The 144,179-nt window shown below is 39.4% G+C and overlaps 1 protein-coding gene and 1 long non-coding RNA gene across 6 annotated transcripts in view; both read right to left on the bottom strand.

The window, feature by feature from the left end:
• Positions 1-45,495: 45,495 nt before the first annotated feature.
• On the bottom strand, positions 45,496-123,354 carry LOC129486742 (uncharacterized). 3 transcript variants are annotated; one of them, XR_008659066.2, is made up of 4 exons: positions 119,853-123,354; positions 118,320-118,431; positions 51,181-51,520; positions 45,496-48,124 (listed from the first exon to the last, which is right to left on the bottom strand). It is a non-coding gene; the product is annotated as an uncharacterized lncRNA (long non-coding RNA). The 3 variants fall into 3 exon arrangements; XR_010121943.1 differs by lacking the exon at positions 51,181-51,520; XR_010121942.1 differs by lacking the exons at positions 45,496-48,124; positions 51,181-51,520 and adding an exon at positions 114,538-115,028.
• A 14,334-nt stretch (positions 123,355-137,688) lies between these two features.
• Positions 137,689-144,179, bottom strand: part of MED30 (mediator complex subunit 30) — a 25,806-nt gene continuing 19,315 nt past the window's right edge. For 2 of the 3 annotated variants that reach the window (XM_055287104.2, XM_055287106.2), the window contains one exon: positions 137,689-138,074. In XM_055287104.2, the coding sequence (XP_055143079.1) occupies positions 137,979-138,074 (96 nt within the window). In that variant the 3' untranslated portion in view covers positions 137,689-137,978. Of the gene's footprint in view, positions 138,075-139,552; positions 141,942-144,179 lie in introns of those variants that run through there. The other variant, XM_055287105.2, reaches the window with a different exon arrangement.

The following is a 144,179-nucleotide window of genomic DNA, read 5'->3' as shown; positions in this document are numbered from 1 at the left end:
AAAGAGTCCTCCAAGGAATGTATATGCTAAAGCCAGACAACAAGCTCTTGTCTTTGTCAAGTCTGCAGGTTTCTACCAGAAGTCAAACTGCTTCCTTCCAAAGGGGAAAGGGTTGGATAAGGCCAGCTGGCGGGTACAGATGTGAAATGCAGGGATTTCCAAATCCCAGTGCTGTCAGGAAATCAACTCTCTGGCCAGCAGCTGCGCTCCAGCTGTGACAGAGCAGAAAGGGCTCTCCCAGAAGGCAGCTTAGAGCTAACCAGATCCCTGCCCCAACAGCTCAGCCTCCAACACCAAAGTCTTCTCTGGAAGCATAGATGACACCAACAAGGAGCGTTCTCCAGACTGTGGTTTGCTGAATGCATTGACCTCTCCAGTCTTTCTCTTTTCTCTATGCTTTTGAGAAGATCCAGAAAGAGAACATCAGTGCAAACAAAGGAATGCAAATGCCTTGACCATTCATCCAGTCAGCAAATATTTACTGAGCACCTACTCTCAGCCATGTGTTCTCCATGGGAGTGGGCACAGAGCAGGCAGCTGAATCTGTGACCTTCCTCACTTCTGTCCACTGGGAGAGGCTTTTAGAGCATCCTTGAGAGGGCCACCAAGGTGCTGTGCTTCCAGGTAGAAGCATATTCTACAAAAGGGAAATGTTCAAAACTTTTTAAAAAATGAAACATGTTAAAAATATAATTATTTGGACTCCCTTAATAAGGTGTTAAGAAAAGTAGTGTGAATTCAAGGCAGTGGAACAGAGAGGGAAGGAGGCAAGGAGTGGCATCAAGGATTGGCTGTGAGCCCATCCATTCATCCTTTCCCTACCCTCAAATTAGGTTTGCTCTCAGTGTTATAACCTGGGTAAGCCTCTTATTCCAGGGGTTACTATGATGCCTGCCTTTGTTGGCTTCTCCGGTGGTTCTGGGTAGGGATGATTTTCTAGGATGGGAGCAGTAACCATGAATGATGATATGGCAAGGAACATCTGTCCCCACAGAAGCAGAAGTTCCTGTCCTAGCTACTATTATTGAGCTACAGTAACAGAGTAATGCAAAGCACTTCAAAACTTAGTGGAAAAAGATGACCATTTTATTTTGCTCATGGATTCTGTGGATCGGGAGTTAAGGCAGGACAAAGCAGGAGTGGCTTGTCATTGCTCCATGATGTCTGGCCCCTCACTTGGGAAGACCTGAAGACTGGGAGTGACATGAAAGATGAAGGCTGAAATCATCTGGAGGTTTATTCACTTACATCTTTGGAGGGTGATTGCTACGGTCAGAATGTTTGCATCCCCTCAATATTCATATGTTGAACTCTTAATCCCCAAAGTGATGGTATGAGGACATGAAGCCTTTGGGAGCCTTCACCCTCATGATTGGGATTGGTGCCCTTATAAAAGAGACCTCAGAGAGCTGGCTAGTTAGCTCTTTACCATGTGAGGACACAGCTAGAAGGCACTGTCTATGAGGAACAGGCCCTCACCGGACAACAAATCTTCCAGCACCTTAATCTTGGACTTCACAGCCTCCAGAACTGTGAGAAACAGCAAAAATAAGTTAATTAGATTTATTTCCTCTTGCAGGCTATTTAATGATGCTGGTATTTAATTTATTTACCATGTACATACATGCATTTAAAAATATTTTCCCTGGAAAAATTGTAGTGTCAATGGTAGCATCCTTAAAAAATCAGAAGCTGTTATTATTATCATGATTAGAGACAAGGTCTCACTCTTTTGCCTAGACTGGTATGCAGTGACATGATCATAGCTCATTGCAGCCTCAAATTCCTGGGCTCGGGTGATCTTCGTGCCTCAGCCTCCTGAGAAGATAGGACTACAGGCATGCACCACCATGCCTGGCTAATTAATTATTATTATTTGTAGAGGCAGCATCTCATTATGTTGCCCAGGCTAGTCTCAAACTCCTGGCCTCAAACAATCCTGTCACCCCAGCCTCCCAAAATTCTGGAATTACAGGCATGAGTCACTGTGCCCAGCACTAGAAGCAATTATTTTGTAAGTAAGGAAAAGATGAATCTAAAATTTGATAGTCATGTAAGGACTGGATTGAAAATAGGAAACAGGGATGTTCAGATTAAACATCTTAGGAAGGAACGGTGGGACTCTTCATGGAGTAGCAGTGGAATTGGTTTTTGCCTTGCAGTTATGTTAGTTAAGGGAAAGTATAAGGTAAAGATATTTGTGTAAGGTATAGAGTATCAAATAGTACTTTTAAGATAATGGTCTCTGAGTTAGTAGTTATAATCTAGGGATGGAAACCAGTCGTTCCTAAAAACATATTCCCCTAAAAATGAAGCTTCATATGTTGCCAAAGGCAAAGAGGTCAACAAAGGTAATATAAATAGAAAAAAAACTTGATACGCTCCTTGGATAAAGCTAGTATCCATGTGAGAACAAAGTGTGATTCAACCCATAAAGTATTTGGCACATAGTAAGGCCTCAATAAATGCCAGTTATCATTATTATTTAGAAATGGGGATAATAATAAGACCTATAGTGCTTGGTTATTGTGATGATTAAATGCACGTAAAGCTCTTACCAGAAAGCACAGCACAAGAAAGTGTATTCCAGTTGTTCTAATGGCTTATTAAGGAAAGATGGTATCAGTTCATTATAAGGAAGATCTCTGACAATGAGTTGTTAGAGTTTAAATGGAGCCTTACATAACCACTGAAGAGCAGATGAGCATTTTACAGAAAGATGTGAAAAGAATTCTCACTCTGGAAGAAAAATTGGTGTTTTAATATGTTCAGCCTGCTATGACAAAGTACCATAAACTGGGTATTTTATAAACAACAAATTTATTTCTCATAGTTCTGGAGGATGGGAAGTCCAAGATCAAGGTGCTAGCTGATTTGGTGTTTGGTGAGGGCAGCTTTCCAGTTCGCAGATGGCACCTTCTAGCTGTGTCCTCATATGGTCGAAGATGCTAGCCAGTTCTCTGAGGTCTCTTTGATAAGGGCACTAACCCCACTCATTCACTGTGGCAGAGATTCCTAAAGGCCTCACTTCCTAATGCCATCACCTTGGGGTTTAGGATTTCAACATATAAACTCTGAGGGGACACAAGCATTTAGACCATAGCAATTAAAACGGACTTTGACAAATGGCCTCCAACTCTGCCTAGACATGTGTATGTGTCTAATAGCACAAGAGCTAGGAACATTTCCCAGAAGCTTCAGATAGGTCAAGGTAAGATACAGTTAGGGCAAAAATATGACCCTGTTAAAGAAAAGTTATACCAAACTTTGAGAATATACATATGAATTTGCTTGCTCTGTGATCGTGAACCCACTAGAGCGTCGTAAGCCCATTCCTAATCTGCCTGCAAACCACACCTGAGCTTTTATACATAGAGAATGCTCAATCTCAAGGAAACCTTGCTACTCTCTCCTTAACCACGCAAATGATACCTTTCTGGATTCAGCCTTATTTGCCTAAAACTCCCTGTTTTTACCCAATTTTCTTGCCCTTCTGTTTTTAATTCAGAGTAATTGGCTGCACTGGCATTTGAGTGAATTGGCTCTCTCTTGCTTGGCAAGCAATAAACTCAGCTTTGTTCATGTATTTTATCAGCTTGGGCAATCTTTGTGTTTTGATTTGACAATGCAGGTGGTAGTAAACCTAAGAATTTTTTACTTCATTTTAGGAAATCCTCCTAAAATAGATATAATGTGACTGTATGGTAATGATACCAGCTAGGAGGCCATAAGTCTCCTACAGGTTTGATCAATCCTCTACCAACTGCAGCCTGTGCTGCGTTCGTAGTAGATGCTCACCAATCGTATATAATCACTTGTTGAATAAATGAATAAATGCATGGTATTGAACGGGTAAATGAGTGGGTTTTTCCTCTCACAGGTCTTGGGTCTATGCCACAACCACCATGAGGGACTATGGGTAAAAAACTTCAGAATTATATTTGTAGACAACGTTTACTAAATCCTTTCCCCCAAAGAGCATAACTAAGTTTGAAACCAAATACCTGAAACCTTCATCAACTTAGTCCTTTCAGCAACCTTAGGCACCAACTTTTCCCTATAGTGTTCAATGAATCAAAGACCCATTTAAGATTAGACATGCAAGTACCAACAGAAAATGTTTTCCAGCAATGCAAAACCACTTTTAGAAAAGGAGCATAAGAGAAGTCTGAGAACACACAATTTTAAAATTATTACTTTATAAATATTTTTGTGACATCTGGGATGGGTTAAGGATGCGACAGTCTCTTTTCTCCCTGTGGAAGAGAAGCAGAATTTTAAATAGCTCCTCCTTTCCAGCTTGCCAGAGCTCTGACTTCAGAGGATGCCTCTAATTGCTCAGAAGCAGAACCTGCCCTCCTTAAGAATCCTGGCAAATGATTTAGGCATTTTACTCTTTCTCTGCAGCCTTTCCTGTCCTCCTGACGACCCTCCCAACGATAAACTTCTGCCAAACTTCAGAGTCCAGGCACCCTTTTTTGAAAAGATTCTACAGCGAATGAGCAAAAGATGTTCCAATGTCATTGGGCCATTCTCAATTTTTCTTAAAATAATGTTAACTGTACTCTGATTACATGGATAATTAGCATCAAATATGCAAATGCCTGTTTCATTTGGGGAGACTTAGTGGTCAAGATGTCAGGGATTATAAAAGCTCCAAGGAGGAAAAGAACTCAAATGATTCAGAGGCAGAGCCTTCACGCAACAATATTCCTGGATCTTACTTCTTGTAAGAGGCCCTCCAAAGCCCATGTGGTCCCATTTCTCTGCTGCCAATACTGTCGCTACTGCCACACATCTGAACTCCCCTCCAAAGTCAAAATGAGTTTAAAAGAAGCCATGAATAATTTCTTTTTTTTTTTTTTTTTTTTTTTTTTAATTATACTTTAGGGTTTTAGGGTACATGTGCACAATGTGCAGGTTTGTTACATATGTATCCATGTGCCACGTTGATTTCCTACACCCATTAACTCGTCATTTAGCATTAGGTGTATCTCCTAATGCTGTCCCTCCCCCCTCCCCCCACCCCACAACAGTCCCAGGAGCGTGATGTTCCCCTTCCTGTGTCCATGAGTTCTCATTGTTCAATTCCCACCTATGAGTGAGAACATGCGGTGTTTGGTTTTTTGTCCTTGCGATAGTTTACTGAGAATGATGTTTTCCAGTTTCATCCATGTCCCTACAAAGGACACGAACTCATCATTTTTTATGGCTGCATAGTATTCCATGGTGTATATGTGCCACATTTTCTTAATCCAGTCTATCGTTGTTGGACATTTGGGTTGGTTCCAACTCTTTGCTATTGTGAATAGTGCCGCAATAAACATACGTGTGCATGTGTCTTTATAGCAGCATGATTTATACTCCTTTGGGTATATACCCAGTAATGGGATGGCTGGGTCAAATGGTATTTCTAGTTCTAGATCCCTGAGGAATCGCCACACTGACTTCCACAATGGTTGAACTAGTTTACAGTCCCACCAACAGTGTAAAAGTGTTCCTATTTCTCCACATCCTCTCCAGCACCTGTTGTTTCCTGATTTTTTAATGATGGCCATTCTAACTGGTGTGAGATGGTATCTCACTGTGGTTTTGATTTGCATTTCTCTGATGGCCAGTGATGAGGAGCATTTCTTCATGTGTTTTTTGGCTGCATAAATGTCTTCTTTTGAGAAGTGTCTGTTCATGTCCTCTGCCCACTTTTTGATGGGGTTGTTTGTTTTTTTCTTGTAAATTTGTTTGAGTTCATTGTAGATTCTGGATATTAGCCCTTTGTCAGATGAGTAGGTTGCAAAAATTTTCTCCCATTGTGTAGGTTGCCTGTTCACTCTGATGGTAGTTTCTTTTGCTGTGCAGAAGCTCTTTAGTTTAATGAGATCCCACTTGTCGATTTTGGCTTTTGTTGCCATTGCTTTTGGTGTTTTAGACATGAAGTCCTTGCCCACGCCTATGTCCTGAATGGTATTGCCTAGGTTTTCTTGTAGGATTTTAATGGTTTTAGGTCTAACATATAAGTCTTTAATCCATCTTGAATTAATTTTTGTATAAGGTGCAAGGAAGGGATCCAGTTGCAGCTTTCTACATATGGCTAGCCAGTTTTCCCAGCACCATTTATTAAATAGGGAATCCTTTCCCCATTTCTTGTTTTTGTCAGGTTTGTCAAAGATCAGATAGTTGTAGCTATGCGGCATCATTTCTGAGGGCTCTGTTCTGTTCCATTGATCTATGTCTCTGTTGTGGTACCAGTACCATGCTGTTTTGGTTACTGTAGCCTTGTAGTATAGTTTAAAGTCAGGTAGTGTGATGCCTCCAGCTTTGTTCTTTTGGCTTAGGATTGACTTGGCGATGCGGGCTCTTTTTTGGTTCCATATGAACTTTAAAGTAGTTTTTTCCAATTCTGTGAAGAAAGTCATTGGTAGCTTGATGGGGATGGCATTGAATCTATAAATTACCTTGGGCAGTATGGCCATTTTCACGATATTGATTCTTCCAACCCATGAGCATGGAATGTTCTTCCATTTGTTTGTATCCTCTTTTATTTCATTGAGCAGTGGTTTGTAGTTCTCCTTGAAGAGGTCCTTCACATCCCTTGTAAGTTGGATTCCTAGGTATTTTATTCTCTTTGAAGCAATTGTGAATGGGAGTTCACTCATGATTTGGCTCTCTGTTTGTCTGTTATTGGTGTACAAGAATGCTTGTGATTTTTGTACATTAATTTTGTATCCTGAGACTTTGCTGAAGTTGCTAATCAGCTTAAGGAGATTTTGGGCTGAGACAATGGGGTTTTCTAGATATACAATCATGTCATCTGCAAACAGGGACAATTTGACTTCCTCTTTTCCTAATTGAATACCCTTTATTTCCTTCTCCTGCCTGATTGCTCTGGCCAGAACTTCCAGCACTATGTTGAATAGGAGCGGTGAGAGAGGGCATCCCTGTCTTGTGCCAGTTTTCAGAGGGAATGCTTCCAGTTTTTGCCCATTCAGTATGATATTGGCTGTGGGTTTGTCGTAGATAGCTCTTATTATTTTGAGATACGTCCCATCAATACCTAATTTATTGAGAGTTTTTAGCATGAAAGGTTGTTGAATTTTGTCAAAGGCCTTTTCTGCATCTATTGAGATAATCATGTGGTTTTTGTCTTTGGTTCTGTTTATATGCTGGATTACATTTATTGATTTGCGTATGTTGAACCAGCCTTGCATCCCAGGGATGAAGCCCACTTGATCATGGTGGATAAGCTTTTTGATGTGCTGCTGGATTCGGTTTGCCAGTATTTTATTGAGGATTTTTGCATCAATGTTCATCAAGGATATTGGTCTGAAATTCTCTTTTTTGGTTATGTCTCTGCCAGGCTTTGGTATCAGGACGATGCTGGCTTCGTAAAATGTGTTAGGGAGGATTCCCTCTTTTTCTATCGATTGGAATAGTTTCAGAAGGAATGGTACCAGTTCCTCCTTGTACCTCTGGTAGAATTCAGCTGTGAATCCATCAGGTCCTGGACTCTTTTTGGTTGGTAAGCTATTGATTATTGCCACAATTTCAGAACCTGTTATTGGTCTATTCAGGGATTCAACTTCTTCCTGGTTTAGTCTTGGGAGGGTGTATTTGTCGAGGAATTTATCCATTTCTTCTAGATTTTCTAGTTTATTTGCATAGAGGTGTTTGTAGTATTCTCTGATGGTAGATTGTATTTCTGTGGGATCGGTGGTGATATCCCCTTTTTCGTTTTTTATTGCATCTATTTGATTCTTCTCTCTTTTCTTCTTTATTAGTCTTGCTAGCGGTCCATCAATTTTGTTGATCTTTTCAAAAAACCAGCTCCTGGATTCATTAATTTTTTGAAGGGTTTTTTGTGTCTCTATTTCCTTCAGTTCTGCTCTGATTTTAGTTATTTCTAGCCTTCTGCTAGCTTTTGAATGTGTTTGCTCTTGCTTTTCTAGTTCTTTTAATTGTGATGTTAGGGTGTCAATTTTGGATCTTTCCTGCTTTCTCTTGTGGGCATTTAGTGCTATAAATTTCCCTCTACACACTGCTTTGAACGTGTCCCAGAGATTCTGGTATGTTGTGTCTTTGTTCTCGTTGGTTTCAAAGAACATCTTTATTTCTGCCTTCATTTCATTATTTACCCAATAGTCATTCAGGAGCAGGTTGTTCAGTTTCCATGTAGTTGAGCGGTTTTGACTGAGTTTCTTAATCCTGAGTTCTAGTTTGATTGCACCGTGGTCTGAGAGACAGTTTGTTATAATTTCTGTTCTTTTACATTTGCTGAGAAGAGCTTTACTTCCAACTATGTGGTCAATTTTGGAATAGGTGTGGTGTGGTGCTGAAAAAAATGTATATTCTGTTGATTTGGGGTGGAGAGTTCTGTAGATGTCTATTAGGTCCACTTTATGTAGAGCTGAGTTCAATTCCTGGATATCCTTGTTAACTTTCTGTCTCGTTGATCTGTCTAATGCTGACAGTGGGGTGTTAAAATCTCCCATTATTATTGTGTGGGAGTTTAAGTCCCTTTGTAGGTCACTGAGGACTTGCTTTATGAATCTGGGTGCTCCTGTGTTGGGTGCATATATATTTAGGATAGTTAGCTCTTCTTGTTGAATTGATCCCTTTACCATTATGTAATGGCCTTCTTTGTCTCTTTTGATCTTTGTTGGTTTAAAGTCTATTTTATCAGAGACTAGGATTGCAACCCCTGCCTTTTTTTGTTTTCCAGTTGCTTGATAGATCTTCCTCCATCCCTTTATTTTGAGTCTATGTGTGTCTCTGCACGTGAGATGGGTTTCCTGAATACAGCACACTGATGGGTCCTGACTCCTTATCCAGTTTGCCAGTCTGTGTCTTTTGATTGGAGCATTTAGCCCATTTACATTTAACGTGAATATTGTTATGTGTGAATCTGATCCTGTCATTATGATGTTAGTTGGTTATTTTGCTCGTTAGTTGCTATAGTTTCTTCCTAGCCTCGATGGTCTTTACAATTTGGCATGTTTTTGCAGGGGCTGGTACCGGTTGTTCCTTTCCATGTTTAGTGCTTCCTTCAGGAGCTCTTTTAGGGCAGGCCTGGTGGTGACAAAATCACTCAGCGTTTGCTTGTCTGTAAAGTATTTTATTTCTCCTTCACTTATGAAGCTTAGTTTGGCGGGATAGGAAATTCTGGGTTGAAAATTCTTTTCTTTAAGAATGTTGAATATCGGCCCCCACTCTCTTCTGGCTTGTAGAGTTTCTGCTGAGAGATCAGCTGTTAGTCTGATGGGCTTCCCTTTGTGGGTAACCCGACCTTTCTCTCTGGCTGCCCTTAACATTTTTTCCTTCATTTCAACTTTGGTGAATCTGACAATTATGTGTCTTGGAATTGCCCTTCTCGAGGAGTATCTTTGTGGCGTTCTCTGTATTTCCTGAATCTGAATGCTGGCCTGCCTTGCTAGATTGGGGAAGTTCTCCTGGATAATATCTTGCAGAGTGTTTTCCAACTTGGTTCCATTCTCCCCATCATTTTCAGGTACACCAATCAGACGTAGGTTTGGTCTTTTCACATAGTCCCAAATTTCTTGGAGGCTTTGTTCATTTCTTTTTATTCTTTTTTCTCTAAACTTCCCTTCTCTCTTCATTTCATTCATTTCATCTTCTATCAGCGATACCCTTTCTTCCAGTTGATCGCATCTGCTACTGAGGCTTCTGCATTCTTCACGTAGTTCTCGAAACTTGGCTTTCAGCTCCATCATCTCCTTTAAGCCCTTCTCTCCATTGGTTATTCTAGTTATCCATTCTTCTAATTTTTTTTCAAAGTTTTTAACTTCTTTGCTATTGTTTTGAATTTCCTCTCGTAGCTCAGAGTAGTTTGATCGTCTGAAGCCTTCTTCTCTCAACTCATCAAAGTCATCCTCCATCCAGCTTTGTTCCGTTGCTGGTGAGGAACTGCGTTCCTTTGGAGGAGGAGAGGTGCTCTGTTTTTTAGAGTTTCCAGTTTTTTTGGTCTGTTTTTTCCCCATCTTTGTGGTTTTGTCTACTTTTTGTCTTCGATGATGGTGATGTACAGATGGGTTTTTGGTGTGGATATCCTTTCTGTTTGTTAATTTTCCTTCTACCAGACAAGACCCTCAGCTGCAGGTCTGTTGGAGTTTACTAGAGGTCCACTCCAGACCCTGTTTGGCTGGGTGTCAGCAGCGGTGGCTGCAGAACAGCGGATTTTCGTGAGACCACAAATTCAGCTGTCTGATAGTTCCTCTGAAAGTTTTGTCTCAGAGGAGTACCCGGTTGAATGAGGTGTCAGTCTGTCCCTACTGGGGGGGTGCCTCCCAGTTAGGCTGTTCAGGGGTGAGGGACCCACTTTAGGAGGCAGTCTGTCCGTTCTCAGATCTCCAGCTGCGTGCTGGGAGAACCACTACTCTCTTCAAAGCTGTCAGTCAGACAGGGACATTTAAGGCTGTGGAGGTTCTCGCTGAGTTTTTGGTTGTCTATGCCCTGCCCCCAGAGGTGGAGCCTACAGAGGCAGGCAGGCCTCCTTGAGCTGTGGTGGGCTCCACCCAGTTCGAGCTTCCTGGCTGCTTTGTTTACCTAAGCAAGCCTGGGCAATGGCGGGCACCCCTCCCCCAGCCTCGTTGCCGCCTTGCAGAGTGATCTCAGACTGCTGTGCTAGCAATCAGCAAGACTCTGTGGGCATAGGACCCTCCGAGCCAGGTGCGGGACACAATCTCCTAGTGAGCCGTTTTCCAGGCCCGTTGGAAAAGCGCAGTATTAGGACGGGACTGACCCGATATTCCAGGTGCCGTCTGTTTCCCCTTTCTTTGACTAGGAAAGGGAACTCCCTGACCCCTTGCGCTTCCCGAGTGAGGCAATGCCTTGCCCTGCTTCAGCTCGCGCACAGTGCGCTTCATCGACTGTCCTGAACCCACTGTTAGGCACTCCCTAGTGAGATGAAACCGGTACCTCAAGCAGAAATGCAGAAATCACCCGTCTTCTGTGTCGCTGGGGCTAGGAGCTGGAGACCGGAGCTGTTCCTATTCGGCCATCTTGGCTCCACCTTCCATGAATAATTTCTAACTTGTAAAATCCAACACTCACTTTCTGTTGGATGTCCACAAAGTGACCCAGTACCCAAGAGCAAGGCTAAAATGCTTACCAGCTGGTGACTCTATGTGGCCAATTTCCACTCCTTCCCCCAAGCTGAGGTTCCCATCAGGGAGGCCATCTGATTACCACAGTGTTGCCCTGCAATTCATCCTTTCATAGTTCCACCTTTTGGTATTGCCTGCAAATGAATGATGGAAGTTTGTAGAAATAATGCTTACAGGCAAATGTGGAATTTTCAGACTGAATATGTCAGAATTTAAGATTTAGCAATTTTTCAACAAATATTTTCTGAGGGTACTGGGGAGCCTTCAAAGGTAATCTTTATAGACCAGCATTTTCTTCTTAATGAGTTTCAGCCCAAGGTTGCTGTCTCAGACCCTTTTGTTCCCTCCTCTCTTCCCGATTCTTTGTAAAATGATTGATTAAAAATGTATTCTTTGAGCTAAAAATCATCGATACATGATATGGTTTGGCTCTGTGTTCCTACCCAAATCTCATCTCGAATTGTAATTCTCACATCAGGCGAGAGGCCTGGTGTTAGGTGACTGAATTGTTGGGGTGGACTTCCCCCTTGCTGTTCTGCTGATAGTCAGTGCGCTCTCAGGAAAGAGTTCTCTTTGAAAGTGTGTGGCACTTCCCTCCTCGCTCTTTCTCTCTCTCCTGCTACCATGTAAGACGTGCCTTGCTTTCCCTTTGACTTCTGGCATGATTATAAGTTTCCTGGAGGCCTCCCCAGCCATGCAGAACTGTAAGTCAATTAATCCTCTTTTCTTTATAAATTACCCAGTCTCAGGTAGTTCTTTATAGCAGTGTAAAAACAGACTAATACAATACACTTTTGTTTCCTGTTTAATGTTTTTTTTTTTTTCTCTTGAGTATGAAGTAGAATTTCAGATATGTCATATTGGCTTTGGTTGTGGCTACGTTATGCCCAGCTCTATCCAAAGATGTGGTTTTAAAGAAGGGACACATGGCAAGAAATGTAAATTGGTGTATTCTGCTCCTCAGCCATCAAATATCCTTTGTTACAGATTCTCATTTTCCATTAAATGAGCTATTGTTGCTACAAGTCAGTGGTTCCAGTACAGAATTTGTAGCACAGTAAACAAAGTGTAAAATGTATGTAATGAGGATTGCCTCTAATTTCCTTTAATTGCACATTGAGTTACAGCCAGCGCGACCCTGACAGCAACATTACTTCCTCAATACATAGCCTTGATGTACAGCACATTTTTCTTCCGTGACAGGTTTATTTCTTCATTGAAGAATTGTTTAAGAGATATTTCATTGTATGTTGCAACGATGTAATTGGGCTCTGGCTGGTTTATTCACTTAATAGGTATGGTAATAATTATATGTCACTTTTTAGTGTATGGGCCCCTCAATCGTCTCCAGGTTGATTGCTTTATCTAGGAAGCATCGAATGGAGTCGCTCCAAAATAACATTTCGGGAAGATGAACTGCAGATTTATTTCTGTCCCTAAACTCAGGGCTTTGGTGTGTTCAGAGAAAAATGGCAGCTTTATATCAAATAAAGCTAAAAAATAAAGGTAGTGGAATCTGTGCATAGGATTACTTTTACTTAATATTTAAGGTATATTTTTCCTGAAAAATTTTGTGAGAATGGCAGGAAAAATCTCTAGAGGTATCACCCACTGAACACAAAAGAGATGATGTACATTGGGATTAAGTTTCAAGAAAAACATTCACGGTGCTGGGTGATTTCATCTACAACATATCCCTTAATCCAAAATAGTTTTTTATTTTATGCTTTGCACCTCCAACCTTAGTCCTCACCTAATCTGTTTTGGATGTTGTTCTTATTGTATTTTCTGGGTCTCCATTTGTTTTCTTTATGTGGAGCCCAAGCTATATTCATCATAAGATTCAGAAATATCAACATAAACATTGAGGATGGGGAGATCCAAGGGTAGGAAAGATGCAGAAGTTTAGAAGGGATGGATATTTACAGGCAGAGCACAATGAATGAACTCCCAGCAGTGGTATAATCTGAAGGGTCATTGGCTTGGGTGCTAACAGGATGGCATGGCTTGGACAAGCAGCAGGATTGGCATAGCTACAGTAACATTGGTGGTGACAGGAACGTGGCTGTCTCAGTGACCTTGTTGCTCTGTAACCTCAGTGATGGTGGAATCAGTGGCAAAGCCTTCATTGGTCCAAGCAGTTGCTATTGTGCCTTCAGTGAGTACCGGAAGCATGGCTGACATTTTTTGATGTCAGAAGTGACTGAAGATATCACCTTACTAAGCCAGAGAAAATGAAGAGAAAGAAAGCCAAATCCTCATAGTTTCCAGTTAAGCTACTATCCTAAGAAAGACGCACAGTTTTTGATTATCAAAACTATAAGGCCAAGCTTTGGGTATGGGGTGGGAGATTATTTTTTGAGGAGAACCGAGAGGAGCAGAGGCAGAGAGTAATAGTGTATCTCTTATAAATTGTTGTCAGAGTCAATGCAATAGTACACACAAAGCACATAAAAATGCCTGGCACATATTACAAATTAGCTAATTTTATTATTATAATATAACAGTAATATTATTATTACATTTCCCTGTTGTTAAGCACTTATTAAATCCAAGTGCTGGACTAAGGTGTTTACGTGCATAATATAGACAAAAAGTTTGTGTTACAAATTAAGTTCATACACTGTTCTGGCTAGAATTTTTTCCCTCCATAATGTCTATGTTACAGCCCTAACCCTCCAGGTGACTGTATTTGGAATTAAATGGGGTGATAAGGGTAGGGCCCTAATCTGAGAGGACAGGTGTCCTTATGAGACGAGGAAGGGACACCAGCGCTCTCTCTGTCTCTCTGTGCACATAGAGAGAAGCCACATGAGGACACAGAGAGAAGGCGCTGTCTCCAAACCAAGGAGAAAGGCCTCATCAGAAACCAATCCTGACAGCACTTTGATCTGGAACTTTGAGCCTCCATAACCGTGAGAAGATAAAATTCTATTTTCTAAGCCACCTTGGAAAAGTCTGTGGTATTCTGTTATGGCAGCCTGAGCAGACTAGTACATAGAGTAAAAACAAATATAAGAACTAACTCCTCCCCCAATCTTCCTTTATTTTCCATAAGTCAGTCAATTATTTTCTCTGACTTTACCTCTCGCTCTCCTACCCTACTGATGGGGAAAACATTTGTTCTCACCAATTAAAGTGTTCTCAGCTTTCTGGCTTAAAATGGAGGGCTGTTTGGATTGTTAATTCCCGTCTCTTCCTTCCCCAGACAGGGCCTGGGAGCAGAGGAATACCTGCTTCTTGAGGTGTTGGGGCCTGAGGTCCCTCTGGCCTTCTCCTCGCAAAGGGCTCATGCTGTAGCCCTTGCTAATGTGTCTACAGCAGGGTCCCTTGTTTGCACATCTCATTTAAGGCCTGGTGATTTCTCTGTGGTGGACTTGAGTCTCACCTTTGCTATCCCTGGAGCTGCTGATTCTTTGGGGCTGGCTGTATCTCCTATTCCATTTCTAGGCTCCTGGAAACTTCAAATTCCCCATGGATCACAGGGAATGGGACAAGGGCTGAGTGGAGGGCAGTGGGTGGGAGAATGCTCTCTTAAGCCCTTCTGTCTGGCACCTTCCTTGTTCATTTCTATTCGAGCATCTACACCATGTTGGCCTTGCTGCCATGGAGGTTCAGGTCATCTCTGAAAGGCATGAGCTCTGGGGAGGCAAGGAATAAGCACCTAGTTTTGATATCTCCTGACCCTAACTATCGGTGTCTAGATCCAGCCCCCGCCAACCCCCAACATTAGCTTGAAGGGGATGGGAAAATGAGTTCACTTTTCTGCACCTCAGATTTGCTTCTCCCCATCTTAGACTCCATCTGCCGATCTTCCATTCTCACCCTAGGGACAAAAACTGCCCTTCAGTCCAATTCTCACTCTTCCACACATCAAGGCTCATGCTAAATAAAACCCCTTGGCTCTTAATTTGTAAAGCTCAGCTTTTCGAGTTCAAATAATATACCTCATCAAAATCCTGGATTCTGAGAATCAAAGTTCACAGAATTATAGAGAGGACTGATGGACAGCAAGAGGTCTGAGATCAGGACAACAAAGCTGAAGGCAAGGACCTTTAGACAGAGGCATTAGCTAGGAGTGGCAGCAAACCATCACAAAGGTCAAGTGGGACCCGCTTGATTTGAATGGATGCCGACTCAAGATGTCCAGGGCTTGGAGAGAGTAACTTCATCAGAAGACATGAAAAAGGACAAAGGCTGGTGGCCAAAGGCCAAGCAGAATGAGTTCTCTCAGCTGAAGACCAGCAAGGGTTAGAGGCTAGGACATTATATGACATTCCTCTCCTCTCTACAGACTTACCATCAGGTAGATGGTGAGGTGCAGTAGGGGAAGCCTTAGAAATGATTAATTCTTACCCAAAAATGTCTAAGATTGGAATGGGATAAAGACTGATAGAACGATACTTTAAGTGGCTTTATAAAAATCACTGAATACAAATTGAGTATACTGCAATGTGATAAAATATATTTTAAGCTATGGGCAGACTAGGAGTTTATACATGAAATTGAATTTACTTATTAAAAATTGTTAGTTTTTTTTTTGCAAATCTGAGCTTTATACTCACCCACTATACATGTTTCATATTTTAATCAACGCTGTGAGGAAACTAGGCTCACAGAGATGAAATAATTTGCCTAAGGTCATAGCTAGTAATTGGTAGAGCCGAGATTTGAGACTTTAATTTATTTGATGTCAAGGTTTGTTTCTAACCACTGTGCCTAAGCCTCACAGTTCTATGGTTATTATTTTTACCCTCTATATTGTTTTTAATTGCTAGGAGTGTGTGACTTGAAACATAAAGAGTTATAACCACATCCTGTTGTAAATGTTCTTTATTTGCCTTTGTCTTTTGTTCTTGTTTTTCCTACTCTGATTCTCATATTTCTCTGACTTTGTTCCTTTTATTTTCATAGTCCTCCATTTTGCCTTTCACTTACCACCCTGCTGAGCCCCCAGAGTTGATAATTAGTTTTCTGGAGCCACCTTTGCCTACACCTAGCTGTGTGGCCCTCAGGACATAAACTATATTACATGGAACCACCTGATCAGGCATTTCCCCACACTTCAGGAGGCAGAACATGAAGACAGCCCTGTCTTTGGATTGGAAGCCTACAAATTAAGAGTTCACTGTGTTTGAGAGGTCCAGGAGAATTGGATTTAAGATGAATGGAATAATCATCTTCCAGAGAAGTAAATTTACTTGGCGGGTTTCCACTAAAATGGATTTTTTAAAATGTCAGATGGAACTAAAACATTTACCACATATGGTGCATTAACTAAATGTTTAAACATTTGCCTTTAGCTGCGTGAACATATCATTGATGAGATGAGCTCAGTGAGCTATGTTGAACATATCTGACTGAATCACTGTCCAGTAGAGAGCTCTATTTCTTGAATCTCTATAATATAAACCATCCCCAGATGCTTACAGCAGATACCAAATATGTGTTATAATTTTACTGCTGAATGCAAATGTGCATAAAAATGAAAGGTCTAAATGAGAAAATGTATCTGTAATCTCAGTCATTACCTTTTATTTGAAATAGGTTCTACAAGAGAAGGGTGCAAAAAGAATATTTTCAGGCCTGATGCCTGAAAGTCACTGGGATGCCACCACCCCATTCACTTTCTTCCAGAAAATCCCTTCACATTATAATGCATGGTCAGCAAACATGCAGCAAGTGTGGGAGTTCTCCCCCTCATCCCGGGTCCATAGCAGACATTGTTAATCAATCACAATGCTTATTTTTACTGCTGAGCCTGCACTTGGCCTGAGAATTTTTCTGCACCCAGCACTTTAGGCAACACTGCCAATTGATCCAAGTTGGCGCTTAAAAAGAAACCTATTTGAAATCCCCAGACACAGAGCAATGGTAGAGCCGTGGGGTGTTCCTATATCTGATATGTCTAAGAAATGTGATAATTATGAGGACCAGACCATTGGATACTGCTGGGATTTAGTCCTTAAATTAAAAGGATGGTTTTGGGGATCCTTGGGTTCTGGCAGAACCCACTAGGATTTAGATTAGCTTCTGTCTAGTTGTATAAAGGGCCAGTCTTCTGTCTTCCAGGAAGGTAGACTGATCCCACATATACTTACATGGCTTTCTGTTTTATCCTCTGAGTTTCACAAGCTCCATGAAAATGCTGAAAATCCTAGAACCACTAGAAATAGAATAAGGCAGGAACTACCAGAGCCCATGAAATGAAGATAATCACTTGCATTTTGGATACTACAGAGAACTTCCTGGGGTAAAGGTCTGTGCGTGTAGTGGCGGGGGTTGGGGGGTAATTCATGTTTAAGTCTGACCTTATATGCAGTCATATTTTCTTTTTCTTTCTTTTTTTTTTTTGAGACGGAGTCTCGCTCTGTCACCCAGGCTGGAGTGCAGTGGCGCGATCTCAGCTCACTGCAAGCTCCGCCTCCCGGGTTCACGCCATTCTCCTGCCTCAGCCTCTCCGAGTAGCTGGGACTATAGGCGCCCGCCACCACGCCCGGCTAATTTTTTGTATTTTTAGTAGAGACGGGGTTTCACCGTGGTCTCGATCTCCTGACCTCGTGATCCGCCCGCCTCGGCCTCCCAAAGTGCTAGGATTACAAGCGTGAGCCACCGCGCCCGGCTGCATTCATATTTTCTAAGTAGGTTGTAAATACTACTACTGTGTATGTGCTTGGCAAGAAGTTAAGCAACAAAGCACACGCACTTTTATTCACTCTTTAGATCTTCCCCATGAAGTACAACACCCCCATTTTATAGATGATGAAACTGAGGCTGGTGATGCTAGGTGATGACAGTTCACATCTGTGTCGGAAGGAGTGGTGATAGAAACAGATGGCAAATTCTTAAAAGATAATTGAAACAGTTTAATGATAGGATTATTTATGGAGAGGAGGGTAGGATTAAGGGAACCAACAAGACATAGTTACAAAGTCTCCAGAGATGAGCAACAATTAGAATCCTTTAGCATCCCTAGAAACAGTGTTACTGAAACAGCAACAACTAACTGTGTGAGAGAAATCCCTCGATGGGAGCTATAGCTTTAAGGAAAGGAAGTCCTTTCCTGCCCAAATCAACCATGTCTTGGGTAGTTGTGAGGAAGCGAGGAGAGAGGAGAGCTTGTGTCTCCCAGCGATCTAGGAAGAGGAAGCAGCTGAGGGGGGCAGGTCATAGAGTTCAGCACAAAGCAGAGTATGCATCGGGGGGGTCATGAGAATAATGAGCTCGATGGAGGAGCGGCAATTAAGCACAATATTGCTATGGGCCTATTCTCATAACCGCTACTTTATATTCTACCTCTTGGCTGGGGTTTAGGAGGTCTAGGTCTAGAAGTACCAGTCAGTGCTTGCTTTTATCTGAGAGGAGACAGCAAGAGAACTTAAACTTCCCAAGTGCACAGTGGTAGTACACACAGTCCTTGGCACATAACAAATACTCAATGCCAGCTATTTGTTATTACCGTTTCTTCTTCCTTTTCCCAATTCTCCCTTTCTGTGCCTTAGTTCCATGACCAAAGTGATGGTACTCAGAGCAAAGGAAGTGGATTTGCAATTTCCAATGCTTTACTGACAGAACTTATTTATAATGATATATGAGGTCAGTGAGTATTTATTTCTAATTTCCAGAAGAGGAAATTGAACCTTACTGATTTGAAAGCCAGTGTCCTTCTAATACTTGAAGTTTCCGCTAGTGAATCAGTGGTAATGACTCTTAAAGTACAAAAATAAATAAATAAATAAATAAAGTCATTAAAAACATGATGGCTTTTAAAAATTGTTATATTTATTTCAGATTTATCAAGGCACAGATTACCCAAGATATGAACCATAGAAAGTCTTGGGATTATTACTCACTGCACATGCTCCTCTCCCGGCCCCTTCTCTCTTTTTTCTTCTCTCTCTCCTCTCTGTCTCTCCCTCTGTCCCCTGTCTCTCCCCCTTTGCCTCTTCCTCTCCCTGTTCCCATCTTCTCTCTCTCAGCTCTCTTTTCCTCCCTCTCACCAGTGTTTTCTTCTTTATTCCTCCTCACTCCTCTGATCACCACCTTCCACTTTTCTTCTTTCCACTTGCCTTCTCCTCTTTCCCATCCCTTTCCCCATGTTTTCTTTTTTCTCCTCTTTCTTCTGCTCCTGCTTTCTCTACAGTGTGAAGAGATATAGTTTAGGGGTTATAATTGCAGGCTTTAAATGTAAACTGCCTGGATTCAAGTCTTTGTTCCGTCATTACTGGGGATGTGACTTTGTGTAAATTATTTAATCTCCTTGAGTCTCGGTTTCCTGCATATGTAAAATAGGATAATAAAAATACTTACTCATAGTGGTTATGGAAAAATTTAAAAATGAATGTAAAGAACTTACCTCCACAATTACTATTTTTCCCTGTTCCTTTTTCCATCTTTCCCTTCCACCTTACATCTTTCTGACAAAGCTGTGGTACTCAGTGCCAAAATATTTGCTGACTTGTAAATTAATAAAAAGCTAGAGGATGATTAATTCTGCAACTTGAGTTCTGGGAGATAAATGCAGTGAAGCAGCAGGCACTCTGGGAAGTGTGTTAAGGAATGTTTACCAATGAAAAATGTGTTGTTTGTGTATATTTTGAAAATGTTTATTTTTGTGGTGAGAGGGTTCTTGAAGGTGATGTCTCTGCTGCATTCAGTTGAGAGACAGCAGCAGCCTCCAGGAATAGCAGGTATTGCTGCAGAGACTTTCTTTTGGACCAGAGCTGGAAAGACCCACGGGTTGACAAAAGAGTTGCGTAATTGTTCAGTATTTAACTCTCCCTAGAATGGCTCAAAGAGGGAGCTATGTGTGAAGGAACTTGTGGGTAAATAACTCTGGCACAGAGCACTACACCATCTGCAGACATTGCAGAAATGAGCAAAGGAAGCCAACGAGCTGTGAGTGGCAGAGATTAATCTTCAAGTCACAAAGGCATGTAGTTCCGTTTGGAATTCAGGCAATGCTGGAGAGCGTCACGGCCCCGGAACAATTCTTTGAGGCAATGAAGACATTTATCAGCCACAACTCTCAGGTGACTGCTGTGTCCTGGAATCCTTGATGCTGGTGAATCAAAAAGAACCCAAAAGAAAGACACTTCCCTTTAAAATTAGGAGAGGCAGCAGAATGATTTTGTTCAATTTTTTACTTAAAACAACTGTCCAAAGAATTCGCCATGATGCCTTGGATGAAGCTGGCCTTCCACGTCCAGGGAGCTGAGATGAAAACAAAGAGTGTCACTTACCATACGCTGCAGGCTGTGCATATAGACTCCCCATTTGGGACAAGTAGCTAAATAATTGTTAGACTGCAAGGCCACACTTGAAAATTAAAATTTTACCTTTTGGAATACTCATTTGTTAATGAATACAATTGTTTTTATAAAATACATTTGTATTTATAAACTAGTTCTATTAAAAACCGTTTTCAAAAATAATTTTTTTCTAAAAATGAAAATAACACATATGCATTTACATTTAAGCAAAATAAAAATCTTCACTTTGATTATTACATCAATTATCTGAAACATTAAAAATAACATAAACAATAAGTCTTGATACACTTCACATACGTTAATCAATTTCTTTGCTATATTTGTTTCTAATGCCATTTGTCTGATTTTTTTTCAACATGGTGTCATTAAAATTTTTTTTCATAAAATTGCCTGCAGTCTTACTCTAAGTAGTTTATGGCTGGTGAAAATATCCACCATGTAGTAGCATTTTTTTTTTTTTTGAGTTTTCCAGGTACTTTAGTATCTGAAAAGAGTGTACTTACTTAACTAAAAATATTATTGTGCATGGATGAGTAAATTAAATATGCTGATTGTTTCAAATTTAATTCTATTTTTAAAATAAAAATGTGTACCTAGCTCAAATATTTTTCACACATACTCTCTTTTTACCTCAATATCATTCTTTGAAAAATATTTTAATCAAAGTTTTTCAACTAAGTTGTATCTATGATTCCTTTGACTGTTTCTCTAAATTCAGATGCTGGAAAATCATAAGCATTCTTATTTTCACTCCTTTCTAGTCAGAATATAAGTTTACCTGATTAAAAATAGCAGTTCCATCAAAAAAGTATTACACCACAAGTTGAGATACTCTAAAGTGCATTTATAGTATTCTAAATTTAAATATTAAACACAGCACTCCCTTGAGGGTTCAACCTTTTATTTGTTCTTTCCTCTTTTGGTGTTTTAATATGTTTAGTGATAAGTTTCACTAAATCATTACTTTCAAGAAAACCTGCACAAAGTAACTACTAGCTTTTGAAATGGATGCTGATGTTTCTTTAGTAGACTTGCGCCTTTTCAAATGATAATTAATATCATTATGGTCCCCAAGTTAGATGTCAAATGCCAGCAAACATTTTGTGTAAGTTATGTATTTGTCAATTTTCTTAAAAAATAGAAATTCTGTACTTAAAATTTTATTAAACATGTCCTTCCCCTCCCCTTAGAATTTATTGCTCCCGAAAAGTTATAAAGTTTTTAAAAAGCTACCAAATAATAGCATAAATAAAAAGTTATTGATTTATAGCATATAATAAATGATAAAAACCACTGCACTAGGAAGTATTCTCTATATGCTGTATGAAAGAACTCTCAGTTTTTATTCCCACATGTTTTATATATACCTAACCTACCATTTCCAAGCTTTCCTGACTTTGCAGCCTGGTTTGATGTTTCATGCATCTTGTAGGCTGTAACACAGGCCATGCTACCACCTGCATGCCAGCTCCATTTGATTGATAGGGGTAGGCCTGTTGGGCACTTCTGCCACCATTACCACCAGAGACTGGAAGGATTTAGCTTCTTCCCAGACCGTAGTGTACAAAGTCTCTTCATTTCCTTAAAAAAGGTACTAGTTACATTGCCTCCAGAAAGGGTCAGGAGAAGAAAGAAAGGTGATCTTTGGTTGTTTTTCAACTATAACCACATGTTAAATTAAGAACTCTGTTTATGGCCTGCGCGTTTTGAACTGAGACTAGATGAAACCATGGCAGAGGCTGGCAGTGAAGTGGAAGCCTAGCAAATCTGGTGTATTAGTCTGTTTTCATGCTGCTGATAAAGACATACCGGAGACTGGGCAATTTACAAAAGAAAGAGGTTTAATGGACTTACAGTTCCATGTGGCTGGGGAAACCTCATAATCATGGCAGAAGGCAAAAGGCATGTCTTACATGGATGGCAGCAGGCAAAGAAAGAGAGCTCGTGCAGGGAAACTCCCACAGATAGAACCATCAGATCTCGTGAGACTTACTCACTATCAGGAGAACAGCACGGGAAAGACCTGTCCCTGTGATTCAATTACCTCCCATCGGGTGCCTCCCACAATACATGGGAATTCAAGATAAGATTTGGGTGGGGACACAGCCAAACTGTATCACCTGGCACATTTTAATGCAACTATTAATAATAATACATTTGTAAAGATGAAAAATCTAAGACAAATGGTAAAACGGGTGGAATGCCAGGATACTAGTCATACATAGAGACTGCTGGAGGCAAACCTGGGTGTATGCTTCCCCTATTTGGTGGTGAAGAGCACAATCTTCAGACATCTTGGATCAAATTCTGGTAGTATCAATTAACGGATACATAACCTTATCCCAATACCTACCGTAAATCTTCTCATTTGCAAAATGAGGGAAAAAATGTCTACCTTACTGGCCTGTTGTAAGGAGAAAAACTTGTGGAAAGTGCCTACAGCAAAGACCAGGCACACAACACGTGAGACAGGGCTGCTGTCATTGTCACCGTGCTCCTCTTACCTATGACTTGGTGGCACAAAAGCCATAGTTTGTGACTCAGGCTGATTTTTCTCATGAAAAATAAAGCAGAACCAGAAAGAATCAGAACAGAAAAGAGAAGAAAAGTGGGTGGTGTGTGGAGTAGCTTCCCTACAATATTGGTAAGAGGTTTGAATTTGTGTCATTATCCCTTCAAAACAGGAGGAGAGGCAGGATTTACTGAGCACTTCCTCTAGGCCCAGCACTGGAACAAACACTTACTCCTTTTTTATAAGAGGGTAATAGTGTTCTCACTGGTGTTTTTTCCATAACCATCACATGGAAATATTATCATTTTCATTTTACAGATGAGAAAACCAAGGCTTCAAGCAGTTACAGAAGTGCTAATAAAAAATGCAGTCAGAAATAAAACTGATGTTCTTAAATTCATGACTTCACAAATCTGGCTGCATTGCTTCTCAAAAGTTCAAAATGTTCATGGTTTACTTACATCCAGAATGTTTGATATATGGCTGTTCAGCAACGCTAGGCAGAATTTGTGAGAAAATATGGTAGTCCTTATTAACAACCTCAAACTTAAAGAATTTATTAACAACCTTAAAAAGTTAGAAATCTTTAAGAGCCTGTTATGGATGGTTCATCTCTAAATTTAACTAAACAGCATCCTGGGCTAATGCAAATTCCATAATATCTTTAAAATAAAGCATAAAACTTGTTTATGCTGCAGTAACAAATAAACCCCAAATCCCAATAGTTTAGGTAATAAAGTATTGTTTCTTGGTCATGCTACCCATCCATTGCAAAGCAGCAGAGGTGGATGGATTCCTTGAAGTAGTGACTTGGTGAATCAGACTGACTGACGGGATAGTCATTGTCTCAAACATTGTCAGTTGCCAGCCAGAGGGAAAAGAGAACCCTTGAGGATCTCACATTGCATGACGCAGCTCAGAAATGACACACTCACAATCAGACAATTCAGGAGGCGGAACTAGCTGAATAACCCCACTCAACCATAAGGGGGTCAGGAACTATAAATCTGTCCTACATGTGGAAGGAGAGAAGTGAAAATATTCAAACAGCAATAATCATTGCTTACACATGAAGTTACTACAAATGTTGTAAATTATTAAATATTACTCTCTCTTAATTTTCATAAAATGTCAATTTCAAGCTTCAGGTGGTTCTGTCTATATAATATATTCTATTATTAGGTAAACAAATACTTGTTCACCTGTTTTAACAAAATTTTCACCTTATCTCCAAAGGAAGAACATTAAGTTTTAAGAGTCACTTCTGTCTTTTCTAAAAAGTTCTTTTTAAAATGACATCAACTGCTAGCTAAAGGGGATTCCTTAAGGAAATGTGTCATTTTCTTGTCTAGAAGTCAATGAGTTCAAAGAAAAATAAGAGTAAGACTGAAAGGATGTGTAATAAAAGACCCAGTTAATGCCTGAAAGATGCCAAATTGGAAAGTGTTACTATTCCTTGTGTCATCCATCACTGCAAATGGCTCAGCAGGCAAAAGACTATCTCAAGCTGGCAGTCTTGCCATAGAAATAAATTAATTCAATAAAGATAGCAGAATTACGAAGATCAACGTGGCCAGTGACATTCCACTGACTAGTTCAGAACCAAAAAAAGGTAAGAATTGAGTGAATGAAAAAAATGAAAATTCAATCAAGTCATAATCAAAGTTCAATAAATCTGGGAAATATTCTTGTATTGGATTTTTTGGTCCCTAAATATTAATCAGCTGTAAATTACTTTCCAGTTATCCATTGAGCTTTTAAAAATGGATTGAGCTTTTCATAGAAAATCTATATTCGATGGTAAGGATGGAATTTAACATCCTTGGCTTAGGTCTACTTCATAGAGGTGAGCAGTCTTTCTTGGCTGCATTCTTAGCACATAATAATGAAGGAAATTGCAGTAGACATTTTAAGTGCATAAGGCTGGAGACACAGACATAGAGACTGGGAACAGACTCAGCTTCCAGGACATTCAGCGCCATACACAGAACATTCTTGATTATGTCATTGTTAAATTCCTATTTGGTAATCATGAAGAAGCAGGATAATTCAGTTCAACAACTAGTTACTGAGCACCTACTAATATGCCTACAAGTGCTTTTTACACTTCAAAAACTATATGAGATGAAAGGTATTATTGCTGTTGTTATGGCACTGTCCTTGAAATTGCAGAGAAAATACAGGTCAATGAGAGCAGGCAATGAAAAGAAAAGTGGTGAGATAAATTGATGGATTGAAGTTATTGATAAAGAAGGTTTATATTTTGCAGAGTAAATATAATCCAGAGCAAGCATTGGTTTAAAAAAAGACTGACTTTAATGTCATGTCAAAGCCCATTTTATATATTACAGAGCAGAGAAAATATTTAAACCTAGTTTTATGACTATGTAATTCTAACTTCTAAAACAGTGTATTTGTCCATCATATCAGCTGATTAATTAAGAAGGTTCTTTGTGTGATGGTAATTAAGTCAGCATATTTTGGTATCATTTGACATAACTCATGATGTGGACATGATTGTATGTTGGTTAGCAACTTACAACTATCAGATGTTTTGAGAAACTGACAGTAACATCAGATGATTTTGAATGAAATACCTCAGTGAAAAAGTAAAAGGCCACATGAAAAGGCACTTTATAAAATTTAAAATCCTCCAAATTGTTCTTATTAATGTAATCAATTACGTCACATTGAATGTAAAGGAATCCTTTAATAAGCTTACACTGTTAGTTGAACATATATATAATTACAGCTAGTCCATGTAATTATATTAGTATCTGGCAAAATATATTTTAAGGAAAGAAATGTTATTAGAGATAAAGATGCCGATTAAATAATGATAAAATATTCTATTTTCTAGGAAGATGTAATAATTCTAAACTTGTACGGACCCAGTAGCCTCAAGCATATACAATGAAGATTAATAGGACTACAAGGAGAAAGTGACAATTTCACTATCAAAGTGGGAGATCTAAACATTTGTCTTTCATTGGTAGATCAAGCACATTAAAAACGTAGTAAGACTGTAGAAGGTTTGAATGGAACCTGATAGGCATTTATAGGACACTGTATCCAACAGTTGTAGAATACATATAATTTTCAAGGAAACATAGAAGATCCATAGAAATTTCTCATTTCATATGAATGGAATCACACAATATGTGGCCTTTTGGGACCAATTTCGTTACTTAGTATAATGTCTTCAAGCTTTATCCACATTATTGTATGTATCAGTCCTTCATTCTTTTTTATGTTCAAATAATAATATTTTATCATATAAATATACCACATTTTCTTTATTCTTCTGCTGATGGATATTTGGATTGTTTCTATTTTTTAGCTATTACGAATAATGGTTTTAGCAACATCCATATGCAAGATTTTGTTTGGGCATATGTTTATATCTACATATATCTAAGGGTGTATGTGGGCATAAAGGAAATATATGTTTATATATACCCAATTGTCTTGGATGTATATCTAGGAGTAGAATTGCTGAATCTTTTTTTTTTTTTTTTTTTTTTTTTGAGACGGAGTCTCGCTCTGTCGCCCAGGCTGGAGTGCAGTGGCGCAATCTCGGCTCACTGCAAGCTCCGCCTCCCGGGTTCACGCCATTCTCCTGCCTCAGCCTCCCGAGTAGCTGGGACTACAGGCGCCCGCCAACACGCCCAGCTAATTTTTTGTATTTTTAGTAGAGACGGGGTTTCACCGTGTTAGCCAAGATGGTCTCGATCTCCTGACCTCGTGATCCGCCCGCCTCGGCCTCCCAAAGTGCTGGGATTACAGGCTTGAGCCACCGCGCCCGGCTGAATTGCTGAGTCTTAAAGGTAATTTTATGTTTAACTTTTTTAGAAACTGCTGAACTGTTTTCCAAAGCAGTTGCATCATTTTACATTCCCCCCGAATAATGTATGAGGGTCCCAGTTTCTTCACATCTTCAACAACACCTGTGGTTTGTTTTCCTGTCTTTTTTTATTATAGCCAGGCTTGTGAGTGTGAAGTAGTATTTCACTGTAGCTTTGCATTTCTCTAAGGACAATTGACATTCAACACCATTTCGTGTGCTTATTTGTCCATTTGCACATATATATATATATATATATATATATATATATATATATATTTGTAGAAATGTCTGTTCAAATATTTTGCCCATTTTTTAAATTGTGTTATTTGTGTTTTTGTTAGTGAATTATAAGAAGTCTTTATATATTCTGGATATGAGAGCTGAACAAGATATACGATTTACAAATAAGCTATCCTATTCTTTAGGTTTCTTTTTTACTGTATTCATTTGCAGCACAAAAGTTTTAATTTTAATGAAGTCCGATATACTTTTTTTTATTTTATTGCTTGTGCTTTTGGTGTCATATTTAAGAACCATTGCCTAATCCAAAGTCATGAAGATTTTACACCTATGTTTTCTTCTAAGAGTTTTATAATCTCAGCCTTTATATTTAGATATTTTATCGATTTTGAGTTAATTTTTGTACATAATATGACATAGGGATCCAACTTCATTCTTTTGCGTGTGAAACTTAAGTTGCCATAGCACTTTTTAAAAAACTCTGTGTATTTTTAAATTTTCTTTGTGAGTTCTTTTTTGGCCCACTGGTTATTTAATATTGTGTGTTTAATTTCCACTGTCTGTGAATTTCCTATTTCCTAAATTTCCTTGTGTTATTGATTTTTTCCCCATTATGGTCTAGGAACATACTTGTACAATTTTAGTCCTTTTAAATTTGCTGAGACGTCTTTTATGGCCTAACCTACGTTCCACCCTGGGGAAGGTTCAATGTGCACTTGAGATGGAGATGTGTATTCTGTTGTTTCATGGAGTGTTCTGCAGCTGCTGCAAGGCCCAGTTTGTTTATACTGTTGCTCAAGTCTTCTATTTCCTATTGATCTTCTGTCTAGTTGTTCTATCCATTATTGAGATTAGAGTATTGAATTAATGTATTTCTCCCTTCAATTCTGCCAATTTTGCTTCATGTTTTCTTGGCCCTTCTGTTAAGTGCATATAGGTTTATAATTTTTTTATTTTCATGGTGGATTGGCCCTTTCATCATTATAAAATATCCTTGTCTATAGTAATAATTTTTGTCTTGAAATCTATTTTGTCTTATATAGTTACTTCACTTCTTTTTTGATTACTGTTGGAATGCTATATCTTTCCCCATTATTTTACTTTCAATCTATTTGTGTCTTCGAATCTAAAGTGTTCATCTTGCATAAGAAATGCTTAAGGGGAAATTTATAGCTCTGAACACCTATACTAAAAGGAGGAAACATATCAAATTAATTACCTAACCAAAAGTTAGTTCAAACATTTCTGAAGAACAATGTTTTCATGTAAGGAAAGGGACTTGTTCTACCAGACTTAATTTTAGTTTAAAGCTATTGTAATTATAACAAGGTGTTATTGCTATAGGGATTTAGTCAGTGACAATTCAACTAAACAGGGACCTCAGAAACAGGCCCACAGCATACATGAAACTTAATTTATGTCAGTTCAGCAATTGTATATCAGTGAGGAAAGAATCAACTATTTAATAAATGATGCTTAGACTTGATTATACAAATGAAAAATCAAAACCAGTTCTGCATTACAAACTATAAACTACAATTCCAAGCAGATGAAAGATGTAAATGTAAAAGGCAGTATTTCAAAACTTCTAAGAATATTTGGAATAGTCATATGAATTTGAAGTAAAATTGCTTCTTAAGCAAATTACAAAGTCCAAAGGAAATTGTTGATAAAATGTATGTACATTACAATTTAAAGCTTTCATTTATAGAATAAAAACACCTTATAGACAATGAAGAGGCCGGGCGCGGTGGCTCACGCTTGTAATCCCAGCACTTTGGGAGGCCGAGGCGGGCGGATCACGAGGTCAGGAGATCGAGACCACGGTGAAACCCCGTCTCTACTAAAAATACAAAAAATTAGCCGGGCGCGGTGGCGGGCGCCTGTAGTCCCAGCTACTCGGAGAGGCTGAGGCAGGAGAATGGCGTGAACCCGGGAGGCGGAGCTTGCAGTGAGCCGAGATCGCGCCACTGCACTCTAGCCTGGGCGACAGAGCGAGACTCCGTCTCAAAAAAAAAAAAAAAAAAAAAAAGACAATGAAGAGAAAGACTTATACTGAAATAAGTGATTTGCGGTCCACGTCAATGACTAAAGATTTGTGTTCGAAAAGATGAACACCGCAATGAGACTGAGAACAAAAAACTTAAACATACATCTTATATAGGAGGAAATACGAATTACCATAAACATAAGACAAGATGCTCAACCTTATTGTTAAATAGGGAAGTGCTAAAAAAAATCTCAATAGGATATCATTTCATGCCTACCGGTTTATTAAAAAATTGAAAGGTGATTAATATCAAGTGTAGTGAGGATATGGGCAATAGGAATAGTCATCTCTTGCGGACAAGAGTATAAACTAGTAGAACTAGAAAGCAGTGTGTCATTATAGAGTAGAGATGTGGATGAAAATTCCCTACAATCATACCTACACTCCTAGATATATGCCCTTGAGGAATTCTAGCATGTGTACACCAGAAAATTCAAGATTGTCCAAGCGGCATTGTTCATAATAGCAGAAAACAGGAAACTATTCAAATTGTCTACCAACAGTTTAATAGATTCCTAAGTTGTGGTATGTTCATAGACTAGAATACTATACCATAGTTAAAAAGAATGAAATATAGCTATTGGCTGGGTGTAGTGGCTCAAGCCTGTTATCCCAGCACTTTGGGAGGCAGAGGTGGGAGGATCGCTTGAGCCCAGGAGTTCAAGATTAACCTGGGCAACATGGCGAAACCCAGTCTCTAAAAAAATATGAAAATTAGCTAGGCATGGTGGTGTGTGCCTATAGTCCCAGCTACTTGGGAGGCTGAGGCAGGAGGATCACTAGAGCCTGGGAGGTGGAGGTTGCAGTGAGCTGAGATCACACCACTCTACTCCAGCCTGGGTAACAGAATGAGACTGCATCTCAAATAAAAAAAAAAAAAAAAAGAGAGACAGAGAGAAAGAAGGAAAGAGAAAGAAAGAAAAGAAAAGAAAAAGAGAAAGAAAAAGAAAGAAAGAGAAAGAAAGAAAGAAAGCAGGCAAGCAAGCTACAGCTATTTTCTTCAGCATGGATGAATCTTACAATATGGAATGTGATAAGCCTATCACAAAGAATTACATATAGAATTTCACTTGCATAAATACAAAAGGCAAGTACCAAATGAAATATTATTTAAGAAACCACATAAAGGTGATAAACTATGAGAGAAAGAGAGATTGAGAGACAGAGAGAGGGAGAGGGAGATAGCAAAATAGGAGAGACAGAGACGAGATTCAGGACTGTGGTTACCTCTAGGAAAAGAGAAAGGGTGACAAGTGGGGAGGGGTACACAGCGTGCTACGGGGTTGTAAGGCTGAATGTCTCAAGTCTTTGGTGAGTACATGAGTATTTTATTATTGCCCGCTAAAATGTACATACAATAAACATGTTTTATTCACTCCTTAGCACACATATTTTACTGTAAAATCTATTTAGCCACCTATGGGACTATATTGTATGAATCCTACATTGTGCTTACAGAGTGTACAGCTAGGGGATCAGGATAAGCTGTGGTCATTCTGGATTTTCAAGAGCATCATGAAGAAAAATGAATGTTTGCAATAAGCACAAAGGTGACTTTCATACCTTCTTTCTCACAAGTAAATGAGAAGGGGTTTTAAAGAGTTAGCTTTGAGAAAAGAAGGTCATGTCAAAGGAGATATCCAGTGAATGATTGCAATAAGATCAGAAACTGAATAGACCTTACCATTGCCAGGAGGGTGGGGAGTTTCGAGGCTAAAATCCTCTGGTGGTCTAGCATCCCCTTTTATTCACTGACATCATAAAAGAGGTTTTTAAGTAAACCCATTGGCTCTGGATCTATTGACACAAACAAAATGTTTCTTGAAGTAAAACTTAAGGTATCATGGATTTTCAAGAGGATTTGGTTACAGGTACTATGTATAAAGCAGAGCTTGGTATTAGCACGTTGTATTTACATCAGTGACCCCTCTTTCCAAGTGTCTACAGACAAGTGACCTGGACACATTGCAGGTTTAGAGAATGACTTCAAAAGCAACCAAAACATTACAGACAGAAGCAAGAAATGTTTGCTGCGTGGCAGACAGTGCATGCACTTTCACATTCCGGGCAAATCGGGAAGGTGATGCTCAGAAAGTGAATGCCATAAGGAAAGATGATTTCCTGTAGTGACTTGCAGAATGAGAAGAATTGAAATAACATATGGTATTACATAAAAAATTCAGAATAAATATATAAATGGGCCAGATATTCAAGGTGTCTTTGCTTTAGTTTCTGAGGACCATTTTCTACTCATGATTAAAAAAAAAAAAGAAAAAAAAGAGAGCGAGAGATCTTAAAAAAGAAAGATCCTTTGATAGGCCAGAAAGTTTAAGTTAGGCACAGCTTAAGAAATATTGATGAGTTACTGGATCTTCAAGGTATGAAAAATTAGGACTATAGTTGGGCTTTAGGGTAGAGCTGGAGATTCTCTATGAAAGGATTGCTAATCAAAAAGAGAGAATAGCTGAGGTGGAGACTAGTTTCCAATTACAGTGCCACAAAGTAAACAAGAAACCTTTATATTTGTTTACAGCAATGCCTAGGTCAAGTCAGTCAATGCTATTGGAAGAAAAGTATGGCACAAATAGTGCCAAATGACAGAAATAGGTATCATATTGAATTAACATTGCTATGTGGATTTCTCTAGGGTTCTGGGGGAAAGCATAGCATAACCGTATTACATGAGCATTCTTTTTTTTTTTTTTTTTTTGAGACAGAGTTTCACTCATTGACCAGGCTGGATTGCAATGGCATGATCTCAGCTCACTGCAACCTCCACCTTCTGGGCCCGAGCGATTTTCCTGTCTCAGTCTCTTGAGTAGCTGGGATTACAGGCGCTCGCCATCACACCCGGCTAATTGTTTTGTAGTTTTAGTAGAGATGCGGTTTCACCAGGTTGGCCAGGCTGGTCTTGAACTCTTATCCCCAAGTGATCCGCCCCCCTCGGCCTCCCAAAGTGCTGGAATTACAAGCATGAGCCAACGTACCCAGCCTTTTTTTTTTTCTTTAATGTACCCAGGACTATTTTAGATAGTGGGCAAAACAGATGAACAATAAAATATGTTTCCTGCCCTCAAGGACTTTATATATAATGTAGGTAAGGACTTTATATATAACATAGGTAATATAAGCTATCAGAGTGAAATAATGAGATAAAAATACAAAGAAAAATCATAAGAGTACTTGCTGCTCGGATGGAAGACTCTCAGTAACCTCACTCTCTGGGTCCTGGTAGAAAACCAGGCAGCTGAAACATCTACTTGTCTGCACAGGAACCCTCAATGATCCTCACTGACTCCTAGTTGTACCCCAATTGAAATGATTCTTGTTTACTATCTAGTCCTAACAGGGCTTTATTATTGGGCTTTCTAGAAATTAAAAACAGGAATTTAAAGGAATGAAAAATTGCTTGGAGTGAGAGTATTGAAAACTGACAAAAAGGCCACTAATCGTGAGAAAGGGAATAGAAAGCCTGTTACAGACACCACTCAGAAAGCAGAACAAGTTGGGGTCACTGGGCAAAGGAGCAAGCAAGCTTTCCCGTCTCAGGCTCCCCTCTGACCACGATGTGGCCCTGTATGATGGCTGATAGCCATGTGCTGACTTTATCATTAACGACAGGTTAATAGCTTCAGTATATATTTAATTAGGCTGGAAACCGTGTGATACATTTGAGAAATCTTTCTACTGAAATTAGTTTAAATAAAACCTTTTGGCATGCAAAGGGAATAAGCCTCAGTTATCAGGACAAATCACAGCAGAGACACCTCATTTCCCAATCATCCTGAATAAATGAAGACTGCCTATCACTGAGCCTGCCATTGTGTGGCGCAGACCATATTTTTTTATTATTATAAAATTATCATAAAATGTGATTTTTTGCAATATCACACCCTTTATGGTCATTCCTAAGAAGCAAGTCAGTTAAATTTCTTTTTTATTTTTTATTTTATTTTTATTTTTATTTTTTTAATTATTATTATTATACTTTAAGTTTTAGGGTACAAGTGCACAATGTGCAGATTTGTTACATATGTATCCATGTGCCATGTTGGTGTGCTGCACCCATTAACTCGTCATTTAGCATTAGGGATATCTCCCAATGCTGTCCCTCCCCTCTCCCCCGACCCCACAACAGTCCCCAGACTGTGATGTTCCCCTTCCTGTGTCCATGTGTTCTCATTGTTCAATTCCCACCTATGAGTGGGAACATGCGGTGTTTGGTTTTTTGTCCTTGCGACAGTTTACTGAGAATGATGGTTTCCAGTTTCATCCATGTCCCTACAAAGGACATGAACTCATCATTTTTTATGACTGCATAGTATTCCATGGTGTATATGTGCCACATTTTCTTAATCCAGTCTATCGTTGTTGGACATCTGGGTTGGTTCCAAGTCTTTGCTATTGTGAATAATGCCGCAATAAACATACGTGTGCATGTCTTTATAACAGCATGATTTATAATCCTTTGGGTATACACCCAGTAATGGGATGGCTGCGTTAAATGGTATTTCTAGTTCTAGATCCCTGAGGAATCACCACACTGACTTCCACAATGGTTGAACTAGTTTACAGTCCCACCAACAGTGTAAAAGTGTTCCTATTTCTCCACATCCTCTCCAGCACCTGTTGTTTCCTGACTTTTGAATGATGGCCATTCTAACTGGTGTGAGATGGTATCTCATTGTGGTTTTGATTTGCATTTCTCTGATGGCCAGTGATGATGAGCATTTTTTCATGTGTTTTTTGGCTGCATAAATGTCTTCTTTTGAGAAGTGTCTGTTCATATCCTTCACCCACTTTTTGATGGGGTTGTTGGTTTGTTTTTTTTCTTGTAAATTTGTTTGAGTTCATTGTAGATTCTGGATATTAGCCCTTTGTCAGATGAGTAGATTGCAAAAATTTTCTCCCATTTTGTAGGTTGCCTGTTCACTCTGATGGTAGTTTCTTTTGCTGTGCAGAAGTTCTTTAGTTTAATTAGATCCCATTTGTCAATTTTGGCTTTTGTTGCCGTTGCTTTTGGTGTTTTAGACATGAAGTCCTTGCCCATGCCTATATCCTGAATGGTATTGCCTAGGTTTTCTTCTAGAGTTTTTATGGTTTTAGGTCTAACATGTAAGTCTTTAATCCATCTTGAATTAATTTTTGTATAAGGTGTAAGGAAGGGATCCAGTTTCAGCTTTCTACATATGGCTAGCCAGTTTTCCCATCACCATTTATTAAATAGGGAATCCTTATCCCATTGCTTGTTTTTGTCAGGTTTGTCAAAGATCAGATAGTTGTAGATATGCAGCACTATTTCTGAGGGCTCTATTCTGCTCCATTGATCTATGTCTCTGTTTTGGAACAAGTACCATGCTGTTTTGGTTACTGTAGCCTTGTAGTATAGTTTGAAGTTAGGTAACATGATGCCTCCAGCTTTGTTCTGTTGGCTTAGGATTGACTTGGTGACATGGGCTCTTTTTTTGTTCCATATGAACTTTAGTTTTTTCCAATTCTGTGAAGAAAGTCATTGGTAGCTTGATGGGGATGGCATTGAATCTATAAATTATCTTGGACAGTATGGCCATTTTCATGATATTGATTCTTCCTACCCATGAGCATGGAATGTTCTTCCATTTGTTTGTATCCTCTTTTATTTCATTGAGCAGTGGTTTGTAGTTCTCCTTGAAGAGGTCCTTCACGTCCCTTGTAAGTTGGATTCCTAGGTATTTTATTCTCTTTGAAGCAATTGTGAATGGGAGTTCACTCATGATTTGGCTCTCTGTTTGTCTGTGATTGGTGTACAAGAATGCTTGTGATTTTTGTACATTGATTTTGTATCCTGAGACTCTGCTGAAGTTGCTTATCAGCTTTAGGAGATTTTGGGCTGAGACAATGGGATTTTCTAGATATACAGTCATGTCATCTGCAAACAGGGACAATTTGACTTCCTCTTTTCCTAATTGAATACCCTTTATTTCCTTCTCCTGCCTGATTGCCCTGGCCAGAACTTCCAGCACTATGTTGAATAGGAGTGGTGAGAGAGGGCATCCCTGTCTTGTGCCAGTTTTCAAAGGGAATGCTTCTAGTTTTGCCCATTCAGTATGATATTGGCTGTGGATTTGTCATAGATAGCTCTTATTATTTTGAGATACGTCCCATCAATACCTAATTTATTGAGAGTTTTTAGCATGAAGTGTTGTTGAATTTTGTCAAAGGCCTTTTCTGCATCTATTGAGATAATCATGTGGTTTTTGTCTTTGGTTCTGTTTGTATGCTGGATTACATTTATTGATTTGCGTATGTTGAACCAGCCTTGCATCCCAGCCCACTTGATCATGGTGGATAAGCTTGTTGATGTGCTGCTGGATTCGGTTTGCCAGTATTTTATTGAGGATTTTTGCATCAATGTTCATCAAGGATATTGGTCTGAAATTCTTTTTTTTGGTTGTGTCTCTGTCAGGCTTTGGTATCAGGATGATGCTGTCTTCGTAAAATGTGTTAGGGAGGATTCCCTCTTTTTCTATCGATTGGAATAGTTTCAGAAGGAATGGTACCAGTTCCTCCTTGTACCTCTGGTAGAATTCGGCTGTGAATCCATCAGGTCCTGGACTCTTTTTGTTGGTAAGCTATTGATTATTGCCACAATTCCAGAACCTGTTATTGGTCTATTCAGAGATTCAACTTCTATCTGGTTTAGTCTTGGGAGGGTGTGTTTGTCGAGGAATTTATCCATTTCTTCTAGATTTTCTAGTTTATTTGCATAGAGGTGTTTGTAGTATTCTCTGATGGTAGATTGTATTTCTGTGGGATCGGTGGTGATATCCCCTTTTTCATTTTTTATTGCATCTATTTGATTCTTCTCTCTTTTCTTCTTTATTAGTCTTGCTAGCGGTCTATCGATTTTGTTGATCTTTTCAAAAAACCAGCTCCTGGATCCATTAATTTTTTGAAGGGTTTTTTATGTCTCTATTTCCTTCAGTTCTGCTCTGATTTTAGTTATTTCTAGCCTTCTGCTAGCTTTTGAATGTGTTTGCTCTTGCTTTGCTAGTTCTTTTTATTGTGATGTTAGGGTGTCAATTGTGGATCTTTCCTGCTTTCTCTTGTGGGCATTTAGTGCTATAAATTTCCCTCTACACACTGCTATGAATGTGTCCCAGAGATTCTGGTATGTTGTTTCTTTGTTCTCATTGGTTTCGAAGAACATCTTTATTTCTGCCTTCATTTTGTTATGTACCCAGTAGTCATTCAGGAGCAGGTTGTTCAGTTTCCATGTAGTTGAGTGGTTTTGAGTGAGTTTCTTAATCCTGAGTTCTAGTTTGATTGCACTGTGGTCTGAGAGACAGTTTGTTATAATTTCTGTTCTTTTACATTTGCTGAGGAGAGCTTTACTTCCTACTATGTGGTCAGTTTTGGAATAGGTGTGGTGTGGTGCTGAAAAAAATGTATATTCTGTAGATTTGGGGTGGAGAGTTCTGTAGATGTCTATTAGGTCCGCTTGGTGCAGAGCTGAGTTCAATTCCTGGGTATCCTTGTTAACTTTCTGTCTCATTGATCTGTCTAATGTTGACAGTGGGGTGTTAAAATCTCCCATTATTATTATATGGTAGTCTAAGTCTCTTTGTAGGTCACTCAGGACTTGCTTTATGAATCTGGATGCTCCTGTATTGGATGCATATATATTTAGGATGGTTAGCTCTTCTTGTTGAATTGATCCCTTTACCATTATGTAATGGCCTTCTTTGTCTCTTTTGATCTTTGTTGGTTTAAAGTCTGTTTTATCAGAGACTAGGATTGCAACCCCTGCGTTTTTTTGTTTTCCATTTGCTTGGTAGTTCTTCCTCCATCCCTTTATTTTGAATCTATGTGTGTCTCTGCACGTGAGATGGGCTTACTGAATACAGCACACTGATGGGTCCTGACTCCTTATCCAATTTGCCTGTCTGTGTCTTTTAATTGGAGCATTTAGCCCATTTACATTTAAAGTTAATATTGTTATGTGTGAATCTGATCCTGTCATTATGATGTTAGCTGGTTATTTTGCTCGTTAGTTGATGCAGTTTCTTCCTAGCCTCGATGGTCTTTACAATTTGGCATGTTTTTGCAGTGGCTGGTACCGGTTGTTCCTTTCCATGTTTAGTGCTTCCTTCAGGAGCTCTTGTAGGGCAGGCCTGGTGGTGACAAAATCTCTCAGCATTTCCTTGTCTGTAAAGTATTTTATTTCTCCTTCACTTATGAAGCTTAGTTTGGCTGGATATGAAATTCTGGATTGAAAATTCTTTTCTTTAAGAATGTTGAATATTGGCCCCTACTCTCTTCTGGCTTGTAGAGTTTCTGCCGAGAGATCAGCTGTTAGTCTGATGGGCTTCCCTTTGTGGGTAACCCGACCTTTCTCTCTGGCTGCCCTCAACATTTTTTCCTTCATTTCAACTTTGGTGAATCTGATAATTATGTGTCTTGGGGTTGCTCTTCTCGAGGAGTATCTTTGTGGCATTCTCTGTATTTCCTGAATCTGAATGTTGGCCTGCCTTGCTAGATTGGGGAAGTTCTCCTGGATAATATCTTGTAGAGTGTTTTGCAACTTGTTTCCATTCTCCTCATCACTTTCAGGTACACCAATCAGATGTAGGTTTGGGCTTTTCACATAGTCCCATATTTCTTGGAGGCTTTGTTCGTTTCTTTTTATTCTTTTTTCTCTAAACTTCCCTTCTCGCTTCATTTCGTTCATTTCATCTTCCATCACTGATACCCTTTCTTCCAGTTGATCGCATCGGCTACTGAGGCTTCTGTATTCTTCTCGTAGTTCTCGAAACTTGGCTTTCAGCTCCATCAGCTCCTTTAAGCACTTCTCTGCATTGGTCATTTTAGTTATACATTTGTCTAATTTTTTTTCAAAGTTTTTAACTTCTTTGCCGTTGATTTGAATTTCCTCTTGTAGCTCAGAGTAGTTTGATTGTCTGAAGCCTTCTTCTCTCAACTCGTCAAAGTCATTCTCCATCCAGCTTTGTTCCATTGCTGGTGAGGATCTGTGTTCCTGTGGAAGAGGAGAGGTGCTCTGCTTTTTAGAGTTTCCAGTTTTTCTGCTCCGTTTTCTCCCCATCTTTGTAGTTTTTTCTACTTTTGGTCTTTGATGATAGTGATGTGCAGATGGGTTTTTGGTGTGGGTGTTCTTTCTGTTTGTTAGTTTTCCTTCTACCAGACAAGACCCTCAGCTGCAGGTCTGTTGGAGTTTGCTAGAGGTCCACTCCAGACCCTGTTTGCCTTGGTGTCAGCAGCGGTGGCTGCAGAACAGCAGATTTTTGTGAATCGCAAATTCAGCTGTCTGATCGTTCCTCTGGAAGTTTTGTCTCAGAGGAGTACCTGGCCGAGTGAGGTGTCAGTCTGTCCCTACTGGGGGGTGCCTCCCAGTTAGGCTGCTCAGGCATCAGGGACTCACTCTAGGAGGCAGTCTGCCTGTTCTCAGATCTCCAGCTGCGTGCTGGGAGAACCACTGCTCTCTTCAAAGCTGTCAGACAGGGACATTTAAGTCTGCAGAGGTTACTGCTGACTTTTTGTTTATCTGTGCCCTGCCCCCAGAGGTGGAGCCTACAGAGGCAGGCAGGCCTCCTTGAGCTGTGGTGGGCTCCACCCAGTTTGAGCTTCCTGGCTGCTTTGTTTACCTAAGCAAGCCTGGGCAATGGTGGGCGCCCCTTCCCCAGCCTCGCTGCCGCCTTGCAGTTTGATCTCAGACTGCTGTGCTAGTAATCAGTGAGACTCCGTGGGCATAGGACCCTCTGAGCCAGGTGCAGGACACAATCTCCTGGTGTGCCATTTTCCAAGCCCGTTGGAAACGCATGGTATTAGGGTGGGACTGTCTCGATTTTCCAGGTGCCATCTGTCACCCCTTTCTTTGACTAGGAAAGGGAACTCCCTGACCCCTTTCACTTCCTGAGTGAGACAATGCCTTCCCCTTCTTTGGCTTGGCTTGCGCAGGGTGCGCTGCACCGACTGTCCTGCACCCACTGTTTGGCACTCCCTAGTGAGAAGAACCCAGTACCTCAGATGGAAATGCAGAAATCACCCGTCTTCTGCATCGCTCATGCTGGGAGCTGTAGACAGGAGCTGTTCCTATTCGGCCATGTTGGCTCCACCTAAAAGACTGTTATATTTCAAACACAGTAACAGAAAGAGGTTCTAGACCAAATGCCTTATTAAATAGATAAGCTCACATGAAAGTAAGTGCACATTTCATGCAGGTCTTCTGTTTTAATATTTGAATGTAGAATTTTCCAATGTTCTGGGATAGTGCACAGCACATGGAAAAGACCATAACAGAATATCATTGCCCACACATATTTGAATTATTTTTAAACAACTGTGTGTGTGTATCTAGATTTTTAATCAAAACAGAATCTTGATAGCAACACTGATTTTGGAAAAACTGGAAAGATGGAGGGAACAGGAAATCAGGCTTAAGCCATAGCACACTTTTCTTTTATTGATTCTCCATTTGTTTTGTAGGATTTCAACAGTGAAGGAGACCTTAGAAGCCATAAAATCAATCTCTCAAATTGAAGTTGAAAAAAGCAAATCATCTCTCACACCCACCCTGATTGGTAATAATTAACTTGGGAATACTTCAGTTACTTTTTCATTAAGCAGTTCTCCTAGATATCGAACTTATGTTAGTTTATTTATTGGCTTCATCCTAAGCATTCAAGGTACTTTTGAAGGATATGAGGCAAACTGTTAGCATCATTTAACATTTATTGAATTATAGCATCCACATAACTTAGAGAAGACACAAGACTTAATGAGTAAAGCAAGACATTATTCCTGTTTTATAGAGAGTAACCAAGGCAAACAGGTAGAAAGACTTGCGCAAAGTCAGACAGAAAATGTTGAGAGGAGATTAGGACCCACTTAGGTTATTTTTGGTAGATTGCTCTTTTCACTTATACATAGCACAGTTTGCCAGAAAAATAAATCTCAGGAATAAAGAAAATGTACTGAATATGAACAGCTAATTGAGATGCTTAAGCGTAAACACATGGAGGGGTGGTAGGTAAGCACTTGTGTTGACTCAGCCATCATTCCATTTGTATGTGCCAATCAGTCTCTGCCAGCTGGTATCAGTCATTATCCAATGAGAGAAATGAGAGCTAGCAAAAGGAGAGTGAGCCCCAATTATCTTTTATAAGTATATAAATTGATGGCTATGGTAGAATTTTTCTCAATGTGGAAACTCAAAGTTCTGTGCCTAAGTTTTATTTCAAGAAACATTTTGTTTGTGTCAGTAGATCCAGAGCCAATGGGTTTATTTAAAACCCTCTTTTATGATGGCAATGAATAAAAGGGGATCCTAGACCATCAGAAGATTTTACCCTTGGAGCTCCCCACCCTCCTAACACACACAGATAGAGCTGGCTCCGAACTCTGCTGTTTCCATGGTCGTGGCTACCTACTACTCTGTTCCTACTTGATCTTCACTGTGATTTTTGTCCATATGTCAGACTGAAGCAGACTGCTTAGGGCCTTGGGTTGAGGTAGGGGGCATCTTTTTCCCGGGCTAGGCATTTCAACTGAAGAGGAAAAAAAAGTAGGAATAGGAAATGATAAATACCAGAGGTCAATTGATCTATTAAAAGCAAAAATGATTATTTTTGACTCCTGAGTTCTGAAAATGTATTTGAGGGTTCTTCAACACAAGCAACAAAAGAACAAAGAGAAAGGGGAAATCTTTGTTGTTTTATTGATCTGCCTTAATTGTATTCTTTCATCTTAGTAATAAGACGAGCTTGCATAGAAGCCACTGTCTGTGGTTCGGTTTCTGAACTAGAAAACAAATCTTTTTAAAAATCAAAATCTGAGCATTTAAGATTAAAACATGATAGGGGCCAATACTGCTTTTTTGGTGAAAGCCTTGAATGGGGTGGTCCAGTGAAAGGACCCAATGATAAATTTAAAACAAGGGGAATAACAGTTCCCGTGCCCTGGCACAGGATGGGTAGTAAGCACATCAATCATGATTATATGAATTCCAAGTAGGATTAGTTTCATAAGAGATTGGCACATATTTACTTTGGGTTCATGATGGAAGGGGAAAATCATAATAAATATTTGAGGAATCAAGAAGACTTCATGGAAGAGAAGGCTTTTTAGAAGCATGTAAAGAATGTTGAAGAAGGAAATAGACCCAGGCAGTCCAAATATAGAGGTAGTATGGGTAAGTGTATCTTTGGAGAAAGTTGTCTATTTGGCTGTAGGATGCACAAGAACAAGAGAAAGACAAAATAATAAGAGCCTTATTGTGGGAGGTCTACAGCATTTGTACTTGAATTGGCAGTCAACAGTGGAGCCATTAAAGGTTTTTAGAAATGAATGTAATAGATTAGAAATTTAAGAAAATTAGAGTACAAACCCAAGAAAGATTGGAATGGAAGTAACATGAGCAATCAGGAGAATTTTGTAGTAGAATGAAGTGAAAAATTGTGAGACTCTAAGCTAATAAACGGAAAACCCAGATGTCACTAGCTGCATTTTCAGGGAGCTAACAAATCTAGTGATTGCATAAGCCACAGGTCCCTTAAAAATTTAATGAAAAATCTCTGGAGATCCCCCAGAAAAATACCACATTTACACATACTCAAAATGTTGCTTATAATTTCAGGGAGCTTATAGAACCTTGGGAACCAGGAACCCTTTAGGACCCTGTGAACTACAAGGTAAACACATTTGATTCTGACTGATTTGATTGATGGTTAAAAATAAATCAGTTATAAAACAAAAATTACTTACTATTTTGACATAAATGTAGACCAGCATTTCCCATCTTTTTTTTTCCCCTGAATGCTGCCTTAGAAAGAAACTTCTGGAATTAAGAACCAGAAGCGGAAGTGTATGGTGGTCACGTGGCAACTTGGGCAGCTTCTGGAGCATTTCACTTTTTTGTTTTTATAACCTTATACAGTTTATGTTCAAAAAAATTTTAAATTCTATGTACCCTGTTATCCTCTAGAAGATTAATATTCCATATCCTCATATTAAATGTTTTTCAGTAAAGAACACTGGTTCAACTGTTTTTACTCTAGGACTTCCAACCATTAATCCAGTGGTCTTCAGAGCCTATTCCTGCAGTCTTCATCCAGAAATAACTGCCGTTTTCACAATCCATATTTTAAAAATGAGACTTAGACCCCAGGAACATAAAGTTTCCTTACATCTGCCTTTACTTCTCCCAGCCCTCCTTACTCTGAACCGGGAGGTACATATTCTGGTCTTTACTGACTAGCTGTGTGGTCATGGAAAAATTATGTGTCTCAGAATTCATATCTGGAGAATGAAGTTATACATTGTGAAGATCTATGCTCTACTCAGTGGTTCTCAAACTTGAGCATTCATCAGAATCATCCTGAGGGCTTCTTGTGACACAGTTTGTTGGGTCTCATATTAAAGTTTCTTATTTCAAAAATCTGGGTGGGTCCTGAGAGTTTACATTACTGTTGAGTTCTCAGGTGATGCCAGTGCTGATGGTCCATGGACTAAACTTAAAGAACTGCTGCTCTAACATTTTTGGAATCCTGTGAACTCTTTGTAAAATTTTTATTATTTTTATGTTTCTTCTTTCCAACTTTTATTTTAGGTACAAGGAGTACATGAGCAGATTTGTTTCAAGGGTAAATTGCGTGTCTTGGGGTTTTGGTGTACAGATAATTTCGTCACCCAGGTAATAAGCATAGTACTCGATAGGTAGTTTTTAAATCCTCACCCTCCTCCTACCCTCCACCCTCAAGTAGGCCCCAGTGTCTGTTGTTCCCTCCCTTGTGTACATGTGTACTCAATGTTTAGCTCCCATGTGTCTAAGTCAGAGCATGCAATACTTGGTTTTCTGTTTCTGCATTAATTCGCTTAGGATAATGACCTCCAGCACCATCCATGTTGCTGAAGAGGATACGATTACATTCTTTTTTTTTTTTCTGTGGCTGCATTCTATTGTTTATATGTACCAGATTTTCTTTATTCAGTCCACCATTGATGGGCATCTAGGTTGATTCCTTGTCTTTGCTACTGTGAACAGGGCTGTGATGAACATACATGTGCATGAGACTTTATGGTAGAAAGATTTATATTCCTTTGGGTATATACCCAATAATGGGATTGCTGGGTTGGATGGTAGCTCTATTTTACTGTGAACTCTTATTCTCTTTGCCAGTTAAGTCCTTTTCTCTCTGGAGCTGGCAGTTCACCTCCTAGCTGCTCCTGTTTTGTGTCTGATGCTCAAGTTCTTGATTCATTATTCTGAGCAATGGTTGCTATTAGTATTTTCTAAGGAAGATTACTGCATCCATCATAAACAATTTTTAAAATTTCAAATACGTAGAGTCCACGCTGCTGCCACAGTATAAATACCAACTTTCTAGGATACTAAGTATTGGATGAGCCCAGCCAATGTGCAGATAGACTTGGTGGCACAAAGGACCTATTTACATGACATTTTTACTGGGGCAGCACTGCCCTTTAGAATGTGACTGTTAGTATGGATGCTGCTAGAAAGGATTCTCTCTACCCAAAATGCATGTGAACAACTTCTGCAGAGTTAATGCTAGGACAGAATTGTGACATTGATAAAGTTTGACTTTGGGGTCCCTTCACTTTGTATATAATCATTTAATAAATATTTACTCATCATTGGCATATAAGGTATTAAGCTAGATACTTCAGGGGATACAAAGATAAATCCGATCAAATCCTTGCCTGCAATGGAATTTACAATTCAGTACAAGACATAAGATGTGTACATCCATGGAGACAGTGTGTGGGGCTCCTGCAATATCAGCTGTGCTCAAACAACAGTAAATCTAATTACTACTTATGAGAATTCAGACAGTTTATGTAATCCCTTTCAGTCTCAGTTTCATAATGGCTGATAGGTAAAATAATAACCCATAGAATCAACTATGGCTGCATTGTGAAAACTCATATAAATCCATATTATTTAAGAAAACATATTCTGGGCTTTCCATAGTACTCGGAATATAGTATATGTTCAATAAACGCAGCAGTTTTAAAACTATCATTGTCAAAGTGGAGAGTGATACATGTAATAGATAATTGTTGAGTGCTTATTATGTGTTGGATATTGGACTAAATGTTTTTCACTTATTACCTAGTTTAATCCTTACAACAAGCCTAATAAAATTGATCATATAATTTTCTCAATTTTGTAGATAAGAAAGCAGAGCTCAGGGACCTTAAGTAATTCGCTCAAGATAATGCAGCTTGCAAATAGTGGGAGCTGGTATTCAAACAAATTCTGGTTCCTGGGTTTGTATCCTTACCATTGTGTATACTGTTTCCTAATAAATACTCTAAGAAGACTAAACAAAGCATTTGGGGGAGGTCATAGGTGTGAGCAAAAACTTCTAAGGGGAGCTTCTAAGAAGATGAAGGCTTAAAATTTGAGCTGGGATTTGAAGAATGAGGAATTTTGGCTCTGTACATTCTCATCTTCCTTTTTCCTGTTTAATACATTTATTTATTTAATAAATACTTGTCCAGCACTTATTTTGTGCCAGGCATTGTAGTAGGTGCTGGCAGCATGACACAAGGTCCCTGATTCAAAGTTCATCCCTTCATGGAACTTACGATCCAGAGATGGAGAAGACAATTTAACAGGTAATTAATGAGTAATTACAGAGGAGAAATTTAGGATGCTATTCAATTTAGGAACTACGATGAGCTGAGAGCTTACTCTACCCCAGACTGTGCTACATTCCACAAGGATAGACCTTACCTGGAAAGCATTGTTTGTTCTTCCTCACCTGTCTTGTTGCAGTTAAAGTTTCTGTGATGCTAAATCTGTTCATGCAAAATCATTTATGACCCCTTATTTTTCACACTTGATCTTAGCCAAAAGGGTGAGAAGCAATACCTCTTACATTTTAAGCAAATGAATGTGATAGGACAACAGCTTTTTTAAGTTATTGACCAACTTTTTTCTCCAAAATTTATCTTTTATCCCTCTCTTCCACCCTCTGCTTCCAGTCATGCAGCTAAAGTTTTGTACATTCATTACCTAAGGAAATGGCTATTATAGGGCAGAAAACTGGGGGAGAAATCAACCGTTTTGGCTGTGGTTTTTAAAAGCCTATCCCCTCAAAGAAAGGGTGAAGACTCTGGGCATAACCCCAATTATAGAAAAAGCTTATGAGAAATTAGGGACCTAATTTCTTTATTCGGTAGGAAAAGGATTCCTGGACTGGGAATGCCTCCAGTAATGTCAGGAAACATAAAATGACTGAGATTAATTTTTTGCCACCTTAGATGTAAATGAAAAATTAAAAATAAAAATTAGATTCAATGATAGAAAAATAAAGAGAATTAATTCGTCTTGCCTGATTGTATTTGTGGATGAATATTGGAATCCGTTGTATTGATTCATGCTAAAGGTTCACAGTCTTTTCCAGATAAGTTTGAAACTCAACAGTGACTTTTAATATTATGTTAATTCATTCCACAAATATTTATTGAACATCCATGATGTGCTAGGTAAATGGCAGAGGGTAGTACCACAGTGTCAAGCAAGAATAAACACAGTTCTTGCTTACTAAACTTTATTTTCAAGACAGAAAGTCAATAATCAAATAATTACACAAATGCTTGTGAAATTACAAGTGTGAAAACTGTCACCGAGGAAAGATACATGAATTTAGGTGGCAAGGGGATCATCTGGGGGATCTGAGAAGTCTCCCTGAGAAGTGGCATTTAAACTGAGACCTGAAAATGAACAGGAGCTAAGTACGTAAAACAGAAGGGAAAGAACAAGCATTCTAGGCCAACAGACTCAGGATTTTAGCCCTTCATGTGGTGGCAGAGACACTAGATAAAAATTTAGGTTGGAGGGAGTGTGGAGAGAGACTCTTGCTCACAGCATGAGGGCAGCTTTTGCCATAAAAGGCATTCCTGAGCATGAAGGCATGTTCTGCACGTGGATGTGGCTTTTGCACGTCTTTTGTTATCTTTGTGCCTATCTCCCTGAGGCCTCAAAGGCTGAACTCTTCACCTTTCCCCAACTCTACTCCTGCTTCTGCATGTCCCATCTCAACAAATGATAGTTTCGTCTTTGCATTCTGTGCAAGCTAAACCCCTCCACATCATCCTTTCTGCTTCCTTCTTCCTCATCTGATCCATGTCCAATCCATCTCCAAGCTGTGTCAATTCTGTCTCATTAATATCTCTCACATCTGAGTCACTTCCCTCCATTCCCAATGCCACTCCCTTAGCTCAGAGTCCACACCACCCACCCTGACTTTATACATATATATATGGAGCTGCTTTAAATTGTTTTAAGAAGCTGCACCTTTCTCCCTCTTGAGGTTTTTATGCATATTTTCCCCTCTGTTCAAAATCGTCTTTCTCTCTATCCTCAGCTAGGGAATTCCTGTTCTTCATGCTGGATGCCTTTCTATAAAAACTCTCCCTGACCACCAGCCATAACCGCCATGGATATAAGGTTGGCTTTTCCTCCTTCATGTTCACTCTAAATACTTCATGTTTATCCCTACCAATTGTGCATCTGTTTAGACCTGAGCTGTGTAACATGGTGGCCACTAACCACTGTGGTGGCTACTGAGCAGTTGAAATGTGACTGAGATGAATTGAACGGTGCTGTACATGTAAAACAAACATCAGCTTTCAAAAACCTAGTATGTTGCCTAGTAATTTTTAAGTACTTGTTTACATGTACTTGTTTACGTGATAATATTTGGGATATACCCAGTCAAATAAAACATATTATTAAAATTAACCCCACTCATTGCTTTTTACTTTTCAAAGTGTGTCTAACTGAAAGTTTAAAGGTGTATCTATGGCTCGCATTTATGCCTTGCATTGTGTTCTTATTAGATGGTACTGCTCTAGACTCTAGGCAATTACAGCAGGGGTTGGAAAACTATGATGAATGGGCCACATCTAGTCTTGCCACCTGCTTTTTGAAATAAAGTTTTATTGGAACATAACCAGGCACATTTGTTTATATTCCTATGGCTACTTTCCCGTTACAATGGCACAGTTGCATAGCTGTGATAGAAACAATATGGTCCACAAGCCTAAAAGATTTACTGCTTGGCTCTTTGCAGAAAAGTTAGTTGACCTCTTTTCTAGGGGGTTGATGTTGTATTTTGTTTTTCATTGTGTCTCCAAATCATGGCACAGAACCTGACACCTAATAAGCACACAATAAATATTTACAATATTGGCTGACTGAATAAATTTCTAATTGATATATGTTATTGAGTAAATATAAACTGAGAAAGATATTGCCAGGACCATCACTAAAATTAGTTTATGACCCACAGCTATGGTGACCATGGGATCAAAATTAAAAATTGAAGTACAACCTGACAAGTAGGTATATACTTGGATAATCTTCCTACGCAACATTTAAAATGGAGACCATCCAAGCCAGAATGGGTGGTTCTCATTCTCATCACCATGGAATATCTTGATTTTGGAATAAAGAAAGATATTTTAATTATGCTTGAAACAGGATAGAGTGTTGTATGAATTAGGAAACTTATCTCGTATGTTGGATATTTGGAGTAAGGGTTTATGTCATAATAACCTCCACCGTCCCTTATGGTAGTAAATCCCATGGAAGTCTGGATCTGGTTGGTGTACATGAGAATGAATTCTTATATGTTAAAAATGGGGCTGAGAATGAGTGTTGGAATAGAATTAAGCACATCTTCACACTTTGATCCAAATATACTCCTGTCATTTGCTCTCTGCTCACAAATCTGCAGCTGTTAGAAGACATGAAATAATTTTCTTTTGCTTTTCTCTGTCAAATTGTTGATGAACATGATTTCACATAATTGAAACAGCCAGAGTTACCATAGATGAGAATTGAATTTCAGGTCTTGGTTATGCAACATTATCTTCTCTCATAAGAAGCAGTCATTTAAAAAAATATATAACCTTTCTTAGTATTGCATGGGATCTTTTCTTTTTTTAGTAATTAAAGCTGTAGAAGCAGCTAGATGTCCTTATTTCAACAGGTAGATTCCACAGGGCTTTTCTGAAGAAACCATGTGAGGCAGAGCGTTTTCCTTTATTGAAGTCAATCTGGGAAGCAAACAAGAAAAGGAAAAAAGTAATATTCATATGTGATCAGTATAGAAAGAGAACAATTAAGTATCTGGTGATTTTTGCTTTAGGCTGGTTCAAAGAAATGAAGGATTATAAAGTTGATAAGATCACAGAGTGAGTGATCACCCACCCATCCACTGTCTATCCATTTCCCAACAGTTACTTATTAAATTTGTTAAATTACATTTCTTAAATTACTATTTGTCCAGCTCTGTGGTAGATGTTGTGAAAGACACAAGGGAAACAAAAGACAATCTTTACTCTTGAAGATTCACAAAACGTTAAAACTGAAGGTAGTTTAAAAAATGATATTATTGTAATTCTATGTTCTCTTTTCAAGACACAGTGTTAGGTACCTTACCTCAGGTAATATTTAAAAATTTATGTGGTGGGCCACAGGGCTCTAATTCCTAGTCCAATAAGTTTTCTACTACATTTATTGGGTAAGACAGATATATTTGTCTGCCTAAAAGGTTGGAAAATAATTAATCCCAAGTTATTATGTAAGCAAGTGTGGGATCATCCTGTATGCCTGATCTGTGGGACATCCAAGAATATTCACCATTGAGCAAGAGAATTCAAGCAAGGTTTAAGGGCAGAGGTGAGCCTGGAGCTGTACTTTAAGGAAATACAGAGCCTGAGGTCGTAAATGCTGGAAAGAAGACATTTTAGTTGTGGCAAACAAAATAAATAAATGCAGGGCAACAGAACTAAGCAGACATTAGAGATACAGAAAAAGAGATACAATCAGGCTAAAAAAAAATCAACAAAAGTAGTGAAGATGGCCCTGAGTTGCACAGAGAGCCTCTGTGGAAGAGGTGGAGGAACTAGGTTGGGTCAGTGAGGTGAGAGCAGTTGATGTAAGAAAGCTGAATGCCTGCTGGAAATTTTTTTCTATGAGTAAGAGACTAAGTGTAAGCCAAGCTTTTGGAAGATTTATACATTGCACTCCCACTCTAGAGAAAGACAAAACATTCCTCAAGGACCCAGAAAGAAACCCAAAAGGAAAGAAAATCATCCTGGCAAATTAAATAGGGCAGTAAGTCTATCAGATTTCCTTTTCCATCTCTATATTGCACACCACTTCACGGTGTTTCACCAAAATTTACAAGTTTGGTGGGAAAATCTAAGTGGGAATATTTGGAGAAAACCCACAGAGAACTGATAATATTAAGGATATACACACACTTACTTTCAGAGATAGTCAATTTCGATTCCACTGGGGTTTGGATTTTTTTAAGGTTTTGATATATAGCTTAAATTATTGCTTATATAGGATGAAGTACATGCTTAAATGCTATGTTGTCACTGTAATATCTACAAATCACTCAGCACACCATCACTGACAGTAAATATTTTATATCTCATTGAAAAATAATAATATCCTTATAAAATATCAAAATCATAATCCTTTTAGGCTCTTCCCCAAATCCTCCCTTGAGAGGCTTAAAAAGTAATCATCCTTAACGCTTCATCATACAAACTTGCCAGTGAAATTTCAGTGAATAGTTGTTTTGAGTTTGAATTTTAAGTTCCTTGAATTTGGGGTATGAAATTCTGTTCTCCACATCACCATTGCTGTGCATGTGGAATTAGTGTGAAAAAAGAATCTATAGACATCTACTTTCATTTATTTTGGTTTTTCTTATAATGTAAGTAGGAAACTTATATCTACATAAACGGTGCCAAATTACAGCTGTTTCTCTAACTCCATTTTTCTGCGAAAGATTACTGGTTTCTGCGACCAGGCTCTTTCAACTGCACAACAGTTGCTGCCTTTATTTGCATAATTAACTTGCCTGGTGGTGGAGGGAGATGATGTGAGCAGAGGCGAGTACAGGCACTCACTGTTTGTTGCAACTGACACAGTGAAACTGCAAGGTGTAAGCAGGGTTGTGATTCATCCCCTATCTCCTGCAGCTTGGCTTGAGTAACTGACAGCCTTAACACCTCTTTAAGCATTCTTCCTTGTTCTTTTTCAAGGACCTGATAGTCTATTGAGAAAAAGAGATGCAAACAAAGTGTACAATGGAAGAAATGCTACAAAGTAGACAAAGTCATGCAGGATTTGCCCCTTTTCCGAAGTTGATAGAGAAGGTTGACTACTCATTGTGGTTTGTGTTGTGCATTCTTCTGAGAATAAGCAAACATCTTTTTGTTGGCCTGTGGTTGTGGGGTTACTATCATTCTTGTCATCTTCAAATATAGGTAAGACATTCTGGACAGATGATGTTATGGCTAACAAGAGAGACAATTTTTACATGCTCATAAGTAACGTGGCCAACAGTGTGGGAACGTGGGCATTCGCTTTTTTGGTAGTAGGATGTATTAGAGGACATCAGTAGACTCTGAAAACAACTTGGAAATATGCTCTGTGAAGGCTTTGTACATCTTATTCATTACTATCACTAATGCCTAGAATGAAACCTGAATAAATGAATAAACGTCAAATCTTTAAAATTTTGCATATGCTTAGATGCACAAATCCTAAGTATTGGAAGTCATCATGAATCTACTATTAAAATTTAGCTGTGGGAATACACATTATATTATTATTTATAATACTAAATGCTTGAAATGTCTCATTTAGTTTTATCAATGTGGGATTGAGTAAAAATTATATAACATCTCTACTGTGGATTATTAGGCAGCCATGAATGCTGATGTTGCATAAAAATATATAAAGGATACAGAAAGATGCATGCGACTATTTTTATGAGTAGGTTGTAAAACAGTGCACAGAGTATTAATCCATTGTTATAAAATGATAAAATAAAAAATTTTTCAAAGGTTGTCAAAGAAGGAACTTTATCAGAGACTCAGGCACAGTCTCAAAGAACAAAAACTCTGAAATTTTAGTGACTTAAAATAACAATACTTGTGCTATATGGCTATTGTGAATCAGCAGGGAACCTTTGCTCATCAGTCGCTCAGGATCCCAGGCTGAAGATAGCGTTGAAACAAATGGTGTTCACAATGTCATATAGAAAGGAGCCCTGGAAGGTTTCACACTGGGAATTAATGGCTCTTACTTGGAAGTAAAACGTTGCTTCTGCTCAAACTCATTGGTCAGATCCAGTCACATGGCCCATCCATGCAAAAGAGAGCAAGACATTATAATCCTCCATGTAATTGAGTATGAGAGAATTAGAAATATTTTGTGAGCAGTACTAAGGATACCACTTATGGTCATTGGTATTTAGCTCTCTCAGTGTGCATCCCTATGGAAACAACCCGAAAGTCTTATCCAGTCTTACAGAATAAACTTATCCAGTTTTATGGCATAAAACTCTTATGTCTGTGGTTTCTGGGTGGTAACCAAATGATCTCTTTATCAGGTCTGAATGTGGCTCCTTTTGGTTATAAAATCAACTGAAAAAAAAAAAAAAACAAAAAAGATTATCTCTTTCCCCTGACACTACAAAATAGCAGAATGGGGAGAAGTGTCTATAATATTGCCAAGGCTAGTTCGTATAAATTCTGATATTTTACTGCCAATCCCCATTCCCTGGGATGAGGAAAGCTCTTAATTAGGTTCTGATTTGGCTCCTGGGGAGGGGTTCTCCAGTCCATGGCCCTTAATTTTGTTCTTTGGAGGTTCTTCCTTTTCTATTGTTGCCTTGGCTACATCTGCAGAGTGCATTATAGAATGTACACACCTTCAAGGATGAGAAGCTTTCTTCGTCTGATACTTGCTCATAGAAGTTCACATACTTAACCATGTTAATGTTTTTGTCTTTACACAAAAGTTTTAGAAGGTTCATTATTTCTTTGCTGTACAAGTTTCTCAAAAAAGTAATCAGCTTCTTTTTATAGTTGATTATGGTCAACTTTTTGTGCCAATAGCCCCATACACAGCTTTTTTGCTAAATGCTTCTATGTGTTTTCTCTGAACTGTAGATATCTTAAGCCAACTAAGCTTCAGTAGAAGAGCCACAGCTTCAGTCTTTACAAAAAAATTGGGTCATTTTGTCCATATGAAAGACTAACTGGGTTGTTATGTTAACCCATTCAGAAGTTTAACAACTTGTGTGGAAACCATACCCTTGATTTATTCCTTGATGCAAGACTGTGTTCTTATCAGTCTGTCTCTAATTAGTGATAAGAAACAATTGCCTTGTCCAATTCTCCAAGTCTTCAAATTTTCTTGACCATCTCTGTTATCTTTCATACTTGCTTGCTTGTTAATTCTGTTTTTAGCTCATTGTTTTATTGTAGTATTTTGTCAAATGAAGCCAACAGTGATTGACACTTGCTAGAAGTTCTATTTTTCAATCATTTCGCCTATAGCTACAAGTTCACAAAGGACATTACCTTCCTTTTAAGTTTTCACAGGTGACAATTTTACAAAATAGCTCATTTGTGCATAACATAGATTGCTGTCATTCCAGCTGAAACCAAAGATTCGTTGCTGCCCGCCACCTGATCACTGAGCCAATGCCACAGACTTTATGTTTTTAATATTGATGTATTACTCCAATTCTTTTTTTAAAAAGATGCTTTAAAAAATTGGCCAGAATAAGAGAAATCTAGTTTTCAGTTTTGTAGACCCCTGAAACTTGATTGTTATGAAGTGATTTTGTCCCAGGCAACTGGAATACACATTCAAACTTCTAAGAGATTACAGAAAAAAGTGCTTATTTGTTTATTTAAAATTGAAAGTCCACCTAAATGACTAGAATATCTGTATTTTCTAACTAGAACACATTCCATGGGTCAATGGATTCCAGAAACCAGTGTTTTAGTCTGAATGTTTCTTCTTTTTGTTTTCTTATTTTTTATTTTTGGAGATACAGTCTTGCTCTGTAACCTAGGCTGGAGTGCAGTGGTACAATAATGGCTTACTGAGACTGGAACTCCTGGGTTAAAGCAAATCTTCAGACTCAGCCTCCCAAGTAGCTAGGACTACAGGCATGCACCACCATGCCTAGCTAATTTTCTAATTTTTGTAAAGATGGAGTCTCACCAAGTTGCCCAGGCTGGTCTTGAATTCCTGGCCTGAAGAAATCCTCTTACCTTGGCCTCCCAAAGTGCTGGGATTTCAGATGTGAGTCACTGAACCCAGCCTGATTCCTTCTTGATGACTTTTAATGAATTCCTTGATCATGAGTGGATACTATTGTGGGATAATTCACTTAATCTTTGTAGAATCTTGACCTCCCTTTCAGTACCATAGAGCTCAGCTTTCATTGACCAGGAGACTTTTTGTTGTTGTTGTTGAGATGGAGTTTTGCTCTGACTTCCAGGCTGGAGGGCAGTGGCAGGATCTCGGCTCACTGCAACCTCTGCCTCCCGGGTTTAAGCGATTCTGCTGCCTCAGCCTCCTGAGAAGCTGGGACTACAGGTGTGTGCCACCACGCCCAGCTAATTTTTTGTATTTTTAGTAAAGATGGGGTTTCACCGTGTTAGCCAGGATAGTCTTGAACTCCTGACCTCGTGATCTGCCCACCTCGGCCTCCCAAAGTGCAAGACTTTCTTTTGGATAGGGTTGTCTTATTGCATCTCATTTTCTAGGGGGGCAGAGAAAGATAACAAATGATGAACATGAAGAAATGCTTTTTGGGCCAGGTGCAGTGGTTTACACCTGTAATCCCAGCACTTGGGGAGGCTGAGGCAGGCGGATTACTTGAGGCCAGGAGTTTGAGGCCAGCATAGGCAACATGGCGGAACCCAGTCTCTAGTAAAAATACAAAACTTAGCGAGGCATGATGGCGCATGACTGTAGTTTCAGCTACTAGAAAAGCTGAGCCATGGGAATTGCTTGAACCTGAGAGGTGGAGGTTGCAGTGAGCCGAGATTGCACTACTGCACTCCAGCCTGGATGACAGAGCAAGACGGTCTCAATTAAAAATAAAAAATGACAGTTTTCATATAATGTGTTTTTACAATAATAAAACTGGGTAATGGTATATAGTGAAAATTGGAGGAGAGAATGGAAGAAAATGTTTTTGCTGGAATGGCCAGTAAAACCATTCTAAGGTGGGGACAATTTGAGCTGAGACTCACAAGAAGGGAAGAGGCAATCATAGAAGATCTGAGGAAAGAGCATTCTATGCAGAAGGAACAGCAGGTGAAAAAGGCCAGAGTTGTGAAGGAGCTCAGTGTATTGGAAGGATAGAAAGAAGGCCAGGGAGTTGGGAGAATGGTCAGGAGAGAAGTATGTGGTCATGTCTGAGAGGCTGGCAAGGAGTACATTGTGTACGGTTTTGCTGCTCATGTTGGGAAGTTTCTGTTTTACTCGAACCCAGTGGAACTATTGAAAGCTTTTAAGCAACGGATCGATTTGATCTGTTTTATTCTTTCAAAAGATCACTCTGGCTGGCTACTGCATGGAGAATGAATTCTGGCAGGGGAAGAGTGGAAGCAGCCCATTGCAGCCCAGCTGTGAGATACTAGTCATTTGGATTGGGGTTGTAGCAATAGAGATGGTGATAAGTGGTGGGATCGTGAATGTATTTTGGAAATAAGAGTAGACAAGATTTGCAGATAGATTAGATGAGAGATGTGAAGAAAAGTGAGAAAATAAGGGTTATTGCTAGTGTTTTGGCTCAAGAAACTTGATTGGTGGTAATACCAGCAACTGAGAGATGGGGAAGACGGCTGTGGGTAAATCAAGAATTTTATTTTGGAAATACTAAATTAGAGATGTCTATTAGACAGCTCAGAGGTGATGTCAAGTAGGCAGTTGGGTATATAAATCTCGAGCCCAGGGGAGTGGTAAGAGCTGGAGATAGAGATTTATGAGTCATCAGTACAAAAATGTTATTTTAAGCCATAGAAGAGGATGAGATCACCTAGAGAAGGAATTTGGAGAGAAAAGAGGGTGGAGGACAGAGTTAAGGGTTAGCAGAGGCGGAGGAACCAGAATGGAGTCCAAGAAGGCACAAGTTTCAGGTTAGAAGAAAATCAGGTGTGAGTAGCGTTGTGAACACCAAATGGAGATATTTTTGCAAGAAGAAAGCCATATGCTGAAAACTGACTAATGCTCTATCCCATTTCTGCTTTATATTTTTCCCAAACACCCACAATACCATGCCCCTCTCCTTAGCATTTGATTCTGCTAGAAAGGAGGTTAATTACAGAACAATAATTGTTTCTTTTTTTTTTTTTCTTTTTCGGTCTGCTATTTTAGGAAGTGGATAAAATGGCATTTTGACAGATCTGGAGGGTCTTGGATCTGCCTTTCAACATTGGCATTACTGATATTAGAGCACTACCCCTCACTAGCTGTGGGGATGTAGGAAGATTACTTAACCACTCAGAACCTTGGTTTCCTCATTTGTTATGTGAAGATGACATTATCAGATGACAGATTTATTGTGGGGATTCATTAATATAATGCATACAAAGTGGTAGCTCAGTGTGTGGCAGAAGGTAAGTAGATCACAAATGGTAGCTTTTATTATTTTTTTCCCAGATGATGATTGGCTAACTATGGAAATGGATCGCTATCAAGTAATCCTGGAAAGATGAGTAGGCAAGATTTGCAGATAGATTGGATGAGAGATGTGAAGAAAAGCGAGAAAATAAGGGTTATTCCTAGTGTTTTGGCCCTAAACATAGTTAATTGTTTAGAACTATGTTGGAGAGATAATATCTACATATTATTGCTGCAGGATAGAAGTCAAACAATCTATAAACAAAACCCTGCTATTGCCCCTGTGCCCTCTCACAAACACCCTATATCTTTTCTCTTTCAGAGACAGGATGTGTGAAACTCAGATCAGTGATGTTTTAAAGATGGAGCATCAGTGATAGAAACATACTTCTGTGCTTCTCTAGTGAAGAATGATCCAGGCCTGTCTTTGAAACTGAAGTTTCAGGCTGCCAGTGAGCAGATATAGTGAAGATAGAAATCCTTGCACAGCTGAAATGGGTGATGACTGCTGTAAAAATAAGCAGGAATTTCCCCACCTTGGGGCAGCTCACAAGCCTATCTTTCCCTCTGAAGCACAAGAGAGTGGGTCAGGGATGTAATTGAGCAAGTATCTCAGATTCATTTTCCAGGAAATGAAGCCGTTAGCCCTAGCTGCTCTGTGAGAGTTCTTTCTTAAACATGATGAGTCCTCTGAAAATGTTACAGTTCTGCTATGGTGCCTCTGTGCCAGCCACTTCTTTGTCTGTGGAGGGAGTTGGGTGGCTGTGGCTGCTCTGGAGTAAGGTAGGGGGTCATTGATGATGGAAATATATCAATCCCCTTCCTTCAAACTAATACCTCCATCTCTTCAAAGGCATCCATAAGGGTTTGGAAATTATACCCGTATAACATCCCTCACCAAACACACATACCTATTTTTCAGTTTAAATGGAACCTTTAATTTAGTTTTCCCTTGAGGAGAGTTATCGCTTTGGCCTAATTATCGAAAAAAAAGTAGCAGATTGCATTATTGAATCCTGAATCTTGACTGCATTATTTACGATCTCTGTGCAATCGATAAAGTTGGTTTATCTCTCTAATCCTCAGTTTCCTCATCTATAAAATGGAACTAATAACTGTTGCATAGCATACTGTATAGACTAGTACATTAATTCATACAAAGGACTACTTAGCATTATCAACTTAGTACCATTAGCTCCTTAGTAAATATTTGTATTAGGGTTCTCTAGAGGGACAGAACTAATGGAATATATATATATATATATATATATATATATATATATATATATACTCATATATATATATATACTCATATATATATAAACTCATATATATATATATATATGAGTTTATTAAGTATTAACTCATATGATCACAAGCCCCACTATAGGCTATCTGAAGGCTGAGGAGAAAGGAGAGCCAGCCCAAGTATCAAAACTGAAGAACTTCGAGTCTGGTCTTCGAGGGCAGGAAGAATCCAGCACAGGAGAAAGATGTAGGCTGGGAAGCTAGGCCAGTCTCTCTTTTCACATTTTTCTGCCTGCTTTTTATTCTAGATTCTATGGCAGGTGATTAGGTGGTGCCTGCCATTAAGGGTGGGTCTGCCTTTCCCAGCCCACTGACTCAAATGTTAATCTCCTTTGGCAACAGTCTCACAGACACACCCAGGAACAATATTTTGTATCCTTCAATCCAATCAACTTGACACTCAGTGTTAACCATCACAATATTGTTGGATTGTTTGAGCTGAGGGGTTCGAGGTTGCAGCAAGCCATGGTTGTCCCACTGCACTCTAGCCTGGGAAACAGAGCAAGATCCTGAATCTAAAATAAACAAACAAACAATAAGTAAGTAAATAAAAGTTGAAATATTTTATCTGTTATGCAGGAACACAAAGAAGCTCGTTTTTAGGAGGCATTTTCATATTGTTGTTTTCACCAGTGTTATTTTATAGATCATTGGTGGTTTTAAAACTCTATTCCATCCTCTCTGATGTTTTAAAAAAAGAAATACCATGTTAGGAGGATCTAGCAATCTAGCTGTATGATATAATAGAGGATAATGACACCTCCTCTAGTTTTATATTTATGAGAACATCTAACACATCAAACAAAGTGTCAACACAGAGCTGGAGTCATTTAACTGCGTATGTTTATCTTTAGGGTGTTTTCGGCTCTGTATAATAGGAAACAGTGACAGAAACTGGCTTAAATAATAAGAAATTGTATGGCAGCACCCTCAAAGTCCAGAGGTAGGATTGCTCAGCCATATTCCAAAGTGCCCGTTGTTTTTTCATCTACACCATCCCTTCCTCAGAGGCTTGTGCTTGACTTTAGCCTTCTCCCTCTAGTCGCAAAATGAATATTAGAGCCCCAGGCATCATGTTCAGACATGATTTTATCTAGAGAAAGAAGAAGGGCCATGTTTTCCTTAGGTCTCTTTCCTATAGGAGCCTACTGATGACCAGAAGAAATTGCTGGCATTTGTCAACCTTCTGAACAATTCCTACAATTTTCATTCATAGGGCAGCTTCCTTAGGATGTAAATGGTCTCAAGGCTTCAGCACACAATCGTTTAACAACATGTCAGCCCAGCACACTGAGGCCCTCTCTCTCCTTTGTCCCTACTTTTTCCATGTAGGTAATTAGACATTTCAAAATGTGTTACTTGCAGAACTCATCCCTGCTTCCATTTTTTTTAAATCAATTTTAGTTATCTGTCACAAGAAACAGAAAACAACTCTGGCTGATTTAAACAAGATATACATTTATTTCAAATGTACTAAACTAGTTCCAGAATGATCTTGAATTTTCTTCTGCTAGACAAGACGTTATTGGGACAATTGGCAAATTCAGAATAAGGTCTGCAGATCAGATCATAGTATTGTATGTAATCTGATTTTGAAAAGTAGGCTGTGATTGTGTAAGATAATTACTTTTTGGTAAAAACACAATGCCATTTTAGGGAAAAAGCATCACGTCTGCAATTTACTATTAAACAGTTTAGAAAAACTACACAGAGAGAAAGAGAGGGAGAGAGGAGAGGGAGAAAGACGGGGAGAGAGGAGAGGGAGAAGGAGGGGGAGAGGGAAGAAAGAGGAGGACAAGGAGGAGGTCAGTGTAGAAAAATATTAACATTAGAAATCTGGCCAAAGAGATACCCAGGAATTCTTTGAATTAGTCTTGCAACTTTTGTATAAGTTTAACTTACGTCCAAATTTAAAAAAATGTTTAGTGATACAAAAAGATGAAAAGTAAGATTGCAGTGAGGCAAAAACTTGCTTTAACACCCCTTTAATACACCTCTAAAGACAATGAGGAGGATACTTAGTGAACAGCTTAAGAGCAGACTAGATTGCAAGAGATCCTGGCTGAAAGATTCCAGAACAGGAAACCATGTTCCAATTCACACCACAGAGCTGAACCCCATGGGTAGTACTGCCACCACTATGATGTGCCACACATTGCAGCTTACCCTGCTGCTGTAGCTGGCACTCCACACTTTATACCACCACCAGCACAGTTGCTGTGGCTGCTCTGGATGATTCATCTTTTTATAACCACCACCCATGCCATAGACTTATCTCTAGGACCTCTGCTTTTTAGATTCACGTTAAATTCAAGGTCCAGGTGCAGAAATCAGATTGATAGAACCCAAGTTGTGGGGCTACCTCGAGGTGCAAGGGAAGGCTAGTAAAATGACTATCAGACATTTTCAGTCTCCACAGGGACACACAAACTGTGCTTTGCCCACAAAGGGAGGGATTCTCCAAGGAGGAATGGGTTTCAGATATTATGTAAGAATGACACATGAATGACAAGTATGACACATGAATGACAAATGTTCGTTACAGCATAGTGTTTGCAGTTCTCTCCCTCAGGATGTCATAATACACTCTAGGCCTTGCTCTGTTGAAGGCAGAAGTGAAGGAAAATGCATTTCCCTCAATCTGAGAGGAATAAAGTATTTACAGATGTTTGGTCTTACTTTTACATATACTCATAGTGGGGTTAATGGAAGAAATTATTCCTGATGAGGTTTAACCACTTCTGACATTACCCGGAAAATGGGAACCCTTTGTTTTCAATTGGATTAATTTTATTCAGAATATCCCTTATTCTGGACATTGATATCTTGTTTTGTTTTCTCCCACACTTTTAAAGGTTTTTTCCTCTTGTATTTCTTTTTGTAAAAACCATTATTTTACATGAGGTTGACGTTTTTTGTTTCGGAAGATTTTCAACTCTTATTTTTCAAAAAGAAAACCCAGCCCTCAGCTCTGGTACAGTACCTAGTGCATAGCAGGGACTCACAAACTTTTGCTTTTTATTCAAATCTTATTTTGTTATATAATGTAAATATAATTATTTAACATTGAGGTCCTACTCTGGCCCAGAAGTATAAATGCTGTTTGTGGTTAGGCATTAAGAATACTTTTTTTTTTTTTTTTGCCCTTGGTATCTCATTGAAAAAGGAAGGCTCATACTTCAGCTAAGGAAAAAGCATCTGTGTCATAATTCTTAAGAACATAGTATTTTATTTTTATTAATGTTTGCCATAAAAATGATTAGAGGAAAAAAGCGAGATACGAAAAATTGTATTCTGAAAGTATTTGACATCTGGTTGGAATTGTTATATTATTTGATTGTCAAAAGTTTCTTCTGAGAGGTTGAGGGAATTTTAACATTTCATTTGACAGTGAGATCTGAAATGAATTTAACTGCCTTCAGTAGTGCTGGCCTGCTCCTGAGAGAGAGATGATTGAGAGGAAGGAAGTAGAGAGGAGGAATAAGCCTTTACTCACACTCCTTTAGGACTGATTCAGGTGGACAGCCTGAATTATGGGATTTATTGGCAGCAAGTAAGTATTGTCTGAGTGGATTACTGCAAAATACTCTAGCTGGGGATGGCTTTGAAAACCACTCATTAATTACAGATGGTACCCAGTATAGCAGCAGGAGTACCCTTGTGGGCTTTTGTCTAGGAGAAACCTGTTATCTCCGACCTCTTCCTTCATGGGTGACCCTTCTTACCCAAAGACCTCAACTGTTCATCAAAAACCTGCCACTCAGAACTGCATATCAATTATTAAACAATGTCCAATGCAGGACAGTGACTTTAAATTATCTTGGAAATGATAAAGACCAACATTCGTCTTTGTTAACATGCTGAGTGACTCTGTAGTCTCTAGTCACAGGTGAAAGGATCAGATTTGAGATTTCTAGACACCAGAATCACATTAGGGTTAAGCAAAACTCCATATTTTCCCAGAGAAAATTTAGCCAGAAATGTTGCTTATTTGAGATGAGAAGTAAGATGAAGTGTTCTAACATGGCGGAACTTGATAGGCAAATGAGCCCATCTAGGGACAGTGGGGATTGGTAATGTGGGTCTGTGGATGCCTGGAAGGCTCACAGAAAGACTTCAGGAATTCCTGAGTCTCTTCGAAGTGTAAGCAAAATTTTGTGTGTATTTTCTTATTTGCATGATATGGCTTGGCTGTGTCCCCACCCACATCTCATCTCGAATTGTAACTCTCACAATTCCCACATGTGGTGGAAGGAACCCAGTGGGAGGTGATCCGTTATGGGGGCAGGTCTTTCCAGTGCTGTTCTCATGATAGTGAATGAGTCTCACAATGTCTGATGGTTTTAAAAGCAGGAGTTTCTTTGCACAAGCTCTCTTTTTACCTGCTGCCTCCATGTAAGATGTGACTTGTTCCTCCTTGCCTTCCACCATGATTGTGAGACCTCCCCAGCTACATGGAACTGCGAGGCCAATTGAACTTCTTTCTTTTGTAAATTGTCCAGTCTCAGGTATGTCTTTATCAGCAGTGTGAAAATGGGCTAATACAGTGCATTTTTTTTTTGAAGCATGTCCATACTTTCCATTGGATTCTCAAAGGGATTCAGGACCTGGAAACTTTTTGAAATACTGCTCCTTAGTAAATGGCACAAATCTCTCTGAATCAAGGATGTCTCTAGCCTTAGGCAAAGCTAGGTTAAAGGACAGAACAGAGAGTCAGCCTCTGGAGTGCCCTCTACAAGGAAAAAGAAAACATTACTAGAGTAAGTTGATATGGTATAAATTCATCTCACTCCTACTGGACATTGCCCTTGAGTGAAATTAAAAACTGAAAAATTTTTGACATATCTTTTGAGCATTTTTGTAAAATACTCATGTAGATATGGCCAAAATTCTGGAATAAAATGGGACATATAGCCTTAGGTATCTTGAAGACCTCATTGGCTCTGTTTCTTAAAGGAGTCATATTTACAGAATTGCCATTGGCCAGGTGCGGTGGCTCACACCTGTAAGCCAAACAATTTGGGAGGCCCAAGCAGGTGGATCACTTGAAGTCAGGAGTTTGAGACCAGCCTGGTCAACATGGTGAAACCCTGTCTCTAGTAAAAAATACAAAAAAAAAAAAAAAAAAAATTAGCTGGGCATGGTGGCAGGCACCAGTAATCCCAGCTACTCGGGAGGCTGAGGCAGGACAATCGCTTGAACCCTGGAGGCAGAGGTTGGGAGGTTGCAGTGAGCCTAGATAGCACCATTGCACTCCAGCCTGTATGACAGAGTGAGATTCCATCTCGGAAAAAAAAAAAATTACAGTTGATTAGCCACAAATAATTTCTAAAATGTTTTTGCTCACATCTCTCATAAAAATAAAAGAATATCCATGTCCTATCTTATTTCTTATACCTGCCAGTACACCCACCAGTTTCCTCTTACAACTGTTTCATCCAGAATCCTTCACGTGGTTACCCTTCATGTTGTTACCCTTCACTTTCTCTATTCCAGGCCAGGTTGCTTATTTTCTTTTCTCTGGCCTTTTCCCTGTTGCTTTGCTCTTTATCGTGTAGATTGATTTAGTTGTTTTAGCTCAGTCCTTCCTTCTGTCTTCTGTTTCTGGATCTACCCCTCTCCTCTTATTTTCCAGAGGCTGCATCACAATATTGTAGTGACAAAGACCGCCTTTAAGAAGCAGAAGAGGTGAAGAAACCAGGGAAACAGGAAACACACAATCCTAAATCTTGTTTTGGGGCTGGGTGCGGTGGTTTATGCCTGTAATCCCAACATTTTGGGAGGTGGAGGCAGGTGGATCACCTGAGGTCAGGAGTTCGAGACCAGCCTGGCCAACATGGCCAAACCCCATCTCTTCTAAAAATACAAAAATTAGCCGGTGTGATGTACGTGCCTGTAGTCCCAGGTACTGCAGTGGCTGAGGGAGGAGAATCGCTTGAACCTGAAAGGCGGAGGTTGCAGTGAGCTGAGATGGCACCACTGCACTCCAGCCTGGCAACAGAGCAAGTTTCCATCTCAAAAAAAAAAGTGATTTATTTTATTTCTTAATTTTTAAACATATAATATGCCTTCTAGGTAGTTTTGTGATTTGGAAAACCACAAAAGAAAACTGAAATGTTTGATGCCTTCCAGAATTTTTTAGAAAAAGAATTCTGCTTCAAATAGTGGAAATACATTTATAAGTGAATCAGACTCTGGGTAGTTTTCGTTAATATAAAGTCAGTCTCCTCCCAGCTCCACTCACAGATGATAGGCTCGTATGAATCTTTCTACATGCATCGGATAGTATGCAAGATGATGGTGAAATGGAGATGAAAAGGCTCATCCCAGCTCTCAGGAACTGACTGTCTAGTGGACAGAGAGGTAAACAGATGATTACAGTATGTGAAGATAAATGCACCATGGTAGGTATGTATATTGGGCAATGGGAACTCATAGAAGTGTTAAATCAAGTTTAGCCTAAAGCTGCCTCCATATATATTTAAGTTCAGCCTAATGGTTTTACTGTACATTGTGACCCATAACCAGTGGAGGTATAAACAGACCGTAGCCTACACTTGTGCCAGTCATGGAGTTTTGGCCAATCAAATGTAGCCAACTGTTCAAACCGTGTTCAAATAAGGCAAGTGCTGAGCTGTAACCAATCCAGCTGTTTCTGTACCTCATTTCCGTTTTCTGTATGTCACCTTCCTTTTTCTGTCCATATGTCTTCTTCCATCACGTGGCTGCGCTGAAGTCTCTGAGCCTGTTCTGGCTCAGAAGGCTGCCCAATTTGCAAATCGTTTATTGCTCAATTAAACTCCTTTAAATTTAATTCAGCTGAAGTTTTTCTTTTACGAGAAGGAAGCATCCACATTTGCCTACAGGAGATGAGCCTTAAGCTAACTCAGAAAATGAGTAAGCCTTGGGCAAAGGTGAGAGCACAAGTCACACAGAGGTCACGCAGTGCACAAAAAAATAAAGGCATGAGATAGTATGAGAAGGTATGAAACATGGAGATGGGGGGGTGGGAATTAAAACGAAATGTGACTGGCTAGGTAGTTTGAGTTTACACAGTAAGGGATCTTTGTTTTCCCATGAGGTATTCTGAAACTTGGAATCACTCTTCTATTGCTACTACTGCTGTGGTTCTCAGCATGTCATGATGACTAACTGTGTAGGCTCAGAGGTCAGACTGCCTGAGTTCAAACCTTTCTCTTCTTGCTACTAGAGTGCCATTGCACAGTTTGTTTACCTGGCTTCAACCTTCATCAATTTCTTCTATAAAATGGGGATAGGCCGCCCTTTATGTTTTCTCTTCTATATAATGGGGATAGGCAGGGCTCGGTGGCTCGCGCCTGTAATCGTAGCGTTTTGGGAGGCCAGGGGGTGGCATGTTGGATCACTTGAGGTCAGGAGTTAGAGATTAGCCTGGCCAATATGGTGAAACTCCATCTCTACTAAAAACACAAAAATTAGCTGGGCATGGTGGTGCGTGCCTGTGGTCCCAGATACTCTGGAGGCTGAGGCAGGAAAATCGCTTGAATCTGGGAGGCAGAGGTTGCAGTGAGCCGAGATCACATCACTGCACTCCAGCCTAGGTGCAAGAGTGAGACTCCATCTCAAAAAAAAAAAAAAAAAGGTGTCGAGGGGGATAATATTGTACCCTTCACAGGATTGCAGTGAAGATTTAACCCATGTAAGACATTTAGAATTGTGCCTGACATAGGTATTACAGTGCAAAAACTATTAACTCTTATATGTGTCCCTTTCAAACATCAATAAAATGAATGTTCTGCAACATTTCAACTTTGATCTTCCAGCAACGTTGGCCTTGGGGGAAGATTAGTGGATCACACACATTTCTACATGTTGTAGGGTGAATAGTGTCAAGGTTTCTTTATTCTACCATATTTCCTTACTTGGAAAAGTCATGATACTCAGTATTTACATGTTATTAGTATCTGAAGATTGTTGATAATTAAACTGTTATCAAGCACAAACATCTTGGCATAAATGAAAGTATCAAAGCTGGGAGGACTGACCCAAAAAATGAGTCACAAACCTGGTAAGGTAAAAGCACAAAATGGAAAATGAAAGAACAAAAATTAAATTGGCCTGCAATACAATATATGGTTTAAACTTTGGTCACAATATAAATAATATGTTTATTGTTTATAAAAACACTTTCACATGATAGAGGTACAGATGGAGTATCTTTTATTGTTAAGCTTAAATCCAAGATAAGGAAACCAAGGTACAGATTAAGACAAATGTGACAACTTTTGTTTTATTGTCCCTCCCACGCCATCCTCCACACCCAGCTCTGTAATGTTGTTATTGAGAAGGAAAGAAAAGTCTGAAATCCACTTTGGGGAGTTGCATAACTTTTAGGAGAGCACTTGCTATATTCCTCAAGAAGTTATAGTCACTGGTAGTATCATTCACTGGCAGCGCCTGCTATCCAGGGTGGGGAGTTTGCTTGAGATATATGTATTATTCATAGTTACAGGCTAGCCTGTTATAACAAGACTTTAGAGTTGTTACCTCATGTTTATAGACACATAGCAACAACAAGGGACAGAGAAATGGACTTGGAATTTGTTCAGTGAATATTTTTATAGCCTATACTCTGTGTAGAGTCACCATGGAGTGACTCAAAGAGCTTACAGACAAATTGGGGGAGGTGAGAACTGCACATAGAAAAGGTTAAATAAAAACAAAACGAAGAGGAGAAGAAATAAGATAAATGAAAATATATTTTGGTACCATGATTGACTATCAAATAAGTGGAAATGACTGGCTGATAGAACATCTCGTAACCTCAATTCCCACTTGAAAATATGCACCCTGAATTCATGAGCCTGCCAATCCCTCCTGACTCAGCAAAGCCCTTATGAATAAGCATGTGGAAGGAAAAGAGAAAATGAAGACAGAACCAGGTAGAAACACCAGAGCAGAAGTTCTATGTGATCCGGGACAGAGCCTGAATTATTTGCTGAATCCCTAAAGCTTAGTATAATTCATTACTCTGTGTTCAATAAGTATTTTCTCAGCTAATGCATGAGTGGATGCATAGATGAAGGCCAGAGACTATCCTAGGACTGGAAAAGCACGTTATAACATGCTCCGAGGTGGTTGCAGCATCTTTTTTGTATGCTTGGCCTATGGTACATAATAGGTGTTCAGTAAATGTGGAAGGAAACAAGGAAGGAAGGAAAGAAGGAAGGAGGGAGGGAGGGAGGGAGGGAGGAAGGGAGGGAGTGAGGGAGAGAGGGAAGGAGGGAGGGAGGGAAGAAGGAAGGAAGAAAGAAAGGAAGGAAAGGAGGGAGGGAGAGAGGGAGGAAGGGAGGAAGGAAGGAAAGAAGGAAGCAAGGAAGGAAGGAAGGAAGGGAAGGAAGGAAGAGAGGGAGGGAGGAGGGAGAAAGGGAAGGGGGAAGGAAGGAAAGAAGGAAGGAATGAAGGAAGGAAAGGGAAGGGAAGAAAAGGAAGGAAGAGAGGGAGGGAGGAGGGAGGGAAGGGAGGGAGGAAGAAAGGAAGGAAGGAAAGAAGGAAGGAAGGAAGGAAAGAAGGAAGGAAGAGAAGGAGGAAGGAAGGAAGAGAGGGAGGGAGGAAAGAAAGGAGGAAGGAAGGAAGGGAGGGAGGGAAGGAGGGAGGGAGAGAAGGAAGGAAGAGAGGGAGGGAGGAGGGAGGGAGGGGGGAAGGAGGAAGGAAGGAAAGAAGAAAGGAAGGAAAGAAGAAATGAAGGAAGGAAGAGAGGGAGGGAGAGAGGGAGGAGGGAGGGAAAGGAGGAAGGGAGGGAGGAAGAAAGGAAGGAAGGAAGAGAAGAAGGAAGGAAGAGAGGGAGGGAGGAAGGAAGGAAGAGAGGGAGGGAGGAATGAAAGGAGGAAGGAAGGAAGGAAGGAAGGAAGGAAGGAAGGAAGGAAGGAAGGATAGTTAATATCATAGGACCATAGGTCTGAAAGAAAATTTGCGAGGTTATCAGTCATTCCCTTAATCCACAAGGAAAAGGTGTTAGTGAGTCTAATAGACAGAAGCAAAGGGCTAGAGTTTGAGAAAGGGTTCTGAACTGGAATCAGTTTAAATCCTGGCATTGCCAATTTCTCCTTCTGTGACTTTGTACAAGCTGTTCTACTAGTTAGGCCTCAGTTTTCTCATCTCTTCAAGGGGAGTAAGAAATTATTACGCTACAGAATTTTTATAAAGATTAAATAAGATAGTATATTAAAGCATGCACAATATCTCATAAATGCTTTTATAAAGAAAGAAATTCCAGCTAAGCATGGTAGCTCAAGCCCATAATCCTAGCTATTTGGGAAGCTGAAGTGGGAATATTCCTTGAGGACAGGAGTTGGAGCCAGCCTGGGCAACACAGTGAGACCTCATCTTTTTTTTTTTTTTTTTAAAAAAAAGAATGAATGAATGAAATTCCTAAAATATGTTGATCTGTTAAATGTTAATAACTCTGCAAAGGAAAGATTTTTCTCTGGAATCTTTTAGAAGGAGAATTGCTAACCAAAATTATAAGTGTCTTTTCTTAAAATTTAATTTATGGAAAACCCTAGTGATTTTGGTTGGTTGCATGTCTTAGAGGATTTTCCATACTAGGGCAAGTGCTTTAAATATAATGTAACATGATCGGGTAAATGATTTGGCAATAGGCTGTCATGTTGTGCCACAAAAATTCTTCAATATTTAATTAAAAACTCAAACAACTTAAAATTCAAGACATGTTAAGAACATTAATTGGGGGTATAGACTAGCTGTTGAAGGGCTGTGGCTGTCAATTCCAAAGCCTGGTTCATATTACTGGGAAGGGTTTAAACAAGTGGATCCAATTGCTGTAATAGACATCTATGGTTGCAGCAGAAAGTGCAGACATTAGTGTCCATTTTAATATACTGCCTCTTTCTGAGCTCCAGAATGGATCTTTTGGAGAGTCAGAATTGGAAGGAAATAAGAAGCTTGTCAGAGCTAACAGACCAAGACTCTCTGGGAAGTGCATGAAGGGTGGCTTGCAAACCTACAGTGGTTATAGCTGTGCAGAATGATATCTAAAGTTTTAGAAATACTAAATAAAATAAACTAGTCCTTTTGGTTTCTTATCCTATGTACAGTGCTAGCTCTGAGCTCAGGGACAAATCCACTGACAAGTGATTAATATAAAGAAGAAAAAAACCACTGAAATCCAGAGACATACAAAATTCTTCTTCTGCCTGTGTTTGGTCAAGAGTCACTTGGATAAGACACAGTCACTTGGATAAGACATGGCAATTGGGTCAAGTGTGGTCATGGCAAAAGTCGAGTTCCAGTTTATCTTATTCACCAGTGTGCTCTGTCATTTAAGGAATCCAGGAGGGAAGGGTGATTTGTTTTCTTAGATGCTGTCATTGTGAGCTAGGAATGGCAATTTCTTCCTCTCTCCTCATTAATGCAATTTGGTCAAGTCGCACACAAAAATACCTGGCTGACTTATCTCCAGGTCTCCCTCCATCTACTCTGATCATAAGTAACTCCAGCACTTAACTCTTAACAAAAATCAGAAAAATAGGAACAAAAAAAATTACAGCTGGCACAGTTCTTTACAATGATCCAATCATCAACCCCCACACCTAATTTTACAGAGGAAAAAGAGGAGGACTATAGAGAGGATGTAATCACATGATTGGCTTAAGAAGAGAACCCAAACTAGAACTCTAAACTTGACCACCAGGCCAAAGCACTTTCCAGCCTCCATAGCTTGAGAAGTAGGAGGCTCTGAATATGACAGGCTGAGTAGCAGGAAATAAAGGAGCCTAGGAAAAGCCTACATAGAGAAAGCCTGAACAAGGGACATTTTCATAAAGAGCAAAATTCTAAGACAGCAAATAAATTTGATGTGCATGAGTATAATGTGAAAATGAAAGGGTTCTGTAAATGTTGAAATGATATTAAAAGGAGAGAGCAGTGATGGCTCTCCAAGAAGATGAATGGACCATAGATTTGTCTTGATATTTCTTGTCCCAGAAAATTGATACGGTTTGGCTGTCCCCGCCGACACCCAAATCTCACCTTGAATTGTAATACTTCCCACATGTTAAGGGCAAGGCCAGGTGGAGATCATTGAATCACAGGGGCGGTTTCCCCCATACTGTTCTCGTGGTAGTGAATAAGTCTCACGAGATCTGATGGTTTTATAAACGAGAGTTTCTCTGCACAAGCATTCGTGCCAGCCGTCATGTAAGATGTGCCTTTGCCACTCCTTCACCTTCCGCCGTGATTGTGAGACTTCCCAGCCATGTGAAATTGTGAGTCCATTAAACCTCTTTTTCTTTATAAATTACCCAGCCTCAGGTATGTCTTTATTAGCAGCATGAGAACAGACTAATACAAAAATCTAACACAACTAGTTAGGGAGAAAAAAAGAGTTAAGGAGGGACATTTGAAAGTCTGTGGGGTCCTCCCCTCTCCATGAACTTGGTTCATTAGGAAACAGGCACCACTCTAGGGAGCAGTTAAGCTGGATCCAAAAATTCTGTTCTGCCTGCATAGGGCTTCTCAGATAGAAAGGGGAAAAAAAATCAGTGGAACTGAAAAGAAAATGACTATTTCAGTTTGTGCTTGTGAAGTATTGCTGAAGATTTCAACTATATGATAATAGTTTTGAATCATCTGGGACAGGCTGATCAGTTGCTACACCTGAAGCCTTCTGGTTGTCTATGAAACCTATCAAATCAAATAGCCAACAGGTCAGTCACCCTCTTAATGGGTCAATTCAATCCAAATGTTAACTGATGGAACATGATGAATATAGGCATTGTATTGCCTCGTCCTCAAATTCAGGGCAATGCCATCTTCTCATGGATGAATATCCCTGTGAATTATGGCATTTGGATGTGCTGATTCATGTTGTACACCCACCCAATGACTTTTTTTTTTTTGGATAAAGACTAAAATTCTGCAGCAAGCCAGTACTGAATGAGGAAGACCATTGGACTAGGTGGGTCCTAGACTAGACAAATCGTGGAAAAATGTACTTTGGAGTAGCTGAGCATGGTGGAGTGTGCTTGTAATCTCAGCTCCTTGGAAGGTTGAGGCAACAGGATTGCTTAAGGCCAGGAGTTTGAGACCAGCCTGGTCAACAAGGTGAGACTCTGTCTCAAAAGTACAAAGTATTTAAGGAGAGTGCCTAAGATCACAGGCTCCAGATGCAGACTAGTAGTTCAAATCATGCCGCCGCCTTTTACTTGGTCCATGAACAAGTTATGGAGCTTTTTGCTGTATCAGTTTCCTCATCTGTAAAATAATAATTCCTCTCTTATTGGAATACTGTGAAGATTAAATCAGGAAATATTTATGAAGGTCCTAGAAAAGGGCATAGCACAAAGTAAGTGCTCTAAATATTGATATTATGAATCTCATTAATATTAGTTCATAATACTTAATATTATGATGTAAATAGAGGCCTGTTAACGTAAGAACATGATGGATGGACATATATACTTTCAACACATATACAGGAACATATAAATATAAGATTGTTAACAGTAATAGTAATAGAGGCAGTGATAGAGGAAATACAAATAAGCAACTCTTGTGTGTGATTTAATCTCCCTAAAACACCAGGTAACAATCAGCTGGAAACTATGCATCATCTAGCTTTTATCTTGGGGCTTAGGAAGAGGGTTGTTGCCTTGCTGGCTCAGTAGGGCACAACAAAGCAGCTACAAATATCATTGAACCCCTACCCTAAGCTCAGAGATGAATGAAATATAGATAAAATATGATTCACGTCATCAAGACCTATATAGAATAATGGGGGAAAGAACATATAAACCACTAGCTGCAATCTGAAGAATAAGAGCCATATTGTTTTCTTACAGAAACCTGCCCTTGGTTCTTTTATGTCCCCTCCCTACCTTCTCTGCCCTCTCTCCTCTCTCTCCACCTAGCTTAGGCATCCTGAAAACTCCATGTTCTTATCTTTTGTAGCCTTTATCACCACTGTAATTTAAAAACCATGTTTGCAGTTTTGAGTTTAATACCTGTCCCACTTGTAATTTCCTGATACTCAAGACAGTGTCTGTACTTCTTACTGCTAAATCCTCAATGCTTAGCACAGTGCCAAGCACAGAAGTACTTTACAACTATTTTAGAAAGATGTAAGTAGAGGATGATGTCTGGTAGAACTGGGAGAAGGCATGTGTAGGAGTAACTGGCTTTTGAAGGGTATACAGGAGTTCAGTGGGGGAAATGCACATTTGAACATTTAAAACAAAGGGAACACTCCCAAATAGCTAACCTGCCTGATTTGTTCCTAACAAATCGTCCTATTGTTTACCTGAAATATGTAATTATTCTGACATTTTGGAGAGATGTTGACTAAACAAGATCAGCTGAGTTCTAGAACAGGGTCAAACACCTGAGTTCAACTTCTATTTCTGCCAGTTAGGAGCTTCGCATAAATCGCTTAACTCATCTGGGCCTCAGCTTCCACATCTATATAGTGGAAGTGGTAACATTCACTCCGACTGAGCTGTTGTGAGAATAGAGCCAGTCCATGAGGAGGAAACCTTTCGTAAACTGCAAGCATTATAGGAGGGCTGCTTATTAGTATACTTGGCTACAACTGTATTTGCAAAAGTAATAACCACAATGCTAATGATTTTCAAAAAACTAGCACTCGCCACAGCTGGTCCTAAAAGAAGCGCCCCCGCCCCCCGGCTCCGGAAGACCCCTGAAGCAGCAGGTCAATGTGTTTTGCAAACCCAGATTCTCTACTAAATAGCACATCAACAAGACAGAAACTTGTCAGCTTTCCCTCCCTCTGAATCTGGGCCAGTTTTGTTGCCCAAATTTTATGTTAAATAATAAAAGCACTGACATTAAATGCATTGCCACGAATCAACAACCTATTCAGGGTAACATATTATGGCACAGCAGTCCCCAAGCAATGTGTGTTTTTAAAAATATGCTTAAAACTGCAAGTGCTTTGTGTGGCTGCTTTGCAAAATCACTAGAGCTGAAGTATTTGTATTTTAATGTTTATCCCCAAACTGGCCTGCTGTTTTTAAATTGCCCAGGAAACGAAATGTTGAAAATGGAAGGAAACCAGCACCAGCTAGGTTTAGAAATGCAGCATTAGTAAAGCAAGCTGTGGGGTTCTGATACCTTAACAGCACCATAAAATGCTCATAATTAAATAACTGTTCTTCTTAACACAACTATTCCTATTTTTCCCTCAGCCACTTTTGTGAAAGCATTTAATGTTCATTCTTTCATTACCAACTAGAGACTCTTGTAAAGAGGTAACTGGTTCCAGAAATTGTTTAAAAATATCTTAATAATGGTGTCCTTTACAAAGGGGAAAATGTATTAGAAAACAAAATCAGGGTTTAGATATTTCCTGTGGTTATTTTTATTGGCAGTTGGCCCATAAATAATGATTTATGCAGAGGAATGTCCTGCCATGGAGCTGCTGCATGAACAACAGTGGCAAAAGCAATGACAAAATGCATTGTGATTATCAAGATCCCAGACACAATGGCAAAGCACGAGGCTACCAGCAGCTAAAAAGAAAGAGACAAGTTTGCTGGAGAACCATGAAATGGAGCAGCCAGGCTTCCAAATAATTAAATGAAAGGAAGGAGGGGAATAGTACTATAAAGCTAGCTAGGATTTACAGTGCTCCTACCACGTACCAGCATGATTTAGACACTATTTTGAAAGCCTCACACTAGGTGTGTTAGAGGACTGTGTAACTGAGGCTGAGGCAGCTTAAGGAACTATCTTAAGGTAGCACAGGTAGAAGATGGCAGATCTGGCGTCATGTTTCCTATCTGTGATTCTCATTCCTGTTTGTTCCCTACTATTCAATGAACAATATTACGATAGTAATTTAAGCTATCAAAGACAAAAGGAAATGAGGAAGTGTTCTGAGACTGGCAAAATAAAAGAAAAGGGAAAAAAGCTGTAGAATGGTATTTTTCTCAAATATGATCCTAAGACACCTACCTCAGAATCAGCTCAAAAGCTTGTTAAAACTGGGGGAAAAAAAAACTCAACTCATCCCACTTTAGACTACTGAATCGGAGTTTCTTGGTGTGAATCTCAAGGATATAAGCATATGCATTTTCCCCTAAGAAACTAAAGTAATTCTTATACATACCTAGTGACCATCCATGATCATCAATGTGTTATACTTTGTTTTCTGAGCTTAACTGTACGGGAGTGTTGCCCAGAGAGGTACCTCTCATGGCACTTTGTTTGGTGAAATATATTTTGAAAAATGTTGGTTTATATGTACGCAATTTTATTCCTCTCTAACTCATCCATCGTGTGAATAGATGAGCCCTAGGAACATGAGTTTAAGGTCATTGTAAATTTCTTTTCTATGGTATGATGAACACTTACAAGAGGCGTTCAGTCAGCGTTCATGTTTCTGTACCCAATGGTAAATCTATTTTCAGCTCACACTCTAATCAGAAAGTAATTTTTCCCATAGGAGTAGTGTATTAATTATCTATTGCCATGTAACAAATCACTACAAAAACTTAATGGCTTAAAACAAAAAACAGATGGATATGAAGGGCACTATGCTGAATGAAAAAGTCAACCTCAAAAGGTCGTATGCTGTATGATTCCATTCATATAACATTCTTGAAATTACAAAATTATGGAGCTGGAGAACAGATTAGCGGTTACCAAGAATGAGGGATGGTATACTGGAGGGATATGGCTACAAAGGGGTAGTGCAAGTAAGATCTTTGTGGTAATGGAAAAATTTTGCATCTTGATTGCTGTGTTTTACATGAATCTATATACTGGGTAAAATGGCATGGACCTCTACACAAATATGGTACTTGGTTTTATTCATAGGTTTGATTTTTTACTACGGTTATGTAAGGTGTAACCATTGGGAGAAACTGGGTGAAGTGTATGTGAGTCCCATCTGTACTATTGCTGAAATTCCCTGTGAATCTATAATTATTTTAAAATAAAAAACTTGACAATTATTATCTCATTGTCAATCTTCATTGATCAGAAATGCAATAATGGGTGCCTCTGGCTCAAGGTCGCTCATGAGATTTTAGTGAAGCTGTGGGCTAGTGCTGTGGTTTCATCCAAAGGCTCAATTGGAAGTTAATCTGCTTGTAAGCTTACTCTTGGAAGGATTCAGCTCCTCATGAGTTGTTAGACTGAGAACCTCAGATCCTCACTGGTTGTTGACTGGAGTTCTCCCTCAGTTGCCACTTGAGCCTCCTCAAAAGTCAGCTCACAACTTGACATCTGGCTTTTCTTAAAACAAGTAAGAGACAGAAGGCAAGCACCCAAATGGCAGCCACCATCGGAGATGACATTTCATTATTTCTGTTATATTCTTCTTATTACAAGTAAGGCAAAAAGCTTAGCCAACATTCAAGGGGAGAGTATCACACAAAGGCATAAACATCAGGAAGCAGGGATTGCTGGGCCCCATCTTAGAGGCTGTATATCACAAGAGCATGTTAAAAATATCTTTCTTTATGTTACAGTAAAGAGAAATGATAGAACACAGAGTGATCATATTAGGGGAAGACTCTGATAGCTTTAGCATTGAGTTAAAATTCTGACGTTAGTAACTGAGGCAATCAATTGGTATTTTTCAGTCTATTAAAAGAAGCCAGTCTCCAGAGAAATAACAATGTCAAAGACTATACAAAGAGGGGCACCAGCAAACTCATAAGCAAATACCAAAGATTTCTTGCAAATAGTAGTAAAGGCCTTGATATAAGGAATAGATATGATGGATATCTATTTCAGGATATGCCTAATTGTGCCTTTCCACATTAGGGAGGCTAGGACCAGAGTGGGGATACCAAACATGAGTACATCTCTGTGCTTTGTTTGCTGGAATTGACCTCATGGGTACTGGTATCCACCACAGGAAGTGTGGCAGTTTTCTACTTTATCAAAGTGAGAAACATCTAAGGTCTCACAGTCTTTCAGGCAAGAACCTTCTCCTCTAGGTTCCACTGAGATGAAAAACACCCTTTGCTATGGTCAGCATTGAACTCAAGTTGAGAACTGGAAAAGCTATCCTGAGACTGGTAGGCTAGATGGACCTCTCGTAGTTATGTGCCACACCCATGGGCTGCTAATAAAGAGTATTTGGGCTGTCCCTACAAGCCAGCCTCACAATGTGAGTACTCCATGGGTAAAGCTCTGTACAACTCTTTATCCTACAAGGTGCCAAATCAACAATGTGATAGCCTCAGCTTGTTTTGTGAACCCAGAGCATAACCTAACTGAATAGCTTGCTTTGGAGTATTACACATTGAGGAATAGCTAGGGGATTTCTACAGAAATGAATGTTGCCTGAAGTACTGGATTTATTATAGTGATCTTGGTGGAAAGAAGCCAGAAGTATCATTGTGGTGATGATAAATTGTATGCTTAAATGTGTGTGTGTGTGTGTATGTGAGAACATGTACATACCTGATATCAGCCATTGTCCACCATCCCAGGTGGTGATGGGTGGGGTACAAACAACCCCTATTTATCTCTCCAAGCACATCAACCGCTCCTCCCCTACTCTTGTACATTATGTTCCAACTCCTGTCATTTAGTTTCTCAGACATGCCATGCTGTTTCCAATCTCTGAGTTGGAACGTCTCATATGATATTCCATCATTTGTTTCTCTCATAGTCTTTATCACTACTTGCAATGTTTTTATTCAAGTGCTTTTTTGTGGGGGAGGGAGGAAGGAGTTCTTTCTTCATAGGCTGTAAACTCTGTGTGGGACCACAAGCATTTTGCTCATCATTGTATTGTGGCATATGTTAAGCATTCAACAAATAAACTAAGTACATTCTTAAGAGTTTCGCACAATTTCCATTCTTCTAACATGAAAGGGCAGAAGAGTCAGAGACGGGTGGATAACCAACAAGTGAGTTGTCTATCCCAGTATAGAGGCACAATGAAATGGGTAGAATGTATAAAACCAAAGAGAAACAGATGGGGGGAACCAGTGAAAGATGAGGCTAGACATCCATTGTTTAAGATACTTCCTGAGCCAAAATGGAGGGCTCTGGCCTTGACTTCCCATGGTGGCAGGCATGATTGCGATAAGTTCATGCAAAGGGAAAGTGGGAGAAAAACAAATGACAATTCAGTTAAATTAGATTGTCCCCAAGCAGCAGAAACTGGTTTTGTATCAAGCTACGTTGAAACAGGCGTTAGGAATAGCTGGGGCACTTTCAAGTGTTGGCAGTTGTCAAGTGTGTTTAGCAATACTTTAACTACTATAATCAGTGGCACAAAAAATCTAATGCACTGTAAAAACTCAAAAGCCTAAAAAGTTAACCTGTAGTATTGTTTCTAAAGTGGTATTTGTTAGAAACTCCTACTGCTGAGATCCATTTGTCTCAGAAAGAGGTGGTGAACCAGCATTTACCAGTGGCATTGCCACACTAAAGAGCATACAGTTGTGTATCTTAGAGAAGGAGATTCAATTTCATTAGAGGCTCTTCCCATAAGGATCTATTTGAATGTCCTAGGAAGTGCTAAACAGCATAACACTTAAGTGGAAATTTCACAATGGCAGAAAGAGAGAGAGAGAGAGAGAGAGCTGGTGCTCATTAATATCTTGTTTCTCTCTTTCTTCCCAGAAACTGTACTGAATGATATTTCCCAAAACCTTCTCATTTAGGTAGAGACATGTGCCATAGTGTGGGCAGAAGGGAGGGTGACCTCTTCCTGGACTGGCCCATAGAATCAAAGACTGGCCTATGGAAGACCATGCACAATAGATCCTTCATTTGCTTGTGATGTGAATGAGAAACAAACTGTTATGCTAATCCATGTAGATTTGGGAATAATATTTGCAGTAGTTAACCTCCTCTAACTAATATAGCCATTGTTCTACAAGACAAGGTCTGAAATCAAGGATGTTCCAAAATATCTGATGGCTCTGAGGACATGCTTCATTGCCTTGAACACAGGAACTCACTGCAGGATGACCTCCAGGTTGTATTTACAAACAGAAAATAGCTTAACCTGAGAGTGAAAAGAGGCAATTCACACTTTAACACTATCAGCAGGTAACTCATGGTTTTATGTGTGTGTGTGTGTGTGTGCGCGCACGCGCGTAGGTGTGTGTGAGAGAGAGAGTAAGAAAGTGGCCAAACCACTAGTGTGGTTAAAATGCATACATTTTACAATATTTGGTCACAGGCTAATCAGTCATAATATTTCATACCCTTGTTTATATGAAAAATTAGAGTTGCATTGAATCTGAGATTCAGGGATAGCTTTACACTTACACAAGTCTTCCATTCAGTGCAGAAGGGTCAGTGCTAAGATAGGGGGAAACAGGCTGATAAAAGAGCCTGCTTGGAACAGATTTAACTCATCTTGCACAGGAGGGAAGGGCTAATATCAAGGAAGTCTTAGCAGTGGATGTTCTTGATGAGTGGTAATAATGAGCAATGGATGTTCTTGATGAGTGGTCAGGTTCCTTGAAAGCTGAGTCTGAGATAGGGATTCTTGTGCAAGTAAGTTATTGAAGCTGTTCTCCCCGAGAAATCTGTGGGGAACTGGAAGAAGCAAGGTAAGGCATAGGAAGAAGTAAAGGAAAGATATGGTTTTGAGGGAAGTCTAGCTACATCCTGATCTCATGTAGAGCTCTGAGGCATGAATGGTACCACAAGGTTGTCTCACCTTGAGGCATCAGTCTGTCATTTGCTGTAGATTGTTGTCTGACATGGAGTGTATAATTCCTAGACATTTCTGTGTAAGGCAATTCCCATGGACCAATGGCAATTCTCCAGAGAAGGATAAAGCTAGGAATTATTAGTTGCCAAAACTCACTATGTCTTGGAGGTGGGTGCAGTGCCCCTGTAAAGGGGAGGTGGATGGGGCCCCGATCCTCTGCTCCAGTCTCCTGCTTGCATTGCTCATATCTGCTTGCTTTTCATAGTATGTTTAGCCCATTCATGCAAAGCTTCTCTAGGATTCTAATTGATTACAGTGTCTGGGGAAACTTAATGCTGGGCATTAGTGAAGCTTATATCCCAAGGCTGTAATTGGTACCCATCATCTCCCTCCTTCACCGCCCCTTCTGAGTCCCCTTTCCTCTAGGCTAGCAGCTCTGCTGGGCAAGATGGTTTGCCTGGTAGGATCACCCAGACCTTCATCCTTGAGGAGTTTAAGCCCCTGGCTCCCAGGTCCTTATCAAGCAGCGGTTTCTGTCCTTGCCTGTGTACAACTAAAACTGAGGATAGGAGTACCAAGGGGGTACCTAGTGAATTCCTGAGTTCTAAACGTATTTTTCACTGTCCTTATTCTATAGCAGAAGCTCCATATCCTCATGATAATCCAAGTCAGTTACCTTTGTCCACATGTTAACCCCTTTCTGTTGCTGTTGGTCTACTCATACAAGGAGCCCAAAGTGATCTGGCAGAAGCAATAGTCTTAAGTTTAGTGGGAGTCTTAGTGAATCCCTGATGGAAACATTATCTCTGGGAACAACAAACTCTGTAACCACACAAGCTATTACAGAGATGAGAAGCACAAATTCCCATCTAGGTCCCTGAAAGTGATGGAGAGCATGACCATTTCTACTTCACCCCTTGGTTCCTGGACCTGTGTATATGCTACTTCTTGAGCACATAGGACCACGCCATTCTGTACCTTTGCCCTGGAATTTGATATTGCTTTTTAATTACTGTCTTGGCCAAGAGGGTTCTGCCTAGTTCTAAACATGCCCATTCTAATGATACATTTGTGAACTGAGCAAACACTCAGTTCCAGGCTTCCTGTCAGACACACTGAGATTACCCTGAACCAGGAGTTTACTCATTATTGGTTCCGCATGAAACTTTAATCTTCCACGTAGGCCATGATGGCATTTTGGTTCTCCAGGTTGAATATTAAAACCAGTACACAACAACCCTCAAAAGATCTGGATATTTCCATTTCCCCAGCATATTGTTACTCAAGGAAACAGCTATAGGCATTCTGGGGAAGGGCTGCATATATTTGCTGTGGTGTTATAGAATCCTTCTTCTCCTTCAACTGATGGGTTCTAGATTTGAGAATCAGCTCAGCTATAGAAAATAGGCAAATGATCATGAATTTCCTCTGGGGCAACTGACCTCAGCATTCTTTTTATCCATCCTTGATTCCTTTTGATTATCTACATTAAGGAATACCTTTGTTGGTTGCCAATCTATTTTGCTCTTTAAAATACCATTATCTGTTAGCCATATCTATAAATCCCCATGGTTTAAGGCCATGTGGAAGCAATTTCAACCTGGATGCCAGTAAGGTAGTTGTGCCCATCTTCTTCCTGGTGGTTGAATGATGCCACCTGGCTTCTGCCACTCTGGACCATCATCACCCACATTGCTGGCAGAAAGGCCAGTTTTATAACAGCATTGCCCATTGTCAGTCCTGATTTGCAGAGGATAGACACAAATGAGCTTTTCAACAATGCTGCTGTCACCAACACCAGAACCCTGAAAAAACAAGTTGTTCATTCGGCCATCTAAAGGAGCAAAGGCAGATGATGATGGGTTCTGGTCATACCCAGTTTTGCATGCTTACTTCTCTGAGCCTTTTGATTCTTTTCTCCATACTCTGTGCCTAAAATTCTGGAAACTCTACTGCATTTAACATGACCATTATTTTTTCCAGTCTTTCAAAGCCACCTCAGCAGGGTATCAGGTACAGTTCTTGGGCCCTTACCAAGACGTAAAGTCCTGTGTTAGGGAAGGTGTTGCCATATCCATAAATTATTCCTTTCCAGCTTTTTATCCCTGACAATACCCTCAAGATCCTCTCCCAGGCTTAAATTTTCTCCCACTGATGCCCTGATTTTGCACGAAGAGTCTTGTCAAAACTGAGAATCGCATCCCCTCCTGAAGTTTTCCAACTCTTACAATTATGCTCTGGGTTTGATTTTCAGCATAACTGTCTCTTCAGCCACAGAAGGTGAAGGTCTTTTAAAACAGCATCAAGGAGGCTTTCTGAAATTCACATCTTGTGTCACACTGGTGATCAATCTACCTAAGTCTGCATTTTCTCTCTTCATAAAGTAGCTACCCAATTATATAGTCCTTATAATTACCACTTCCTCAATACTTCTCAAAGTCCAGGGATAATGCACAGAAGCCAGCGTATGCCCTTCCACCTGTATTCTGACCCATTTCATTCTAGGTGAAAAATTCAGGTGCAGCTACACATGCCAGGGACTCTCAATAATCCATCTGCCTCTGGGGATGGGGCTTTCATTATCATACAGAGCTGACGATGGGGACTCCTGTGCAATTAATTTATTAAGAAAGTGCTCTCAGGAGAAACCTTTAAAGAAGTGAGGATGCAGGATATGATGGGGGAAGAAATTAAGCAAAGACAACACTAGCTGAAATCTAGTCTACTCCTGTTCACACAGGGAGCTCTGGTCACTGACAACACAGAATTGCTCCACTTTGAGCCAAGGGGTCCAGACTTTTGTATGTTTGGATCATTATGTCATTGGTTATTGGCTACCCAAAAGGAGGGGTTATGTAACCTTCCAGACATCCACAGGTGAGGTAGCTCCTGGGAGCTAGGGCAATTTTCAAGAGAATGGTACAGCCATGTGCCCTTAGAAGTTAACACTTACTAAAGCTGGAGGATGAGCGCACCAGCCTTACAAAGAGATCTGGGCAAGGTGCCACTAGTTCTATTATAACAAAATAGGTCTCTATAGGCTGAATGGTCAAGAAAAAGCTTCCATAATTTTGGAGAGCTTTAAATGCTGCCTGAGAAGAGTGAGTGCTATGACCGTGGTCTTTGGTGTGTCAATTAGTTTGTTGATGTATTAGTTTATGCATTTATTCAGCAAATATGTTTTGCATGCCTATTATGTACCAGACATTGCCCTTCTAGGCACTGTGTAGACAGCAACGAAACACGAAGACATGGTTCCTGATCTTAAAGGGCTTACAGCCTAGTGAGGGAAATAATTGCAGCACCAATGGTGTTTCACTGTGTATGTTTTAACAATTGCCAATTAAATAATATGCACTCAGAAACAAAAAAATTTAACTATTTAAGTGGAGTGAGCTCTTTTGTCCTACATCAACTCAGTGAATACATTCTCTGAGTGCAGTAGAAAATGGGAGATGTGAAATAGCTGTTTTCTCAATATGAACCTAACCTAATCAGAACCTAACCAGTTCAGTAGATATAATTCTACTGAAATAATTTTTTTAGCTTAATTGTTAAAGTTGGCTTATTGCAACTACTGTTTCTAAAAAATAAGAATATAGACAGTGAATGGAGGGGTACTCAGTTCTAGAAGCTTTTGAGTATATACAATGTGTATAGTTTGATGTAAAATGTCAGCTGGATCTGGATTTCCATAATTTATCTACTTTTTATAGATGCCTGCAAGCCCCAGAATATTATTTCATTAACCTGCATTTTTTGTTAAGAATAGCTTATGTGAAGCAATTTGAGCCCTGAAGTAGGCAGACTTTGAGTAGAGGAAATGTTAGTTTCTTTAAGAGACAGCATACAAATAACCCTTCTTAGGTTTATCCAAGCCCAGACTGATTTGCTGATTCTGGGTCCTTGGCTTCTGTTTTCCACTGGAGGAAGAGAGCTCAGTCTTTATATTGATTGGTTAAGGATGAGCTTGAGTCAGCTGATATGCAGCAATGGCAGTATTGAGTTGTTGAGTTGTATTTGTGGCTTGCCTAGAAATGAAAGCTTTTTATTGTATTATTGTGAGAATGGGTAATGAAAGCAAGTAGTCATCGAAGTTATTGATGGCTTTGTGTTTTGAATCAGTTACTAGGGTACACAGGGTTAGTTGATTTGCTAGATTTAGCCATAAAGTATAAATAAGAATTAATTGGTGAAATGCTTGTTAATAGATCATAATAATGCATTCTTTCCTTGTCTGTTGGAGAACATTTCAGCCTTTGAAAAGGAATTTAGGAAGATCAATATTCTGTTTGAAGCATATTTTTACAAAAAATCCATCGGAGTCAGAGAAACTATGGAGTCACATGACATCTACTGACGGTAGAGAATATCACAATTCAGGCTGCACTGAGAGATTATCTCCCCCACCTATAAATATTTGTAACAAATATCTGCATGTGGAAATATTGTGGCTCTGGTCTGTGAAACTGGAAACCTAGTGCCTGAAGTTCCCTAGTCAGCTCTTTCTCTTGCTGGGGATTGGATGGGAAGTGGTTGGGCCCAGGAGCTAGTGTTCAATTTAACTTCTTTCATGCTGAATGATGATGCTAGCAGCCTGCCTCCAGCCCTGCCAGAGAGCAAGCAGCCTGCAAGAGATTTGTGGGCTGTATTGTACACAGGAGCAAAACATATCACTGTCTTTCTACTAGAGGGGTGCTGCTTGCTCTCACAAGGCAGAAATCTAGCATAACTCAGAAAAAGCTCTAGATCCATTATAGCTAGGCAGAGAAAATGAAATTCCCAAGATAGGGAAGGGATTAAGATTCTTGCTATATCCCTTATCCATTGCCATGATAATGCTGTATAAAAACAACCACAAACCTCAGTGGCATATATTAATAAACACTTAGTTTGGCTCATGCATCTATGGGTTGGTGAGGTGCTGTTGCTAATCTGGGTCAGGCCTAGCTGACCTCATCTAGGCTCACTCATGTGTTTGTGGTCAGCTGTCAGATCAGCTGGGGCCTGGATGTCTATGATGGCCTTGGCCGAGATACTTTGGCTTTGTTTCATGAGGCCTCTCATCCTCCAGCAAACTAATCTAGGATTGTCCACATAGTGAGGTCAGGCTCTAAGAGCATCCAAGGCCTGTTGAGGCCTAGGCTTGGAACTGATAGGGCTTCACTTCCCTGCATTCTATCAGCTGAAGCAAACCGCAAGGGCAACCTAGGTTCAAGGTTGTAGGAAGAGCTTCAAAATCGCATATAGGCCAGGTGCAGTGTCTCACGCCTGTAATCCCAGCACTTTGGGAGGCTGAGGCGGGTGAATCACTTGAAGTCAGGAGTTGGAGACCAGCCTGGCCAATATGGCGAAACCTTGTCTCTACTAAAAATACAAAAATTAGCCAGGCATGGTGGTTCGTGCCTGTAGTCCCAGCTACGTGGGAGGCTGAGGCAGAAGAATCTTTTGAACCTGGGAGGCAGAGGTTGCAATGAGATGAGATCGTGCCACTGCACTCCGGCCTTGGTGACAGAGCGAGACGCCATCAAAAAAAAAAAAAAAATTACATATAAGGGGCAGAAATTCAAGAAGGAGTGGAGTAGAGCCATTTTTGCAATCAATTTACCATACCCAATTGTGCATAAAAGTTCCAGGTTAAAGGACAATTTATCGCTGAATGGTTCATGATGAACCTTCAAACCTAGACTAGACCTATGTGAGAGGAATCAGTATTTCTGTGTCAGTCCTTCCTGAACTGGTTTTATAGAGTGGCCACCCTCTGACACAGTCAGAATTTGTCTTTGGTATCCTGGTTGCTCCTCTTTGATCCATCCTTCAGTTATTTTCTACTTTTCAAACCTGCTCTCCAGCTGTTTTTAGGAAAGAAGCTTATAAGTTATTTCCCACTGGGGTATAAATAATGGATAAAGACAAAGTGCATTGAGTCTCACTGTGCTTTTTCATAGTGTGGACCAAAAGGAATTGAGTGACAGGGGTAGAGTTTTAGGCATTGGACAATAAGCTGGTGCTGGACAGGAAGTGTCCTTCTTCTGGAATTGCCTCCCTATAGAAGAGCAGGGCTGTGTTGCCAGAGATCTGAGCTCAAATAAGGCTAAACTGCTCAGTAGATACATAGGTTTTGGCAATTTATCAGCCTCTCTGAGTCACTATCAATAAAATAGGAATAATATATGCATTAAAGACACATGCACACGTATGTTTATTGCAGCACTATTCACAATAGCAAAGAGTTGGAACCAACCCAAATGTCCAACAATGATAGACTGGATTAAGAAAATGTGGCACATATACACCATGGAATACTATGCAGCCATAAAAAATGATGAGTTCATGTCCTTTGTAGGGACATGGATGAAACTGGAAAACATCATTCTCAGTAAACTATCACAAGGACAAAAAAGCAAACACCACATGTTCTCACTCATAGGTGGGAATTGAACAATGAGAACTCATGGACACAGGAAGGGGAACATCACACTCCGGGGACTGTTGTGGGGTTGGGGGAGGGGGGAGGGACAGCATTAGGAGATACACCTAATGCTAAATGACGAGTTAGTGGGTGCAGGAAATCAACATGGCACATGGATACATATGTAACAAGCCTGCACATTGTGCACATGTACCCTAAAACCTAAAGTATAATAATAAAAATAAAAATTAAAAAAAAAAGAATTCCTTGAGGCAGAAGAAATATGGTACCAGAAAGAAACTTATATCTACACAATGAAATAAAGAATATTTAAAAAGAAATAAAGGAAAATAAAATTAGTTTTTTATACCTAAAGAAAAAAAAAGGCTTCATGTAAAATTCAATGTTCTTTGCTATGTCTGGAAAAAGGCAGATTGATAGCAAAGTTCATTCCTATATCACCCCATCTTATATGATCCTCTTATCTTTGGCTCATTGTGAAGGACTGACTCTACTGCTCTAGCTGAGGGTAAGAGAGGTAAGCCAGGGTAAGAGAGAGCAGCAAACCTAAACTGGGTATCTCCCAATTGGCAGACACTGTGTTTATTGGTCACTGAGGATATAAATATGTCTATGGAATGGTCCCTGCCAGGAAGGAATTTATGATCTAGTGGTACTTAGCAGTGAGACCAGGAACTTGCTCCTCTGGCTAATGAATCCAGTGCTCCATCCCTACTCTGACTTTTTCATGACCTTCTCTAAGAACCTGATTGCCTAGAGAAGAAAATATCCCACACTAAGAACTGGCTGAGCCAGTTCACAGGTTCAGGAACGGGCAGGACCGCAGGGGTGGAACAGGAGATCTGTCAGAGGAACATGAGTTAACAGGGTAGTTTCTAACAAGGTGCCTAGGACACAGCACGTCTTCAAAACACTAGCTCTCTTTTTTCTTGTCGTGGCTTCAGCTGAGGCCCAGGAATGTCAACTTTATTATTGACATACCAATATAATAATTCAAAGTTAAAAAGTACCCAATTACTCAAATAATTGTGAATTCCTTGAGGGCAAAAACTTTAATTTTTCTCGTGAGTGTCATTAACATCTGTTTCACATATATACACATATATTTTTTAAAAGATATATTATTCTAAAGAGTATAAGAAAGTTCCTTTGTGGTGATGGAATGATTTTTTATCTTAATTTTGGTTGTGGTTACACAAACCTATACATGTGACAAAACAATACAGAAGCACACACACATATCCAGGCAAGTATGTAAAAACTGGTACAGTCTGAGCAAGTTCTGTAGATGGTACTAACATCAGTGTCCTGGCTTTGATATTTCACCATCGTTATGTAAGATATTCCCATTGGGGGATGCTGAGGAAAGGGTATACCAATTTCTCTGTACTATTTTTGAAATTTCCTTTGAGTCTATAGCTATTTTATTTTATTTTACTGCTGTTACCAGTTCAGTATCCTTAACCCACTATTTGTGTATCTTTTTCTCTTGAGGAATCTGGGTTTGCTTACCATTATGTCTCCAGGCCTAGTCTGGCATTCAGCAAGTGTTTTTCAAATTATTTAATGAACACTTGCATGAACAGCTACACAAATAAATAAATAGACAAATCTGTTTTTGAGCAATCTAAGGCTTGGCTTAATTAAGGCCAATTAATTAAAATTAATTAAGGCCACTTGCCTAAGTTCACACAGTTGGTGGTAGCTGCAGAATTTGCTGGTACCCTCTGCTCCCTAGGAGATGACTACATTAGGAAGGCAGATCAGTTACCCAATGTCTAATGACTTTGTATTAAACTGAAATGACTGCCCACTCTGACTGTTCTCCATGGGACAACATTTATCTGAGATTAAAGTGAAGCAAATGAAGCCTCTCTCACGCTGTAGATTTTCTCTTCCCCCTAGAATGGTCTGTGCTTATCTATGGCAGCAGGACCAGCTGCCCTGATGTGGGGAAAACACCCCAGAGGGAAAGCTTGCCCTGAGGTTTCATCAACTGCCACTGCCCATGCATGGTCATTTTAATAATATTTCCCATTTAACTTTCCATCCACAAAACGCTTCACCGCCATTAACTAATTACTCTTTTCTGCTCAGAGTCAATAGCTGTCCAGTGTGCTGCCTTTAAATATTTAACTGTGTTCAGAAAAGGACAAAAAGAAAACCCACTAACTGTCCAGGCGAGTGCATGACATCATCAAATACCAGACAGCACTTTCCATTTTCCTTTAACCAGGATTGTGTTGCTTTGCAGAGCAAAGCCCAGGGATGACAGGAGATGCTATAGGAAGCAGAGAAAGGTGACCACATGGCCATTGTATTCCCAGCTTAAAACCACTCAGTGGTGTTCCTTTGCTTTTAAAAAGTGTACCTTTCTCACCAAAGCTTGCAAGATTTTAAGTTACCTGGTCTCTGCCTCCTGTGCCCCACTTTTCCTGTGCTGAGCACCCCATTGTTTTCTATACTCTGGCCATGTTGGTCTTTTCTGGCTTCCCACATTCTCCTTGTCCCTTCCCACATACAGGCCCTTTCCCAGGCATGTCCTTCCTTGTCCTTCCCTTCTTACCACCTTCTCAGATTCCAGCTATACTACCAAGTTGTCAGAAAATACTTTCTTGATCCATCCTGGGCTAAATTAGGAGACCCTATTTTACAGTCTCAGAGTACTTGATAATTCTTTTCTAGCCATTATCATAAATGTATTTAAACAAAATGAATTATATAATTCACCGTTTATTGTCCATCTTCTTCTCTATTCTGTAGGCTCCACAAAATTCCATGGCACTAGTACAAATGAATATTTGCTGAAAAAATGAATCAGTGAATGAACCAATGAGTTAATATCATGGATTAAGAAAGAGCGTGGGAAGAGGTGGGTAATGACCTCCAAAGCAATACCTCATGCCTCCTCTTAAGCTATGGAGTCAGCTACCCACAGAGAAGTTAAAAGACTTCCCCAGAATATTTACCATCGATAAAGGCCATGAAAACAGTAGATGTCTTGTGCTATTATAGATTGCTGGAGATGAAGTTAACCTAAAATTTTAAGGGAGAATGAAGAAAAGGAAAATGCAAGCTATCATTTTAAGCCACCGCTTCATGATTCCAGAGCTCCTAGCCTGAGTTAAATGGGGTGACCAATATTCTCACTTTTAATTCCCTACTCAGTAAAAGAAAAATCTCAGGTGTAGGAATATAACTTTTTGATGTGAGTTTAATAGAGTTATTTGCACTTTGATTGAAAAAATATAATGCTTATCATATATACAGTATAAAGTATATTTTTCTTGAACTGGCACTTACATAAAAAAATTATTCACTAAACTCCATAGCCTGACATTTTTGTTTCTTCCTGATGTCACTTGCCTTCTTTCAAGCCTCATTTTGCATCTTAGAAATCCTGCACTGAGTTCTGTACAAGGTCACCTGTGTCACAGAGGGCCTTGTTCTTTTTTTAAAAAACTTCTAGGTGTTTTATCTTCCCAAGTCTCAAAAATCCAGTTTTTCTCCCACAGAGGATTTTTCTGAAAAGAGTGGGTTCTGTCTCATGTTTATGCCAGCCTTTCTTTCTGAATGCCTCATATGAAGTGTAAAAATATAAATAGAAGCATGAATAATAATATTAACATATATGAATGTCTTAGCCTGTTCAGGCTACCATAACAAAATGCCATAGACTGGGTGGCTAAAAGAACAGAAATTTATTTTCTCACAGTGCCAGAGGCTGGAAGTCCAAGATCAGGGTGTCAGCATGGTCAGGTTCTGGTGAACACTCTTTTCCTGGCTTCCAGACATTCACCTTCTCGCTGTGTGCTCACTCAGTGTTTCCCTGGTGTGTGTGTGTGTGTATGTATGTGTGTGTGTGCGTGCGCACGTGTAAACATAGCAAGAAATCTCTCTCTCCTTCTAAGGCTACCACCCCATCAGGTTAGGACTTCTCCCTTATGACTTTATTTAACCTCCTAATTAACTTCCTAAAAGCCCTATCTGCAAATACAGTCACAGTGAGTTAGGACTTTAACATATGAATTTGGGGGTGGGGACAAATTTGATCCATAGCAATGGATAAGCATTTGAAGTTTAATAACAAATTCTCATTCCATTCTATTTTTATTTGTTTGAGATGGAGTCTTACTCTGTCACCCAGGCTGGAGTGCAGTGGCGCCATCTTGGCTCACCGCAAGCTCTGCTGCCCAGGCTCAAGCAATTCTCCTGCCTCAGCCTCTCAAGTAGCTGGGATTACAGGCGCCAGCCACCAAGCCTGGCTAATTTTTGTATTTTTAGTAGAGATGGGGTTTTGCCATATTGGCCAAGCTGGTGTTGAAATCCTGACCTCAAGTGATCTGCCTGCCTCGACCTCCCAAAGTATTGGGATTATAGTCATGAGCCACTTTGCCTGGCCTCACTACATTCTTTATGTGGTTTTACTCCATTATATATTTCCAAAGGATTCAAATACACTATTTTATTTGATTAGAGATTGATGTTTATGCATTTCAGATTTCAAAACACTTAGAATTAAAAGAGATAAAGTGACTTTTCAACATCATAAGGCAAAGAAGTTGCAAGGCAGGGACTTGTATTAGTCCGTTTTCACACTGCTGTGAAGACATACCTGAGACTGGGTAATTTATAAAGAAAAGTTTAATTGGCTCACAGTTCCACATGGCTGGGGAGGCCTCAGGAAACTTACAATCATGGCAAAAGGTGAGAGAGAGGCAAAGGCATGTCTTACATGGTGGCAGGTGAGAGAGAGTGAATGAGCAAAGGGGGACAAGCCCCTTGTAAAACCATCAGATCTCATGAGAACTCACTCCATATCGAGAACAGCATGGGGGAAGCCGCCCCCATGATCCAATCACCTCCCACCATAATCCCCTCAGTACGTGGGGATTATGGGGATTACAATTTGAGATGAGATTTGGGTGGGGACACAGGCAAATTATGTCAGGACTAGAGCTCTGATTTCCTGATTCCCTATCCAGAGCTCTTTTCAGGGAGACTCTGATTCCCAATCTTATTTGACCATTGTACCACTTTTCTCAGAATACCAATGCTTTTAGGAATACCTTTAGGATAATCTATATCTAATTTCATAGCTGTGAAACTTGTGGGAAGAAGCTAAACTGGAATTCCCTCAGGAAACTGAACAAGAAACAATGAGAATCATTGGTGGTTCAGGGAGCCCTGTTGTGTTTATGAGAAATAGGCAAAGCTGTTTTTAAGATCTCGTGTTGTATATTAGGGTTGGCATTACTAGTAGGAATGTGTGATTTGTGGCACTGAGAAGGCCCTTCTTTGTTCAAAACTGTCTTCATTTTATCTAGCCATGCTGCCAGATAGTCTACCAGTAAAAAAGATTCTGTTCTATTCCAGACCTTTATACACAAGGGTCCCTACTTTAATCTCTTCTCATTCAGTAAGAACCTGTATCCTTTTCCTGAAATTCTGCTGCTTCCCTTCATTACTCCCCCTCTTAACCAAGGCTCCTGATCACCTACCACATCTGCCTTAATGGCCTTCTACAGATGGATGCACTATTTCTTTCCAACTTTAATTTTTGCCATTTCTCAGCACATCCAGAGAAAATTCTCAGTTGCATAGCTTTGCCCAGGGCAGAGATGTGCCTATGACTAGCACTTGGTAATTTCATTGATATCTAAACCTCCCTCTCCTTCCAGTACATCGTCCCCACCTCAGCAGCTTTTGTCACCCCCTCCCCTCCTATGCCACATGCATTGCTCAGTGCTCAGAAAATGATGCCTTTTGTCATTTCAATGGGCATTGGTTGACTTGACCCAATAAATTCCTTCCTACAGTCAGAATGAGACCACAGTAGAGTCCTGGCAATCCAAGCAACACTCATCTGATAAGTGGTGGCATTGAATTCAGCTTTCTCTGCATATAGGTATGAGGTTCTATAAACTGAATTTACCTATTCATGAAAAAATTACTGAGTACAACTATGCCCCAGGCATGTTGACTTTCATTTGGGATATAAAGAAAAATAAAACACAGTCCCTGTGCTCATAGAGCCTGTGGGCCTAGTGGGAGAGACAGACGTTTAGATAGCTAATTGCAATTCTTACGATTCACTATGCTGTGCGCAGAATTAGGGTTCTTCCTTTGTAAATGAGTGTTGTTGATGGTGCAAGCTGGCCAGTACCTGTTTCATCCATTTAACAAATGCATAATGGGCATGTGTTTTATGCCAGGTATTTGGTTAGACCATAAGAATACAGAGACAAGTAGAATGAGGGCTCCATCTTTGCAGCTCAGTGTCTTTTTTGAGGCGTGGATGAGCCTTGGTTACATGGCACATGAATCTCTGAATGCAAAAATTTCTAATCTAGAGACTTGGGTTATGAATGCGAAAGGAACAGATTTGGTATAGTTTTCAGTCTTGCCCAAAGATGCAATGTTATTTATATAACTCACAGGAGAACATAATGGTAAAGATCACAAACTCTGCAGTCAGACTGTCTGAGTACCAAGCCTGGCTCTGATTTTGACTGCTGTGTGACCTCAGGTATGTTATATAACCTCTCTGTGCCTCAGTGTCTTCATCTATAAAATGAAGACAACAATAGCACCTACTTCACAGCATTGTTGTGAGTGTCAAGTGAATTAATTTATATTAAGTGCTTAGAACAATGCCTGGCCTAAAGAAAGTTCTCAGTAAATTGTAGCTATTGTTATTAGTATCAAATTATGCTTGCACAAAGTTTCCCATTACATAATGGCTCTCCAGTGGAACAGGGGAGATGCCAAAAGCATTATTAGAGCCTTATTCAGACTTGGTATTCACTGGTATTCTTTTCCTTTCCCAATCCCAAAGTGTGTGTGAAATTGGCTGTTAAATTTTGTACTCGTTTGAATATTGGCTTCTTACAAAAGGATTGAGCTCTGAATTCTAGTTTGGTTTTCTCTGAATCTTCTATATCCTGAGACTCTTTAGTTAACCTCTACTAGCCTCAGTTTCCTAAAACGGAGATAAAACAGCTAGCCTTCCTGTGAAACCCAAATAATACTAGACACGAAGGTGTATCCACCTGCTTCTGAATCCCTGTCCAGCCTTTGCTTCTTCCTGCTAGGGAGCCAGAGGTGCAGAGAAAGTCCAGTTGGCCTCACATGGGTGATAGCCTTTCAGGCTCCATGTAGGAAGGGCCCATGCTCATTTGTTCTATCTCAGTTCCTGGAACTGGAAATGTCCACAAGGGACTGAAAAAGGTGAAAAAATAAAATAAAATAAAAACTATTTGCAAATAATGTATTTCCTCCTATAAATTACAGATTTCCCAGATTGCTAAATAGGTAAATTAACCATTATGACCGTTGCCAGCAGGCTGCCAATCCCTCCTCACCAGGTCAGGGTCTTAGTCTTGTTCCTGTGACTTCTTGATCTTGAGTTTCTTTTCTCTTCTTTTTTCTCCACATGTATAAAGAGGATACTTCTTATCTCCTAGGGTTATCCTTCTTATCTCCTGGGTTTATCCAGTACGCAGATTTTGCTCTCCTAATTGCCTGTCTTCAGGCGTTCACTTTCCTTTTACCTGTGTGCTTTCTTATCCCTCCTGTTATTGGCCTTCCCCAGCCTTTGTGCCTCTCCAGCCCCTACACGCCCTGTGTGTTGCCTTCTTGGTTCAGCTTTGCTTTGCTGCCTTTGATTTCATTTGCCTCCTCATTTCCTTCTGGTCTGCTTTGTGATTCTAGGCTTGATCCCTATGACACAGCTTATTTTCCAACTTTCTCTGAGGTCCTACTTGGCACAAAGACTGTCTCTTCAGTGGTCATTTGTCCTCCAAGGACAAGACACATATCACTGGCTTCATAGCTAAACCGTGCCCTGGTGACCAAGTCCTTGGGTAACTTCTGTTTGCTGTACTCCTTTGTCTTAACAGGATGGGGTTATTTTCTGGGATGGAATAAACTAGTTTCCTAGAAATAGTTTCCCAAGTAAACCCTTACCAAACCAAAGCACATACTTTACCTGAGTTGCCCATGACAGCCTTACAATGACTCCTTGAAAAAGGCTGACAGATCATTAAAAAGTCAGGAAACAACAGGTGCTGGAGAGGATGTGGAGAAATAGGAACACTTTTACACTGTTGGTGGGACTGTAAACTAGTTCAACCATTGTGGAAGTCAGTGTGGCGATTCCTCAGGGATCTAGAACTAGAAATACCATTTGACCCAACCATCCCATTACTGGGTATATACCCAAAGGACTATAAATCATGCTGCTATAAAGACACACATGCACACGTATGTTTATTGTGGCACTATTCACAATAGTAAAGACTTGGAACCAACCCAAATGTCCAGCAATGATAGACTGGATTAAGAAAATGTGGCACATACACACCATGAAATACTATGCAGCCATAAAAAAGGATGAGTTCATGTCCTTTGTATTGACATGGATGAAACTGGAAACCATCATTCTCAGTAAACTATCGCAAGGACAAAAAACCAAACACTGCATGTTCTCACTCATAGGTGGGAATTGAACAATGAGAACACATGGACACAGGAAGGGGAACACCACACTCCGGGGACTGTTGTGGGGTGGGGGGAGGGGGGAGGGATAGCATTAGGAGATATACCTAATGCTAAATGACGAGTTAATGGGTGCAGCACACCAACATGCAACATGGATACATATGTAACAAACCTGCACATTGTGCACATGTACCCTAAAACTTAAAGTATAATAATAATAATAATAAAAAGGAAAAAACAAAAAAAAGAAAAAGGCTGACAGAAATCAAAGAATGCAGGCAGACCAGAAGCAGCAAGAGCATAAAGCCCTCCATACTTATAATCCTTTCTTATCCATTCTGTATGGTTTATGAAACACATTTTGGACACAAAAAGGGATATCTGAGTATGGTTGTTTTGTCCACAGAGAACTATATTTTTTTCCCAAGAGTACACCTAGCATAAGAGGAAGAAACAGAGGTACAGAAAATATTTGAAAGGAAAAATGCAAGCATCCTCCATTTGACTCTTGCTCAAAAAATGGAATTTCTCAGCTTTGGAGAAAGTACCCAGTGTTTTGACTTTACATACTTTCAAATAAGAGAAATATATACATACTCTATATTGACTTAAGCCTAGTATTAACCAAAGAAAGCAAGTGAATTGTAATAAAACCTAATAATGTATTGAACATGTATTTTGTACCTGGTACTCACCCCAAATCTATTTATCTATTTATATGGTAATCTAATTTAATATTCACAGAAATTAGAATGAGGGTTAGGGACCTTTATTATTTTTACTTTCAGATGAGGTAGCTGAGGCACAAAGAGGTAAATTAAACACACTTAAGTGGACAGTGGTCATGGGTGATGCAGCGAAGATTCGAATCCAAACATTTGACTTCCAGAACGTGTCTTTCTAACTCTCTGGAAGGCTTGACAGTGTTCCTAGGCTTACACTTTCTGATGTAAGCTTGCATTTTACTTAAAAGACTGTTGTCACTCTAGCTGTAAATTCAAATCCTCTCAACTGGCCTTGGCTGGGCAGTAAGGCTTATGAGTACTCGCTCTGAAGAGATCTGACAGTGTGCCAGCAGGCAGAGCTTCTCTGCTCAGCTTTGCTTACTTAAAGTTGAAGAAGGGGCCGACTGGGCTGGCCTATGTTATTTTTATTTTGTCTTGTCATGTTGGGGTACCATATCCCACAGTGTGATGCTGTGATGTGGGAATAGACAACCAGTCCCAAGGTCCCCATGTGGAGGTTGCCCAACACACCATCTTCAAGACGTCAGTGAAGAGGAAGTGACTCCGTGATCTGGAGAGACTCCTCTTTGTGTCCTGAGATTGCCACCAATCCAAAGACAGCTGTAGACAGCTATCCTGAACTTGATGCAAATGTGAATCACAGTCTGTCAAGCCTTCTCTGAGTGTGATTGACATATTTACTGTTGACAACACAAGGTGAATCTTGCCGTCCTCTTAGATATGTGGTCTCTTGCCTGAAGACAATGTTCAGGCTGAGAATGGAATGTGGGATTGCCTTCCAGATGCACATCTGCCTGAGTATTTTTTTTAAAAACCCTCTTGAGAATTCCCCAGGCTTCTCTTGACTGACAGCTAGCACTGAAGTCTTGTCATCTAAACATGTAAATTTTCTGGCAACAGCATATGCATTGTTTATCGAAGGGGCTTAAGATCTTGAATGTGATGGCTCTTAATATTTGTTGGTTCCTTATACCACCATGTGCTTTTTTTGTAAGTTTGGGTTCTTTGACTGATGGATGTTTTCTGACTGGAGCTGATGAGAAGGGCACCAACTAGAAGTCACATTCCTGAAGTTATGGTAACAAAGTCTGCTCTGGAGAAGTTTTTTTTTTTTCCTACCTTGGCAAGGCCCAATATTCTGGCCAATCTAGAAGTTTCCAAAGTTGTATTCTTCAAGACATTTGGCTTGCAGAATGTTAAGAGGTGCAGAACAAACAACCTCCATAGTCAAATAAACCTGGAGTGTTCTTTTGACCACAATGCCTCACTCTTGGAGTTTCTTGGTATATAATAAGCATTCTGAGAAGCTCTTCAGCCAGGATGCTCGAATAACTTCAGCCACATCACCTCAAGTAATTAATTGTGGGATACTTTCCAATAGTGTCTATTCATATCTGTTAATACCTATTGTGGTTATAAAGTTAATTATACAATTTGGGTCATTTTTGTCATACCTAACTAAATCATACTTGAAGGGCTGGGGAAAAAGCAGTTGGAGCACATAGCACCAGCTCCAAACATTTTTCCACAAGCCCAACTTCTATAACCCTAAAACCAGGTTTACCTGGTAACTGCTGCGTCGACCTGCTGTGACTCAAAGACTAGTTTTATCTACCACTATCCTCATCAATCAGAGCTTGTTAGTTCCCAAAAGCTTTCTTTACTGTGCCAATGAGTTTTGTTTCCAAACAATATGTAAAGTTTCTCTTTCTAATAAAAATGCCAACCTTCTCTTTGTTCTTTGGACTTAGCCTAGACCAACCCTGTTTACGCCTTGAATTGCAATTCCGTGATTCCCAAATAAGATGTTTAACATAGAGATTTATCTCCACATATTATTTTGACTTTGACACTATTCACCTTGTGCAGAACACACTTTGAAAAAAATTAGCATAGGGAAAAGGCCTTCATTCCCTGAAACATAATTTTTCCGACTGTGACCCAGTAATTTTAATTGTGGAAAGAGAGGAGACAGATGTGGGTTGCCTGAAAAACGCAGGCAGGGCCTTGTGAGCCAGTGAAAGAATAGTCAGTGTTTGAAAGGTCGTGCATCCAGTTTGCAAGGCTCAGCTCAGAGTCTTTCTGACAATTATATCTTCTCTAGTGGCTCCACCACAGAGAACTTCTGCTTCCTGCCCATGCCACTTACTGGCTACGTGACTACACTACGCTGAATTCTACGATTGTGATGGGTAAGTATTGAAGTGACCTTGAACAACACAAAATTGGCTGGGCATAGTGGCTCACGCCTGTAATCCTAGCACCTTGGGAGGCCAAGACAGGTGGATTGCTTGAGGCCAGGAGTTCAAAACCAGCTTGGCCAACATGGTGAAACCCCATCTCTACTAAAAGTACAAAATTAGCCAGGCCTGGTGGCAGGTGTCTGTAATCCCAGCTACTACAGAGGCTGAGGCAGGAGAATCTCTTGAACCCGGGAGGTGGAGGTTGCAATGAGCTGAGATGGCCCCACTGCACTCCAGCCTGGGCAACAAGGGCGAAATTCTGTCTCCAAAAAAAAAAAAAAAAAAAAAAGAAAGAAAGGAAGGAAGAAAGAAAGACACAAAATCCAGCCCCTGTGTCTTAAGTAGTTGAGAACCAGAGTATATATTTTAAGTTACCTTTTTACATGCATCTATCACTTCACAAGTATATTTTTGTCCATATGTGGAATTACTAGGTAAACGGGTATGGGTTTTATGAAGAATTTTGATAACTATTACCCAAATTACCTTTCATAAAAGTTTTATCAATTTATGCTTAACTGGCTGTGTTTGAAAGTGACTCTCAGTGGATGGAGCGTACCCTTACCTACATTATACTTACTATTATTTTATACTCACTATATGATTATTAGTTCCTGAGAACAAGGGAGGAACAAGTAGGTCCTTAACACACACTAGAAGCTTCCACTTCCCAACCTTCAGGTAACTCTGGGGCTTTCAGTGCTGTGGGGCTGTTTGCAATGACAGGATGTCGTCAGCTGGCTTGGGAATAACCCAGTGTAGCATCCAAAAGCTTCTGGCACTTCCAGAAAACTGTTTTCCTGGCCAATTCCTGCCTTCACACTTTAACCACGTCTGTGCAGGGCAGCTTAACAATAGCCTGACATGTACACATGCATTCACCTCACCTCGCAATTGCAGGGCATATTATCACAAGAAAAGCATAGCCAACAGCCAGATCTGTCTGATCCTTTCATGGAAGTGAGCAGCTCATTTGTCACAGTCATGCAAGTCTTACTTCTGAAATAGGACTGGGAAGAGGGTTTGAACAGACTCCAGTATCTGCGGATTCTAGATAGTATTAGACATCTTGGTATCCCCCAGACCCTGTCATGCCAACAACAAAAAAACACAAGGATAATATCTAACATTTATTGAGGCCATACCATATCCCCAGCCCATGCTAAGCACGTTATATGCATCATTGAACAGCCTGAAGGATCCTGTTAAAGTATAAATCATGTCACCCTTTTCCTGAAGAGCTTCAATAGCTGCCTCTATCACTGAAAGTAACAGGCGAAGTCCTTATTCTGAATGTCAAAGGACCTACATGACCTTCATCTCTCACCAGCCCTAGCCCCAACCCCACTGTAACTTATATGGACTTATCTCTTACTCTGCTCCAGCCACACTCCTGCCCCAGGACCTTTGCATGTGTTTCTTCCTTTGCCTGGAATGTTTTGACAACAGATTTTTATCATTACACACCCAAAAGTCTTTACTCACAAGTCACTTTCTCAGTGAGATCTTCTCTGGCCAATATCAACCTGTTGCTTTCAATCTTCCTTCCCTGATTTATTTTTTCTTCATAGCACTCATCATGATCATGAAGCTTAATTTATCTAGTGTCCCATCTGTCTCCTCCATTAGAATGTAACCCCCCTAACAAGTTTGCCTTTTTTCATCACAGCTGTATTGTCAATACTTGGAAGAGTGCCTGGAAAATAATAGGTGCTCAATAAATACTTGTGCATAAATAAATAAACTTACCTAACTTGCATCAGACCCAGGAGGAAAGAGCTATTGTTTATTTTTCAGATGAGGCAACTTAAGCTTGGGAGGGATTAAATAATCATCCCAGGAAGCAAGGGGCTAGGGTTTGAGCCCCTGCTCTTAGCCACTCTGTTCTATCCCTCTGAGAGGGCTGTGAGATAACAAACCCTCTGTGCACACCTTGTGAGGTTCAGTCTTTGTAGCCAAACATCTAAGTCCACTGTGAGCTGGCCACAACCTAATGCTCCAACTGCACCCTCAGCTATCACACCTTGGCCATACCCAAACAGACAGTGATGTTTCCACCTCTGTAATTTTGCTTATATTCTTTCCTTCCTGTTGGATTTGTTCAAATTCGTTCTATATTTCTTTTCTTCTTTCTTTCTTTCTCTCTCTCTCTTTCTCTCTTTTTCTCTCTCTCTCTCTCTCTCTTTCTCTCTCTCTCTTTCTCTTTCTCTCTCTTTCTCTTTCTCTCTCTTTCTTTCTCTCTCTCTCTCTTTCTCTTTCTCTCTCTTTCTCTCTCTCTTTCTCTCTTTCTCTCTCTCTCTTTCTCTCTTTCTCTCTCTCTCTTTCTTGATGGCATCTTGCTCTGTTGCCCAGGCTGGAGTGCAGCAGTGCAATCTCAGCTCACTGCAATCTCCGCCTCTCAGGTTCAAGCGATTCTCCTGCCTTAGCCTCCCAAATAGCTGAGATTACAGGCACCCACCAACACTCTTGGCTAGTTTTTGTATTTTTAGTAGAGACAGGGTTTCATCATGTTGGCCATGCTGGTCTTGAACTCCTAACCTCAAGTGATCCACCTACCTTGGCCTCCCAAAGTCTTGGGATTACAGGCATGAGCCACTGTGCCTGGCCCCTTATTATATTTCTAAACTCAAGTCAAATGCCACATCTCCATGAAGCCCTCTTTCTTGGTCCTTACTTCTGCTGTTAATGATAGTTGCACATAACGATCATCCTCCTTTCTAGAATTCTTAAGGTGCAGGCCATGTCTGTTTGACTTTGTTCTTTTTCACAATGCTATGTAGAGGCTCTACTAAAAGTCAAACAAACAAAAAGCTGCCTAATGAACACATAGATGCCACTTAATACAATGGAGTGACTTATTTCCAACTAAAATATTTCATAATGTGGACATCTTAATAATCAGTGATAATGGGGTTTGATGCTGAACACAAAGCTACTTTTAGGAAAAGGAAGGATTAAGTTGCATGTTTGTTACATGAAAACCACCAGTCTACTCAATCAGCACAATTTAGAAAATCAATCAAACCAGGTGTTTGGTTGTTTGACATTTGTAGACACAACAAGTAGATTGAATTTCTTCTGCTTTATATGGTGGTTTTTATTTATTTATTTATTTTGCTGTTACATAAAATGCCCTTAGACATTTCAGGTACTCTATAGGCATTAATTATTTCAGAAATACACAATCACTTGACAGTTTGAGATGGGGGATGAGGAGTAAGAGAAAAGGAGGACATATTCAAAGAAGATATTCATCTAACAATATTTCATATACTAGCAAATAAGAATGTGGTCACAAGCCAAGTGTACATCTTTAATTCTCATGTGACAACTGAATTCAATATACTGGGTAAGAAGAAATAATTGGGAGGCCCACTCTTCCTGGTGATTCTTTTTGTAACCTGGGGTGATTGATTCATTGTGCAAGCTTTGTGATCTCATTGGTTAAATGAGGGTGCTAACATCCTTATTCAATGGCACAGGCATCTTTTTAGAATATAAGTAATTTTACATACGTATATCTATGTATAAAACACATATAAAACATTTAAAGTTTTTAGCATCAGAAATATCTTAAGAATCCAAATGTAGTATTTTCCCCTTGGAGGTATTGCTTGGCACCTTTAATTAATTAATTTAATTAAGTGATTTAATGACTGTCCTGGGTGAGGTACTTGAAACTGGGAAGCACATGGAGAGCAGCATAGGAGCTTTAATCCACCCCTCCCGAGTTGTTTCCACTAGTCCTTCAGTGCCTTCGTTTTCCTGCCTTCCCAGCTTTGGCCTGTTGCCTCCTTGCCTCTCTGTCAAAGCCAGGATCACAGACTAAGGAGGATAGCAAATGGGGTGGAGGAGGTGCTAGTTTGGCTGGGAGGTAGGGAGCACCTAAGTTAGACTTAGGCTTATAGGAAACCCACTCCAGATTCTGTCTAGGTGACAGAATAAAATCAATGATACGAACTTTCATGAACTCTATTACTATTTGCATTTTCACCGCTATTAAAATATTTTCTAATCAAGATATGCATTTAAAAATATCTTAGCAAAATCCTGGACTTTAGACCAGAAAACCATGATGACCAGTCATTTTCCCATCCTGAAACACTTCTGAATAAAGCCAAGGGAATTAATTAAACAAATAGAATCTTATCTTAAGCATAAACACATACACACACCATTAATACATACTAAAAATTGTCTTTCCTCAGCTCTGGACATAAAGGAAGGTCTAGCGTTTGTCTCTGAAGCTAGATCCACACTTAGTTCCCCAAGCTGCTGGCTTTGTAGACTGTTAACAGAGGTCTATGAAGAAAAGTTTCCTTTTCTTTTTTTTTCTTTCTTTTTTTTTTTTTTTTTTTTGAGAAAGAGTTTCACTCTTGTTGCCCAGGCTGGAGAGCAATGGCACAATCTTGGCTCACCGCAAACTCCACCTCCTGGGTTCAAGTGATTCTCCTGCCTCAGCCTCGTGAGTAGCTGGGATTACAGGCATGTGCCACCACGCCTGGATAATTTTGTATTTTTAGTAGAGATGGGGTTTCTCCATTAGACAAATTGATTCTTTAAATACTGGATGAAAGACAGTTAAACAGGTTTTTTGTTTTGTTTTGTTTTCATTTAAAAAATTTTTTATTTCCATAGGTTTTTGGGGAAACAGGTGGTGTTTTGTTACATGAATACGCTCCTTAGTGGTGACTTATGAGATTTTGGTGCACCCATCACCCAAGCAGTATACACTGTACCCAATTTGTAGTCTTTTATCCCTCACCCCACTTCTGCCCTTTCCCCTGAGTTCCCAAAGTCCGTTATATTATTCTTACACCTTTGCATCCTCATAGCTTAGCTTCCACTTATGAGTGACAACATCCGATGTTTGGTTTTCCATTCCTGAGTTACTTCACTTGGAATAATAGTCTCCAATTCCATCCAGGTTCCTACAAATGTTATTATTTCATTTCTTGTTTATGGCTGAGTAATATTCCATGGTATATCTACCACAATTTCTTTCTTTTATTTTTTAGTAATTAGAGATATGTACATTTATTTTTTTTTTAATTTTTTTTTATTTTAAGTTCTGGGGTACATGTGTAGGATGTGCAACTTTGTTGCATAGAGAACTCAGAATTAAGACCACACATCTATAATCATCTGATCTTAAACAAACCTGACAAAAACAAGCAATGAGGAAAGGATTGCCTATTTAATAAATGATGCTGGGAGAACTGGTTAGCCATATGCAGAAAATTGAAACTAGACCCTTTCCTTACACCTCATACAAAAATTAACTCAAGATGGATTACAAACCTAAATGTAAAACCCCAAACTATAAAAACCCTAGAATAAAATGTTTTGTTTTCTACATAACTTCTCAGAGTCTTTTGCATGCAATGTCATGCATTGTGAATCTCAGACGGGAGAATGTCACATCTGATGATCTGATGTTTCCCAAACTTATTTTACCATGGAGCATCCTCCTTTTTTTGGGTGGGGGGGACTTGTAAGACTAGTTTTCTATGATCACATTTTGGAAAACACTAAAGAGAGGTATACATTAATATAGATTGCATCTGTGTGAGAAACATGCACATTAAACATGACTTTTGTATGGGAGTAAATCTATGAATAAAAGCTTAAATTTACCCAAGATCTTTAGGAGACAGATGTGCAATGTGAGCCAAGAGAAAGCCAAGTTAAGAAATCCTGATTTTTCTTACAAACTGCAGGAGAGAAGATAGCCTATCATGTTCAGTTTTTTAATTGGATCATAATTAATGTCGAGTTGGAAAGATTTGACCATGATAAAGAGAAGACATTTGTACTGTTTATACAAGATAGGGATGAAAGTAAGCCTTTCAATTTTAATCTTTCTGGCAGAAATTGTTTAACTACCACTCACTTTCTGTTGAAATTCAACTTCATGACAGCTAAAGGACATACAACTTCAGTGTCTACTTAGATACAGTTGTTGTTGAGGCAGGTGCCATATGGTCATCTTTTTGTGTGTGTGCCTCTAGTTGCAAATGGTGACAGCGACTGGTCGGGTGACTGTCTGTTCTGAGAGGCTGCCAGCTTCCTCCATGACAGCTCAGACAAGTGGGAGATAAGCTCTGATCTGCAGCCCGTCCATTCCTAAACCAGTGATTTTATACCTTTAAATCCCCTATAAGTAACTGAACTAACTACTTAAACAGTCTTTTTTGAACATACATTCATTTATTGGCTTAATGGCTTAGAATGCATTCTTTGCAAATTCAGCCCTGAGGGTCCAATCGGAAGATGAAATATGTCTGGCTTGGCCACGGCAGGAATTGATTAAAGGAGGCTCTTGCATGCTTCCTGGTACTCTGCCGAATAGGAATTAAAATACAAACAAGATGCTGTCCTTACCTTCAGTAATTCGGACTGAGAGGTTTTCCTCCCACTAAAGTGGAAGTGGCTGAGGGTAGTTCAAAAGGAGAACCTCAGTTAAAAAATAAATTAATTAAATTAAAAGCTTTTCACAAGGGTGTAACTATGAAACAAATGTGTGTTTCCAATATATCAACTTTTCAGGGAATGAAATAAAAATTTTAATGTGTGAAGACTTCCAGACCAGGTAAACTTGGGAGCTCTGGGTTCTTCTTTCTCCAATCCTCTATAGTCCGAGTAGGATCGGATTATCTAGAAAGCATCCTGGCCGCAAGAACTGTGGTAGAAACCATAGGGAGTGAGAGTCCCCCCGCCCCCTGCTTAAGGTTTCTATTAGGACAGGAAAAGGTGGAGTCTCTTGACTCCATCTAAAGCAGGGCTCTGGGGAATCTCACTTGTCTCTTCTATATCCTATCCTATCTCCATCTCCCTTGGGATTGTGGCCTCTGCTTCTCGATTTAATCTAACCTATAGTTGTTTGAGTAAACCCAAGTACAGGGACAGTAAAGTCTAGACTCTGTGAGTCACAAGTTACAGAAACCCTACTCAAATGGATTTAAAAAGAACAATAATAACAATAAAAAATGACAACACAGAGAGGAAGAGATTGATTTTATTGCTTCCTTTACCTAGTAGGATCAAGAGTATGTTTCCTTCAGGCACAGCTGCAACCAGGTGCTCAAATGTCTTCAGGAACCTATCTTTTTTCTCTTGGCTCTTTTGTCCTCTGGTTTGGCTTCATTCTCAAACAGGCGCCCCGTTCATGAGAGTAAAATAAATGGCTGTCAGTAGCTCAAGGCTTTTATTCTATCAGTTGGGCAAGCCCAGTGGAAAGGAAATTTTTTTTCTTAAGTCCCAAATTCATTGGACATTCTTCAAACAGGTGTCAGGAAACAGAGCAGAGAGCAAAGCAGGTGAAGGCTCTGCCCTTTTAAATTGGCATTTCATGGGAGTAACTTAGTTTAAGTGTCTATCACTGAATCAATTGTTGGCTTTAGAAGACTAGGGAATGTTATACTGCCAGGCCTAAGCCAGGAGTGTCTACTGTTGCCATTCAGTGAAGCTGATATTTTGGAGGAAACTCTCCATCATCCCCAATATCTCACTACCTAAATAATGCTTTCTTTTTTTTGTCATCATCACCTCTTCTCCAGCTTGAGTAACAATTGTAATAACAATGATAGCAAGTGCTCATTGAATGACTTTGAATACATTAACTCATGGAATCCACACTAAAACCCATACCCCTTGACTATCAGGTCATCAGTTTAAGAGGCTGTTTTCTAGGTAGTTAGAATTCAGGAGTTAGGTTACGTACTACTTATGCTGCCCATTTTAAGGATGAACAAACTGAGCTACAGAGAGGTAAAGAATATTGCCATAGTACCCAGGCTGTAAGGAACTGTGAGGCTAGAACTTATTGAGAACAACTTGGCAGTTATTACTCATTTCCCCATCTGATTCCTTTCTCAAAGCAACGAGAGAAGGCGACCTGGAAAGAGAAGGTCATCCCCTTCTAAGCAGCAACTTCACGAGGTGTATTTCACTTCATGTAATACCTATGTTTCTGAAATGTGTTTGAACATCTTCCCTGTTCAAATCAGCTCCTCTTTTCATTTTGTAGTCTTTGATAAAACACCCAATGAGGACTCTGTTCTGTTCCATTGGTCTATATATCTGTTTTGGTACCAGTATCATGCTGTTTTGGTTACTGTAGCCTTGTAGTATAGTTTGAAGTCAGGTAGTGTGATGCCTCCAGCTTTGTTCTTTTTGTGTAGGATTGTCGTGGCTATATAGGCTCTTTTTTGGTTACATATGAAATTTAAAATAGTTTTTTCTAGTTCTATGAAGAAAGTCAATGGTAGCTTGATGGGGATAGCATTGAATCTATAAATTACTTTGGGCAGTGTGGCCATTTTCACAATATTGATTCTTCCTATCCATGATCATGGAATGTTTTTCCATTCGTTTGTGTCCTCTTTTTTTCCTTGAGCTGTGGTTTGTAATTCTCCTTGAAGAGGTCCTTCACATCCTTTGCAAGTTGTATTTCTAGGTATTTTATTTTCTTTGAAGTAATTGTGAATGGGAGTTCACTCACGATTTGGCTCTCTTTGTCTATTATTAGTGTATAGGAATGTTTGTGATTTCTGCACATTGATTTTGTATACTCAGACTTTGCTAAAGTTGCTTATCAGCTTAAGGAGATTTGGGGCTGAGGCGATAGGGTTATAACACCACTCATCTACAGCCATCTGATCTTTGACAAACCTGACAAAAAACAAGCAATGGGGAAAGGATTCCCTATTTAATAAATGGTGCTGGGAAAACTAGCTAGCCATATGCAGAAAACTGAAATTGGACCCCTTCCTTACTCCTTATACAAAAATTAAGTCAAAATGGATTAAAGACTTAAACATAAGACCTAAAACCATAAAAATCCTAGAAGAAAACCTAGGCAATACCATTCAGGACATAGGCATGGGCAAAGACTTCATGTCTAAAACACCAAAAGCAATGGCAACAAAAGCCAAAATTGACAAATGGGATCCAATTACACTAAAGAGCTTCTGCACAGCAAAAGAAACTACCATCAGTGTGAACAGGCAACCTATAGAATGTAAGAAAATTTTTGCAATCTATCCATCTGACAAAGGGCTAATATCCAGAATCTACAAAGAACTGAAACTAATTTATAAGAAAAAAAACAAACAGCCCCATCAAAAAGTGGATGAAGGATGTGAACAGACACTTTTCCAAAGAAGACATTTACGTGGCCAACAAACATATGAAAAAAAGCTCACCATCACTGGTCATTAGAGAAATGCAAATCAAAACCACAATGAGATACCATCTCACACAAGTTAGAATGGCTATCATTAAAAAGTCAGAAAACAACAGATGCTGGAGAGGATGTGGAGAAATAGGAATGCCTTTACACTGTTGGTGAGAGTGTAAATTAGTTCAACCATTGTGGAAGACAGTGTGGTGATTCCTCAAGGATCTAGAACCAGAAATACCATTTACCCAGCAATCCCATTACTAGGTATATACCCAAAGGAATATAAATCATTCTGTTTTAAGGACACATGCACATGTATGTTCATTGCAGCACTATTCACAATAGCAAAGACTTGTAACCAACCCAAATGCCCATCAATGCTAGACTGGATAAAGAAAATGTGGCACAAATACACTGTGGAATACTATGCAGCCTTAAAAAAGGTTGAGTTCATGTCCTTTGCAGGGACATAGTTGAAGCTGGAAACCATCATTCTCAGCAAACTGACACAGGAACAGAAAACCAAACACTGCATGTTCTCACTCATAGGTGGGAGTTGAACAATGAGAACACATGGACACAGGGAGGGGAACATCACACACTGGAGCCTCCAGGGGGGTGGGGGGGTAGGGAAGGGATATCATTAGGAGAAATACCTAATGTAGATGACGGGTTGATGGGTGCAGCAAACCACCATGACACGTGTATACCTATGTAACAAACCTGCATGTTCTGCACATGTATCCCCAAACTTAAAGTATAATTAAAAAAAAACCCTCAGTGGATATCATAGGCTCTTTCACTGTCCTGAAATTTTCTTGAATGGATGATGACTTAAAATAATTGGACATAAGTTGGAGCTTGGGACTGTTTTTATGAGATGGTGAGTTCTGTTTTGATGGATGCTTGTTAAAATGGATTATCACCTATAAGCCCTCTAACTCATTCTAATTGAGAAGTTGACACCATCTTGTATCACTACCGTGCTCGTGTTCTTACAGAATCAGCTGCTCTCTAATTTACTCTAAAGGAAGAATATTGCTTTGCAGCATTTTTTGGTGGATTTTAAAATCATTTTCCTTAGCTGGGAAATATTCTGATTTTCTTCCTAGCCTATTTGTAAGGGTCACTTATATTCCTGTGATGCTTTTACTGGAATGAGCTTGAACTGAAGATTGATCAATGTAACGCTATTTCTGAGTAGGTTTTGTGAACTCAGGTGACACCTTTGTCTTGAAGTGGCCAATTACTGAGCCTCTCTACCAGTTAACAATGGAAAAGTGAGGAGAAATAGATTGTTAGATACCCATTAGCTTTGACCCATTCTTTGAAATAATGCTTACAGGAACTGATTTTCATATGGCTATTGATACAATCTACCATTTGGATGTGCAATAAGCCAATCATCACATGTAATGTTCTAATCTAAACAAGTAGTCACATTGTAATGAGTATGTTAAAGTAATTTTGTCCCTCCTAAGACTTTTAGAGGAAGTAGGCAAAAGGGTTGCAGGAAGAACTTAACATTTGTCAATTGGTTAGAAAAATGGAAGATGTATCTGCTCTTCGTTTAATACAGTTGATGTTTCTCAGAGCTCTGGAAACAGAAGACAAAATGCCCTTGACTATCAGGTCATCAATTTAAGAGACTGTTGTTTTCTGGGTAGTTAGAGTTCAAGATTTGTTATGTTTGATGGTCATTTGTAGCTTCCTTCGGAGTAGAATAGATTTTCAAATCAAAACCACAAGGCAAGCATCAAACTGAATGTGAAAATCAATGACCCGTCATAGTTACAAGCATGTAGATAGCCATGCCATGATTAGTAGACCATTGCAGGGAAGGACATGCCTGATGAAGAACAGGCAAGGGCAGCTTGATTTAGCCACTTCTTCTCTCTGCTTTCTGCTCCCACCACCCCAATTTGCCACTGAAATATGTCTGTAAATTTAAGTCAAGTAATAATCTATGACTAATCTATATGCAGCTCTAAGCTATTTCCCCCATTTCAATTTAGCAGAGGCTTCTGCATTCAACAACTTTCCTCCCTTCACTGAGATCCCACCTGCTATCCTTGTTAACACAGAACGTGCCTTACATCCTCATGCCTCAGCTTCTTGTAACCCTGAAGCTCTGTTGGCAAGAAAACGAAATGCTGTTCTTTAAGATCTTCTACTGGGAGCTGGGAGCGGCACAATAGGAAAATCCAAATTTCCTTTATTATTATTTATAATAACCGCTACCATTTCTGTGAACACTTCCTATTTGCAGGCACTGTGGTAGCATTTTTGAACCTTATTTCATATGATTCTCTGGAGGTAGCTGTGAGATTGACATCATTACTCCCATTTTACAGATAAGGAGGCAGAGCCTCAGAGAAATTACCTAACTGTCCCAAAGTGATTTAAGACCAGATCTGTACTCTTAGCTACCGCACAAAAATTAGAGACTAACAAATCATTTTCAACTGGATTCAACAAGTTTAACCTGGATTCCAGTGTCCCCATCAGAAGCAAACTGGAAAATCCTTCTCAATGTGATCTTTTTGAGAAATTTGTTTTTAAAACAAGATTTTACAAAATTAGCATAGTTTTAGATTTAAAGAAAAGTTGCAAAGAGTACAGAGTTCCCATATACTCTGAACCCAGTTTCCCCTATTGTTAATATTTTACATTAGTATGATACACTTATCACAATTAATGAAATATTGCTATATGATTAATCACTAAATTTCCATAATTTATTTAGTGTTTGCCTAATGCTTTTTTAATGTCCAGGATCCCATTGAGAATATTACATTTCATTGAGTTATCATATCTCCTTAGCATCTGATATGGTTTGGATTTGTGTTCCCACCCAAATCTCATACTGAAGTGTAATCCCCAATGCTGGAAGTGGAGCTTGGTGGGAGGTGATTATATCATGGGAGTGGTTTCTAATGGTTTAGTACCATCCCCCTAATGCTGTTCCCATGATAGAGTTCTCGTGAGATCTGGTTGTTTAAAAGTGTATAGCACCTCCTCTCTCTCTTTCCCCTGCTTCGACCTTGTGAAGATGCCTGCTCTGGCTTTGCCTTCCACCATGAGTGAAAGCTCCCTGAGGCCTCCCCAGCCATGCTTTCTGTACAGCCTGTGGAAATGTGAGCCAATAAAAAGTCTTTTCTTTACCAATTACCCAGTCTCAGGTATTTCTTTATAGCAATGCAAGAACAAACCAATACAGCCTCCTCTAGACTGTGACAGTTTCTCAGACTTTCCTCGGTTTTGATGACCTTGAAAGTTTTGAGGAGTAATAATCAGATAATTTATAGCATAATCTTCAATGTGGGTCTCTCAGATGGTGTTCTCTGGGATCTATTTTGACTATTAAACAAATGCATGATGCTTCATCAGGAGAATATCTAGAATAAGCTTTGTATTGCCAGAGCCTAGGCATGCAGATGAGAAGAGCAATTCCTCCATGCTACTCCAGGGTCAGTATTAAGTGAGTTACTTAGGAAAAGTGTACATATGTACATCAAGGACAGATATGCTCTTTTGAATGAATGAATAAAAGAACACATTTCTTTAGAAATCCTTCACCACAGAAATATCACAGACACACTCCCCCACTGATCATTATAAGAAAGTTAGAAATTTTCAGAATAATATAGTAGATGAAGCCATGATTTCAGTTAATGATAAAATTGTCATTGTGAATAGCATGTTTGTGGCCAACAAAAACAGATGTCCATATAACCATTTGGAGCCATCTAATGCCTAAAGCAATTTGTAGATAATCTCCTAAACAGATATAGTATCAAAATGTATTCATTGCCAATTAGAGGTACATCCAGGCTGTATGTCTAATTGACCAGTTAATTTCCAGGCTGTCTCAGGAGCTACTAAAATGGAGCGCTTGGTACTGCACCTCGGAATGACCTAATGTTGATAAACAAAAGAACAGATTCCTCCGCCTCTGCAAGGAACAGAGAGTTCAATGTGTTGTGTTCTTTATGCAAAATCAGGTGCCCCATCAAGCTGTTGTTGACTCAGTCTGAATTGTTAATGTGATGGTGTAAGAATGTATCATCTCCATTGAAAAGACTGACAGCTAAAATTATTATTTAAAAAAGGATATCTTTCACCAAAATGTGATATTAGAGACATGAACATGAGGCTAAATAACCAATCATATCAGAGAAAAGAAAATTATCTGATTGGAAAGCTCTTTACATAAAGAGAGGAAGCTCTTTATGACGGTTGTTCTGTAAAACACACCTATGTTTTGGACATTTGGGAGAGTGAAAATATCTCTTTCTAGCTTCTTCCCGAGCTCCTGGTTCCCAGGAAATTCTGTCTCAACTCTGGTGTCCACTTGAATGCTGCTTTCAACCTCACCACTAGGCCATTCTCATCATCCTCTGCTTTGATAACTACAAAAAAAATCACTAATTTCTTTTCACAAGAGGAAACAATACTCATTAGAATAAATAGGCAAGATTCATTGTAACAGGAAGGTGCTACTTGTAAGCAGCAGTCAAGGTGATCTTCCTAAACATCCTGTGGATAGTCCTGGGCTGCTTTGTGCATTTCTCTGCCATGCTGTCTAGCTGCCCTTGGCTCCAGGTATATCCGTAATCCTGGAATAGAGCCAGAGAAGGAATCAGAAGAGGTGAGGGTTTCTGATGGTTGAGCAACATGAAGTCTTTATTCTCAGCTAGGGCTTTCACTTTTCTTTATGGGACTCGAATTTTGAAGACCCTCATCATCTGGAAGCTTGCACTACATCAGAAGTTGGAAGCAGACTGTTATTGATTGCAGCTGCATCCTTGTTTGGCAGAGGAAGATGGGTGTAGAAAGCAAATGTAGTCCCATTTGGCAAGGACACATTCCAGGTGAACAACAGTTAGGAAAGATGCCTAGAGGCAAGGTTACCAGCCATGGAAACAGAACTGACAGTCCTAGGATTGATAATAAGTGTCTTGTCTTTTAAAAAAGAACCTCCCTCTCTCATACATAATGGAAACTAACAACTTCCTTGTGCACCCAGCTACCCTTTACTTATTGGGACCTAAAGCAAATGTGTGCATTCGTGTGTGTGTGTGTGTGTGTGTGTGTGTGTGTGTGGTGTGTTATGTATTGCAAGCCCTCTATAAGCTTCCCAGGGCTTCTCCACATCTAAAGTGGGCCTTTAGAATGGTTTGGGATATTAAACCTGGAGATATTTACCAGTCACACAACCCCTAAAAGTTCCTGATGTTATGATCTGTCTTTTTGCTGAGGCACGAATTTAAATTTTTTCCTGCAAGGTTTGAGCTATTTATATATGGAGCGAACTTTATTGCTAACTCAGCAAGCACATTGCAGTGAAGTTTTGTTACAGAAGAACAACAACTCTTAAGAGAATAATGATTTTATTTCTTTGTTAAAAAATATCCTGGAATGGATGCCATTTCAGGATGCTGGATTGAGAATGACAATGTAAAGATAAACTACTGGATGCATTTGACCACATGGAGAATACTGTCAGCACGGAGGTGGTAGTGGTGATGGTGGAATAGTGTAGATCTGCCAGAGGTGTAGGCAAAAGTCAGTGATTGGACACAAAAAAATTAATCAACTGAAAAAAAACAAGACACTGTAAACTCTAGGAAAAACAAAAATTTCTATAAGAAAAGATGTTTTACTCAGCAGAGTATAATATTCCTATAGTCATAACATATAAACAAACAGTACTATTTAACCAGAAGTGAGAATAGTAATACTCTTAAAGGATAGTTATATGGATGAGAGTATGTGTGTCAGTGTATGTGAGGAGGAAAGCTAACCTTTATCTAACAAAGTATAAGTGGTCAATGCTATTAAACCAACACATAAAAAAATATAAGAATAAATACATTATAAAATTATGGAGATCATTCTGAAAGAAACAACTAAGAGAGCCAAAAGTTGTTGATAGTGGGAAATATAACCGCTGTTTTCTACTATAAACCTTTCACCACTATTTGATTTTTCAGCAACTTTGTGCATTACTTTGATAAAAATCAAAATTGGTTTAAAAAATAAGGAGCATGGATACATTTTTTTAAAAAGATATTGAATAGATCTGTGCAACTGATGACTGGTTCTTATCCAGAAAATAGAAGTCTGGGACAAATTAAAAAGTGAACTATGCTGTATTAAAATAAAAAGCATCTGAATATATTGCGTGAATATTCAATTATACTTATTGAATTTTAGGGGGAGAAGAGAATATGTTATCATTATCTTTTTACATCTGGAAATTCTTAAAGATCTTTGATTACATTACTATGAACATCAAAGATTTATTAAACTAGATACTGACAAAGCAACTACATTTTGAAGCTGTTTCTGACATCAGAAGAAGTCCATACTTCGCTGAGATGTTTTGGAGGATTCCTTTGGATAGAAGCTTCCTCTGGTCCATTTAAGTGTTTGTAGACATCAACTTCTAGTGAAAGATATCAGGAATATCAAGAGACAAGGTATCAAAGCCAAAGAGCTAGGTGTTGCTGCCGTGTCTTGAGGATTTCTTTTTTTTTGTTTTATTTTTAATTGACACATAATAATTGTACATATTTATGGGGTACAGTTTGATGTTTTGATATGTGCATAAAATGATCAAATTAGGGTAATTATCTTCTTGATAATTTCTAAGACGATCAGATAAAGAAGTTCAGGCACTGCAGCGTGAATTAACAGGAAGACTTCCTTCATCAAATATTTCCATCTATGCTACTTTTTCTTTTTTTGAGACAGGGCCTTACTCTGTTGCTCACGCTGGAGTGCAGTGGTGCAATCTCAGCTCACGGCAACCTCTACCTCCTAGATTCAAGTGATTCTCATGCCTCAGCCTCCTGAGTAGCTGGGATTACAGGCATGGACCATCACACCCGGCTAATTTTGGTATGTTTAGTAGAGATGGGGTTTTACCATGTTGCCCAGGCTGGTCTCGACCTCCTGGCCTCAAGTGATCGGCCCGCCTCAGCCTCCCAAATTGCTGGGATTATAGGCGTGAGCCACTGTGCCCAGCCTATAAATATAAGTGGTCAATGCTATTAAACCAATACATAAAAAATATAAGAATAAATACATTATAAAATTATGGAGGTATATTCTGAAAGAAGTAACTAAGAGAGCCAAAAGTTGTTGAGAGTGGGAAATATAACTGCTGTTTTCTACTATAAACATTTTACTGCTATTTGTATTAAAATAAAAAGCATCTGAAGATATTGCCTAAATATTCAATTATACTTATGGAATTTTGGGGGGAGGAGAGAATATGTTATCATTATCTTTTTACATTTAGAAATGTAAAACGTAAAATGCTACTTTTGAGGAGCATAACCACCGTGTTGTTAAGCAAGGTGCATATTTACAACTGCTTAGCGGAATGACCAAATCCGCAAACTCTTTCAGCATGAGTTGGAAACTGCTAAAATTAAAAAAACTTCCAAACTACCTAAACATTTAACATTTTTTAAAGAAAGAAAAAAATCAATTTCCTTGAGCAAAGTTAAAGGTGAATTTGTGTCACTTTTGAAAAATGTTGACTCTTTTGTTGCAAAAATAATGTAACTGCAACTGTTGCCTATACTGGCAGGAAAGCAGCAACACACATTCAATCTTGAAGGAGTAAAGATAAAGGGCAGGTCATCCTGCATCCTCGTTAGGCAAAGCTTGCTGACAGTGTCTTCATGGCTCTTTAAATAGATGGTGACATGCCATGGCCCCTTCTCTATCACTCGAGCCTGTAATTCACCCCCAAGTTATAAAATGACAGAGCTGGTCAAAGAGCAAGGCTGATGGCAGCTCCTGTTTGGTGCATTTTATCGTCTTTGCTGACTTCCAGAAAGCCACCTCCTCCACCTTCAGTACCTCTACTTTCTCCGAATGACTACTCAAGGTAGCCTCTGTAAGGTGAGATCAGCTGCATCACACTCTCCAGAGTGTTAACAAAAAAGGACAAGGAAATCGAAGCAGCAGTCTCTTTTGTTGACATTTCCAAACAGGGACATTTCAGTCTCCAAGGCATCTCACTGGGGAGAGAAGATACCAGTGCAACAGGACAGAGGTTGACAATATTCTCCAGTTCCCAGATTTATACAGGACTGGTGAGGAACAGCTGCTGCCAGTGCTGAAATGACACATGAGCCCTGAGTACCAGCTGGAGAGCATCTTCTTGCAGGGAACCTAGGGAAGGGCCTTTCTGCCTCTCCTTCGTTGTGAACTTAGGCAGGCCCTGCTTCCCCCTTGTTTACTCCAGAGGCCCTGGCGAATGCCTTAGGCTGCTGTGAAACTTCAGAAGAGAAGAGCTCAAATAATTTAGGATGCTGATTCCTTCTTTATTGACTGATGGGTATTGTTTTGTCTGTTTGTTTGTTTTGAGATGGAGTCTTGCTCTGTTGCCCAGGCTGGAGTGCAGTGGCACAATCTCAGCTCACTGCAACCTCCGCCCCCTGGGTTCAAGTGATTCTCCCACCTCAGCCTCCTGAGTAGCTGGGATTACAGGTGCCCACCACTACGCCCAGCTAATTTTTTGTATTTTTAGTAGAGACGGGGTTTCACTATGTTGGTCGGGCTGGTCTTGAACTCCTGACCTCATGATTTGCCTGCCTTGGCCTCCCAGAGTGCTGGGATTACAGGCGTAAGCCACCACGCCTAGCTGACTGATGGATATTAATACTAGTAACTACTTCATGGTATTGTTATAAAGATTAAATTATTAATTAATCATAACAATTAATTAAGTTATTAATTAAATGTAAGATGATTAGAAGAATCTGTGATACAACAAATGTTAGCTATCATTATTAGCAATAGTTGCGGCAGGTTGTAAGAAATGAACTCATAGTTCTACCAAGGAGGCAGCTGGGTGACTGGACTACTTTGTATTATCTGGTTGATATAAAACATCACAGATCCTCTGAATAAGGATTTCTGTGCTGGGGGAAATGGATCAATGTGCACAGAGCCCTGTAAATGAAGCCTGGAGAGGTTATGGAAACCAAAACTATTAGAAGTTGGATATTGGCTACGGAATCACTGGATGTTGGAGAATAAATGTAATTCATTATTCATTCATTAATATTTTTGAGTCTTTGGTTCAAGCCTTTCTTTTATAGTTGAGAAAGTTGAGTGGCCAGGAGGTTAAATTGACTTCTCAAAAGACATGCAGATAGTGGGGGTCACCAAGAAAGCCTCTGTCCATTATAACACACCGTCTCTTACTATGAAAGGAGGATCTCCGAAATGGAAGACCTGCTCTTCCTGAGGTTGTACCCAGTTTTGAGCCTTTCCAGGTATACCAATAGGACAAGTCTGAAGCACTTGAGAAGGGGAGCAGGTGGCCCTGGGCACATGGATCAGGGTTTCCATGTCATATCACAAATGATAACTAATCATAGTAGTGATGATGCAGTGAAGTGGTAATGAGCTAGGGCTCTAGTTCAAATCCTTGCTTATCTAACTCTTGAATTTTTTTTTTTGAGATAGTCTCATTCCATCAACCAGGCTGGAGTGCAGTGATGCGATCTCAGCTCACTGCAACCTCTGCCTCCCGGGTTCAAGAGGTTCTTGTGCCTCCACCTCCTGAGTAGCTGAAATTACAGGTGTGCACCACCACTCCCAGCTAATTTTTGTAATTTTATTAGAGATGGGGTTTCACCATATTGGCCAGGCTATTTTCAAACTCTGGACCTCAAGTGATCCTCCTGCCTCAGCCTCCCAAAGTCCTGGAATTACAGGCCTGAGCCACCATGCCTGGCCTGATTTTTTAAAAATGTGTAAAACCTGGTTAATTATGGTATCTACCTTATAGAATTCTGAGGATTAAGACAGTTAGAGTGTAGAAGGTGCTTGACCCAGATCTAGGTAACTGTTCAATAAGTGTTATCTCCTAAGAGGGATTCCTTCCAGTGTCTGAGAAACATGGATAATAATTGTCAGAGCCATCATTTGAACACAAGTTTCTCGGGAACCAACTAAAGCCTTCTGACATGTATACTTACTTCAGGCAACTGCAGGGCAAAGCAGAACTGAGGTAGAAAGAAAGGGAAACTTTTGTAGCCTTGTGTCTCAGGTACTGCTCAAAGGCTCACGTTAGACTCCAAAATTAAGACAGTAAATTTAATTCTATACTTGGCACTATGGTTGGAATGAGACAAAATATGTTGCCGAGTCTCTTGGTCCGCATATGGACAGGTCCCCTTAATTGCCAGAATTCTCTTGCTCTGTGCACATGGGAGCCCAAGGGAGAAGCTAAGAGTGAGACTTGGCCCAGGCACCTAGGGAAGTGGAAAGCAAGAACTGGACCCTTACTTTTAACGATGATGCCTCAGGCAGTCACTTAGCATTGTGAGAGGCAAGGTCTGCTTGGCCAATGTCTTCCTTGGGGAGGATGAGTGGGAGCAACCTCTCTGGAAAGAGGTCAGCTGAAGAATAGAAGAGAAAACAAGGTCCAGTAATAGTCATTGCTGCAGAACTAGGGCGCTGAACAGGTAAACAGAACTCCCATAAGCAATCAAGCAATTTATATCTTAGGAAAAAAGTTAGATCCAGAAACTTGTAATATGTGATTCTGGAGATCTGGTACCTTTCCCACCAGTGCATAGCCCCCTCTCTCACCGTAGCTCAGCCTTTGTTCATTCAACAGGGGGGAGGGATAGCATTAGGAGATATACCTAATGCTTCATGAGGAGTTAATGGGTGCAGCACACCAACATGGAACATGTATACATATGTAACAAACCTGCACGTTGTGCACATGTACCCTAAAACTTAAAGTATAATAATAATAATAACAAACAAACAAAACAAATGCTACTACCGGCCAAGTGCTGTTCTAGGTGCTGAGGATGTGATAGTGTTGATGTTGTTGTGGCTGCTGCTGCTGCTGTTTTCTGTTTTGTTTTTGTTTAAAATGTGAACATAGCTTATGATCTTACATTTTAATGGGGAAGACAGACAACAAACAAGTAAAGAAATATATAACAAAGTGCTGAGCTGTGATGTGAAAAAAATAAGCAGGGTAAAAAATAGAAAATGTTTGGGGTTAGCTATTATAAACTGAGCTGGCAGAGAAGGGCTTTCTGATGGATGACATCTGAGCAGAGAATAATAAGAATGAACAGGCAGCTATTTGGGGAAAGAGAATTTCAGGCAGAGGCAGAGAGAAGGAATGGCAAGTTCAAAAGGTCTGAGGCACATACGTGTGTCTGGTCACAAAAGGGATGCAGCAAGAAAATGGGGTGGAGTCAGGGCAGAGGGTACAAGAGGCAAGTGTAGGGGAGGAAGTCAGATGAGTAGCAGGAAGCGGAGCATGCAGGGTCTTCATGGCAGAGAAGCATGATTTGCATTCTGAAATGGGAAGTGTCAATTTTCATTCATGTTTTGATAGGATTATTTCATCTAAGACAAAGGCCAAAATGTTTGGCTCCTAAGTGTTGTCCAAAGAAGAATCTGTCAGTTTTGAAAAGGAAAAACTAAAGTGGAGGGTACCTTGCAAGGAAGGAGAGGTTGTATTAACATTCCTTCAAATTTTAAATGAACATAATTCCTGCACTTGTAGAGTCTGCTTTAAAGCACAGTGGGATAACCATCTATTAATCCGTCTCTTCTGTGGGATGGAGGAAAAGAGCAGGGGGTTGTGATGTAGATAATTCAAAAATAAGCAGGGATTCATTTAAAGAACATCTGAGAAAACCATTTGGAAGCAATGAATATAGAAATTAATTTGTGTTATGGCCAGGCAATGGAAAAAGGAGGCAAGAGCCCAGGGGTTGGCATGTAAAAGCCATCTTAGTATTTGAAACTTTCCAGAAATGGTCTCCAAAGTGAATAACCCACATGTGAGTAACAGGTGACTGAAACACAATAGCAAGACAGCATTTAAGATGGAAGAAACTCCACAACTCACAAAGTGATTTTAAAAAGAACCCAAATGCCCATCAGTGACGGACTGGATAAAGAAAATGTGACACATACACACCATGGAATACTATGCAGCCATAAAAAAAGAATGAGATCATGTCCTTTGCAGGGACGTGGATGAGCTGGAAACCATCATTCTCAGCAAACTAACACAGGAACAGAAAACCAAACACCACATGTTCTCACTCTTAAGTGGGAGCTGAACAATGAGAACACATTGACACAGGGAGGGGAACATCACACACTGGGGCCTATTGGGGGGTGGGGGGAAAGGGGAGGTAGAGCATTAGGACAAATATCTAATGCATGCTGAGCTTAAAACTTAGATGATGGGTTGATAGGTGCAGCAAACCACAATGGCACATGTATACCAATGTAACAAACCTACACGTTCTGCACATGTATCCCAGAACTTAAAGTAAAATTTAAAAAAATTAGCTTAAGCCTCCTCAAAGAGACAAGAGTCTAGAAAACTATCAATATAATGATCTTAAGAAGACAAACACAGCAGTGCTTCAGCCTTTCCTTCCCCATCACTTCACCTGTTATAAAAGCATATCCTCTGGATTGTTGATATAAAACACTTGTCTTTAACACCTCAGAATCCTCTCCCATACTATGTCCTTGATATGGGAATTGCTGGCTTTGTGACATCCTCGGCCCTTTGAATCATGGAACCACCAACATGTGTAATCCCCAAACATGGGCGCTACCGTAATAATTCCCAACCCTGAAAGCTGGGCACTGCGCCCAGCTTTGGTCAGCAGTCTATAGAGCTCAGACTCTGCATTCAGATTCCCCAGGCATTGAATCCTGGCTTCCTATTTGCTCACTGGGCTTAAATGTCCCTAGATTTCCACATTTGTAAAATAAGGGGAAATAATATAGTACTCATGAGGCCTTAATGTAACACACACACACGCGCGCACACACACACACACACACACACACACAGTAGTACAGGATAAAAGAGTTCCTCAGTCAATGTCAGTTATTAGTATTGCTAGCAATATTGGTGTATAGTTCTTATTTTTCTTTCTTTTCTTCCTTCTTTTCCTTCTTCCCCTTAAGATTTCTTTTTTCTTGTTTCTTTTTTTCTCATCATCATTACTTTTAATGGCGAAAACCACAATTACCTTTGTACCAACCTAATATTATCATAATATTCTGGGAATAGGCTGTAGACTCATGCGATTTTGGTAAATAATGTGGCATGGTGGTGAGTAGGATCCAGGCTGTCAATGTCCATACTTTATGAGACTGAACACCCCTTCTTACAACTCTTGTCTTAGAAGGCAGGTAGGTGGAGAAAGGGGCAATAGGGAGGGTCTTGTGAACAAAGGAGAAAAGAGGGGGAAGATGGAAAGAGATATGGATAAAAAGGAGCCCCAGAGAATCCTCAGGGTGACATGCTCACAGTGTAGAGTATGAACAGGAAGTTATCTCCTTGAGTGCTTTACCATCTTAGGATGGGGAGAACGCATCTTCAATCATAACCACTACTGTGATTGATAACACCAAACGTAACTCTGTGTTTTGGGAAGGCCTGCTTTTGTATGAATAAAATTCTTGTAGGGCACTGGAAAGGATAGGAAGATATAAAAATGCAGTGGAAAAGGAGACCTAGAGAGAAACAGAAGCCTTTAGGGAAATGAGATGAGCACATATTGATGCAGTGTTAGCAAATGGGCTGTCTGCGAAGCAGATTAAAAAGAGCGTAACTCACTTGAGGAAAGTCAGAAAAGGCTCTCTCTGTGGGGAGCAGCCACGTCATGCTCCCCATGACAACTTACCATCTGGCTGGCTGGCAGTTTTTCTTCAAGTGCTAGATGGTATTGAGAAGAAAGAAAATCCTTATTTTTTGCTTTTCAGATGATGCCAGGAACTGCAGAGAGAGGTTTTCATCTGGAACCCAGAAAGGAAAAAGTTGAGCCATTACCTGGAACTGAAGGAATGAGCTGATTGGCTGGGGAGGCTTAGGGGCATGGACAACCGGCTTGGAGTCTGAGTCGTTATCCCACTGAGCCATCAGTCTCAGGACAAGAGCGAGTGCCTTCACCTCATTCCCTTAAAGCCTGTAGTCTGACCCACAACAGAAAAAAAAAAAAAAAAAAAAAAGAAAGAGAGTTTCTGTTCTGCCGCATCTCACTATGTGTACTCAGGCAATTTACTTATCCCCTCAAGGACTTAGTTTCCTAATCTGCAAATGGGTGACAGAAGAATGATCAGGTTGTTGGTGTCCACTGGAAGTCACTAAAGCACAAACAGATGAACGGACTGGGAGCATGGGAAAGAGCTGCATTTTTGCTTTCCCTGCATCCACCCACTGCTTCATCCAGAACATTTCTGTTTCCTATGTGGATTATGTGTCTGCATCCCAGGGTGATATTAGGTCTGAACAAAGGATTTCAAAGCTAAGATGGAAATCCCACTGGCTTTGGCAATCTCTAGGGTTGCTTCTACTTATTTTCTGTTTCTGTTTGTCATGAACTCACATGAGAGAATATTGTGCTTAAGACCTGATGGGAAAGGGGCCCAGATAGAAATTAATCTAAAAAACGAGTGTGCCAAGAATAGAGGGGTTTTGGGTGAGGGGACCCTCACTCAGGTCTTGCTTAGAAGGTGGTAGTGGAAAATTCCACACCTCACTGGAAGGGGCTGTTTCTTCCTGCCTTCTTCACATTGGTCTCTCTCAAATGTAAAACCGATCCTTCCCACCTCAGAATTGGGCCAAATCTGGTTTGAAGCATCCATTTCTTGCGAAGTCTGTCCTGTGGTGTGTAATTTAATTTAACATATATTCTCAAAGACAGTATAATAAAAATAGGTGCTGCTGGTTGCCCTAATTGGGATACACGTTACAGGAAATGGTTCACAGAGTTTAATCAAAGAGCCACACTGCAAGGAAAGTTACTACAAGCATCTAGCTGTCTTTATCTACAATTGACCCCAGAAGTTTAGACATTAGCATGTTTTTATAAATGGGTTTACATTGATAAAATTGCTGGTATTCAAAATATGTGGCTTGGCTAGAACTATGATAAATGTTATAGAAACCCTTCTGCACTTGTTTAAGGCAAAATAATCCAGGGAACTCAGTAGTCCATATTCTTCACAGTGGTACCAAAGCTTGATTCTGAAACTGTCCTTTGCCTAGCAACTGATTCTGAGATTGCTGGATTCATCCTCAAAGATTAACAGAGGCTCCCGCCTGTAATCCCAGCACTTTGGGAGGCTGACTCGGGCGGATTACCTGAGGTCAGGAGTTTGAAACCAGCCTGGCCAACATGGTGAAACCCCATTTCTACTAAAAATACAAAAATTACCTGGGTGTGGTGGTGGGTGCCTGTAATCCCAGCTACTTGGGAGGCTGAGGCATGAGAATCGCTTGAACCCAGGAGACAGCCCTTACAGTGAGCCGAGATTGTGCCACTGAACTCCAGCCTGGGTGATAGGGTGAGACTCGGTCTCAAAAAAAAAAAAAAAAAAAAGAAAGAAAGAAAAGAAACAGATTAACAGAATCCCTGCTTCCAGAACACTGTTACTTTTGCTTTATGCAAAGACATGGTCAGGATAATTAAGAGGGCAAAGATTTGAGATTTATCCAGTTTATAAGGCAGATTGTATGCCTTTTAAAAATTCTATTGCTAATAAACACTTGTATGAATGGCAAACTTTGTTTTGCTTCCTGCTTCTGATAGAACCTGGAAGGTTTTAGAGGCAGAAACTTACGCCTTTTCTACTCAATGGATGGTGCATGCAACCATCAGCAGGGCCACTCTAGATCTACTGAATTAACAAATGTATACTAACAGGATCCCAGGCAATTCATAGCCAAGTTAAAGTTTGAGGAGTTCTGTTACAGACTTCAACTACTAACTCTAGATAGTTATTGTTTTCTATCTAATAATCCAATAATCATCAAACACAAGATTGGCTTACACTAAATTGCAACAGATAGCAAGAAGAGCTTCCCAGGATTTTATGTTGTGAGCCTTCTGAAGGGAACTTGGAAGGAGGGTAAAAGAAAATCAAGAAAGAAAACAAAGCTTAGCAGGGGCTGCAAACTCAGATAACTACACAGACAAGGCCAGTTAGGAAAACAAAGTGAGAATGACGGAAACTACCGCAACTGGAGAATTCATGCCTCTTCCATAAACAGCTACCATTACTCAGCTCTGGATTGGTGCCACACAGAATGTGGGCCTAGTGATGCCTGAACTTATGATTTTGTTTCAGAAGCCCAGAATATACATTTTAATGAAAAATTCCCTTTTATTCAATGAGGCCCAATAGAGTAAGTCTAATTCTATTATCTAAAAACAACTGAACAAACTCCCTCACCAAGTTCTTCAAAGGGCCCACAGCAAGTCACTTCTTTCTGTATTTCTATTTGTATATTCCTTTCATGGGCTATTATTAGAGAACATGTAATTTTCCAAATTCATTAGAATAATAATGATATGCTTGGGAGACCTGAGCCAAAGACTGTGAGCCTGCATTGCTGATTTCAATTGGAGATGATATCCTTGGACAGCCGGCAACCTGCAGCTTGCCAATGGGGCTTCAATTTTTTGACAGGAAATCTGAGAGCTTGAAGACCACACTACTTCACGGCTATCTGAATGGGTAGCTACTATAAGTTTTGCAAGTTGGCAATATGCAGTTGAGTTCAGAGTTAGTGTGTTTGATTAGTAGAGTGTTATTTCTCTGGGGAGACACAGGGCATTGGGTGGTGGAAGCTCTTAGAACCCCCAGGTAAATGTAATGAGCTGCTTCCCTGTCAATATGCCCGACACTTGAATTTTTTTCAATGCATTGTCTAAAGACTACCAGCATTAGAATTTCTTTATCTTGTAAAATGCAGAATCGCAGGTCTGAATACAAATCTCCTAAATAAAAATCCTGGGAGTAAATTTACAAAAGAGCATTTTAACAGACACCCCAGATGGTTGTTATGTATATTAAAATTGTTGAGCTATAGCATTTCCATGAGATGATATTTGGTAGTAGCCAATTGATCCCCGTTTCTACCAAGGATAGAATGAAAAGAAATGCACTTTCTCTGTTGCGAGAATTAGAGTGTGGAGGAAGTGACAATAGCATTAGAATGCTCCTATGATGTTATTATGCCAGGGAGCCAATACCCCTGATTTATGTCAGGTATGTCTGGGCTATAAGCCGGTTCTTCAGGGGGAAAGAATGTTCTGACTTGTTGTATTTTCCTATTTCAGTGGTGTAAATACTCCTGCCGTGGTCAATTTCATGTTACCAACATGATGTTTCTGAACACAAAGTTGGGAAGGGATGGGCAGAATGGGCTCTCAAGAGCCTGTGCCAGTTCGTTCCAGCTCATCACAGAGGAGGCCCTCGCAAAGCAGACCCAGAAATAGATCTAAGTTCAGGGAACAACGGCAATGTTACAAAAAAGGAATGATTTTAACCAACTGGAAATTTATATCAAATACCAGTGTCGTGTTTCAGATGGCTAGGTTGAGCTAGGCAGAAACTTCATTTACTTAAATGAAGTTAGTTTATAGATCTGGGATGGATTTCTCGAAACTGAGTGTCTGAATCTCCTGTGGATCTTGTTAAAATGCAACTTCTGGTTTAGTAGGCTCTGAGGGGTGACCTGAGATTTTGTATTTCTAAGAAGCTTCCAGGTGAGGCTGATGATGCTGGTCCATGGTCCATATTTGGAGAACCTCAGCCTAGACTCAAAGTGACTCACTGTGCCTTTTCCCTGGAATCCTAACCAAAGCCTCAGAAATTACCACTCTAAGGAGCTAAAAAGCTGTACCCTACCTAATTAGCTTGGGAAGAAATGGAAACAGAGAGCTCCAAACACTAGAAAAACAGTCCTGGCATTTGGCTGATCAGTTTAACAGTGTTCTTCCCCAAGGATGTAGTAACTGGAATAGGAGGAAAGACTTCGGCGTAGAGACGAAAATAAAGGACAATTCCCTATCTGTGTGAGTGACTGAAAATGGGGATCATGAAAAAAGCTGACTGTGAAATCTGCTTTACTAGAGATGATTATAGATATGATAAAATGATTTACTAGAGATGACTGTAGACATGATAAATCAATTGCCCATCACAGGCATGATAAATCAATTGCCTGTAGCTGCCACACTGGACATGGGAGCTCTAGGAACATCCACTGAAATTAGAGCTTCTGCCTGATGTCACTCTAGATGTACCACTTTAGAGCTCCTAAAACATTTCTGAAGAGTTTTGAAGAGTTGGGAGCCAAGAAATCCAAATGTGTTAGTGACATAATAAGTCTCTCCTCTTTTTGTCTGAACAATACAGCGTTGGTGAGTGTTTATGGGTAATGCTAAGCGTTGTGCTAGATGTTTCATTTACATTTCCTCCAAATTCCCCACCAATTGTGAGGAGTGAGTATTACTGTCCCCATTCTCAGAGGAGAAATTGAGTCTCAGTGAAATGACATAATGTGCCTAACACCAAGGTGCAAGTGACAGAGCCAGGATTCCAACCCAAGTCTGCTTCTGAATTTTTTTTTTTTGCTTCTTCTTGTATATAAAACTTTTGAGACTATGGATTATGGCTTCTCTCTTCTTTATTTCACCATTGACTACCCAGGGATGGGTGTGTGCGTGTGTGCATGCGTGTGTGTGTGTACATGCATGTGTGTGCATGTGTTTATATATACAAAAAGTGTATACTCAACTTTGTTTATCAGGCTCTCAGAAAATAACTTTGCAAATGGAAATAAAAGTTTTAAATCCATATTACATACATATTTATATTATTTATATGTTCATATAGGTGAATGTGATGTAAATAATTCCAATATTATTTTATAATTTTTTTTTTTTGAGATGGAGTCTCACTCTGTCGCCAGGTTGGAGTGCAGTGGTGCAATCTCGGCTCACTGCAACCTGTGCCTCCCACGTTCAAGTGATTCTCCTGCCTCAGCCTCCCGAGTAGCTGGGACTATAGTTGCCCACCACCACGCCCAGCTAATTTTTGTATTTTTAGTAGAGACGGGGTTTCACCATGTTGGCCAGGCTGGTCTCGATCTCTTGACCTCACAATCTGCCAGCCTCAGCCTCCCAAAGTGCTGGGATTACAGGCACGAGCCACTGTGCCTGGCCATTTTATAATTTTTGCATATAATCTTCAGTATGCAACTGTTAGAATCTATTAATGATGCACAAGAAAATGTATATGTGGTATGGTATGAGAATGCATCTGGACCACTCAGAGAGAAATCAACAAACCAACAGAAGAATGGAGTTGGAGATGTTTTGTACATTCAATTGGCACAGGACTGAAGGACATTTAAAGACTTGACAAATGTCTTGACTCAGTGGCAAGTTTGAGTCAAGCTAGGTATAAGAAGCCCTCCTCAGACTCCAGGAGTTTGAGTTCAGTCCACTCAAAATCTGGATGACTTTCTATTCCCCAAAGGGAAGTCAGCTCGGCTCCCTAGAGACCTCAAACTCAAGGACACTCAGGGAAGGGTGTCAGATTCCCCATGCTTTAAAGGGAGCATCTCAGCTCTATCATCACCAACAGTCCCCCTGATAACCTTTCAGCAGCCCCTTCAAGGTCATGGCACTGATATTAAAAGTTGTGGGCTGTAACTACCTGAGAAAGGATTTCCCTACCTCCTTTGCTTGGCATGGGGTAAAAAGTATGTGGCTTTTTGTTTTGTCTTAAAAACATTTATTCAATTTTAATTGATAAAAATTGTACATATTTATGGTGTGCAACATGTTTTGAGATATACACACATTTTGAAATTATTAAATCAAGTTAATTAACATATCCATCACCTCACATATGGAGATTTAAGATCTACTCTCACCAATTTTCAAGTGTACATTCCATTATTATTAACTACAGTCACCATGCTGTACAATAGACATCTAGAAGTTATTTGTCTTGTCTAACTGAAGCTTTATACCCTTTCACCAACATCTCCCCACATTCCTTTCCTCTTCTCAATGCCTTGTAACCACTATTCTATTCTCTGCTTTTATGAGTTTAATTGTTTTATGTTCCACATATAAGTGAGATCATGCAGTATTTATCTTTCTGCAACTGCAACTGCCTTATTTCACTTAGCATAATATCCTCCAGGTTCATCCATGTTATCATAAATGACAGGATTTTCTTCATTTTTTATGGCTGAATAGTATTCCCATTGTGTTTAGAAAGCATATTTTTTCATTCATATATCCACTGATGGACATCTAGGTTGATTCCGTATATGGCCTTTGTGAATAATGCTGCAGTGAATATAGGGGTGCAAATATCTTCTCAACAAGCTAATTGCATTTCCTGTGGATATAGACCCAGAGGTGGGATTTCTAATAGATCTATTTTTAAATTTTTGACAAACTTCTGTATTGTTTTGAAAAATGGCTGTACTCATCGACAATCCCATTAATAGTGTGCAAGCGTTGGTTACCTTTTCTCCACATTCTCACCAACACGTTTTATGTTTTGTCTTTTTGATAATGGCCATTCTAACAAGTGAGGTAATAGCTCACTGAAATTTTGATTTGCAATTCCCTGATGATTAGTAATGTTGATCACCTTTTCATATACCTGTTTGGCCATTTGTATATCTTCTTTTGAGAAATTATTTAGGTCATTTGCATATTTTTAAATCAGGTTTTTTTTTTTTTTTGCTATGAAGTTGTTTGTGTTGGTACATGCTTTTTGAAAAGAGACTCAGTTCTAGCTATATCAACTTCTAACTTTGATAATATGCCAGACACTGTTGGTGTTGGTTCAGTTACCACTTCTCTCCCCTCCCTCCCTTTCTCTCCTCTTCCTCCCTTTCTTCCTCTATTCCTTCCTTCCTTCCTGACAAAACCATCCTCCAGTAATGGTGAAAATGCTATATACTCGCTTCCCCATCATCCCTTACAGCTAAAGATGGCCATGTGATCCATTTTGCCAAATTAGATTTAAGGAGAAATCTGTTAGGGGGCCCTGGGTAAATTTTCTGTTATGATGGAAAGGATGTTGCAGGAAGAGAAGCCTTTGCACCCTTTTATTTGGCCTGTGGTCTTAGCTGTGTAAACAAGTAATGTCTGGAGCTGCTGCAGCCATCATATAACCATAAGACTAGAAGCTTGCAAACTAAAAGCCAACACACCAAGAAAGGATGCATGGAAGGATGGATAGAGCCAGGGTCCTTGGTGTTATCATTAACCTGCTGATGCAGCCCTGAGACCAAGACTTTCAAACTCTTTGTTATGGGGCATAACTTGAAATGAATTTTGTTTAAGCCATTGTTAGGTATGGTTACCTGTGGTTTAAAGCACCCTCAGTGATACCCAAGTTACATAATCTCTCTGAGCCTAAACTTCCTCATCTAAAAAGTGAGGCTAACATCACCCAGGAGAGTTACTGGTAATTAGAGAATTTGGTCTACATAGGGTCACCTGATGTAATGTGTGCATTCAATGCAGGTATTCAGTACATTTTAGCTAAATGTGAAGAAAAATTCATAGTATTAAGCAGTTCTTTTGGTTGATATGAATATTGCTACAGCTACTTGATGAACCTTCTGATGTAGAGCGTGAATAGACAGTACAATGATTTATTTGCTTTATGCTGCTTTATATTATTACTTTTTATATAAATGTCATGTGTACAGCAATATTCATACCTACATTTAGGTATTTTTTTTCAACCATACTTTTCAGTGCTTTGTTAGGGAGCTATTTTTCCCTTCTCTGAGAAAGCAGGTTTATCACAATAGAGTTTAAAGGCTCAGAAAATAGTCTGTTTACTCACATTATCTATCCATTTAAAAGATCTCTCTACATATGTCTAGGCTAGTTTAAGCCTCATGATATCAGATTTTCCTGGTAACATTTCCCAAGTTTTTATTAGCTTCAGCAGGCCATAGACTTTACCAGACCTTGGATAGGATGTTCATTGCTCTAATATGAAAATATTGTGAAACTCATTTTCCTCCCAGATAAGGGAAATGAGCTTGCTGGCAAAGCTGCCTTCTTCTGTCCCTTCAGAAGTGGCTGTTCTCACAGACTCTTGGGTAGTAGCTGAATTCAGCTTTATTTTTCTGCTTCTTAGAAAGCAATCAACTTGTCTATGAAAATCATCTTCCATTGTCAGGCCAACAATGGCCCTTACAGTCTCCTCTCTGTCTTGAGTGGAATTGAAAAGGCATTGGTCTCTTCCAATTCCAAAGGGGAAGAAAGAGCCAAGGCTCTGCTCCTGAAGTGCCTGAGTAAAGTACTCCTGTGCCTTCCTTCCTTTTCCGCAAAGTGTACAAAATTGCCCTCCCTCGCTGGATAGTTTTCAAGAGGGGCAGAATTGACAACTTCTTATATAATATTTTCCTCTTATCTATTTTTTGCAGTACACCACACTTCAAGATGCAGAGACCTACTTCTATGGTAAAAGTGGCTGTGGCAGCTGGTTTCGCATCAGCTGGTGCTGAATTGACAAGCTACTGGGGAAGGGAGCCGGCACACACATCCACACTGGTCATATAGGTTAAGGTCATATGATCGTGGCATCTCGCTGAATTCAGATCCAAAATATTAGTCAAAATACAGCTTTCATAAGTCTTATTAACATCTGGAGGCAGAGATTCAATACTTTTAGAACATTCTGGAACATACCTAGTCAAGCAAGCCACTTCTTCAAGAGTGAAACATAGTACCTATGAGCATAGATTTTACAATAAGAGTGATCTGAATTTCTTTTGCTGTGCAGAAGCTCTTTAGTTTAATTAGATCCCATTTGTCAATTTTGGCTTTTGTTGCCATTGCTTTTGGTGTTTTAGACATGAAGTCCTTGCCCACGCCTATGTCCTGAATGGTATTGCCTAGGTTTTCTTGTAGGATTTTAATGGTTTTAGGTCTAACATTTAAGTCTTTAATCCATCTTGAATTAATTTTTGTATAAGGTGTAAGGAAAGGATCCAGTTTCAGCTTTCTACATATGGCTAGCCAGTTTTCCCAGCACCATTTATTAAATAGGGAATCCTTTCCCCATTTCTTGATTTTGTCAGGTTTGTCAAAGATCAGATAGTTGTAGATAGGCGGCATCATTTCTGAGGGCTCTGTTCTGTTCCATTGATCTATGTCTCTGTTGTGGTACCAGTACCATGCTGTTTTGGTTACTGTAGCCTTGTAGTATAGTTTGAAGTCAGGTAGCGTGATGCCTCCAGCTTTGTTCTTTTGGCTGAGGATTGACTTGGCGATGCAGGCTCTTTTTTGGTTCCATATGAACTTTAAAGTAGTTTTTTCCAATTCTGTGAAGAAAGTCATTGGTAGCTTGATGGGGATGGCATTGAATCTATAAATTACCTTGGGCAGTATGGCCATTTTCACGATATTGATTCTTCCAACCCGTGAAACTACCATCAGAGTGAACAAGCAACCTACAGAATGGGAGAAAATTTTTGCAACCTACTCATCTGACAAAGGGCTAATATCCAGAATCTACAATGAACTCAAACAAATTTACAAGAAAAAAACAAACAACCCCATCAAAAAGTGGTCAAAGGACATGAACAGACACTTCTCAAAAGAAGACATTTATGCAGCCAAAAAACACATGAAGAAATGCTCATCATCACTGGCCATCAGAGAAATGCAAATCAAAACCACAGTGAGATACCATCTCACACCAGTTAGAATGGCCATCATTAAAAAATCAGGAAACAACAGGTGCTGGAGAGGATGTGGAGAAATAGGAACACTTTTACACTGTTGGTGGGACTGTAAACTAGTTCAACCATTGTGGAAGTCAGTGTGGCGATTCCTCAGGGATCTAGAACTAGAAATACCATTTGACCCAGCCATCCCATTACTGGGTATATACCCAAAGGACTATAAATCGTGCTGCTATAAAGACACATGCACACGTTATGTTTATTGCGGCACTATTCACAATAGCAAAGAGTTGGAACCAACCCAAATGTCCAACAACAATAGACTGGATTAAGAAAATGTGGCACATATACACCATGGAATACTATGCAGCCATAAAAAATGATGAGTTCATGTCCTTTGTAGGGACATGGATGAAACTGGAAAACATCATTCTCAGTAAACTATCGCAAGGACAAAAAAGCAAACACCGTATGTTCTCAGTCATAGGTGGGAATTGAACAATGAGAACTCATGGACACAGGAAGGGGAACATCACACTCCGGGGACTGTTGTGGGGTTGGGGGAGGGGGGAGGGACAGCATTAGGAGATATACCTAATGCTAGATGACGAGTTAATGGGTGCAGGAAATCAACATGGCACATGGATACAAATGTAACAAACCTGCACATTGTGCACATGTACCCTAAAACCTAAAGTATAATAATAATAAAAAAGAAATATAAGCATCCCATCTGAAAGCATTTTGAAATAATTCAGAAACATATAATAAATGTACATAAAACTTGCTAAAAAAAAGTGATCTGAATTTGAATCTTGCTTCTGTCACTTACTAGTTATGTGTCTTGAAGGCAAATTTTTTAACCTCAGTTTCCTCATTTGTACCACAAGGGTTTTAATAAAATCTGCCTGTATACCCAAATCCCCAAGTATACAAGAATCTGCATGTACACAAGTCCTGAAGTGGGCCCTGCAGACACATGAGTTTCATATCCCGTGACTGCTCTATTTTTAATCTGTGTTTTGTTGAGAGAAATCCACATATAAGTGGACCTGTAGAGTTCAAATCTGCATTGTTCAAGGGTCAGTATTTATTTTTATAAATACTTCATATTCTCCTATGGATCACTCATTTATACAACAAATATTTATTGAGTGCCTGTTATGTGCCAGGAATACTCTCTTTTTGCTAATGTTCAAAATGCTTCATCCACCTTGAAGGGCACGTGGTTTACAACCCCCATCCCAGTCAGCTGTAGATCTCTATGCAGGTGCCATTTAATCAGCACTTTCCCTTAGAAAGCACGGCCCCACTGAAAGAAGGCAATCCACCCCATAGCAGGAAGTCAAACCTCTTCTCACCTAGGTTTTGTGCTCTGTTACCAAACCTGGTTTGTGAGAGGATTTCAATTCCCTGCGAGAGTCCTTGGAGCACAGGTCTTCCTGAATTTACAGCTAACGAGCCTCACGTAGCGAAAGGCTAAAGCATTGCTTTGATTTGCTAGCTGCCTTTGGATCCACTGACGGTGAAAAGCCTCGAGTTTGCCTGGTGGCTTCTGAGCAAGTATGTACCTAGAGACAAAGAAAATAGATGAAAGCGCGAAGGACATCTGGGGGTGGGAAATATAAAGGGAGATGATATTATCGCCATTCTCAGATAATATGCTCTTTTTCTTTTCCACGACCTGTTCAGAAAGACCTTTACAACCCTGAAGAAGCAGAAAATAAGATAAAGGGTTCTGTGAGAAAAGACTCCGAGAAAAAAAGCAAGATGCTGTTCGTATGTTCCAGGAAGCTATGATTCTGAAGTGGTGCTGGTGATCTAGCCATAGTAGAAGGGCATATGTGGTGGTAGCGGTGGTGTGCACAGGAGTACTTAACATTTACCAAGTGCTTGTTATCGATCAGGTCCATGCTAAGTCTGCGCAAATACAATTATCTTTTTTTGTTGTTGTTTTTTAGGGCAAGGGTTTTGCTGATTGCTGGGAGGAGTTCAAGGTCTGAAGAGTCTAACTCTTCCAGAGACATTGAGATTTTAATACCACACATCTTTCAGTGTTATAACCATGTTTTTGACTTGTGTAGTAAGTATATTGGTTAAAAACAAGGACTCTTTAGTTTTTGTGGAGACGGTGGTCTCACTTATATTGCCCAGGCTGGTCCTGAACTCATGGGTTCAAACAATCCTCCCACCTCTGCCTCCTTGGGATTACAGGTGTGAGCTGCTGCACCTGAATAACTGGGGGGTTGAAGTGGGAGGTTCGCTTGAGCCTGGGAGGTTGAGGCTGTAGTGAGCCATGATTGTGTCACTGCACTCCAATCTGGGTGACAGAGCAAGACCTTGTCTCAAAAAAAGAAAAAAAAAAAAAAAAGGCACCAGTACTCTAGAGCCAGACTGACTGAGATTTGAAGCCAGTTCAGCTACTTTCTAGCTGTGTGGCCTTGGGCAAGTGATTTAACCTCTCTGGGTTTATGTTTTCTGGTCTGTAAAATGGAAGGAATACTATAGTTTTTGTTTTAGGAGGTTGTGTGGATTAAATGAGTTACTACATTTAGAACAGGGTCTGGCAGAAAAAAAAAAGTCTACCATCTTTGTTGATTCTCTATAACTTCTCCAGGGAAAAACATGTGCCTTGCTTTCAGTCTTCACCCTTTTTTCTAACATGTGCTTAAGGTTCCTGATCTGTAAAAAGGGAATAATTTAATATCTATCTCCTATGATTATTTTCATGATTTAGTGATATACTGTATATTACTACCTCTTCATAACAGGCTGTCAATCAGTGAGTTTGGACTACTCTTGATATCGTAGTATAGAAGCTTATTCTAAGATTTTGCTTTATCTTTAATTTTATGGGTGCCACAATGAAAGCATTCATATATAAATTTAATCATTAACCTATAATTATTTTGACTTCAAAAGTATTATTTCTTGCATCAAGTGTTGTTTTTAAAAAAGAAGTAACTGCTTGAGGCAATGTACAAAGTAAAAAGATTATTTCCTAATCTGTGGGAACTTGCAAACTACAATGAATTCTGATTCAAGCAAACTCAACCACTATAATTGGCTATCTGTGAGTGTCATAGCACTGTGCTGGGTGGGGAAAGAGGGAGAATTAATCCCATTCCCAGGAGCTTTTCATTTACTTGGGCAGACAAAGCTTCACACACATGAAACTAAAACATTAGAGCAGAGGGCAGATGTGATGAATCCATGAGCCCTCAGAGTTCAGGGATGACAGAAATCAGTGTGGAAAGATCTCGGGGGCAGCAGTGGGCTTTGAGATGAATCTTGAAGGATGGTTCAGGATTTAGCCAGAAAGAACAAAGAGGGCACAGTAGGGTATCCAGGCTGAAGAAGAGGTCATGCCAAGGCTGGCTTTGCCCACACATGTGATTGAGGTGAGAGGTGAAGCATCCTGAAAGGCAGTTATTGCAGTTGGTGTGTTCAAGGGAGATACACATTTATAAAACATATTTGAAACAAAGACTGACAAAAATTGGAGATGGATAAGACAAAAATGATAGAAGGAAACAGATAGGATCAAAATAGCTCTGGGCAGGGCAGGGAGTTAGGGCTTCGCTAAAAGAAAATGGCAGTGGTGATGCCATTTTCTAACTGAGTTGTTGAAATTCCACTGTTTTGATGAAAGCAGTTGCAGAAAATGCTGGCTTATGGGGAGGGGAAAATAAATGATTATGAATTTTTTTTTTAATCTTTAGTTTTTATCCAAGTGGGGATGACATCTGACATCTATAGATCCCCTTCCCTTTTCGTGGACGCACAATGCTAACTCCTTATCTCATTTCATCCTTGCAAATGATGGAGTTGTTTGCTAGGTAAGGCATTGGTAGATTTTTAAAGTATTTGGCTCTTGTAAATATAAATGTCCCTCAGAACTGTTTAAAAATAAAACTCGTGTGAGAACATACTATTTGTCCCTTTTATAGAAGAGAAAATCAAGTCATAAGCAACTCGAAAATTCTGCTCAAAGGAACAGCTGGTAAGCGGCAGAGCTGGGATTCAGGCAGTTTGTCTCCAGGGTCCACATTCTCACCCTCTATTCAAGACTCAGCCATAGGAGAGGGTGAGAATGCTCTAAGATGGTATTGCCCTCCACCATCTCAAAGAAAAAGACCCTTCTGTCACCGACTCCTCTCCCTCTCCCCCACAAATACAGAAACAGTTGTAAACAAGCAAGAAAGGACACAAGACTGGTGCAAAACACTTGTTATAAAATCCTTTAAAGGTCAAGGAAAAAAATAATTCTCCAAACAGAGGCCGGTAGCTTTAGGAAACACCCCAAACTCTGACCTTACTAGGCCAATGGCTACAGCACTGGAAGGATTGGTAAGAACTAGCCGCATGTAGGAATATCCATCAAGATGAGCATTGTAGGAGAAAAACATGCTACTATTTAATTCAAATTCTGCCTCTGAGACTGTTTGATGCTTTAGTTATTTCTCACCTGGACTATTGTTGGTACCTTGGCAAGCCCTTTCTATTCATCTGTCATGCTTTACTGTCTATTCACAACACAGAAACACATTTATTTTTTTCCCCACCAGCTGTAACTCTCAAACCACTCTTTACTGAGGCAATTATGCCAGTTTTCTGTTTCATCAGAGAATTCAATTTAAAATTTTAGTGCCAGTGGTTAAAATACTTACTTCGTACATAACTTGGAGTTTGTATGGCTTTAATTCACATTTATGTTTCTGTTCACACTTTGCATCCTTTAATTGATTTATTTGTTGGCTATGCCATCTGTAGATTTTAAGTACTGAGCTTTTGCAAATGACTTTTTTCCCCCTTCTCAAAGCTGTTTTGAAAATTATTTCCCTCACCTTATTGCAATTAAAGCTGTGCTACACTCTCATCTTCTGGAGTTGAACATTTTTATAGTGTTATCTTCTTGTATCTTTATCCTGTTAGATTGTACAGGTCTGGGCATATATAGTAACTTTTAAACCATGTAGATACTCTCTTTGTGTGGTATCCCATGGGAAGGACCGCTCTAATGAGCTCTGTGGTCTGCTTTATAGGCACCATGAAAATCTATGTATCAATGGAGTAAAAGCAGTTCATTGTTTTGGGGCGTTGGTTGACGGATGTCCAATTTCTGAATGTGGAGAAGGCCTCTGATTATCCCAGGATTTGCTTGTATGAATAGCTCTCTTCTAGCTTATATTCCATAGCCTTTGGGCAAAGGTTTCCAGCATGGTAAGGAAACTGTTTAGAACACGATTTTTCAAAATGTCAGTGACATCACCTTGCAAACTATATTACATTCCATAACCTTTGGGCAAAGGTTTCCAGCATGGTAGGCCCAGCTCGAAGCCTGGTGCCTGGAGCCTGTAGGTGATCAGTAAATAGCCGTTTAATGAGTAAATTACAAACACAGGTTAGTTCTATTAGCAGGTCTAAAACAAGATGTGGCTGGCCATGTTTAGCATGGAACAGAGAACAAAGAGAAATGTAGTCTTCCTTTTGACTTCACTCTACCTCTGCAATGTCTTCAAAGTGTTATGACCTACAAGGCTGAGAGAGAGCATGCAACAATCCCCTTCTTTGTCTTCGCTTATAAGAGTTGCCAGCTGTATGGCATTATGTCTCCTATGTTTTCATTAGTGGTGTGATTGTGGATGACAAGGGTGAGGGTCCTTTGCCTGATACCCAAGACTGTAAGATTAGTTCTGTATAGGTTTTAGACTTCTGCCCTCTTGAAAAAGTTCTTTGCTCCAGGTATTTAACTATTACTTGAAAACACAATCCTTCAAGATTCTTTCCATGCCTATAAATTTATACAGAGCTATGGTTTCTACCTTGGCTTCAGATTGGAATCAACTGGGAAGCTTAAAACACATTGATGTCTGGATCTCACCTTAGAATTCTGATTTAATTGGTCTGGGGTGTGGTTTTGGCCTAGGGAATTTTAACATTTTTCCAGTTGGTTCTGATGTGCTGCCGGGGTTGAGAACTGCTGATATAGAATATTATTGTTAAATACGCAAAAGGCCAGAACTCTAAATATGGCATAATGCTTTTTATATCTGCCATTTTTTGAAATACTCAACAATTCTCACTACACTGTTTAGAACAAGATTTTTCAAAATGTCAGTGATAGATCACCTGGAAAACTTGTTAAATATGTGGATTTTTAGATCCTCACCTTAGAAAGTCTGTCTCAGTACATTTGTGGTAAATATAAAAACCGTTCTTTTTAAACACACACCCAAATGATTCTCGTAGATGTTAAATCTGGAAGTACTGCCGCAAAAAGACATCTAAAAGCATTAAAACAGCTTTAGGCAATTATAACAAAGAGCATGCCACTTGGTAGTCTTGTGGTTTGGTGTCATGGAAGAATAATAAAGATCTCAAGACAGAGAAAATAGTTTTACCCTTCTTTGTAAATTTTCTGGCAGTTTTTGGAATGCAAATTACACACCAGCAACAGTAAGAATCTTTTAAAAAAAAGTATTAATTCTTTGCATCAGTGCACAATTTCTATTTAATGTAAAATTATAAACTTAAAAAATATTAAATGACTCTAGTAACTTAAATTCTTTAGTTTAAAAAGGCATGAAGTAATTCAAGACTGCTTTTGTGTTTAAACACACCTAGAGTATCTTTAAATTTAGGCTTAAAATTAGTCTTTGATGAATGAGTGTTTCAAAGCATTAGACAAAAATTTAAGGCATCTAGTTTTGTTGAACAAATTTAAGAACATTGAGGATAACAGACTCTTTGGGGCTTTAGGACAAGTACACAGTTTAAAGCTGAAAAATCTTCTATCTAGCTTAAACTTCAGTGGGAATTTAGGGAAAGAAAATGAATTACTCAAGCTGAAACTACATCAAAATGTCAAGTTAACACATTTTGGCTTGTAACAGTGCCAAGGGATCTAATGCCTGAATAATCAGGGCTGTAGATTTCTAAATCATTTTAAAGATAACGTCCTTACCAGGATGTTGGATCTTTCATTTTATTTTTTTCTTAGCTGTTTCCTCTCTATGCTTTTACCCAGGCTAACCAAGACCTGACAAGATCACACAGCAATTAATTGAAACAGCTGGCAAGAAACAGCTGCAAATAAAAATGTTAGTACAGAAGTTCACAAATTCAGAAAAAAATATTAAGACTAGTAATTCCCATGATAGTCAGTGATGCATTTGATTTTCTGTAAAGTTTTCTTGGGCTTCTGAAAGGTTGGATAACTAGTATTATATCTGAGATAGTATTATAACCAAGAAAGAACAACAGTGGACTGTGGTTGCCATTGTTTGTGGATTTTTTTTTTTTTTGGTAAATTTTCCTGGTTGACCCCCTCTTTTTCTAATATTTGTTCCTTGCACAGTACACTCTTCCATAACTCCCATACCCAATTCCTGGCCACAGGAATGAGCTTCTAACCTGGATTACTCTAATCATACTACCCATTTATACTATCATTCGTCCATGGGTTTGTTATATAACCCAAACTTTTTAGAGTTCATTCTAGGATTTCTCAATTTAGAGCTGGAGAAGCCACCTAGCTCTGGGCTCAGGATACAGCAAGCTGAAAGGATGGTGGAAGGCCATTTTCCCCACTCCTTGGAAAAAGCCGATCTGCAATGAGAGAGAATGGAGCAAACAGAGACAGACTAAAATTAGGGGTGGACACAGAATCCTGAGGCCACTGAAACTTGATTCCAATACCTGAAGCCCTGTTTCCTGCCATTTCCTTTTATTCTGTGAGCTCTTCTCTAGCATCTTTTCTCACTACAGGAACTAAGAAATCCCTTTTGGCTTAAGCCATTTAGAGTTGGGTTCTAATATTTGCGACCAAAATTCTAACATAGAATATGAGATTATCTAGTCTCACCCGTCATTTTACAGAGGAGAAAACAGAGATTTACTTGCCCAAGGGAACACATTACAACTTAATCACCTTTCTTTGCTCCTCAATCTATTAGTATGCTCTCCTTCAAGAAAAAGTTGAAACTTGAGAATTTGTGAGGTTCATGTATTTAATAACCCCTGCCACGTTCATAATTGGTCCCAAGTAGACTTGTAAATAACTGGGTAAACCCATGTCAGTTCTGAGTTGCGAATATAACCTTTCAGAACTTGCTACAGCTCCGTAGCAGAGTGTAGCTGCATTGATTATTGTTCTACAGTAGAAATTTTATAGAACTAAGGCCAAAACAATACAATTTCCACATTCCCTCCAAGAGTTGAGTTTATGGCACCTTGAATAATCGAAGTAGTTGAATGTGATAATTAAAACAAAAACATTAGGTTAGAACATTTTAGAACTGTCTTAGAAGGCATCAATACAAACATAAATTGACAAGAGTACCCAACAATAGTGCACTAAATTCATAATAGTGCAAAGAATATACAGTGAAAACCTATAAAAACCCTGCATGTCCAAATAAACTATAATACACTTAGATACCAAGAAGTACCACAGTAGGTTAGACTATTAGTCCTATTTCTTCTCCTTGTCACAGCTTCATACACCTTTTCCTTCTGCCCTTTAACTCTGAAGAGCTTCCCACTGTAGGCAGAGTCAGCACCCCACCTAACACTGGGCTTGCTCAGAACTGCCTTGACAAATGTCAAGTTGGAGGGTCTAAAGATGCTTGCATGGTTTGTCTTGTCTTCTTGTACTCTGTCTAGGTGGGAATCTGCATAACTTAAAATGAAAAGTATTTTCCTATTTTCTGAATAGCCAGTATTTGCACATGCTGTAAAATTCAAAAGGTACAAAATGATATACAATGAAGAGTCAGCACCTTCTTAATTCTGATCCTCAACTACCCACTTCCCCTCCCCAGAAGATGCCTATTACAGTTTCTTGTGTTACCTTCCAGAGAAACATTTACAAGAAAAGCCCAAACAATATTTTTCATAGAGTCAGAACTGAGGCCAGATAGGAAGAGCCTTCTGAATCAAGCTGGAAAAGTCCTTTCTGAGAAGACTCCAACTCTTATTTGAGAATATATTATTTGTAAGTTGAGAGATCAACTCCCACAGGCAGACCTAAATGGGATTGACTATAGGCAAAAAAAAAAAAAAAAAAAAAAAAAAAAAAAAATCACCTGTCATATAGAACTATCTCATTTAAAATCCCTGCAAATGTACTGTTTCCAAAACACACTTATGATTACTTTAGGGTATACCTAAAAAATTAGGTAAGTGATTGCTTCTTAGCTTAAAGCACATAGCAGATAAGCACGCAGTTGTGATTTCGATTTGTGCTCTCCTTAGATCATTAGTTTCTCTCCTTTTAGAGACAGATCATTTGAGACCAAACACTTGAAGAATATGTTAAAATAATTTTCATCTATTCATAGAAATATACATTTTAATTGGCTTGGCAATAACACTGAATTTAAAAACTTGAGCTGATATGGTAATATATCTTTAATTTTGATTTGTATACAGATTGACTGTATTTGATACTTTTATCTGCAGAAATATTTAAAAATTTTCTTCTAAAAGGGTAATTGGAATGAGTAAATCCATTAATCAAATTTTAAAATTTATTTAAAAAACTTTATTTTGCTTTAAAAAAACAATTATTCAATTCATGAAGATTAACCAAAATACAAACCCCATCAAAGTTTATTACAATAATCTTTCATAAAATTAATAGCATTAAAAAAAGTTAATATTTTAATGTAAAAATCACAATGTAAAAATACAAACTTCAGTTTTAGTGACTAAAATAAAAGCAGATAAATAATCTTCTTCACAGGGAAAAAATACTTGAGGGAAAAAACAACGGTATAACATGTGTAAAGCAGGAAATTTAAATATCAGCTTAGTTCCTCATTGCCAACATGGCATTTATATCCCAGATGAGATTTCGTAATTGATCCATAATTTGCTTCAGCTGTTGATTCTTCTGTTTGAGTTTCTGTAGAAACAAAAGAATTTATCAAAAATGTTTCAGGAAATATAGACCATGAAGTTAGAAGATTAAAATGTCATAAGTTAGGACTGTAATGATCCAGACAGAAATTAAGCTAAATAACCCTATAAGGCAGATGGCCTCAACCCTCTTCTGGCCTTAAATATTCGCTGACAGGGATCCTGAATTCTAAAAATCCAGCCTGCAGAGGTCTATAGCTCCAGTCCCGCCCCAGGCCCTGCTTACTCTTCCACTTCCACCATAAATAAATAAATAAATCAGCTAAACATTTATTTGTTATAAAATATAAGCATATAGATTTTCTAAGGGGAAGCATAACCCAATGGTCAAGAGCCCATACTCTAGAGCCAGATCTCTGGACGTCATTCAGATCCTTCACTATGAATTTTTTTTTTTTTCCCAGGCTGCAGTGCAGTGGCGTAATCTTGGCTCACTGCAACCTCAGCCTCCTGGGTTTCAGCGATTCTCCTGCTTCAGCCTCCTGAGTAGCTGGAATTACAGGCTCCCGCCACCATGCCCATCTAGTTTTTTTGTATTTTTAGTAGAGAGGAGGTTTTGGCATGTTGGCCAGGCTGGTCTCCTGACTTCAAGTGATCTGCCCATCTTGGCCTCCCAAAGTGCTGGGATTACAGGCATGAGCCATCACACCTGGCCAGATCCTTCACTGTGAAACTTACAACACTGACCTAATTATTTAACCTCCCTGTACTTTAGTTTCCATATCAGAAAAATGGAAATAATTGAAACTACTCATAAGAGTTGTTATGAAGATTAAATGGTCTGATTCATGTTAAGTATTAGAATTGTGCCTGACACATAAGTAAACATTCAATAAATGTTACTATTAGGCACAAAATGTAAACTGTCGATATAGAAAATAAAATATAATAAAAGTACAATGCCTCATGCAATCGGTCTTTCAAAAGTGCGGCAGAAATCACTGCCTATAGCATGAATTGCAATCTCCTTCTAATTCTAAAAACTGAAGACAAATGGCAGAGTACCCAATGCAATCTTCTCTACTAAGATTTGCTGAATGCCTGAAATGTGCACAGCATGTGTCTCTGTATCTCTATACTTGGATTCTACTTGACTAAGATTTGTAGACTTCTTTTTAACCATTCTTTCTTCAAATCCTATGTGGTAAATGTCTGCTTAGATAAAACAAGATAGAAATAGAGAACTTCTGGTCGGAGTGTTTACTAGTTATAATAACAATTATTATTATTCAATAACCCCTTGGAAACATTACATTTGGAGATAATATATTTAATTAATTTTAAGACACTATATTAAACTACCTCCAGATAAATTAGTGTATGCTTATTAAAAAGAGGCCTAACAATCTTACTTTTGATTTCATTAAAAAGCAAACTAAAATGAAGTTGCTTGTATTGCTTCTATTCAGTGTTAGAGAAGTAACAAGAAATGGGTGGCTAAAAGGAAAGACCAAGAAACTCTTATTAGAAAATAGAAAATCAACTTACAGAGACTTTAATAATCTTTCATAACTAACTAAATTTAATTCACATTTGAAAAGAGAACTAGCACAATGCGGTCAGAGAAAAACATGACTATACAGTACACAGGGCTTGACTATACAGTACACAGGGCTTGACTATACAGTACACAGGGCTTGACTATACAGTACACAGGGCTTGACTATACAGTACACAGGGCTTGACTCTAAAGCTCACTTTAACACAGTCTTTGGGAAACAGAAACTGCTGGTATTTTTAGTTAGTCTCCCTTGCACAAGTTTTCAGATGACCCATCTTCTATATTCTGTTATCATAAGTAAGTGATAGTCTGTTATTTAAGTGGTTGTATAGATCTAACAAAATTGATTCAAATTGCTGGGAAAGATGAAGAATAACCAAGCCTATAAAGTCTTTTTCATCACAGAGACCAAGAAACCAACACTTCTGCCAGCAATCGAGTAGCAGCAAAACAGAGGAATATAAAAGTGTTATATTGGGAGGCTGGCAATCTCAGTCCCAGTTCCAACTTTGCCTCTAACTTGGTATTTGATCTTAAACAAATTCCTTCTCCTTGGTTTTCTCATTTATGTAATTGGATTATAAAATCTAAGGTCTCTGCCAGTTGTACTTTCTGCATACCCATATATAAGATGACAATTGGTCATCTGGGTGGTTAAAAACAGACTTTATAATCAGTATCAACTCAGGGCTTGCAGCTGGCTATCACAATGGTCTCACCATTGAAATAAATGCATAAACTACCAATAAGACCACTTTCAAGAATCCTCATTTGGAAATATACATTCTGGTACTCTTTTTTATTTAAGCCTCATAATTTTTTTTAAAAAAGTAAGAACTAAAATGTGTAGGGTATTTTCAAGATAATATTCAACACTAGGGAATAGAAAATTTTTAAATAATTAATATATTATAAGGCTCTTGGGAGAGCGTTTCTCAAAGACGCCGCAAAGTTTTAAATTAAAAAAATTAGCATACAAATAAAATATCCAGAGTCAAAACATGTCATGAAAATGATCAACAGCAAAGCTGACACTTACGCTTATTAGAGGCTAAACTGTAAATAAATTTTCATGACACGATATACGATTTAATATATACAGTCTTGCCACTGATTGATTTTAACAGAGGTTGACAGCTGCTATTTTCAAAATCCATCAGCTGTGCCCAATTTTGTACATTAACAGGTGAATGTGTAAGTAGACTAAATACTTAAAAAATGTTTATGCTAACTGATACCATGTAATTTAATATTCACACAAAAGCTGTGACACTTGACAAAAAATGCTTTACTTTCTAAATGCATGGACTCAATTATGTCAGCTTTGTAAATACTACCTACTATCTTTTTCAATTTCATTTTACCATCAAGAAAACAGCCTTAAGCAAAATAAAACTCATTCTGATGTCCCCAAAGCAAGCTTGTCCAACTGTGGCCCACAGGCCGCATGTGGCCCCAGTCGGCTGTTGAGTGCAGCCCAATACAAATTTGTAAGCTTTCTTAAAACATTATGAGATTTTTTTTGCGATTTTTAATTTTTTGGCCTATCAGCTATCATTAATGTTAGTATAATTTATATGTGGCCCAAAACAATTCTTCTTCTTACAGTGTGGCCCAGGGAAGCCAAAAGATTGGACACCCCTGCACCTAAAGCATATGGTCTCAAACAAGTATCCATCCTTTAATTGGGTATTTGGCTTAAGGATTCCAGGATATATTAAGAGAAAATGAAAAGTATTTAAATAAACCACGAATTTGACTATTAAAACCAGCCATATTGTCTTATGATGATCTACATCAAATACTGACTACAAATCATGTGCTTCAAAGTTTCATAGTACCAGGATAGTTATTGGTGGTTTTTGTATTGTTAGAAACCAGACAGACCATAAGGACTAAATAGTAAACACACCATCAATATGTTCTTCTGCACAATTTCAAGTACACAGTGATATGATAATATCTTGAAAATGACTGAGGGTCAACTGAGGGGTATATAAATCTACTTATTTTAGGTAGCTTATTTAGAAAGAAAGAAAATATTCATTGTAATAAAATTTTGACTATTTTTAATTGAATGCAAAAATATAATTTTATTATAAATTACACAGATCTATAAAGCAATTTATTTAATACAACCAAATGCCAATGTATTAAAAATATGGCACAATACTTTTGTTTCTGTGAATATTCATCAAAACATGAAATGGGTGCATGAAACAGGTGCTGCTTTGTTTCCACTGGAGTCTTATGTTCTCCAAGAAGAAACTTGTCCACTCACATGAAATAAGTATATAGCCGACAACACATCCAGCTGCTTCATGGAAGAAATTCTGGTACTGAGGACAACGCCTGGCAGAGAGCAGGCACACAAATATTTAAATATTTTCATGTTTGAAGAAAAAATAACAAAAGCCAAATCAAAAAGCTTCTCCCAAAATCTACAAGAATGGAAAAAAAATAAGCACACAAACAAAAATTATTGCCAATCATCATTTCAAAACTTCTTTTTGTTTAAATAACTCCTCAGTATAAAAAAAAGACATTTAATAATGGCCATTATTAAAAACTATGCATTTTTATACTCCATACCATAATAGGTAAGAAGTATTTTCAATGTTTTAGTGTTACCAGCTAAGATTCTGTGAACTTTAAAACTCTATCACCTACTAACTGCATGAACTAAAAAAAAAGCAAACCTATATTTACATAAGAATGTGGATTAACATAATTGACAGAGACAAAAACTTAAGTTTATGAATGTAGCTATTTATAAATAGTGGTCAAATCAATGAACTGTTTATTTTTAATAGCATCTATGTGATTAAATAATCAGATCAGGACATTATCATCTATAGCCAGTTTTCACTATGAGAAACACCCTCAGGTGTGTGTGCCATTACGTGGCGGGGCTGGGGGGAAGATGTATCGGCTGGGTGCAGTAGCTCACGCCTGTAATCCCAGCACTTTGGGAGGCCGAGGCAGGTGATCACGACGTCAGGAGTTTGAGACCAGCCTGACCAACATGGTGAAACCCCATCTCTACTAAAAACACAAAAAAATTAGCCAGGCATGCTGGTGCACGCCTGTAACCCCAGCTACTCAGGAGACTGAGGCAGGAGAATCACTTGAACCCAGGAGGCAGAGGTTGCAGTGAGCCAAGATCGTGCCACTGCACTCCAGCCTGGGTGACAGAGAGAGATTTTGTCTCAAAAAAAAAAAAAAAAGTATCAATGGATCATGAGCTCAGTATTTTAAAAATTAAAACTTTTAATCATATATTTTAATCTTATATTCTAGAATGGAGACACAGAGCTTAAAGAAGTTGAGGAAAAGAATAAAATTGTTTGAGGGAAACAATTATGTAGGTGGGTCCAGGAGAGAGAGGCCGTAGAGAGCTAAATCCTCATGTGGAGAAAGTCCTTTTATACATCATATCCTTGTATCAATTATATCCTTAAAATCCACAAAACTCTATGTCAGTAGCTAGGGTTAACTGTACATAAGATTATTCTAGTAACAGAATATGCTATATTTAATTCACATTTATAATTTTCTTAAGGAATGAATTAAAAAGCCCTTTTGGTAAAAAAAAAAAAACCAACAAAAAACCAAACAATTTGCCTTTTAGCAGTTAATTTTATTCTCTTCTTCCTTCTTTATTTGGGATTTAAATTTACGTTAACCAAATGTTAGCCCTCTCCCATCTTTTCCTTGTGCCCACCACCTAATCTTTCAGTGCTTTCTCAAAATATAGGTAGAAGAATTCATACAAAGAGAGTTATGAGGTCATCAAATGAGTTCTTCCCCATGATACTCAAGAAGGTACTTTACCTCTAAATTGTCTCTTAAAAAGCAATTCCCACAGAAATAGAGTTTAGCTTTAAACCTGGTTTATTTAAAACACCTAAACTGATTATTTTCCCTTTGTAATAACCCATCAGTTTGATATCACATTAACTAAAACATGTTTTATCCTGAAGTTAAAAGCACTTAGAACAGATCCAAGTCATTTAATCAAAGGAAGAGATCTCAATGTCAGAAGTAAAAATGGGGAAAAAAATTTAAAATACTTTCATTCCATAAACATACACAAACTTTCAGAAACACTGTGTATCTATTGAGTGTGTGGCAGAAAAGGAATAAAAAAAGCTATAAAGTGATGCAGAGAAAAGTGATCAGAAAGGACACAACAGCAGATGCAAGGTAAATTTTCAGATGAAAAGTAAAGAGGGAGTGGTCAGTGACTCAGAGAAGGCCTGGGCATGCAAGAGGGATGCCACTGGGAATAGGGCGGATCCACCATGGAGAACCACAGACAGAGACCATCTCAGAGGCACCAGGTGAGCCCTGGGGATGAAAACTGGAGGAATGGTTAAAAGATTGACTACCTAGTCGTTTAAAGAAAAAGTCTGCCAAACCCTATACTAGATTATGAAATGCCTTCAAATTTCTGAGGAAACATAACTTACAACATAGAATTTTATAGCCAGCCAAACTATCAACTGGACAAATATGTAAGGACTCAAAATTTAAGTGTCTGCATTCCTTCTAAAGAAGTCACTGATGTATGCACATTACCAACAAGGA

This window comes from Symphalangus syndactylus, chromosome 7, assembly GCF_028878055.3.
Source record: "Symphalangus syndactylus isolate Jambi chromosome 7, NHGRI_mSymSyn1-v2.1_pri, whole genome shotgun sequence".
Lineage (NCBI taxonomy): Eukaryota > Metazoa > Chordata > Mammalia > Primates > Hylobatidae > Symphalangus > Symphalangus syndactylus.
This window is presented reverse-complemented; position numbering and strand designations above follow the sequence as displayed.